We start from the raw sequence: 142,016 nt of genomic DNA, 5'->3' as shown, positions 1-142,016 counted from the left end.
AAGCTAAACCCAAACTACTCAGGTTCAAGATGGCTACACAAACAATGACAGGAAAATGTTACCAAACACAAAAAGACACTCCAAATAAGCACTCTAACTTCACTCACTCTCAGCTAACTTAAGAATCATGGATTTTGACGCCAGGCGGTGGTGGCACACGCCTTTAGTCCTGGCACTAGGGAGGCAGAGGCAGGTGGATCTCTGTGAGTTTGAGACCACCCTGGTCTACAAGAGCTAGTTCCAGGACAGCCTCCAAAGCCACAGAGAAACCCTGTCTCGGAAAACCAAAGGCGGAAAAAAACAAACAAACAAACATGGATTTTGGAGGTCCCAAAGCTAAGGTATATATATATTTTTCTAGGTGTTTCAGATAAAAGTGTGTGGGTTATGACTATTGCCCAGGTTGACTTGGAGACAGACACTGCTGGGTTCTGCACAAAGACATGTTGATCATTTGAGAAATGCTTGGCCAAAACTGTAATACAGGGCAAATTTGGCCTGCTGCTCAATGAAACAAATTTGTGAGGGTTGTGGAGATTGCTGGTTGTAAGGTCCCCCCCCCCCCCGTGTCTACTTGGCTTCTCAAATATCTACAGTTCTTCAGTCTTATCCTAAGACACAAACCAAACCATTAGGCCAGGATATGATGCTACCAGTAGGAGAGACTCCATAGTTTCTGACAAACTCTAAGAGTCCTTTAATAAAACAACCACAGGTAGGATCTAACAGTTCCTGGGTTGTCATGTCCATCAGCCCACCAAGATGTTTGCACGCAAGATCTTTTGAAACCAGAGCTATGACTTGTGTCAGATATCAAATTTCATTCCCCTCAGAAAATTGATAAAAGTCTGTGGTTTCCCTTGCTAAGCCAGCAACCTGGTCATTTCTGGTTAGGGCTAGTTGATTTGAAGGGACCAGCTACAGTTAAAGAATCCATATAAGAGACTGGCTGGCTAGGCATGTTGGCAATGTGCAACTTGGTCTTGTTTCTGTTGTTTATTTATTTGTTTATTCATTTATTTATTTTTGTTTTTTTTGGGGGGGCGGGGTTCGAGACAGGGTTTCTCTGTGGCTTTGGAGGCTGTCCTGGAACTAGCTCTTGTAGACCAGGCTGGTCTTGAACTCACAGAGATCCGCCTGCCTCTGCCTCCCGAGTGCTGGGATTAAAGGCGTGCGCCACCAACACCCGGCCTATTTTTGTTTTTTCAAGACAGGGTTTCTCTGTGTAGGCTTGGCTGTTCTCTGTAGAACAGGCTGGCCTCGAACTCACAGAGATCTGATTGCCTTCACCTCCTAAATGCTGAGATTAAAGGCTCTAGTCCCCAAAACCAACCCAAAGACTCTTGCTTTGGTGGAAAAGAGACAACTGTTTCAAGACTTCTTAGTTGGATTCAGTGAGCTACAGTTGTCCTGTCTGGATGAAGGACTGGGAATACAGATCTGCTGGAGAGAGAGAGACATTTGCAAACCCAAGAGCTGTCATCTGAGCCCCTGTGCTTCATTTAGTCACAAATATTGCTAGACATATAGGCATGTCACGTGCAGCTCTGGCGATGAGGGTATAACAGAGACCACCAAGCAGGAAGTCTTAGGAAGCCTACAGCAGAGACCACCAAGCAGGTCCTAACCTTAGGAAGCCTACAGGCATAAAGCTCAGAGCAAAACATTTACACGTGATATGAGCAGCTAGGAAAAAGCAAGGGCATTGCCCAGCTTAAGCCAATCCCAGAATTTAGAAGCAGATGAGAGAACCTGCCCTGACTCCCAAGATCTTCTTGCTTTTCTTTTCACCACTCATCCTCCTCCATCACTGGCTCTGGGCAGGTGGAGGCCTGTAAGAGAGGTGCTGCTACCCATGGCACACCTGAAAACACAGCGGCATTTCAGGATTTGCAGCTACCATCTCACATCAGCTGGCACTGATGGGAGTGGAAGCGAAGAAATAAAGAAAGGTTGGCTGCCACCCTTCCCAGTATGGCTGCCTGGGGTGCTGGGAACCAGGGGTGAGCTGTCTCCCCTTTCTGGCCATGGTGGTTCTACCTGCCTAGTGCTCCTGGTGTCCTGTGCTTCTGAGCAGGCTCGCACTTCCTGACACACAGGAAGACAGCGATCTGATAAAACGGGTGGCCCTCCAGGGAATACACGTAGAATAGAAGAGTTTTGCTTAACAGCAAAGGCGGAACCTGCTAATTAGAGAGGCAGAAAGATGGTGAACTTTTACTTGGGTGGATCACAAGGGACTGTCCCACACGGCAGCATTTCACCTTGTTTAGGAAGGTCTTGTCTATAATCTCAGCCTTGATTTTATTGTTGTTTTCGCTTTGAGGGATCCGTGGAGATTAAACACCTGCCCCTCGGCTTCCTCAAGCACTTGCATGGCCAGCCGCTCCCTGTACCTGCTAGAAGGACAGGCCCTGGCCCTGGATCCATAGAGAGGGAACATTGACAGGGTCATTCGTGCTTACGTGCTTAGGTAAACACTATGCTTATCAATTTCTAAAACTCACCTATTGTCAATAAGCTCTGGATGGGATAAAACATTATCAACTGTAGTAAATGTAGATATTGAGCAGACTGAAGTTAGCAGTAGAGGGATTTGGAGTGTGGCTCAGTTGGTAGAGGGTTTGCCTGACATACAGGAAACTCTGGGTTTGATCCTCAGAAATGCATAAACCGGGCTTGGGCTTGTTTGCGCATGCTTGTCATCCTGGCACTTGGTGGAGGGTAAGTAAGTGCTCTCATTCTACAAGTGAGGAGGCCATTAACAACGGATCCAACCAAGAGGTATCAGCACACTGTTTACAGTTACAATGGCAAACCCTCAAATGACTAAAAATTATAATCACTAAAAATAAAAGATTGGGGGCCGGAGAGACACCTCCAAGGGTAAAAGCACTGGCTGCTCTTCCAGAGGACCTGGATTTGGTGCCCAGCACCCACATGGTGGCTCACAAAGGTCCAGTTACAGGACATCTGACACCTTCTGGCATCTGCTAACTAGTCATGTAATGCACAGATACACTCGCAGGCAAAACACGCATACATGTAAAATTTTTTAATAAATACATTTTTGGGGGCAGACATGTGTCACACACCTTTAATCTCAGCAGTTGGGAGGCAGAGGCAGGTGGATCTCCATGAATTTGAGGCCAGCCTGGTCTACAGAGCGAGTTCCAGGACAGCCAGGGCTACACAGAGAAACCCAGTCTCAAAAAACCAAAAAAAAAAAAAAAAAAAAAGAAAAAAAAAGAAAGAAAGAAAAAAAAACCCTAGAACTCCCAGCCTTTAATCCCAGCACACTCAGGAGGAAGAGGCAGGCCGATCTTTGAGTTTGAGGCCAGCCTGGTCTACAAAGTGAGTTCCAGGACAGCCAGGGCTACACAGAAAAAAACAAACAAAAACAAAACAAAAAAACCTCAACTCTGAACTCCCTGAGGGCTAATTTCCCATCTCCACCTCCCACCAACTCTTCTTTCTGCTTCCCACTTTCTGCTTCTCTGAGTTTGACTGCTTTCCATGCCTCATACAGACAGAATCCTGCAATATTTGTCTTTTGTGACTAGCTTATTCCACTGAGTATGATGTCCCCAGTGTCCCTAAAGTTCACCCATGTTGAATCCACAGGGTTTTCTTCATTTCAACAGGAATGATATTCCATTGTATGCACAGCCAAGATTGTTTGGATCGTCTCCTCCTCCCGGCTGTGTGAATAACCCTGTCATGTATGTGGGTGTGCAAGCTCTGTGTGCTATTCTAAGACAACATTCAGAGCTGGGGATGTAGCTTAACTGGTAGTGCTTGCTCAGCATACAAGAAGCCCCAGCACTGTATAAACCTGGTGTAGAGGCACATACCTGTAATCTAGGCACTAGGGAGGTGAAGGCAAGAGGATTAGAAGTTCAAGGTCATCCTCAGCCACAAAAGGAGTTTGAGATCAGCCTTCCCTTCATGACACCCCCTTTAAAACAAACAAAAAGGGTGGGGTGGGAACTTATCTGGAGACTAACTCCATAGTTGAGTAGGTGCTGCGTATTCATGAAGCCAGAGACCAGATCCTGACTGCCCACCCCACAAACTGAACATTTTGAAAATGCCTGTAACATCAGCTCCAAGAGGAGCAAAGATGGGACTACTGGAGCTAGCCTCCTTCCAGCCAACCAAGAAAACACAAGCGTCAGGTCCAGGGAGAGACCCTGGCTCAAAAAAATAGGTGGAGAGGTAGAGGAGGACAGGGATAGGAGCCCTCTTCTGGCTTGTACCCATGTGCAAATACTTACACAGAGGTATACAAATAAATAATTCTTTAGAAAAAATACTCCAAGGCCCAGGGTGGTGGTGCACGCCTTTAACCCTGGCACTCCGGAGGCAGAGGCAGGTGGATCTCTGTGAGTTCGAGGCCAGCCTGGTCTACAGAGCAAGTTCCAGGACAGCCTCCAAAGCTACAGAGAAACCCTGTCTCGAAAAACCAAAACAAACAACAAACAAAAAACTAGAATGTGGTGGAACATGCATGTAACAGTAGCACTCAGAGGATAGATGTAAAAGGATCATGGGTTCAAAGCTAGTCTGGACCAAATAGTGTCATTCTGTACAAAAATAAAACAAACATCAAAAGCAACAGCATCAAAAGAGCCCAGAACTTGTGTGAAGTTCCTATGAGCTAAGACATGAACCCCTTTCCACCTTCACGTTCTTGATAGCCAGTTACTCAGTTACCTCTTGAGATGGTTGGCTCTGGAAGCTTGAAGAAGTTTGATATGGGAGTCATGGGGTAATACAGAAAGTGCATTGAAAAGACCAAGTTGGTGTAAGCCTGGCATACGGTCCTCTTTGTGATCCATGAGTCTCTGCCATGGTTTCTTTCAGCCCTGCCTGTTCCAACCTATGTCCTTGACTGGCTTCTGGGAGTATCGAGCTGGGAGCTTCATGGGCATAACCATTCTACTTCTTTTCCCCATGAGCTTATTTTTTTTAAATTAAAAAAAATTAAATTCAAATTAAAGCAATTTTTTGTGTTTGATATGGGGTCTCTCTTTCTCTTTGATTTTTTGAAACAGGTTACTCTGTGTGGCCCTGGCTATCTTGAAACTCACTCTGTAGACCAACCAGGCTGGCCTTGAATGCACAAAGATTCTTCTGCCTCTGCCTCCCAAGTGCTGAGATTAAAGGTGTGTGCCACCAACCCCTGGCTATACAGCCCTGACTATCCAGGAACTCTGTGTAGACCAGGCTGGCTTGGAACTCATAGAGATCTGTCTGCCTCTGCCTCTGCAGGGCTGGGATTAAAAGCATGCATTCCTGGTCCTCAAATTTAATTTTAATTAAAATTTAAACTTACGTAAATAAAAAATCATGAGGCTTTCCTTGGTGTTCATGTGCAGAGCTAGTTTGGGTCTCCTGAGTTATTGAAAGCCAGGTACTTCAGCGCTGGCTGTGGGAACATGGCAGGTCCCTTTCTAGACAGAAGGCTGTGAGTGGAGCCTCCAGCTATCTGGCTGGACGGCTTCCCACTGTGTGAGGTGACAGCTTGTTCTTGGACAGGAAATTATATAAGTTCCACTTTTTCTCCGATGACCTGGAAAGCATGCAATCAACACTTGTGGAACTGACATCCTGCAGGGACTTGACTTAATGGACTCATGACCTGAGGTCCTCTGACACCACAGAAGATACTTTCCACTGTGAGGGACAAGTTTGGGATATGGAGTCTCCATGCTCAGGATGGAGGGCGTTGTGTCCTCTCTGGGGCTTTTGGGAGGGGTGGGAGTTCCTTCCTTCCTCATTGGACAGTGGCTTTATGGCCACCTGGTAGCCTCAGATGACTTTTGGTGAAGTCCTTTTTGTAGGTAGTGACTCCCCAAGCTGGGTGACAGTTGCCAGGGCTCAGCAGCTTGTATCTGTGACTAGGAAGGAAGTTGACACTTGGGGTCTTCCTCGTTTCCCAGTCTACACCACCTGCCTTTCCTGTCATCAACCACCAATGAGGATGTTGTGTTCCAATTTATCCCACTTTTTTTCCTTTCAAGGCCTGGAGGTGAGTGGAGGAAGGATGTTGCCTGAGGTTTAGTGTCTGCTATGTGCTCATTAGCTGTACATGGTTTAGCAGACACGTGGTGTATGGCTATTTGTTTCAACTAAATATAAAGACAAATTCAGTTCCTTAGTTTCTGTGTGTATGCATGTGTGCATTTGTATGTTTCTCTCTCTCTCTCTCTCTCTCTCTCTCTCTCTCTCTCTCTCTCTCTCTTTGTTTTTGTTTTTTGAGACAGGGTTTCTCTGTGTAATAGTCCTGGCTATTGTAGACCAGGCTGGCCTCAGACTCACAGAGATCCACCTGCCTCTGCCTCCCAAGTGCTGGGATTAAAGTCTGAGCCACCACTGCCTGGCTGTGTGTTTCTGTTTGGGTTTTAGTTCTTGAGACAGCAGGGTCTTACGTAAGAAGCCCAGAAGCCCAGCATGGATTCAAACTAGTGTGCTGAGGCTGACCTTTAATTTATTAAAACATTATTATTTATTAAAATTCTTTTTCAAGACAGGGTTTCCCTGTGTAGCCTTGGCTATCCTGGAACTCTCTTTGTAGATCAGGCTGGCCTCAGACTCACAAAGATCCGCCTGCCTCTGCCTCCTGAGTAATGGGATTAAAGACATGCACCACCACCGCCTGGCTGAACCCACATTTTAACTGCCTGATAGTCACATGTGGTGGTGGCTACTGTAATGGACATTGCAGAAACAGAACATTCCCATTGCATGGAAAGATCCACAGCATGTCGTTGTCAGCAGGTACTCTGGGCTTTCCTCTGCAGTTCTATCTGAAGTGTTTGATAGTTGCCACCGTCATCCAGCCAGTTGCCCAGAGCTCACTGTCCACTGAGATTCAAAAGCAGAGGTGAACAGTTGGAAAACACCTCACCTCATCAGTCAGTATGAACCCCAGGCAACCTAGGTTCTGAAGGTTGCTCTTCCTGAGAGTGACACCTACAGTCCAGAAGCCTCCAGATCTTCTAAGTGAATTCTGCCTGATGGTGGGCATTCTGCTCTGCTCACTGACTGATCACCAAGCCTGCCTAGTGGATTTTTGCCAGAAGAGACAGTCTACCAGCCTTACCTGGTCTTCTCATCCTAACATCACATCTCCTTGGATGCTGATCCATAGGCTAATCCTTCTGCAGTGGCCTGGGACAAGTTCATATGTCCCCCTAGTAATCCAATGTTTCCCTCAAAGGAGAACTCCTGGCCACCAGGTTTTTGAGGATGCACAGACCAGGGTCTATCTACAGGATCTATGATAGGTGTTGAGTTCCAGAACAACTCAGCATGACTCACAGGACTGACAGAGAATCTATTTTGCCTGCTGTTTTAGGTGCGTTCTCGAGGCTGTGATGATATATATACCTGATCAAAGAGACTCATGAAGGATTTATTTGGGTTCACAGTTTGAGGTACAGTGGGAAAAAAAAATCGGTGTGGCAGGAACTTCAGGCAGTGGTCACACAACCTCTGCAGGCAGTGGTCACCTCTGCAGGCAGTGTCCACTTGCTATCTCAGTTTTCCTTAATCTAGGGCACCTGGCTTATGGGATGGTGACACTCACTCACAAGACAGATCTTTCCCCTAAACCCAGATAACTCAATCCAGAAACTCCCTTACAGATGTGTCCAGAAGTTGGTCTCCCAGAAGATTCAAATCCTGTCAAGTTGAAACTATTTTTTTCTTAAAAAATGTCTTTTTATTTATGTGTATGTATGCTTACGTGACTTTGTATGCAGTATGTGAGTCTTACAGGTGACCACGCAGGTTGGAGACTATTGGTTGGTTCCCTTGGAGGACTGTGCGGGTGCCCTCAGGTATTAGCTCCCCTTTAGCTGGAGTTGCAGGCATTTGTGAGCTGCCATTTGAGTGCTGGGAACTGCCCTCAGTTCTTTGGAAGATCAGTAAGCACCCTTAACCAACCCCAACAGTCTTGGGAACCAGGGGGAGACTTCCCTTCGTCTTGCTGGGTTACTAAGATCAGAGGAAGGCTTGACTTCCTTGCCTCTCAATCCAAGCTTGGGTTGAGCGAATTTCAGTAGAGTAGGAAAATGGAGACAGGAGAGCCTTGCCTTGTCTCATAGACCCCAGCACCCGTTGTTCCTAATTGCATGTGCCAGTGCCTCCACATTTGGACAAGTTCCTTCTCAGTTTAGTTTTAGTTGAGCCCCTGTCACTTGTAACCAAACAAACCTTCATACAGTCACTTGGGGGTGACAGAGGGGAAACCTTTGCTTAGAGACCAAGTTCAAGTCCTTATCAAAAGACCTGTGCCATAGTTACTGTTCTATTGCTGTGGAGAGATACCATGATACCATGATCAAGGCTACTTGCAAAAGAAAGAATTTAATAGGGAGCTTGCTTACAGTTTCCAGAGGGTGAGTCCATGACAATCACTGTGGAAAGCATGGTAGTCTACAGGCAGGCATGGTCCTGGAGCAGTACCTGAGACCTTACATCCTGAGTCACAAGCATGGCGGCAAGAGAGAGAGACAGAGACAGAGACAGAGGAGAGGGGCAGGTCACTGGGCTCACCCCAGTGACACACTTCCTTCAACAAGGCCACACCTCTTAATCCCTCCTAAGCAGTTCTCCCAACTGGGGACCAAGCACTCAAACATGAACCTATGGGGGCCATTCTCATTCAAACCACCACAACTTGTAAGGAATGGGCAGATGGAAATGTACGATCCAGAGACTAGTATTGACCATAGATTTTCCTTCCTAATGCTATCTTCTGCTCCTGATAATTCTTTTCCTCTTCAGCTTACTAAATTTCCATCATTGTGAAAGCCTAGTTATTAGCTGGAGAAGTGGCTCAAAAGTTAGAGTACTTGCTGCTCTCCCAGAGGGCCTGGGTTCCATTCCCAGTACCAACATGGTAGCTTATAACTTTTGGTAACACCAATCACAGGGTATTGAATACCCTTTTTTGACCTGTGAGAGCATCAGGTCAAAACACATAAAATAATTTTCTTGAGGCAAGGTTTCTCTTTGTAGTCCTGGCTGTCCTGGAACTCACTCTGTAGGCCAGGTTGATCACGAACACAGAGATCCACCTGCCTCTGCATCTCAAGTGCTGGGATTAAAGGTGTGCCCTCTGTTTAGAGCCCTTTGCCTCTAAAGGCTTTCCCAACCATGTATGCAGTGAGTTCCCTACCCTCTGCCCTCTAGTTCAATTATCAAAGATACCTGCTTCCCTTGCCTCCATTGAAACTTTAAAGATTTCACTGTTCCCAGTAAAAATCCCCAGGTCAAGGTCAGACATACAGCATATGCTTTTTTGTTTCTGTGTTGGGTAACAGTTTCCTCTGAGACTGCAACATTTCAATCTGCAGGGTAACTCCTCAAGTAGGAACAGCTTCAGGAAGTCCCTGAAACTAATCAGATTCACTAGTTCCTTCCTCCCAGAATAAACAAGCCGATCTGCAAAGACACAGAGAGGCTGAGTGTTGTGTGATATTTTGATTGTGTTCTGACAAATAAAGCTTTCTTGGAGTCAGAAGGCAGAGCTAGCCACTGGCTGACCAAAATTAACCATAGAAGTTTGGAGGACTGTAGACAGATAGGAGACAGGAAGTAAGTAGTAAGGCAGGACTGGGAGAGAATGTCTGCCTTTTTGGAGGAAGGAACAGAAGAGGTATGAAGTCACAGGTGCCTGTTCCCCTGCTTCTCTGATCTTTCAGGTTCTTCCTCCCATATCTGACTCCTGATTTTTTATTGATAAAGAATAATTAAGGCTCTGGGTGGTGGTGGCATATGCCTTTAATCCTAGCACTTGGGAGGTAGAGGCAGGCTGGTATCTGTGAGTTCGAGACCAGCCTGTTCTACAAGAGCTAGTTCCAGGACAGCCTCAAAAGCCACAAAGAAACCCTGTCTCGAACCCCCCCCTGCCCCCCCCCAAAAAGACTAGTTAAGGCTTCAGGTGAGCTTCCTAGAAGAAGCAGAAACCAGCCTGAGATGCCTGGAAAAGGTTTAGCCCAGAGTCACTTGGAAAGGTTCCCAGCGTCTGCAATCTGTCACTTGAGCTGGGTAGGCTTTGTTGATGCTGCTGTCTTTGAATCATTTCTGCTCTCCCCCCACCCCACACTTTTGGATTTTTTGAGACAGGGTTTCTCTGTGTATGGTTTTAGACCAGGCTGGCCTCGAACTCCCAGAGATCCACCCGCCTCTGCCTCCCCAGTGCTGGGATTAAAGACGTTCGCCACCTTAATCTACCATTTCTGCTCTTTTAAGTAACTCTTCACCCATATTCCTCTAAGTAACCCTGTCAAACTCAGTGAAGTTGAATTTTGGTGACACTTTGGTGAGTCATAGGCTCCCTACCTGGAGTGAGTAGACATGTGTGTTGCATCTCCCCAGGAAAAGTTTTGTCACACAACACCCTGACAGGAGGCCAGTGCAATGTCTGGCACATAACAGACCTGGATGAATGTTTGGGGGTCAGAAAAGGTATGGAATATTATCTTAAGGTAGAAAACAGTTGGGGGGCTGGAGAGATGGCTCAGAGGTTAAGAGCACTGACTGCTCTTCCAGAGGTCCTGAGTTCAATTCCCAGCAACCACATGGTGGCTCACAACCATCCGTTATGAGATCTGGTGCCCTCTTCTGGTGTGCAGATATACATGGAAGCAGAATGTTGTATACATAATAAATAAAATCTTTAAAAAAGAAAGAAAGAAAGAAAACAGCTGGGATGTCACAGTGTGGGAACAACTAGAGACAAGTTGCTTCCAGCTCTCCTTAGATGAAAGACAAGCATGGTATTCAAGTGCCTGATGACAATCAACTGCATTCCTGTGTTAAAGCTTGGTCCCATGCCAGGACTCATATCAGAGAATGAAGTTAAGGAAGGGAAGGAGCCAGAAGATAGGAAGGGCGGGTGCTGGAATCAGCTGTGTGGAGCTCAGAGCTGTCTTTCCCAACCGGGGAAGCTGCTGTCATAGCCCCTCTGTCACTTCTTACTTTGATTCATGTCAACCCTTCTTTAGATCAGGCTTCTTAATTTTTTCCCACTTGTGACTCCTTTTCACAAACTAAGGAATTTTTTATATGATTCTAGGTGTATGGATATATAAAACAGATAAATCATTTTCTGAAGATAAACCATAGAGAAATTAATTTTGAAATAATTCTTTGGTACACATATAATTTTGGCATTTATTAAAGATGATGTAAAATTCCATACTAATAAGAGGGTTGTGCTTACTTTTGTTGTTGCTGTTGTTTTTCAAGACATGGTTTCTCTGTGAAACAGTTATTATTGAGAATGCCACTTTGCATGACTAGGTGGTACAAAATGGCAGAAGTTTGTTTAGCGCTATTTCAGAAATTGTTAGGAATTTTGTTCTACTCCCAAGCCAAATTCATTTAATGACTTAAATTTTTTCCCTTAATTTTGATTTTTTTTTTCTTCCTGAGACAGGGTTTTTCTGTGTAGCCCCGGCAGTCCTAGAACTCATTCTGTAGATCAGGCTGGCCCCAAATTCAGAGATCCATCCACCTGCCTCTGTTTCAAAGTTTTATTTATTTTCAGCCAGCTGATGGTGGCACATACTTTTAATCCCAGCACACAAGAGGCAGAGGCAGAGGCAGAGGCCGAGGCAGGTGGATCTCTCTGAAGCCAGTCTGGTCTACTGAGCAAGTTCTAGGACAGCTGGGACTATACAGAGAAACCTTATCTTGAAACCTCTCCCCTCAAAGTTTTATTTTTTATTTTATGTGTATGAAGGTTTTGCCTGCATGTATGCATGTGAACTAAGTGTGTGCCTTCTGCCTTCAGAGGTCAGAGGAGGGAGCAGTCAGGTTCCCTGGAACTATAGTTATGGATGGTTATGAGCTGCCAAGTGGGTTCTGGGAACTGAGCCTGGGTCCTGGAAGAGGAGCCAGTGTTCTTGACTGCCTGAGCCGTCATCCAGCCCTCTCCATTTAATTTTTTTTTTTAAATGAAACTCATGTCAGTTACTCAAACAATAATTTTGTGATTGTTTCGTTTTGTGGTACTGGGAATTGAACCTATGACCTCACAAATGCTAGGGAAGTGATGTATCACCAAGCTACATCTCCAGTCTTCAAACAGTGATTTTTAGAATTAAACTTTGGAACACAATAAAACCTAAAGACATACTAAGTTGATACTCCATGCTGAAGGAGGAGGGTGGGAAAATAATAGAGACCTTTCTTTTCTATAGTTAAGCTCTCATGTTTCTATGGGAGCAAAAAACTCTGTAAGAGCCTTGCATTTCAAGCACGCAGCCTGTGAGTCTTGCAGGGTATATGGGCATGTGCGGTATGAAGAACTAGCATGCCTGCGTTCACAACCGAGGCTGCGCTGATGTCATGAGCTGCCAGGTGTTGAGTGTTGACAGAATCACACTCTTAAGAGTGGGATTCCTTAAGAGTCTCATTTAGAATTAATTTCCCTATGGGGCTTCTCCCACCAGAGCGAGACTGAGTGACAGTCAGCCATTTCCCAGACATTCTCCCCCAATCTAAAAACACCCAGGATTGACAACACTCAGCTATTTAAAAATAATTCAAAAGCCTCTTGAGTGCTGAGAAGAGCCTTGAGATAAACACAATCTTGTGCTTCGGAAAGCAAATGCATGCCTTCGGAGTCACTGTTAAACCTGGGGGGCGGGGCTGGAATAGCTTTCTTTCCTCCAGGTACAATAATAAACACTCACACAGAAAATACAGTTTGGAAAATCTTTTCTATTTGTTTTGGAACTTATTATTTGGTTTGGTTACTTGCTTACCCCCCTGGAGCAATATCATGCCTTAGACTAAGTGTACAAGTCCCGGTAATGAGGACAGCTGACAAATGGCTACGGGATGCATTGATGGATTGATGGATGTGTGGCTGGCTGGTTGGATGGCTAGGTAAGTACCTTCCTTCTTAGATACATAACTATGAACTGAAGTTCCCCAGGAGAGCCACACCTATTAACTGAGGAAGATGAGGGTATCTTCTGGCTAGTCAAATCTCTGCAATAAGGAAACTAGAATATTTCGGTTGGGCTTGGCAACCCAGCCCTTGTGATCTGAAATTTAAAAAGAAAACCAGCCAACCAGACAAACAGCAACAGCAAGCCATTATTAGCTAGGAACTGCTGCTAAACGCCCTACCAATGTTTTCACTTCCAGATTGAGGTATGGAGATTTTAAATGGATTGCTCAAGGAATAGAGCTAGCAGGGTGTGGGGGTGCATGCCTAGAACCCCACCTTCTCAAGAAGCTGAAGCAGGAGGAGCCCACTTTCAACGAGAAGAGGTGGAGGGTTTAGCTTGCCTGTATGAGGCCCTGGGTTTGAGTCTTACTGAATGAAAATGAGGAAATAACTTCCAGGTGCAGTTGCAGAGAAGGTTTACTGTAGATACGAGGGAGAGCAGGGCCAGAGGCATCTGGAAGGGTCCAGACTGAAGATGGCCAGCAGAATAGAACGGGCCATGACAGGAGAGAGAGAGGAAAGAGGGCAAGTGAACCAAGGAAAGAGCTGAGGACCAAGAAAAGAACCAAGAGAACACATGGTAAAAACAGCTAGATTACATAGGAAAAACAAGCTGGGGGAGGGGAAGGGAAGCTCAAGGGACTGGAGAGGTTGAGAGGAGGGAGTGGGGATGTGTATGAGAAATTTTGAGAGGAGCTAGGACTCCATAACAGGTCCCTGCCCTGCTGAGAGAGCGTGGCCTGGCTGTAAGCATTGATCAGCATTGACATGTTAATAGGCACCTTAGCCATTTACCTTATAGAGCAAAAACTAAACTGCAAAAAGAATCCTGTGGAAGTGCAGTGAGGGGGCGGTGGAGAGATGGCTCAGGGATTAAGAGCACTTGCCCTTCCAGAGTACCCAAGTTCAGTTCTGGGCACCCACACAATGGCTCCTATAAACACCTATAACTCCAAGCCCAGGAGATCTGATGTCCTCTCAGCGGTGCTTGGTACCCTCAGCATTGCTCCATCACATTCTCCAAGTCGCAGCAGTGGACTTTTGGGTGACAGCTGTTGCTGGCTTGGGAGCCTCATGTGTGTGTTCTGAGTCTTTTTGCTTTTTCTTCCCTTCTGAGCTTTATGACCCTGAATACACATTTCATTCTCCTTTTGTCATTCATTCTCTTACCAAGCCCCGGATGCGTTTGTTACTCACTATTGGGTGTAGACAGAGGTACGCAAACTCCATTAACTGGACACAGCAGAATAAGATGTATCTTTCTGGGGTTTAATTTGTTGAAGTTTGCTCCCACTACCCTTGCCTTAGCCTATTAGCTGGATGTCTAAGGCCAGGGGTAGGCAGTTTTGGTGGCTAAAAACACAGGATTAAGCTACAGAGAGGTCTGAGTTTATGTCTTTTGCCCTGCCATCAAGGATTATGTGACATGGGATACGTGACCTGACCTTCTAGATTCCATGTTTGGTCTCTGTCTCTCACATCTGCCCTCCCTCCCTCCCTCCATCCCTCCCTCCCTCCCTCCCTTTTTCTTTCTATGAGACAGAGTTTCATAAAGCCCAGGATGACCAAAAATTCAAGGGTGACTTTGGCCTTCTGATCCTCCTGTCTCCTACCTCCATCTCCTGGTACTGAAATTACAGCCTGGTTTCTGTGGTGCTGGGGATGGAACACAGAGCCTCTTGCATGATAAGGTAACTCTACTAACTGAGCTACATCGTTTTAATATGGCAGAATCCAAGGTTTTCAAGACTGAAAGAGACCCTGAAAATTCTATAATGATGAGAGGAAAGCAGCCTCATTACACACAGGAGAGTAACAAGGGATGACAAAGGCAAGGTGATTGGTCCCACATGAAGCAGCAGTCGGTTTCGGTAGAAGCACCTGGCAGCCAAGGATAGGACAGCCTGTGAGTCTTGTCACTGTGCAGGTGGAAATGCTCAGCTATGCCACCCACCCCTGTGTTTATTCCCCACTTTCCTAGACAAGCTGATGATGATCTTAGAGACTCTAGGGACTGGGCCACAGTACTTTAGTGGTTATAACCAACTCATGTTTCCTGTATGGTCTGGTGCAGAGACCAAGAGAAGGGTATGCAGAGTGAGCATTGTGGGTTTGCAGGCTTGACTGCTCAGCCATCTCTGTAAAGACAGGAGAGAGCCAGGCCTTTTTCACAGGCCAGTGAGGAAAACACAGCCCCAATTATAGTCAAGGAGAGCTGTCTTCCCTCTGCAAGCAACTGGGCAATTACCTGGTAATTAAGCTCTTGTTCACTGTTTTGGAAGGATACTGTAGAGTCCCTGGAAGACCTGCCCTGCCCTGCCCTGCTGCTCACTAAGGTGTTGAGGATTGAGAAGTGCATGTGAATCCAGTTGGAACTCCTTTGTCTGATTTAATGTAACAGCCAGACTCACTCCAAAGTCAGGAGGCCTCACTAGTAAGGCCCTTTTAGCTTTTGGGGGGTTAGGGGATTGTAAGCATGTGTGAACAGGCACATATGTGCGCCCCACCAAATAAATAAATAAATGTAATAAATTTTTATGGGGCTGGAGAGATGGTTCAGTAGTTGTTAGGAGCGTTACTGCATTACTGCTCTTACAGAGGGCAGAGTTTGGTTCCCAGTTCCCACATGGAGAAGCCCACAAACACCAGTAACTCCAGCTGCAAGGGACTCTAGCACTTCTGGCCTCTGCAGTTGCCTATACACACACATAATTAAAAAAAGAAAATCCTATTTGAGGAATGCACATACCGAGCCAGGCATGGTGGCACACACCTTAATCCCAGCATTCAGGAGGCAAAGACGGGTGGATCTCTGATTTTGAGGTCAGCCTGGTCTCCAGAGCGAGATGCAGGCCAGCCAGAGATACACAGGGACCCTGTCTCAAAACACCAAAGCAAACAAACAAATTAAAAACAAACAAAGAATATACATTCTAAAGCTGGGCGTCATGTGCATGCTAGTACTTTCAGCTCTCAGAAAGTCAGTGCAGGAGGCACAGGGGCTCAAGGCTCATGGTTACATGAGACCTATCAGACACCCACAAAACAACAAAAAGAATGCAGATCTGCATCGCTCTGAATTGAAGATTTTCCAGTGAAGGGAACAGGAGGAGTGGAAGGAGGGGAAACTTGGTATGTAAAATAAAAGAATGATGAAAAAATGGAAAGAGTAAAAAAAGAAAGAAATTTTCCAGTGATTCCTATGAACCCCATGCCTGAAAAGCTCAGGTACAGAAGGATCCAGAAGTCACTGCAAACAACTCAAAATACCATCTCACCCAGTAGGTCTACCCCAGATGCCCATTCACAAGGTACAGCTTGTCTATCTATACACAGTCACACAGACAGAATAGCAGCCCACAGGCCAGAAGTCAGGGAATGAACACCAGCAAGTTGTGTATATAGCAAGCCCAGCGCCTCGAAGGCTGATGTGTTGGGTGCCAACTCTCTGTCTCAGGTGTTGTGAGTGCTGACTAGGCCCTTTTATCTACTGATAAGGAAGTGAACATAAGTGGTCTCCAAAAGTGGTTCACACGGGCTCCCTGCTTCTTGAAAAACCGCAAGTGTTTGGCAAACGCCTCTGTTTCAGACACAAAGACAAACAGCGTATTTCCTTCAGACACCCATGAGGTGGCAGTGAGCTGTACGTGGGACTGTCCTCCTTTCCCTTCCCCAACAGCCTCTTCCCCTTTCTGATGTGACATTTTTCTGACACCAAGAACAGAGGAAGCTATCAATAAAGGAGGGACCATTTCCCTCCAAGAGGCCACAGCCCTCTCTAAGAGTTAATTATGAACCTTCCTTTTCAGTTGTTTTGGGGAAGCTGGGGGCCACAGGCTTTGAATTATTATTGTAAGGCACTGAATTCCACTCAGTCCATCCTGTAAGCCGTTCACAAAGGTACAGCTTTTTATTACAAAGGGGGATTTTTCTCTAACTAAAGGCAAATTTTTGACTGCTAAGATACTAAACAGACAGCTCTCAAATGCTCAGAGATCTAGAGAAAATGGCATTTAAATTTTTTTTTTTTTTTTTTTTTTTTTTTTGGTTTTTCGAGACAGGGTTTCTCTGTGGCTTTGGAGGCTGTGCTGGAACTAGCTCTTGTAGACCAGGCTGGGCTTGAACTCACAGAGATCCGCCTGTCTCTGCCTCCCGAGTGCTGGGATTAAAGGCACTCACCACCAATGCCCATCAGCATTTAAAATATTTTATAAAGAAGCTTTTTATAACAGAGAGATAGGCCAGCTGCTGGCTCCACCCCATTTCCTCCAAGAAGACTGATGGGCACTGAAGAAACTTCATCTCGAGTCAGTGACAAAGCTAGTCACTGAGCAACCCTGCCCTTCACCTCAACTGCTACAAAGCACTCCAGACTGTGGACAAGAGGACAGTGGAATCGACTTTCCCCTCATTGCTTGGGTCAACGGTAAGCGAGTCTTCCTATAGTTCCCAATCCACAAGTCCCATGCTATCAGCAAGAAGGCAGGTGTCCCGCAAGAAGACATATGCTGTGCAGCCCACAACCATGGATGGAGGACCTTGGGGTGACTGTCCATACAGCCTGCTGGCAAATCTCTGTTATTCTTTAATCATTAATTCAGGTAAAATCTTATCCTTCTCAAGAACTCTGATGTTTTTGACGACTGGTAGTCTTGCCAGCTTAAAGCAAAACAGATTTCAGGAACAGGTATTTTAGGGTCTATCTATGTGATGATAGGAAAATGTAAGTTATGAAGGTCTAAGAATGTAAGGTATAAAGGTCTGAGGATGGAAAGGTCTAAGATGGTAATGTAAGGTGTATGAATTAAAGTTATGAAGGTCTGAGGATAAAAAGGCTTAAGTGATGATAAAGTGAGTTGAGACATTAAAAAGAATGAAATATGTTCTGGATTTCTCTCTTTCTCATGCTACTGTTCATAGTAAAGTTCTATAATACCACTATACGATCATAACTACAAGGTCAAGATGAAGATGCTTTTCATTGTCAATTTTAAAATGTTAATGCTTTAGCCAAGTTGCTTCTAACATGAATATGCTGCTAATGTGTCTAATACTTATGTTTCTACAAACTCTAAGGATTCTTGTAAGTTCCAGGGAGCTGAATTGGATCCAAACAAACAGGTCAGATTCACTCCAAATAAATATTATTCAATCTTTCCCTGGTCCCAGGACTCCCTTCCCTCATGTTGGGACACCTCGGGAACCCCTCCCTCATCTTACAATCCTCCCCTCAAGTACCAGGACCTAAGAAAAGATTTTTTTTTCCTAAACTTAGCCTTGTCCTCTGCTCTGCCAACATCTTTCCAGGTCAAAGAGGTGCCAGAGTTCCATACAGACTGGACTTCAATGGAGCAACCAGATACCCCAGGACATGACAGCATCCCAGCCTTCTCAGGTCCCCCAAAGATGATCAATGCCCCCCACATCAGCAGGAAGCAGTCTTGAGAGTATTTGGCACCCTTATTCCTTAATCTGCCATGCCTAACACCCAACATTTTTAATAATAAGTACAGGTGGGATTGAAAGGTTCAGGCATTATGCTGGCCTGCCCCTGTTACCTGGCAGAATCCACTCAGGCAGTACCCTGGTCAGCCCAGGGTTCCATGGGAACTATGTCTGTATGCAGGTGTAGAGGACCCCTTTAAAAGACAGATCCCTGCCCACTTATGGTCTCTTCTCTCTCTTCTCTTCACTTCTCTCTCTGCCTCTTTTCCTCCTCTCTTCTATTTCTCTCTCACTAGCTCTCCATGATATAATAAACTGGTTAAGAGTCTCATGTCTCATCTTGTGCCCATTCTTTCTTTCTAATTTAAGCAAAAACCTAACATGAAGTAGCAACGAAAATAATTTTATAATTGGGGGTCACCACAACATGAGGAACTGTATTAAAGGGTCGTAGTGTTAGGAAGGTTGAGATCCATTACTCTAGAGAACCCTGGCTAATAGAGAGATGGACGTAACTACTTATAAAGGAGGCTGGAGGCAAGAGGTCCCTTAACTCCAGAAATCCCAGAACAGTGTGGAACTGGGACTGGTGGCATAAGCTAGCTACTCAGGAAGCCGAGGCAGGAGGATCACAGCCTTAAGTAAGCTCAAGCCAGGCCTGGGTACTTAGTAAGACTCTATCTCAACATAAAAGCCCAAAGACCAGGCATATAGCTAGGTGGAAGCATACTTTCCTAGTAAGTACAAGACTCTAGGTTCAACCCCCAGCACAAACAACAACAATAATGACACCCCCCCCAAAAAAAACCCACCCTGACCCATCTGGTTAAATTCTAATTTAAAATGTACGGTTCTGGCTACTGTGTAACTCATGTGAGAGAATCTATGTTTGGTGCATAGATATATGCATGGGTGCAATTCCCAACACAAAACTGCAACTCAACAGTTATAATAGTGTAATTGTCACAATATTTTAGAGTCCTGGACTGGTTAGCAGTTTTCCTCATTCCCTCCAACTTCCTATTCTGGACAGTTCTCATAAATGGAGCTATACAATATCTGGTCTCTTATGATTGGTTTCTCAGCAATATCCTTTCAGGTTCACCCAGGAACTGAAACTTCATTCTATTGTATTCTACATGACACTCTGTTACTATCAGTGGTTGAGGGCCCTTGGGGATTCTATTGTGGGTCTGATAGGAATAATGCTGCAATGATCATTTATGTCTACAGTTATGTGTGGACAGGTGTTCTCGTTTCTCTAGGTACATTCCTGGGACTGGAATTGTGGTCATAAAGCAAATCTATGTTTAACCTTTGAAGAATGGCCAGATTGTTCTGCAAAATGGATACACCAGCAGTGTGAGAGGGTTGCAGTTTCTTCCTGTCCTCAAGGACACTCACTGATTACAGGCATCCTCGTGGATGAAGCAGTGTTTCACTGTTTCTTATTTCCATATCTTTGGCTAAGCTGTTGGCATGTGTTTATTGACCATTTGTATAGCTTCTTTGGGGAGATGTTTATTCAGATCCTTTACACATTTTAAAAAATTAGTTGTCTCTTTATCTTTGAGCTGTCTTTCATCTCTCTCTCTCTCTCTCTCCCTCCCTCCTTCCCTCCATCCCTCCCTCCTTCGGGTTTCACTATGTAGTCCTGCCTGCCAGGACTATCATGTCCCAGTCACAGACCCTCCTATATGTTACCCAAGCAATCTGCTGTAACCCTAGACCTTCACTCTTTTAATACATAAGAGTTTGATGCTGTGAGGGTTTTTGTTTTTTGTTTTTCTTTCTTGTTTTCTGTGGTTCTGGGCTTGAAACCCAGAGCCTTGTCCATGCTAGGCTCTACCACACTTTGAGAAACATTACAAAAATTCAACTCTGAAGGCACTGCAATAATGTAATAGCGTCTCTTTCAAGAGGGATTTCTTCCATGTTTGGGGATGAATTCTCTGTCAGCAGCAGCAAGCCAAGGCTCTTCCTCAAAGCCAGGGAACATAGCCCCTGGGGACCTATCTCCTGTGTTTACACCCCTCCCTTTCCTGAGGTCCACAATAGAGCAGCTGAAATGACAGTTTGGAAATGTCCTTTATTGTGAAAACTCAATAGCCTTTGTCTCTGGGATTTGAAATTTTCATTCAGAAGGAGGTGAAGGGACGAGAAACCCTGCACTGGATCCTCGTGAGTCATCTTCACTCTAGGTTGTTTGGTTTTCTCACCCATAAACTAGGGAGAGCAACTCCATTCTCCCATCCTAGTGGGGGGGAGTGTGAAGATGAATTAATTTGTATTTGTTAGATACTTTGAGACCTTAGATTAAAAGCATTACTGAGACTCAAGGTGTTATTATAATAATAAATGATTTAATAGCAGGGTGAGGTGGCTGAATGGGTGGAAAGGCAGGCTCAGAGCTGCAAGGGGGCTGCTGTAGAGAGATCCTGGGCCAGACATGAACTCTTGGGTTCCGAGGCAGGAAACTCTGGTTTCTCATAAACCCTGGGTTGTTTCATCTGGCTTCACCGTAGCCTTATTGAATGCTTCCTACATAAGTGAGATTACAATCTTTTCAGGAAACAGGCATATAAATTAGAAACCACGTGGGGCGTTAGAATCAAGTGCTCGATAGAACAAGTGTCTAGAAGTAAGGGGAGAAGGAGCTGGTGAAATGCAGTTTTCCCTGCTAATGACCTCAGGTCTACCACCCACCAGCTGCATGGCCAAGCCTCAGTTTCTCCTTCTCAACCGCAATTGTTCTTGTAAAATTCTCAAAGTAAGGCTAACACAACAAACACTCCAGTGTCCACCCATCAGGCTCTTGTCAGACTACTCTTTAGCTGACAACGCGATCTTGGCCAGACTGCACCATCCTCAGAGCCTCAGTATTCTTCATGCAAAATGGGAGTAATGTGTATTCCTACCCTAGCACCTATAACGTACAGTACATTTGATAGACATTTTTCCTGGCTGAGGAGTGAGGTGTGCGTTCTAAAGTCGCGGGGTGGGGGTGGGGAGACGTCTTTGGAAGTTGGAGTTTAACATAGGTGCCAGGAGGGAAGGAGTAAGACATCTCACTTTTCCATCCCACCCTGTAGTTTTATCTCTACCGTCCCTTTCTGGCAATGTTGGCTCTCACCAGTGCTGCCTTCTAGTCTGCCGTTCCTCAGGCCTAACCTGCTGACTAAGTAATGTGGGCCTAATTTTCTGGGCCTGTCAGGAGGAGCGCCTCCCTCAGTCAGTAGTAAGGATACCTTACTCTCAGCAGGAATCTCGTTTCAAAGTCACCTAAAAGCCATTTCCTCTCGCTCTGCCCCGCCCCGCCTCTCCCCTCCCGTCCCGTAAATCACTAGGTGTTTGCTTTTCCCTGGAGCAGCATTTTTTTTTTTTTTTTAAGGGTAGTTAGTGAAAGGTTCAGGCATTATGCTGTGGTGGAGGGGATTCTATAAGCCATTTACGATTCTCACTTGTCTACACCTGGCCTTCTAAATGCTGGTGTAAAACGGTCAATTCCTGTTCCAAGGAGCTGGTGCTAACGTCTAACCCGGGAGTCCTACTTCTCCTGTGGTCTTACCCTGAGTTCCCATCTCCCAACCCTCCTCCTGGTGGGTGTGTTGGGACAGTCTCTAACCTCCCCTCCCCTAAGATCTTTACCGCTTAAAGATTTATGCTTAGTGAGACGTAGTAGCGCACACCTATAATTGCAGCACTTTGAAGGAGCGCCTACAGTTCGGAGCTAGCCTGGGCTACAAAGTGTGGCGCTGTCTCAAATCAAAAAGTAAAAACAATAATTAGGGCGTGGTAGTGCGCACCAGTTATCCTAGACCTCGGCAGGTAGAGGCAGGAGAACCATTACGTTCAAGATCACCCTCGGCCAGTCTCTGCTAATTGAGATCCTGCTTCAAAACAAACCAGTAAACATACGTGTTTCTTGCTCAAAACCTTACTCGTCCGTTTTCTAAGTCCTTGTGCTGCCTTAACCTCCCATCCTCTACTTTCCCAGGGCAGTAGCCGGAGCACATTCCAAACGGGGTCCTCTGTCACTCAGGTTCCTCAATCTGCTTTTCTCACTAACAGCCCCACCTGGGCGCCCCACCAAGCCCCAAGCTATGGGCTTCTTATCTCTTTCTCGTCAGAAGGCAAGATTTTTACAACTGTAAAGGTGCCACCGAGATCTAGTTTCGGTGAGGAATTCGAGACGTGCCTTTCTGACTCAGCGGCCGAGGTGACCTGCTCCAGTAGGACCAGGACGTCCTTTTTCTATCTAACCAGTTGCTTCACCTGGGAAAGCCCAGGGGGCTGAGCCCGGTGTCTTTCCCAGTCTGGAGGTTTGGGCGCCCTTTCGGCGTGAGATCAGGCTGGCGACACTAGGATAACCAACGCCACCACGTGCCTGTGTCTTGGGATCCTAGAGCTCCAGGTGGCGGGGATGGGGGGGTGGCCAGCGGGGCCCACACGGCCGGCCGCGCGCGTTAATCATTAGCCACGCGGACTGCTGCCTCCAGCCCGAGCCCCAGTTCGCTCGCCTGGCCAGGAAGGTTCCCGGGGCCCCCAGAGAGCCGCCAATTGCTGGAACGCAGCCGCCAGCTCAGTCTCCACCCACTGGAAACATTCCTAGTCCGCCCCTCCCTGGCTCCCTCCCTCTTTCCCTCCCTCAATCCCTCCCTCCCTCCCGCTGCAGCCTGGGCTCCGTTCTGCGGCCACTTCCTGCGGAGTGCTGGGGAGCCGTGCGCGTTTTGGGGACCCCCGAAGTCCGGTGCTCGCAGCGGGACGAGGCTGGGACCGCAGAGCGGCCAGTCGTGGGCGGGAGTGGCCGGCGGCTCCAGCCGCTTCCGAGAGCGACTTTCAAACTCGCGCCCGCTTCGCGGCGCCACCTGGGCAGCCCCGCGCGCTCTGTGTGTCGCGAGCCGGCGGGGCGGCCACCGCTCGGTGAGTGTCCCCGGGTTTGCCCCTCTCCCTTTGCCCATGCGTGATTGGCAGCACTCTTCGGGGACCCCAGGCTAGCCTTCTGTGGGATGAGGACCTGGTCCAGGGTTTCCTCGGACACACTCTGAGTAGGTTGGAGCGCGGGAAGGTCGTAAGGGGAGTCACTTTTTGTCCCCACCCCGGAAACCAGAGCAGCATAGGTGGCTTCCCAGAGTTTGAAATCCGGGCAGCCCTCGACGTTCTCGCCACCTCATTCTCCTTGTGTGCACTGGCGCCAGTGGATTAGTGCTTGCTCGGGACTGTGGGCCCTTCTAGAAGGGTACAGACTTAGGTACTCAGCCTGTTCCGGGTTGGTGCCACACCGTGCTTGCTCCTGGGAATCCAGCTGCCTATTTAGGCGGATTAGAGTGGTGCCAGAAACAGAGTGTCCAGGACCTGCAAGCCTAGAGCCCCTCGTTGGTTGTCCCTAACAGTCTAGCCCTCCGCCTCCTTCAACTGGTTTGGTTGTTTGCACCCTTCACTCAGACCTTCAGTTTGGGAATCTCTGGCAAGGCTTGCAAGCTTCAGTTGTTCAAGATGCTGCTTCAGTGGCAACATTTATTCTGGAGCTACTTTTGAAAACAAAGGAAAAAAACCACGGAACGAGCAATGTAATGATTGTAGGGTGGAGAAAAGTGGCTTTATGGGGTGGTGTTAAAGACTGGGTAAGAGTATCCATTTCAGAGTCAATCATCAAACTCTTGGTAGATGTGTGTGGGGGTATTAGACTTTTCTGCAGATCCCCCAGAACCTACCGGCACCGTAGCACCTTACAGAGTCTTGGGGTTCCCAGTCTTCCAAGCTGTGCCTCTTCACGCATTCCAGTCACATGGCCCTTGCTCAAGAAATAATTAGCGTGGAGTATAATGACAGCCTTGAGAGGGAGAAGAAGATGCTTCCTGCTGTGTCTGGCCTTCCGGAAGAGTTCCTTTCCAGTCCTTCCTTTGCTAGACTGGAATCTTGTGTCATGAAAGCTCAGCATAAAAACCTAGGGACTAAACACCAGGAAGTCTACTATTCTGTTATTATTATTCCTGTATGGTATTGGGCTCACTGGATGGCTCACAGACCCCCATCTCCCGTTTGTACACAAACTTTTCACAAGCCTGCTGCCTCTACTGGTCCTCCCTTTCCAGACTTAACCCACATGGTGCTGGGAATTGGGAATGAAGTGGGGATATTCTCACCCCTCCACTTAGTCTGGTCTGTCTGTTTTAGGTAGCACAGCCATGAGGGTGGGAGGGCCACTGACTGAGAGTCCAGTGGGTTTTTGCTGGAGGTTTAATGCTGGCCCTGTTGGCTTACATCAAGGCTTTCTGAATACATGACTGGCCTGTGGCCAGATTCCTCCCCCACTCCCCTCCCCAGTTCACTTATCTTTTCTGACTCAGTTTCCATACAGAGGACCTGTTTTTCTTTATAGGGGATGTGGTAATGATCAAAAGAAGGTGCCTGTGTGGGAAGTGCACCATAAATTCCTATAAAAAAAGGAACGCTGTGTAGTGGCTACAAGAGACCCTTAAGTGTTTGCTGGCTATGCCCCCGTGTGTAATGCAGGAGACGTTGGACAGCAGGAGCCAGCGGTGGCAGCTTACTCTCTGGCATGTAATATCTTAGTCTCAGGGTAAACATTGACCTTACCAAATCCACTGCTATCTCAGGGTCACTGTGTTTACACCAGAACAGGCCAAAGGCCATGGCCTGAGAGACGACCAGACCTGGACGGGGATGAAGTGTGGGTCCCAGATGTAAGGCCCACCTCACTACTCTCACACCACTCTCAGAACCCTGTGCCGCCTGCCTTTGGTCCCGAGACTGGGAGGTTGCTACCAGCTGTGACTGGCCCTGGAGGGTTAATTGTGAAGTTGTCCTCTGTTGTACTGGGGGTGTTGCTTTTGCAGCTGTGCTGAAGGCTGACTTCAGTCCCGCCATCCTGGGCTGTCTCTCTGGCCCAGGCCACTGCCCTGCCCCGCCTCTCTGACCAGCTGCATGTCCACAGGCCTTTGTTCAAGGACTGTAGCCCGCCTTACTCATTACCCTCCTCCCCCAGTTTCTAGGAGCTCCAGGTCAGGGGGTTTGGAAGCTAGTGGGAAAACTCAGGAGGAGTCCCCAGGGTCCAACAGACCTGACAGGCCCATCTTGGGACCTCCAACACTGTCTCTACATAGTCCTTCACTCTCCTCTCTCATCTTTCCCTCCTTATGCCTGTACATCTTATGTCTATTTTACTATTTACCCATTATTATTTAACATCGTCTACATGAGACTATTGGGCATCGGGGACACAGCAGGGAACAAAGTATGGTTTTTAGTAATTATTGACCCGGTGGAGCTGAATTCTACTGGGGGCAGTTGGCAGAAGAAAACAAGATGGGTCACTGGACAGGCCTTAGAGTTAACAGGAAAGTCTGACAGTTCCCTAAGGAAGGGATTTTGGAGTCCATCAGCCTGGGGAGATATTTTCTGTGCACTCTGGACATCTGTCTCTTGAGACCCAGGTCCGATCAGGGGTTTGGAGTTGGGACGACCTGGATTTAAATCTCAGCTTGACAACTTCCTAGCCTTGCAGCCGCCTGTTGACTAAACTCCTTTGAGTCTGTTTCTCACCTGTAAAGCGGAGTGAGTCATCGTGCCTACCACATGAGAGAATGAACAGTGAGATAACGCGTCTGCTGTGTTCAGTGAGCCCCGCAGAGCTAGCTGTGCAGTCAATTCTTTCTCTAACCGAATTCTGCAGAGGTAGCAGCGGATATTTCCTGTCAGTGCTAGGGACTCTGGATGAGAAATCTGCTCATTTGCATTTTAAGTACTGGGAAGGAGCAGGGAATTCAATCAAGTTTGCGTCAATCTAGTCGGGAGCCTTTCTCTGTTACCCTGGATTCAGTTGGTAGGGATGTGTGCTGGCCATTGTCCCTCAGATAGACAGGGTGACCCAGGGCAGCTATGGCCTGCCTCGCTCTGGAATCCCCCTGCGTCCAATCAGCTGGTGAATCACACCTTTGCCCCTAGCCTTTTCACTTGGCCTCACAGTCCTGAAGACTCTCCATCTTCCTTCTCGGCATAGACGTGATATGCTGGGGGTGGGGCTGTATCAAGAACAAGGGTAAGGGAGTGAAAGGAGAGGGTGTCCACTGTAGCAGGCTCTTCAAGGAGAATGTGCAAAGATGACAGGCAGTCTGATGGTGGTTCTGAGGCACACTGCAAAGACTTTTGCTAAGGGTTCTCCAGAGACCAGAGTAAGTTGCCAGTGGGAGTCCTCCTACCACGAGGGGCCTGTGGATCAAACTTAGTCCATCAGGCTTTGTGGAAAATGCCTTTATCCACTGAGCCATTTTGTTGGCCCAGAAAGTAGCAGAACCTTGTGACGTTATCTAGACCAGCTTCTCTTTCCTGGGCTCTGAAAATCTCAACTCTGAGGATTGCAAATCCAAACTGTCTCCGCCCAACCCATGTGACAAGTCTCTTCCCCTCTCTGCTAGAGCCACCAACCATCCTCCTCCAAAGGGGTTTAATCTAAAATGCTGTTGCCAAAGCTTGTGGCCAGCGGTTTCCTGGGGGCCCTGCTCCTGTGCAGGAAGTGAAAGATGTGCCGTGGAGAGGCCAGGCCTAGGGAAGTGGTTGTCAGCCAGACCACTCCTCCGAAGCCGCTGCAGGCAGGCACATGCATGCACAGGCCCGCCCTGTGATGAAGGAACTCTTGGAGACTGTCAGTTGGTATAGAGGAAGTTAGAAAGAGGGCCCTGTGTACCTCGAGCATGTTTGTGACTTTAGTACACAAAAGAAAGAAACTGGGTCCAGTGATCAGCAGGAGGCTACCCTGGAGATGCTAACCACTCTGATGTCTGGGGACCAGCATAACTTGCTAACTGATTTGTTGGGTTCTCTTCTCCCTTTGAAACAGGGTCTGGCTGACCCAAAAGTCCCCCCCCCCAGACCATTTTCATCTTAAACTTGGAGTGATCTACTTGCCTCTGCTTCCCAAGCACTGAGATTTGTGCCTCCATGCCTGGCCTTGTTGGCTTGTTTTGATTAAAAGCTCCCTGAGAGCAGGAACACAGGGGTTCACTCATCCTTGTTCTCATATAGAACCGGGAAGAGTACAAAGCCTGATCTATAGGGCACAGCGGGCTGGTGCTGGGGTTCCACCGGAGAGGAATCCTGGCATGGTGGTCTCATCTGCTTCAGTACCGTGGGAAGAGTGGAGGGGTGGAGTCCACACTGGGTGATCGGTTGCCATCTGAGAAAGCAAGTTAAAAGGAGACCAATACCTGGATAGCTGTTTTGGCTGGCATTTGGTGAGAATGCTTATATCTAATGTCAAGGTCTAGGAAGACTCCTTTTCCACACTGAACAGCCTCTAGAGCTGAACACAAACTGAACAGGGTTCTGGAAGGTGCTGGGTACTACAGCCTTTTTAGAAACATAGTGAGAATCCTAGGAATTTCTTTGATTGCTGGAGTCTGAGTTGAGATGGGAGAGAGGAATGTAAGAAAAAGACTTAAGGAAAAAATAGCATTTTCTTTTGTGTAGTGTGTGTGTGTGTGTGTGTGTGTGTGTGTGTGTGTGTGTGTGTGTGTTCAGGGGACAGCTTATGGGAGTTCTTTCCTTCTACCATGTAGGACCCAGGAATTGAACTCAAGTTTTCAGGTTTGCTAGCAGGTGCCTTTACCCACTGAGACATCAGTGTTTGTTTTCCTCTTGATCCTGTGCTATCTTTGTAGATGAATTCAGTAGGTACTAGGGCTGCTTGAAGATTGACATATTTTAAAATTGATGTTGTTCTTTTTATCCCAGGCTAACATGGGACCACCACATATGACTGAGGATAACCTTGAGCTTCAGGTGTGTCTCCACTTCCAGACTGCCTTGATTACAGGCACCTGACACCACGTCTGGCTCATATGCAATGCTAGGGATTGAACACTTTGCTTCATGAATGTCAGGCAAACACTCTAATGACTGACTTCAACTCTGGCTCTCCTATTCTTTTTAAAATTTTTGAGACAGTATGTTTCTATGTACTCAAGATGGCTTTTATCTATTTAGTTATTTTTGGTTTTTCGAGACAGGGTTTCTCTGTGTAGCCTTGGAGCCTGTCCTAGGACTTGCTCTGTCTCAGACAAGGCTGGCTCGAACTCAGAGATCCACCTGCCTCTGCCCCTGGAGTGCTGGGATTAAAGGGGTGTGCCAACACTGCCCTGCTGACTTTTATTTTATTTTTTTAAGGTTGGGGGCTGGAGAGATGGCTCTGTGGTTAGGAGCACTGACTGCTCTTCCAGAGGACCTGGGTTTGATTCCTACTTGGTAGCTAGCAATTGTATATAACTCCAGTTACAATCTGACACCCTCTTCTAATCTCCACAGGCACTGCACACATGTGTGCACAGATGTGCATGCAGGCAGAACACCTATACACATAATATAGAAGTAAATAAACTTTCTTTTAAAAGCTCATAGCTTTTACTTTCAAGGCTATGAAGACACCTCTCCCTTTCTCTCTCTGTCTCTTTCCATCTTTCTGTCTCTGTCTCTGTCTCTCTGTCTCTCTCTGTCTCTCTCTGTCTCTGTCTGTCTCTCTCTCTCTCTCTCTCTCTCTCTTCCTCTCTCTCTCTCTCTCTCTCTCGTGTGTGTGTGTGTGTGTGTGTGTGTGTGTGTGTGTGTGTGTGTGTGTAAACCAGAGACTTGAGCAACAGATGACAAATATTTGTGGTAGGGAAAGGGAAACTAGTGTTCTTGCAGCCTCTCTATGTAAGTCGTTGCTACATCTCCAGTGCCTGTATATTGTAGGATTACAATAAATACTTGTCAAATAAGCTTTATGCTACTCTGTGATAAACCTTAGGAATGGAGCTTTCATATTCACTTTTGTTTGTGTTTCTCTAATCTCCAGTCTGGCCTTGAATTTACAGTCTTCCTGCCTCATCCTCCAAGTGTTGGGATTACAGATATGAGCCACCATGCCTGGTTTACAAATGATCTGTTCTTGTCTTAAAGTAAGTGATCAGGACATAAGATTCCAATTTTAACCTTCCCTGGCAAGGCAGTGATGCAGGCAGCCGGGTATTCTTGCAGCTTGAAAAAGTGTAAGGGAACCAGAGTCACTGGGACCCATATTCCCAGGCCTGCTGCAGAGTTTACTACCATGCAAATTGGGCCAGAAGAGGACAGCAGGGTGTGCTTACAGCTTTGAATATATGTCCCATAATATCCCATGACACCACTCCCAGCTGTGTGGCAGCCTCCCTCCCAATCTGACTCAAGTGCACAGAGCCAAGAAGGGCATACAGCCAGAGGTTGAGATGCCTATGAAGTCCACGGCAGCCTCCTCAGGGCCTGTTTTATGTCTGTCCATAACCTGTGCCTTGTGTCTGAGCCCATTGCAGATAGGTAGCAGCAGCAAGTGAGAGGGCTGTGAGGAAGCCAGAACAGAAAGAAAAACAACCATGGAGCAGTGAGTTGGCAATGAGAGAAGGCTGAAACAGAAACACCAGGAAAAGCCCGTCCTAGCGGAAGGACCCAGGGTCATTTGTTTGCAGGCAATGGCTTGACACACCTTCCACCTGGGCATCATCAGTGAGGCGATGGACGCTTGGCTAGCAGCTGTGACCCTGACTCATGAAGAAAAGGGGAAGCTATACACCCTTAACTTCGTTTGGGGGAGGCAAGGAAGTGTAAAACATCTTTTTAAAGATTCCAGTCAGGTTGATGGGGATCTTAAGAGATGTTGAGAACTGGGCAGTGATCTCACAACTCCCAAGTCCTGTCAAGGTCTAATGAATTGCCCAGGATCTCTGCTGACACTTAGCAAAGATAAAATTTGAACTTTTCTTACCCTTTAATTTTTTTTTTTTTTTTTTGGTGGCATTGGAAATGAGCCCAGGGTCTTCTGCCTGCTGTGAAAGCTATCCATCTCAGCCACACCCCTAACTCAGGATTTGAACTTTCTCCCAGTGTTTTGAAACCACAGGTGTGGTGTTTTGGACTGTTCTCTGTCCTGTCTTTGTGGGGTCAGCCTGGGTTTGGACCACAGGTACCCCAGGGTGGTGCTTGCCTCTGCTTCCCAAGCATCTTCTGCACCTACTAGCCGTTTGTGAGGCTAGAAAATGACAGGGAGGAGCTGCCATCTCACCTATCTCACAGGATTTTCTCCCTTGGGTTCTGAGCTCTGCCGAGGGTGCTGAACTGAACTGTGTGGTCTTGGTGCCTAATGATCCTGAATATTAAGTTTTCATATTTTTATCATTTATTTATTTGGTTGTTTTTCTTTTTTTTTTCCCCCCCTCTGAGACAAGGTCTCTCTGTGTAACAGTCTTGGCTGTCCTGGAACTCACTCTGTAGCCCAGATTGGCCTCGAACTCACAGAAATTCGCCTGCCTCTGCCTTCCAAGTGCTGGGATTAAAGGTGTGCGCCACCACCACCTAGCTATTTCTCTCATTTCTTATAGGAATAAAAATGTTACAGATTTTACCCTCTATAGCCCCATTTTAAATGTACTTGGAATGTATTTCCTGATTTCAGCTCTGACAAGACAAGAAAGCTTTAGCATATGTTCTGATGTCTAAGCTTCACTCTGGGTCTCTCAGTCATGGTCACTGAGTGCTTCAAGAACCTTGTGTGTAACCATGTCAACCTTGTGAGACAGAAATGATTTTATTTTTTCTTACAAACACTAGACAATTTTCCCCTATTGCTTACTGGATTGTCTATACTTTACCCACTGGCTTGTCTTTAATGTTTTCTTTTCTTTATTATTTAGAGTTTCGTTGACAAATGTTTCATATATAATAAAACATCCATACACATTGTATATAGTTCATTATTTTTTAGCATAGACACAGAGTTGTACAACCATTGCTGTCTAATTTTATAACATTTTCCTTACTCCCAAGGAAAGACCTATTTCCATTAGCAGGCATTTCCTATTTTCACCAGCTCCCAGGTCTAGGCAGCTGCTGAAATACTTCCTGTTTCTTTAGAGTTGCTTATTCTGGACATGATGCATAAATGGAGTTACATATACTGTCTTTCTTTATGACAGGCTTCCTTTGCTGGACCTAAGGTTTTCACTTCATCAGTGTCTCCTAACATGTGCCATGTTATAGAAAGCAATTTTTTTTTTTTTTTTTTTTTGCTAAATAATTTGGCGGCCTGTCAGTGGTGGCGCCACCACTTGGGAGGCAGAGGCATGCAGATCTCTGTGAGTTCGAGACTAGCCTGGACTACTGAGACACTTCCAGGACAGTTTCCAAAGCTATACAGAGAAACCTTGTCTCTAAAAACAAACAAAAAAGAAGTAGAAAAAAATTGGCATTGTGTGAATATATTATATTTTGTTCATTTACTCACCATCTGATGGGCATTTCTCTCCCTCCCTCCCTCCCTCCTTCCCTTTTCCCCTCCCTCCCTTCCTTCCCTCCCTCCCTCCCTTCCTTCCTCCCTTTCTTCGAGATAGGGTTTCTCTGTGTAGCCCTGGCTCTCCTGAAACTCACTCTGGAGACCAGGCTGGCCTCAGACTCACAGAGATCTGCCTGCCTCTGCCTCCAGAGTGCTGGGATTAAAGTTGTGAACCACCACTGCCAGTATCATAATGGGGTAGGCGGGCTTTAGAAAACATTTATTTGTTAGGCTGTTTCAGTTCTTTAGCTGTTATGAGCAGTGCTGTTGCATGGGGCTGTAGCTCAGTAGTAATTGCCTAGCTGCACAAGGCCCCTGGGTTTGACCCCTAGCATTGCCAATAAGTAAATAAAGTTTAAAAGTGAGTAATGCTGCTGTGAACATTAGGTTATGTAATGTATAAACATTTTGGTGTGGGCATATGTTAATGATTTACCTAAGAGTAGGATTGTTGGGTCTTATGCTAACCCCATGTTTAATTTAAAAAAATATTTCTGTGTGAGTGTGCATACGTGTATGTATGCGTGCATGCTCATATGTGAGAGTGTGGAGGTCAGACAACAACCTTGGATGTGGTTCTCTCTCTTTGACCTTGCTTAAGGAAGGGTCCCTTCCTTGTTCACTGCTGTGCACACTGAGCTAGCTGTCCCATGAGTTCCTGGGGATTCACTTGCCTCTGCCTCTCTGTGACCTGCTTTCTCTAACACGACCCCACCAATTAAACTGAATTATCTTGTTAAAAACCCATTGACTGTAAATGAAGTTTTATTTCTGTCCTCTAGTCTGTTCTTTCCGATTATATGTTCTTATGTGAGGATAGTGCAGTGTTGATGACTGTGCTTTGGAGGGAGCAGGGATTGGGAGAGCTAAATCTGCAGCTCAGTTTGTCAGGAGTTGCCAGAAAAGAGAATTGCCATTTTTAACAGTGTTAAGTGCTCAATATGGATAGACCATCAATGACTATCTGTTCATTTGATGTTCTTTAATTTTTTTTTTTTTTTTTTTTTTGAGACAGGGTTTCTCTGTATAGCCCTGGCTGTGCTGGAACTCATGCTGTAGTTCAAGCTGGTCTTGAACTCAGAAAGATCCGCCTGCCTCTGCCTCCCATGTGCTAGAACTAACAGTGTGCGCCACCACCGCCTGGCTCTTTAATTTCTTTCAATAGTATTTTAGTTTCTATCAATGTATCAGTCTTATATTTTTTCTTTTATATGTTTATTATTTATTAATTTTTTATTTTTATTTTTTGAGGAAAGGTCTCTCCACATAGCTCTGGCTATCCTGGAACTCACTATATAGACCAGGATGGCCTTGAACTCACAGAGAGTCTCCTGCTTCTGGGATTAAAGGTGTGCATGCTTCCCCCAGCCCCCATTTAAAAGACATTTATTTATGGAGATATGGCTTAATGGTTAAGAGACCTCCTGACTGCTCTTCCAGATCTTCTGAGTTAAAATTCCAGCATCCGCATGGCAGCTCACAACCATCTCTAACTATATAGTCCATGGGATCCAACGCCCTCTTTTGTTGTGTATACATGTAGACCCCATGCCCATACACTTAAAATAATACACTGATAAGTCTAAAAATTATTTATTTATTGAACTGCTTGAGGTCAGAGGACAACCTGCAGTTCAGTCCTTTTACTATAGGGTCCAAGGGGACTGAACTATGATTAATCAGTTGTGTGTAGCAAGTGATTTACCTGCTGAGCCATCTCACTACCCTGGGTTGTCTTCTTAATTACATTTCCAGACATTTCAGTGTTGTATAGGAACACACCTCATTGTGTGTCATGTGTTGGATGTCTTTGGAGGCCAGACAAGGGTGTCAGAGCCCTTGGAGATGGCTGCCCATGGTGGATGCTGGGAACTAAACTCAGGCCCTCTGCAAGACCAGGAAGTGCTCTTAACCACTGAGCCTTTTCTCCGGCTCCTTTGTCCTTTTTAGAAACAAGGTTTTGCCAGGGCCGTTGGTGGCACACTTAATCTTAGCACTCAGGAGGCAGAGGCAGGTGGATTTCTGGGAGTTTGAGGCCAGCGTAGTCTGTAGAGCGAGTTCCAGGACAGTCTCAAAAACAATACAGAGAAACCCTTTCTCAAAAAATTAAAAAACAAACAAACAAAAACAAACAACCCAACAACAAAAGAAACAAGGTCTTGCTGTGTAGCCCAGGCTGGCCTGTAGCTTACTCTGTTGTACAGATTGGTTTCCAGTGTACTGTCCCATGCGCCCCCCCCACCTCATGTCTGCCTCATACGTGTTGGGTTATTAGAATTGATTTTTGTGTCCTCTTAATGTTGCTGAAATCTTTTATTAGGCTGTCTGTGTGTCTTGCCATCTAGAAAGAGATAATTTTACCTTTTACAATCGGGGTCTTATTTATGTGGGTCTTGATAGCAAAATTTGGGAAGTGTTGGTTCCTTTCCTTTTTTTTTTAATGTTTGTAAATAATTGGTATGGTTTAACGTTTGCCATAATTTACCATTGAAGTCCTCAAGAGTCCTGGGCTTTCATTTTAATTTTTAAATTTATAAATTGCTACCTGTCTGTCTTGTCAGATTTTGTTTCCTCCTGAATCATTCAGTAGTTTGTGTTATTCTAGAATTTGCATTGTTTATACTATTTATTCATTGGCATAGAAGAGTTGCCCATAGTTTCTTATGATCTTTTCTTTCTTTTTCTCTTTCTTTTTTTTGAGTCAGGGTTTCACTGTAGACCTGGCTGGCCTGGAATTCATTCTGTAAGCCAGGCTGATATTATATGTGTGTGTGTGTGTGTGTGTGTGTGTGTGTGTGTGTGTGTGTGTGTGTATGTTTGGGGGGGGTTATGCTCATGCTGTGGCCCTCATGTGTAATTCTGAAGATAACTTCTACGAGTTGATTCTTCTGGAACTATGTAGGTCCCAGAGATAAGTCAGGTCATCAGGCATAGCAAAAAAATGCCTTTACTCATGGAGCCATCTAGCCAGTTCCTTGCAATCATGGGATGCAGCGAGACAGGCACTTCAAAGCAAGATATTTGATTGTATTTACTGGTGATGATGAGGTCCGGGCTTGTCATGAATGGAAGTAGATGGTTGAGGTGGGGTAGGGGAAAAGAAATGAAGGCTTTGCCTGTCTGGCTGCTGTTTGCTGTGTGTGTCTCAACAGTCGTCTCAACAGTCATCTCAGAGACAACTCACCCCACCCCTCTACCTAACATCCCATCCACCAGTCACACTACTTTTCCTGTTTTCTTTTTTTCTTCCACTTGACACTTAGTGCTATTGTGAAATATGTCAACTGTTTACTGGTGTGGCCATCTACACCACTGTCACCTCAGGTCTTCAAGAAGAAGCATTGTGTTGCTCATGTTGCTATGTCCTCAGCTCCTAGCATATGATTTATACTGTGTTCAAACAGAGTGATCCTCTTCGTTTGCTGGGGGGACTGCATCCTGGGCTTCCCACATGCCAGGCAAGCATTCTACTGCTGGGAAATTACTTCAGTTCAGCCTCATTCTGTAGCGTCAGCTGGGTTGAGTATGGCCAGGCAGCTGGCAAGTGAGCTACACCCCCACCCTGGACTCCCAAGTCCGTATCTGTGTCTCTGCCAGGAGCACACCTCTTCCCTTTGACCACAGTCACCCGCAGAATACCATCCCTCTCCACATGGCCCTCACACTCGTCCACATCAGCCACCTTCTGGCGATTGCCAGCACAGTTGACAAGAGCTGGAGAACACTAAGGGCACACCCTGGAAGACCTGGACTTCCTATCTGTGGTTGTGAGTGGGGTATAGTGGCAGGACACTCACAGAGATCTAGAGATCTTGTCTCTCACTAAGTGCAGTGTGTTTGGCAGAAGAATGACACTGTTTGCAGCCACACCCCCGCCCCCCCCCCCCCCCCGTCTTTTGCTGGTCTCCCAAGTGATTTCTTTCTGGAAGCAGGTGAGTTAGGAATTACCAGGTGACTTCCGTTTGGGCCTCTTTCTGAGGTTGTCACACCGTGTGGGAACTTTCCCCCAACCAAATGTTAACTTTAAAAGGATCAATAAACAAACAAACAAATAAGGTATTCCATGAGGGGACCTGAGGGATGGCCCACCAGGATTCCTTTCTGGCTCCCACTCCTGGGTCCTGTGTGTGAGGAGGGGGAGGTGTGTGTCGCCTATGAATGAATTGCACAGAGATCTGGATTCCAACAAACCCTGGCTTCCTACTTCCTTGCTGCATGGCCTTGAGTGGGGTTGTGTTGGGAAACTGCCTAGCGAATGTGTCAGAGCAGTGCCTGGTACGCCCTCATAAAACGTTGCCTGAGATTTTAGTTTGGTATCTGGAAACAGTTTTTGCCTGACCCGTAAAGCAAGGATAATATTGGTGTCTAGTGTCCCACCCTCCAACTTGCTGTTGTGAGGATAGAAGGGTTAATAGCCTTGGGCTGTGAGGGCCTGAGTAGGGGGAGGTGCCCCATAAATGGAGCATTGTTGTGCTGGTGACTGATCTGGCTTTGTTTGATTCTTCAGTGTTTGACTTCCTGCATTTAGTATCCCATGTGCTTAGTCTCTGGAGATAGTTGTGGTCCTCAGCTTCATGGTGCTTACCCCCTGGGGCGGTGGCCTGGGTCCTCACCTATCAGGAACTTGCTGAGTTGCGGTGGGAAGCTGCAGTTCCATGGTGGGTCCCCCAGCAATCAGGAATGAGAGAAATGCAGCAAGTATTACCCACACGCGGAACTGGTTCTGAATAGGACATTTATTGACGAGGTTTCACAGGAAGCAGCGGGCACTTTAATTCCCGAGGCTGTTGGTGGCAGTTTGCTGCTTGCCCAGCCCGAGCCTGTTAACTACTGGGCTGCCGTACTTCGGATACAATGCAGCTCCCTAACCCCTGGCCACCTTCCCAGTATTCCTCTTTGTGTTGGGATGGGAGCCCTTTTGAGGAAAGCGGTAGGTACCCTCTGGGACCCAGGCCAAGGGGGTTCAAGTGGGGTGAAGGTGGGACTCTAAGCCTTGCCTGGTAACATCTGGGGAACGTGAACAGCCACAGGTTTGGGGCACAAGGCAGTCTCCCCTGGAGGTTCAGAAATGGAGGACCATACTTGGTTCAGGTGTAGATGAGTAGCCTCTACTTACCTTGCTCTGGCTGCTTCCAGTAGGTTTGGTCATGTGCCTGGGAAGCAGGCAGACAGTCCTGTGGCTTTTGGAGTGCTTTGCTTGGGGAGGCCTCTCCTGTAAACAGAGAAGATCTTGGGTGACCCCACTGCCCTCATACCCATACACATAATGTGCACACTGGGGAGAACGTAATCTCTTACGTCTTCCTGAAGCTTCCTTTTCCCAGAATCCATGGGAGGTGGTTTGTTTTGAACGAAATCAAGTGGCACCATTAGTAGAGGAGGTGAAAGGTGGGTCCTGGGTACCCTAATGGTTGTGCCAGGCTGGCTGGGGCCAGCACCTACCATTTGTGTAGCTCTGGGCAGCAGGTGCAGGGAGCCAGTGTAGAGATCTTTGTGAGGACTTCACTGTTTCTCCCTCTTCATGGAGTAGACTACACCTGGGGCTATGCCTCTCCTTGTCCTGTGTACTGTGTATCCTCTGGGTTTTGGCAACAGATGAGGGAACTGTCGAAATTCTGGTCTTTGTGTGTTCTTAGGAGGGAGAAGGCTCCTCTCTTCCTAGGAAACTGGTTAGATGAGTTTCCTTAGTCTTCTCCGGCTGAGGCCTCTTGGTCAGGTTGTGAGGGACTGGGGGATGGGAGCAGGTGCTTGGAGTGGAGGGGACAGTCTGGGGCTGCAGCACTTCACCGTAAGGAAGTGTGTGAGGTCCCAGATATGAAGACCTAGCCACCCATGAGGATTTGCACTTGTGTGTGAATCCCTAAGGTCTGCCTTGGAAAAGCCACTCCCCTAACCCTGGGCTAGGATCCTAAGGCCCAAGCAAAGGAAGGGGGATGTGTTGTGGAGAAGCCAGGGGAGAGAAAGCTGGTGGTTTTATTAAACCACATCGTCTGGGGAGGAGCTTCTCTTGCATGTTTGTTTCTGTACCTGCAAGGCTCATGCTTAGAATTTAAAAGGAGCCAAAACTGGGGTAGGTATCGTGCTAGCAACCTCACCCCCAGTTCTGACACGTGGGAAAGGAACGTGGGGGCACCCTCAGATGTTAAGATTCATATGGGCCCTCCCTCAGCCCAGGCGAGAGCTATGGGCCCCTACTGCCAGAGGGAGATTCCCTTCAGCTGAGACTTGAACTCTGAGTGGTTGGTCCCTGTTGGGTAACAGCCTCAGGTCACCAGGAATTGTATCAGGCTGGTTGGGTGATAGCTCCTACAGTTACTTTGTATCCCACCCCCTTTGAAACATAGTCTCATATAGCCCAGACTGGACTTAAATGCCTAGGTAGATAAGGATGGCTTTGAACTTCCAATCTTCCTGCTTCTACCTCTGTCTGGTTTTCTGTGGTACTATGTAACACAGCCAGGCTTTCCTAACAGGCAAGCACTTTAGCACTGAGCTGCGTCCCAGCCCTTCTCCCTTCTTTTTGGAAGCACCTAATTTATGCATTGCTTCATGTCACCTTGATCTTGATCACACACCATCCCTCTGCATGTGAGTTGCAGTAGGTCTTGTTCTTTTTTCGCCAGTGATCTCTGCGCCCTGCCCCATGTTCTGTCTCCCCTTCTAGAAATCCGTGCAAAGTCACTAGGTCCTGGGCCTCTGCATTCTTTGTGAGCACTTCTTGGTCCTGGGGACACCTATAGCTGCAGTCGGTGTCCCAAGTGGTGTTTTTTCAGGGCACATCTTCCCACTTCATCTCCTGGAGTTGTTTTCACCTGTCCCGGTATTTGATCTTCCAGACCTGCCCTTGTCATTTCCCACAAAGCAAGTCGTATGTCCCCAGGGCACACAGGATCCCAGGGCCTTTGGAGTCTGACTTTTCTGACCCCTTCAGATCTCTTCTTCACCTGGTTTACTCATCATTTGTTACTCAGCCAAAACCACACCTCCTCCTGCAAAGCTCGCAGGTCCCAGGTGTACTTCTGTTAGCATCTTTTGTTTATGCATTGTTCATTTCTGTGCTAGCACTCAAGGCATTGTTATGGAGATAATCTATATACATGCTTTTTTTTTTCCTTCTAGACTTCAGGTTCCACAAAGACAGGAGCAATGTGTCACTTATTTTAGTGTCTCCAGGACCTGGCATCATGCTTAGAAGTGTTAACTTCCTAAGCTGGCGGCCTTCTGGAGCTCTTGTGCATCTCGTAACTCCACTCTCTGGATGTTTGTTTTGCCTTCACGGCACAAAGCCTTGAACCCAAGACCTGGAGCATGGTAGCAAGCACTCCACCACTGAGCTGTCCCCTAGCCCCGTGCGGTCCCTTTATCCCCTTTTGGTATCGATGCACTTGTTTCTCCAAATAGAGCAAGCTCTTGTGAGTTGGGTCAGTGTGTGATTCATTGTTATGTCTCCCACATGGCTGCCACAGTATCTTTGTGCAGAGTAGGTGCTGAGTAAATGCTTGTTGAGTGAGTGAATTCTGAAGCTCACAGCTTAGGAGGGCAGCCCCTGTTATCTCTGAGTGACAGTCGCCATGGAGGTGCATCCAGTGTATTAGGTGCAGAGGTAGGGCCCCTCCAGAGGGATGCTGGTGTCTTAGTTACTGTTCTGTTGCTGTGAAGAGACAACCATACCCAAGGCAGCTTATGATAGAAGGTGTTTAATTGGGGGCTTGCTTACAGTTTCAGAGAGTGGGTCCATGACCGACCATATGGCGGAAAGCATGGCAGCAGGCAGGCAGGCAGGCAGGCAGGCAGGCAGGCAGGCAGGCAGGCAGGCAGGGCACTAGAGCAGTAGCTGAGAGCTTACATCTGATTTATAGGTTGGAGCAGGAGGTAGGTGGGAGACGAAAGCTGGGCCTGGTATGGGGTTTTGAGATCTCAAAGCTCACCCTCAGTGACACACCTCTTCCTACAAAGGCCACACCTCCTAATCCTTCCCAAACAACTCTACCAACTGTAAACCAAGCATTCAACTCTCTGAGCTTCGGAGGGCCATTCGCATCTAAGCCACCACAGCCGGCTACAGTCCTGGGCTCTTTTGTACTCCTCTGTTTCTTTCTGTTGATATTCCCTGTGATTTAGGAACACTGGTTCTCTTCCTTGCTGTGCTGACTTGTGTCCCCTGTCCCAGAGGTCCATCTGAAAGTGTACTTAACACCCAAGGACCAGTGTGAAGGATTTGTTGGTCACTTATTTGTGCTTTTGTTCCCGAGATACTTTGGCTGTCTTTCTGCTTGGGATGGTGTTTCCCCACAACTCTGCCATCTCACCTTATGGAGCACTGAGGAATGTGTCCTGCTGCAGTAGCACTGGTGTTGAGAATCAGCCGAACTGTTCCTGTGAGGTTGTGAGATCATGGTCTGAACTGTGTCGGGACCCTAGATGGATAAACTCTGACTTAGTGGGAAGGGATAGGACAAGCTGGTTTACTGGATTTGAACTTTTATTATTGTTATTTTACATTTATTTATTTTGTGCATGGGCACATGTGTGTTTGTGGGGTGTGTGTGTGTGTGTGTGTGTGTGTGTGTGTGTGTGTGTGGTGTGTAGTCATGTGGGCTACATCACATGGCAGTCAGAGGACAACTCGAGGAAGTTGGTTCTCTCTTTTACCGTGTGGGTTCCAGATATCAAATTCATTGTCATCTGACTTGATGGCAAAGCCTTTACCTGCTGAGTCATAATTTGAGATATGGGTGGGTAAAAAATAAGGTCTAAGTCAGGAAAATATTTCATCTTGGTGCTTTTGGAGCAAGCGTTCTCTCTCTGGTTCATGATTGTCTTCCTGTGTGCTGATGTGCAGGTTGCTTGTATCTGGTCTTGGTGAGGTTGATAGTATTATAACCACTTTTGCTGATGGACAACTTGAAGCTGAAGGCCACATATAGTTGTGGGAAAGTAGAGGACCTAGACTTCAAATCAGGTCTACCTGGTTCCAAGGCCTGTGGTATGAACCAGTGCATTTTAACTTGTTTCATGCACTCAGGTCTCTTTGCTGCTGAGAACTCTGCAGGCCCCAATAGACTCCCACTGTGCTTCTGTGCCTTTGAAGCTATTTCAATAACAAATACTATAGCTCTGAAGGTATGGTTCTTTTTCTTTTTCGGTTAGCTCTCTACCAGCCTCTTCTAGGCCTCAAAGCAAGTAGCTCCTCAAATGGGGGTGGGGGTGGGGTTGGGGAGATGCAATGACTAATGTGAAATTTTTCAGGACTGAGCCTTGGAGCCCCAACCTTGAAGTTTGCTAAAAGGTAGTAGTGGTTGTGCACGAATGGTGTGTGTGTGTGTGTGTGTGTGTGTGTGTGTGTGTGTGTGTGTGTGTGTGCGTGTGTGTGTGCTGGAGATTGAACCCAGTACTTAGTACATGTTAGACAAGTGCTCTACCATTTAGCTACACCGCTAGTCCTCCTAATCCCTTTAAACCTAGAAATGAGGGGCTGGAGAGAAAGCTCAGTCAGTGGTTAAGAGCACTGAGTTGGGTTCAGTTCCCAGCACCTACAGCTGGCTCACAGCCATAGTTCTAGGGGAAACGATGCCCTCTTCTGGACTCCATGGGCACCAGTTACACAAGTGGTGCCCAGACATACATGCAGTCAAAACACACATATACATATAACCAACTTACAAAATTAAAAAGAGCTTATTTTAAACCTAGAGATGAGAGAAGTGGTGGCTCCTAGGCACTTTAAGTAGGTTTGCAGTTGCCTCTAGCCTGGCCTTCTGGGACCCTGCAAGGCTGCGTCCTCTCCTGGTACTTGGTATCTCTTTCTACAAGATGACAAGATTTGCCAGAAGCTATACTGACTAACCCCAGCTGTGAGCAAAAGTAACTGCCCTCTTGGTATGTAAAATGTCTTGGTAGGCTGAATTATTTTTTGGGGGGGGCGATATTTATAGGGAGGCCTTATCACTGCTTTCCTGTGTCTAGACTTGACTGCTCTCGCCTTTCCTCCAGGCTTTTATAACTGATCACTGAGTCTGTGGCATGGCAGGGTGGCCTCTGCGGAGCCAAGTATGACGAGGTTGCTGGGGTGAATGATCAGTCACTAACACTGGATGTATCTTGGCTCATGGGACTCTTGCTGGCAGTGACTAATGTGAACACTTCCAGGAGGAACTAGCTCAGATCTTGATCTCAACTACTGTGTGGCTTTCTCTTGACTGTGGGAGTGGTGAGAGGTGTCCTAGGTATGGTCTTGGAGTTCTCCCAGGGGGCATTTATTGAGCACCTACTGGTATCTTGGCCTGTTACAGACCAAGAAGAAACACTTGCATGTGTCAACCTCATGGACCAGTGTGTCAAGTGACACCCAAGGTCATTAGAGTGGAAAGAAGCATAATAGTTTCTTACTTCTGCACACACACACACATATACACACACCAAGCATCAAACTTCTTTTCGATTTTTTTTTAAATGTGTGTATGAGTGTTTTGCCTGAATGTGTGTATGAGGTCACCACACAAGGTGTTGGGAACTGAACCTGGACCCTCTGTACAAGCAAGTGTTCTTAACCACAGAGGCATCTCTCCACTCCCCGACCCTCCAATCTTCAAATTAGGGAGGTCAGAATTTAGTCTGGGCCTGTGGGGCTGTGTTCCTTGCTCTTCATAGATAGCTGCTGTACCCTTTGACTTGTGGTCAGAGGCAGCCGTGTAGCATCTCTTGGGCTGAGTTTCTGACTTTCCCTTTCTCATCCTGTAGACTTCTGACTCAGGCTTCTGCTGGGTCCCATTTATGATTATGCTGGGCTCACTCGGCTAACCCGAGATAACCTCCCTTCCTCAAAATCCTTTATTTGAACATGTGAAGGACCTTTTGTGGGACAGGGTGCTTAGGTTCCAAGGATTGAGATGTAGATGCCGACGGTGGGGGCATCGATTGGCCAACAATGGAGGGATCAGAAACAGTTGAAACAGTGTAGATCCTGAAAGCTGTGATTGGGCTGGTGTAGAGGGGAGAGGGTCTTGGGATTTCCCAGTTTGAGGAAAAGCATGATAAACACAGGCTTAGGTTGTGGGGGCAGGGGCAGTAGGAAGTAGGAGATGTTCCTCCCTCTGAAGCAGGGTGCCAGGGGCTTTCCTTCCCTTCCAAGGCCAAGCTGAATTTTCTGGACTTCAGTTAGTAGGCCCAGACAGGCTTCCTCTGGAATTCAGGTGGGAGTACCCCACTGACATGGCAACCACAGTCCTGTCCTTCCTAGCAACCCTGGTCTTGCTGCCTCCCAGGCAGCCAGGGCTGCTGCTGCTCTTGGGTGGTGGGAAAATGGATTCTCCAGGGAAAATGAGTTTGAGCCAGCTGGGTTTGGGTGGCCCAGAAACTCCGGTCACATTGTTCACACAACCTCTCCAGAACACATTGCTCACACTGAACACAATCACTCCCCAGAGAGCGTCTGGGGACTCAGGGCCCTTGAAACTCTAGGAGGCGTGGAATGGGTGGAATGGGCCCATGAGCAACACACAGAGACTGACAAAAAGCCGCACCTCCTCAGAGCCCCTCCCTCCCCTGAGAACCTCAGAGGTGTGTGTGTAGCTTTAAGAACAGATTGGCAAAAAAACGGGACTTCTGTGAACACTTAGGAAGTAAGTATGGTATGGGGTGTGTGCCGAGCCGTGGGGAGAGCACAGCCCAGTGGTTTGTGGATCTTGCTTGAGACCTCTGAGGAAGTTCACACTGCTCCTCTCCCTGTTTGAGTGGAAAAGTTGTGCCTGTTCTCTGTTGCTTCTTCCTGGCACCCTCTCTAGGGAGATTCTGAAAGCAGAGTTGGGATTGCTCTGGGGAAGGTCAAAGGTTCTTTGGCTGTCTGGATCTTGAGAGTTTTGGATGTTAGGCCAAGAAGGCCAACAGATGGAGGCTGTACTGTCATCTCTGGGGAAGGACTGCCATCCATGTGCAAAGGGGCTGGATGAATTCTTCCCCCATGGGGGCCTACACATCAATTACCTTTGGAACACCCCCAACTCATTTTCTTTGTGCCGCTGGGTAGGTATGGTACTGTGGGGCTTCTGCTCTTCAGTGTAGGGTGAAGGGCAACAGGTGAAAGGGTGATATTAGCTCTTTGGCACCAGAATATTTTCAGTCTTCAGCCTCACCACATGCCAGACCTAGAGCTTGTCCCAAGTATGCTCTTTACCTCTCCTGCCTTCTTTGCTTGCCCACCAGTGTGGGACAGTTAAAAGGAGTGTGGCCAATTCTTGGAGGTCTCTCCAGGATCATGGGCAAGAGTTCCAGAAGGCCCCAGGGTGTTCTTCTTTGGGGGAATCTTTTGTGGAAGGAAAAGTGGGTTTTAATTGTCTCAGTGAGAAAAGGCCTGAGGACAACACAGAGACACTGGCTATGTCTGGGCACCTGGGGTATCCCCTTTTGGGTCAAACTGAGGGCACACTACTGAGGGCATTGTTGGAAGAGAGAGGTGTGGGACTTGGCTCCAGTCTCCTGCTGGGAATCCAAGGGGCCTGTTGCAGCCTGCCTGCCTCCCTGCCTGTGAAGACTGAGGGAAGGTCCTTGGGAGGGGCAGCATACACTTTACACCTATATGGGTGGAGGAAGGGAGTAGATACATTTCAATTTAGATATAGGAGGAGGGGAGGAAGTGGAGGGAAGAAAGGAAAGAAGAAAGGAAGGAAGGAAGGAAGGAAGGAAGGGAGGGAGGGAGGGAGGGAGGGAGGGAGGGAGGAAGGGTGGAAGGATGGCTTTCTCGACCTGTCACTGGGGATTCTTTGGGGGAACTTCTCAAAGAGGGCTTCATAGTGTAGGACTTGAGGTTCAGTTCTCTAGACGATTGGTTTGTGGATTGATAACTGACAGGGTTGACTCATACTGAAAGGTGGATGTGGTCTGTGGTAGGATAGGTGGGCATGGTCTCTGTAGGCAACACCTGGAGACATGGCTGTGGTAGGGTAAGTGGGCTTGACTCTTGGTTGCTGCTTCCTCTCTTTTCTCAGTAGACCTTGTCTTACAAGACAAGTTTGAGCCTGGCAGTTTAATCCCAACAGGGAGGCAGAGGCAAGCAGATCAGTGACTTTGAGGACAGCCTGGTCTACAGAACGAGTTCCAGGACTACACAGAGAAACAAAACAAAACAGACAAGATTGAAGAACCAAACTCTTGTCCTGGTTTAGGGTGAATCTTGCATGGTGGGTGCTGCTCATCAGGTAGGAAGGACAGGTAGCTCTGCCCAAGGTAGCATTTGGGTAGGATTTGGCTTAGGAGTCTGCATTATACATACGGCAGTGACACAGGGAGGCCTCTTGGAATAGGATGGGTCTTCTCTGTCACTACCCAGCCTAACTGTTCACTCTTGAACCCTGCTCTGCCTTACTGACCACCACTAGGGTTTTGCCCTTTTGTGGCCTTTTGCCTAGGAGAGAGGTCCTTATGATCATGGGTAGGACCCTAGATCACTGCAGGTCTTCTGTTGTCATCTGAGACATGGAAAGTCTGACCCTGGGAGTCCTATGCTCACTGCTTCCCTGTGGCCCATGACCCTTTGATCCAGAGTCTGTGTTGTCCCAGTGCTAGAGTAATTGTCACAGGCCAGCCACATGGTGCAGATCTAAGCCTCAGGCCTTCACAGTTTTCTGTGTCCTTGTAGCTTATCCTACATCAAAGCAGTGGCCATGGCAGGCTTAAGGTCCTTTTGAGAGGTAGCAGCTGTGAGAGTGTGGGCTCTGTATTCAGTGCATCTGTACAAGGGCACTCAGAATAGCACTCACTGCAGGTGTTGTTAGGGACAGGTAAGACTAATCGCTAAGTGCCCTGCAGCGATTAGACCATTGAGCAAGTGGCCGCCCTGTTTTGTTTCCGCTCCAGGGGGTTCAGGCAGCAGATACCCGGCTTTCCTGGGTTTGCAAACAGGAAGCTGTATTTAACTAGAGAAGTGGGGTCCCTACCAGTGACTCTCAGAAAGTACCTTTCAGACACTAACCCCCTGATAGTGTGTGATGGATAAGGTAGGGCTGTGGTGACTCTCTTGCTATGAGGCTTATGACCTGGCTGGCTGTGAAATCCTTTCGGGACTTGGGTCTTTTCCATTTAGCCTCCCCACAGGAGCTGACATGATCCCAGGGCTAATCTAGGAAAGATCTCAGGCCATAAGTCCTTGCCTGGTTGTTTTTCCAGCTGGGACTGATGGGGATGGAGGTCAAGGGCAGAGTAGAGTTTGGGCCCAGTCTCCATGAAAAAGAGTGCCCCTGGTTAACAAGAAGGCTCTCGGAGGGAGGAAGCAGCAGCAGTAGCACATGGCTCCTGAGTGCTCCCCCTAAGACATCTCCCTGGCTCCCGAGTGCTCCCCCTAAGCCAGCTCCCTGGCTCCTGAGTGTTCCCCCTAAGGCATCTCCCTGGCTCCTGAGTGCACTCCCTAAGACTTAGCTCCCTGGCTCCTAAGTGCTCCCCCTAAGACTTAGCAGAGGCAAACAGCAGCACCAATCCTAGAGCTGCTGCTGAGCCCTTCACCTGTCATGTAGTGTACCTTGGAGTGCTGCATAAAACCTCTTAGCTGGGACACAGTGAGAAGGGCCTTGCTGGGTTAGTGTTGGACTATGAGTGGCTCTGAACATGCCTTTAGCTTAATATAGCGACAGGCTGGGGATATGGTTCTGATAGCATGCTTGCCCAGCATTCACAAAGCCCTGGGGTTGAGCCCCAGTGCCTATAAATTAGGTGTGGTGGCTTGTGCCTGTAATCCCAGGAACCAGGAGAAGCAGGAAGGGGGGGGGGGGTCAGAAGTTCAGGGTCATCCTTGAAGGTTGGAGGCCAGCCTTGGGTATTAGAGAGCCTATAACACAAAGGTGGAAAAAATCTTGTCAAAAACATCAACTGGATTGCAATTGCTACTCACCAAACTGGTCCTAAGGATTCCTGCTTATGTAACTGGTAGCCCCGAGGGTCTCAAGCTAATCACACTCACACAGAGAGATAAGAGAAGACAAAACCTGAGGCAACCAGAGTGCTTAGCAGAGGCCTCCAGCTCTGCTGCTGCTTATGGGGAGGCTTCTGGAAAGAGAACTTCTAGCCTGAGACTGGAAGGTTGAGTATGACATGGAGTAGATATGGAGGAATAATGCCAAGCAGAGAGGGCACCGCCTACAAAAGGCAGAGCCCAGAAACCCTGGTTTCCAGGTGAGGGCAGTGACAACAGCACATTATAGATCCTGTTGGCCAGGGCTAGGTTAGAGTTAAGAACACTTGGGACGGTAGAGATGAGAGAGGTGGGGGGGGGTCTCTCCTCCTCCTATTCTTCTTCTTCCTCCTCCTCACCAAACTGGTCCTAATGATCATTCCCCGCTCCTCCTCTTCTCCCTGTTCCTCCCCTGAGGAAATAGCCAGTGTGGGAGCATCTGGCTTTGGGAGCTTTGGTCTCCTGGATAGGCATGAGGTGTTCTGTATCTCTGGAGTGGGCTGTGGGCAGTACCATCTGCTCAGGGAATAAAGTCCACCTGTGGCTGTGTTTGCCTCACCTGGGTGCAGCTTCCTGCCTTCTATGTGTTCTGCCCAGCTGTGCTGAGTGGAGACTCAGCTGTTGCTCAGCCCTGGGGAATTTCCTGGTATGGCTGAGTCAGGGGCCTGCCTACACCTGGTACCTGGGAGTGGGGCAAGGAGTCAAGTTGACTCAGTTTTTTCCCCATCCTTTCTCTTCCCTCTCAGTACGGAGAAAGCCTCAGTTACAGGTGGACCCACCGGTGCTCACGTTTTAGCATTTAGATTTAGGGGAGTATTATTACATGCTGGTTGTGACACTGTAAGAGCCTGGGCTGGTAGAATGGCTTCGTGGCTGAAAGTGCCAAGCCTGATGACTTGGATTTAATTGAAGACATAAAATTAATGGCAGAAGCAGAGAACCAACTTCCACACGTTGTCCTCTGACCCAGTGACCCCCAGCATGGACCCAGATAGGCAGGTACATGGGATTCGGCGTGTTGATAACTTCCATTATCATCCTGTTCTGATGGTTTGTGGAGCATTTACTCTGCCTTGCACCGTGTTCTGAGGGCAGCCAGCAGGTTGTATCACCTTGAGGACATAGCTCCAGGGTGCAGTTTATAGTATAGGTAAAGCTCCGAGAGGCTAACCGCTTTGCCCAAGTGGCAGTGCTAGTTTGTCTTGTTTTCTTTTCTTTCTTTTTTTAATAACAGGTTTTTAGATAGATTCTTATGAAGCCCAGGCTAACCTGGAACTCACTATATGACAGAGGGTGACCTTGAACCTCTGATCGAGTGCTGGGATTACAGGTGTGGACCACCATGCCTGTGGGTTGTTTGTGTGTTTGGTTTGTATTTTGTATAGCTCTGGCTGTCCTGGAACTTACTTTGTAGACCAGGCTGGCCTCGAACTCACCTGCCCCTGCCACCTTAGTTCTGGGATTAAAGGCAAGTGCTGCCTGGCCATGCCTGGTTTTATGTGATGCTAAGAATTGAACTTACAGCCTTGTGCATGCTAGGCAAGCACTTTACCATCTGAGCTGTATTCTCAGCCCCTAGAGCTGGGTTTGAGTTTTTCAGAAGGTACGAGAGACCATTGTGTTGGCTTAGGTGAGCTCTTTGCTCTTCTGGGGCTCACATTTCTGAGCATTTACTGTCTCCTGGTGTAGCCCACCTGTCTCCACCCTGGGAGAGTTAGAGGCTGAGCTGCCGGGATCCAGAAAGAACAGAGCTTGAGTATCCTTGCCAGTCAGTATTCCTATTCTGAGGGAATGGCCTTCCTTGGTGTTTAGGCTTTTTTTTTTTTGTACATTTTTTTAAATTACATTTATTTGTTTGGGAGGTGGCTACAGATACCATGACACACATTTGGAGGTCTAAGGACACCTTGCTGGAGTCGGTTCTCTTTTTTCACCATGTGGATCTCAGACACGGAACTCAGGTTAATTGGACGTGCTGTCGAGTGCCTCTACCTGCTGAGTCATCTCACTGACCTTATTTTGAAAAGTTGTGGTAGCATACACAAAAGTGAAAATTTACTACCTTAAGCCGTTTGTAAATGTAGTTCAGTGATGCTATGCACATTCATACCATCCCCACATCATTGCCCATTCAGGAGCTGCTTTCATCTTCTCAAAGTGAACTTTGCACCCACTATCAGTGACTTCCCATTCTGCACACTCCCTATCTCCGGCAACCTCCCTTCCTCTTTTTGATTCTGCAGGTACTTAGAGCCTGACCCTCCATCTGTCTGTTTTGTTCCAGAATCTCCCCGAGGTGACAATCCCAGGCAGCGATGCCAGGATGCCCGTCTCTACTACCCTCCACCAAGATGGCAGCCAGGAGCGGCCACCAAGCCTAATGTCTACCACTTCCTCATCTGGCTCCTCCCGTGACAGCCACAGTGCCATGGAGGAGCCCACAGGCTCTGAGGCTTCAGCCCAGAATGGGACAGGCTCCCCTTGGAGCCGGCATGTTCCCAACAGCAACAACTCCAGTGGCTGGCTGAACATGAAGGGACCCCTCTCCCCATTCAACGGTCGTGCAGGGACAGGTCCTGCCTATCATAAGCTCAACTACCTGGGCCGGGTGGTTCGAGAGATTGTGGAAACTGAGCGCATGTATGTACAGGACCTTCGGAGCATTGTGGAGGTGAGTGCCGAGGCTGGGTGGGGCTGGCCATCTTTTCAAGAGGCCTGGGATTCTGTCCTCCCATGGCCCAATTCTTTGGTACAACCTGACTCCACTCCAGAATCCAAGGTTCTCCTTGGCATACCTGTCCCTATATATCTGCCTCCCATGAAGCCATGAGAAAGCTTTGGGAACCTACCTGGTGGGGACTGTGGCCTTTCATGCTTCAAGCCACATTTCACCACACAAGTAGGGTAGCAGAGTTTCATGCTTGGGCAGTGGGCACTATGATAGCTAAGGGAGGGGCTTTAGCCTGACTAGGAGGCTGTAGGTGCTCTGCAGGGATTAAACCTGGGCGAGAACATCCAGGTTCCCTATTCTGCTGTTTCCTGGCCCTGGAGCCTTGGGCATGGGCTCAGTGTCTTTGCCTGCAAAATGAACAGGGCTGGCAGAGGCACAGAGTTTCATACTGTAAGGCACACAGGGAAAGGTGGCATGTACCTGCCATTGAGGGACCCTCTGCCTGGTAGGGAAGCAGAGGTGTGAGTCCATTAGGGCTACACAGCAAATTACCACAAACCTAATGGCTTATAGCACCAGAAATGAATTCTTTTTCTGATTGTTTGTGTTCATTAAGAAAAAAGCGTGGGCTAGAGAGATGGCTCAGTGGTTAAAAGCACTTACCTGGGGCTGCGCTTCCAGAGGTCCTGGGTTCAATTTCCAGCATGCACATGGTGGCTCACAACCATCTGTAATGGAATCTGATGCCTTCTTCTGACCTGCATGAAACAGAGGACTCATATACATAAAACACATGAATAAATAACTCAAAAGCTGGGTGTGGTGGCCACTGCCTTTAATTCCACCACTCAAGAGGCAGAGGAAGTGTGTGTGTGTGTGTGTGTGTGTGTGTGTGTGTGTGTGTGTGTGTGTGTATGTGTGTGTGTGTGTCTGTGTGTCTGTGTGTCTGTGTGTCTGTGTCTGTGTGTGTGTGGTGCACAGTGCCCATGTGGAGGTCAAAAGTTTCAGAGTCACTTCTCTCCTTCTGTTTTTACATGCTTCTAGGGATTGAACTCAGGTCACGAGGCAAGTGCCTTTGCCTGATGGGCCATCTCACCAGCCTCTTGGTTTTGTTTTGTTTTGTTTTGTTTTTTTGAGATGGAATTTTACCTAGGCTGGCCTTTAACTCAAACAGTCCTCCTGACTCTGCCTCCCAAGTACTGGGGTTGCAGGAAACCAGAGCTAATTTTCTCTGTTGTCCTTTGGCCTGTGGCTGCATTGTCCTAACCCCTTCCTATCTGCCTTGTGCCTGTGCCCTTTTCTCTTATAACGACATGAGCTGTTAAACCCAGAGTCTCCTTAAATACCAAATGATGTCATCTTGGGAAATTTAACTAATGACATCCACAAAGACCCTGTTTCCAAATAAGGTTACATTCCAAGTTGCCAAGTGGATGTGAATTTTTGAGTAAATACCCGCAGCTCAGTACAGTGGACACTGCCTGTTAAATCGTGTCATAGCTATAAAATGCAGAATGGATTAAGGTGTGATTAGGGATGTTAGGTGATCAAGCCAAGAGGTGTGGGGTCCTCATTCCTCTCTCCTTGTAGGACTACCTCTCGAAGATCATTGATACTCCCGGGCTCCTGAAGCCAGAGCAAGTCAGTGCCCTCTTTGGAAACATAGAGAGCATCTATGCACTGAACAGGTATGTGCTAGGCCTGTTCTGCCCTGGGGCACACCTGGGAGCCTAGAGAGGATCCTTGGATGTCTGGACGCATGGGCTATGACACATAGGCTTGACTGTAGAGATGGGGAATTGAAGTCTATCCTTGCTCAGGATCGTAGCCCTGTGCTGGAAGAGGGCAGCAGCTGACCTTTCCAGGGGTATATAATTTGAAGTCACATGTTTGCTGGTTCCAGCACCTTCCGGGTCTTGTGCACACTGCTAGGTCTTGCTCACTTGTGCTCTTCGTGTGGGGGCTCCTTCTATATCATCTCGCACATCTTATAGTTTATTTCTTCCTTCCCACTGTTCTCAAGGGAAGTAAAGACTCTCTGGAGGGCCTGCCTGTTATAGCAGTTCTCAACCTGTGGGTCATCACCCCTTCAGCAAGCCTCTTATCTCCAAATAATATTTACATCACTTCATAACAGCAGCAAAATAACAGTTATGAAGCAGCAACGAAAATAATTTTATGGTTGTAGGGGATCACCACAACATGAGGAACTATATTGGGGTCGCAGCATTGGGAAGGTTGAGAACCACTGTGTTAGTTCATCACACAGGCCAGGTCAAACAGGCTTGATGAGTTTGTGAAGGTTGAATCTGCTGCTGTGGGACCACAGAAACTCAGACAGCAGTGTCGATGGGACACGAGGACTCTTCCATTGCAGCTGGAGGAGTCTGGGCAGTGTGTAGGGAGGAGGGTGGGTAGGGTGCAGACAAGACTAAGGAAGGTGTGGGGAAGGCAGCTAGGGAGAAGGCAGAGGATGTTGTCTTTGGTATATTCTCCGGTGCTCCCCACCAAGATCAGAGTGCTCAGTCTCACCCTGTCTCTCTGCTCCCTGCACCCTCCCATCTGGTCTGGGAGAGTTCTTTGCTTCTTTCTTCTCCTTATCCTCCTTTAATCTCTGCTTTTGTGTGTTTGACTCCTGCCCACAGAGGAGCTGTGTCCCCTCCTGAGGTGGGTATCGGTGTCTCCTCTTCCGCTGCTGCTTGCTGAACACATGGGTCTTTCTGTTTTGGGGGCATGCTGGATACTCTCTGTGGTTGCCACCTGGGGCAGGGTGAAAGCTGAGACCTATAGCATGATACCAGGGCTGGTTGGGGTCTGTGTCTCAGGAGGTGGGCAGGGTGTGTGTAGCTTGGGTGGTTACAGATGTTGATGTTGGTCTAATGGCCTCTCTTCCGTCACCCAGCCAGCTTCTCAGAGATCTGGACAGCTGCAATAATGACCCTGTGGCTGTGGCCAGCTGCTTTGTGGAAAGGGTAAGAAGGACCCGGTCCTTACTCCTTGTTCTGGGGATTCCTGTCCAAGGCTATTGAATGGATGGGATGTCCTAGACAAACAGATGCAAAGATGGCTCTGCAGGTTGTCAGGGATGACACTGTGCTCCAGGGGTCAGGAACCTGTCCTTTGGTCCCACCATGTTTTCTAGTCAGATGAGAATCTCCCTGAAATCATTGGTTTTTGTTTGTTTGTTTTTGTTTTTCTGGTCTTTCTTTAGAGCCAAGAGTTTGACATCTACACTCAGTATTGCAACAACTACCCCAAGTGAGTGTCTTTGGGGAGAGAGAGTCATTTGATGAGTACGGGCCTCTTGCCTCCTCACCAGACCTTCCCCAGATGGTAACTCCCACTCTACCCTTTCCAGCTCAGTAGCAGCCCTGACTGAGTGCATGCAGGACAAGCAACAGGCCAAGTTCTTCCGAGACCGGCAGGAGCTGCTGCAACACTCTCTGCCTCTGGGCTCCTACCTGCTGAAGCCTGTCCAGCGCATCCTCAAATACCACCTGCTGCTCCAGGTGGCTCAGGGCTTCTCCCCAGGTTGTGTGCTGGAATGCCAGGCAGAGCCTTGGCATCAGCTTTGCTCAGACCACTTGTCTTTTGTCCAGGAAATTGCCAAACATTTTGATGAAGAAGAGGATGGCTTTGAGGTGGTAGTGGATGCCATTGACACAATGACATGTGTGGCCTGGTATATCAATGACATGAAGAGGAGACATGAGCACGCGGTTCGGCTACAGGTGCTCTGGGGCTGGGAGGTGACAGGGTTTGGGAGAAGGAATATTGTCACCTTGCTTAGCTAGGTTGTGGGGTGGTATCTGCGGAAGCCTTTAGGGTGAGGCCTCTGTGATCTTCCTGGGAATAGTGAGGCCTGACTCTCTGGGTGTCCGGGGTCTCTGCTGCAGGAGATCCAGTCACTGCTCATTAACTGGAAGGGACCAGACCTGACCACCTTTGGAGAACTGGTCCTGGAAGCCACCTTCCGTGTACACCGCGTGCGCAACGAGAGAACTTTCTTCCTCTTTGACAAGATACTTCTCATCACCAAGAAGCGGGGTGATCACTTCGTCTACAAGGGTCACATTCCGGTAACTGAGCTGTTGTCTTCGTTTGTGCTGCCTTCTCTTTCCTTGCCGACCCTGGCTCCTCAGCTTCCTTCTGGCTTCATCAGGCTCCAGGGCCATCTTCTGAGACTATCTCCTTCTCTCCTGCCTAATCACCTTGGTCTCTGTCCCCAGTGCTCATCGCTGATGCTGATCGAAAGTACCAAAGACTCCCTCTGCTTTACCCTCACACACTATAAGCACAGCAAGCAGCAATACAGCATCCAGGTGAGCGGCAGCCTGCACAAGGGGCCGGGGACCAGAAGTACACTTGTATGCGGCTCCCTGTTCCCTACTGCCCCCATACCCTAATGTCTCCATCTTTTGTAAAGTGAGATCATTATGGGCTATACACAGACCCCTAGCTTAGCCCTACACCCCCCCCACCCCCACCCCCCCCCCACCCCGCCGAAGTACTGGGTGTGCTTAGGCAGTCTTGACCTGAAATCATAAACCCTGTTCCTTCTCCTTGGGCTCTCCTAGGCCAAGACTGCAGAGGAGAAACGGAGCTGGACCCACCACATCAAAAGGCTCATCCTGGAGAACCACCACGCCACCATCCCCCAGAAGGTTGGCTCCTAGTGTTCTCTCAAATGGGCTTCAGGGAAAGCATGTCCCCTGGCCCAGCTCCCAAGAATATGCTGGAGCTTCTCTTCCTGACTTGGGTGGATAGCATGTGTTAGTACAGCAGCTATGTATGCCATGCATGACACCGTGTGAGTCCTCCTCTGGGCGAGGCACAATCAGGTGGTTACTGTGTGGGTCTCCTTCCCTTCTAGGCCAAGGAAGCCATCTTGGAAATGGACTCCTATTGTAAGTCACCCTTTTCTGCCTGTATTGTCCCTAATTGTGCACATTGTTAGGTCAGGCAATTTCTTGGGCAAACCTTGTTTGATATTTTTGTCTAGGAACAGGAAAGGAAGGATGGGGGACTCTTTCTGTCAAGGGCTGGGAATCAGTTGTGTAACTAGTGACATGTTCCTGCTACATGGCAGGACTCTCAGTGCCTGAAGCCCCCAGTTGCAAGAAGATGAAAGATGGGGGACCTTCTGAGGCATCCAGGACCATCTGGGGCTGGTGTGAGTGGAAGATGTGTGGTCTTGTGCAGGCAGCATCTAGGTACACCACGGGGGAACCAACAGCCTGATGTTTCTCTCCTGGCTACAGATCCCAGTAGGTATCGCTGTAGCCCAGAGCGGCTGAAGAAGGCGTGGTCCTCCCAGGATGAGGTGTCTACCCATGTACGCCAAGGACGCCGGCAGTCTGGTAAGAGGACTTTGTGGACAAGAACCTTCTTCATAGAATCCTGGCCTAGGCTGGGGGGTCATCTGAAGTAACATAGTGGTGTGTTACTCTCTTCAAAAAACTGGGAAAGATGGCAGGGTAGTTGGTGGACTGCCTCCCACCAGACACTTCCTGGCTCTCTGCTCACCGGGGCTGTCCACTTGTTCTGGGGATACTTATTCATTCAGGACTTGGCTTCTCTTCTTAGCCACCCAGATCTCCTTGCGTTGCAGCTTGGCCAGGAGTAGCACTTGGACATCATGGCTAGTTCTGGAGTGACAGCAGAAACTGGGTGGGAGGAAAATAGCTTAGACCAAGTGGCACCAAATCCAGACAGGAAATATTTATTTTGGGTCATTTCATTTTCCTCTCCTGGGTTTTCTTCCATGACAGGATTTGCTAATGTGCTCTTGGAGTTATTAGAATGAAGTGTCTGTTTAAAAAGAGAAAACCTTGCTTTTTTTATTCTTAGCTTTGCCGTGATGGTGTGGGGGTTGGGGATGTCTCTGTGGCTGATTTTCCTTTTTTTGCTATACTTTTCTCTGACTTACTATTAAGTCTGAGGCCCAGGGACAGACCTGGATTAATCAGTGGTAGAGTCTGGAAGTGAGCCCATGTGACAGTAACTTAGAGCAAATGACTTCAGATTGAGACTATTGGGTCTTGATTGACCACTGCCTGTGGGTTCCGAGAACACTTGTGATTGATACCTGAACTTTGACTTTCTAAAAGATGGAGACAGGTGGTCTCTGGAGAGTTTTCATGTTTGCAATGTTTGATATTATTCGAGGTGGCTCCTTTCTAGGCTATCCTAGTTTGGTTATATAAATTTTATGGTTAAAAGTCTCTAACTAGGGTGTTGCTTTATTGGTCTCTGGCCATCTGTATTTTTCCATAATTCTCTCCCTTTCTCTCTAACATCCCCTCTTAGCTTGCCATAGCTCAGCACTGGGAGAGCCTGGCACATGGAAGTATTCAGGCAGCAATAGTAGTTGTTCTAGTTTCTTTTCTGGTGCTGTGATAAAATACTCTGCCAAGAATAACCTTCGGAGAGGGAAAGATTCATTCAACTCTCAGCTCACACTTCTAGGTCATTGTCCATTATTGAGGGAAGTCAAGGCAGGAACTTAAGACAGATTTGCTTGCTATTCCACATATTACCTGTGACCAAGGAGCTCACTCTACAGCCAGAACTATGGAGGATGCTGCTTGCTAGGTGTCCCGCTCATGCTCAGGTAGCTTCTTCATACAGCCTAGGGAATGGCACCTTCCACAGTGGGCTAGGTCCTCCTACATCAATTAGCAATCAAGAAAATCCCTCACAGACATGCCCACAGACCACCTCAATAAAGGCAGTTACTCATTTGAGACTTTCAGGTGATTCTAGGCTGTGGCAAGTTGACAATTAATGCTAACAAGGACAGTCATGGTAGTATTTAATACTATGGTCTGTCATGACTTCAGCATCAGAATTTTAGCTCTAAGAGACAACAGCAGGGCATTTGGCTAGCATGCCGATGCCCAGGATTCAAGTCTTCCGTACCACAACAAAAAGTGCCTCCCAAACCAGAAAAGCACCCCTAAACACACACACACACACACACACACACACACACACACACACACACACACACACACACACACACACATACACACACACACAGAGCTCAGAGGTACAGCTGTGTGAATGTACTTAAAGTTGTTGAAGTGTATACACAGGTGTTGTGTCTGATGTGTGAATTACAGCTCAATAAAACTGTTGTCTCTCCAATCCAAGACTGTAGCCATCGGGTTGGTCAGGAAATGAACAAATGAACACAGCTGAAGTTTGCATGTGGCTGAGATTTCAGCCTGTGAATAAATACTGAGAGTTAATTTTCTTGAGACATGCCTCATCTTCCGGAACTTTCTAGAAGAGGGTGCTGACCACATTTGCACTTTTTTTGTTTCCTGGAGCTGATGCTTCAATGCCACTGATGGTGTGTGAGCTGCCAAATGTGGTGGTGGCGGCACTGTGCGTTGCCAAGGTGATGGCCTGCATTTGAGGTTGGTGTTTGTGACATTTCTTCCATAACACTGAGAAGTGTTCAGCCTCTTGCTCCTAGCATGCTCCCTATAGTGACTCTTCTTCCTCCTGTGTGGTAGAGATCAGTTGGTGGATTTACAGGAACTGTGTGAGAAAGACTCAGACCACATGCTACAGCCTAGTGCCCAGGCTGGGCCTTAGGGGCTTTGACTCAGCTGTATCAGGCAGACAAGTCCACTTTGGGATTAGTAAGATCTGTCATGGCTTTTAAACTCTTTAAGTATTCTTCTTATAAGCCTTCAACAGAAAGAATAGAATATTTCTAAATCTAGCTTTTTGTCACATTTTAAAATCTTTAATTTTAATTACAGGTATTTATCTGTGTGTGTCTGATGTGCATATTCAAGTGTGATGGTGTTTGTGGGGAGGTCAGAGGGCAACTTTTGGGAGTCAGTTCCTGGCTATCCTTGGCTACATATCAGATTTGAGGCCAGCTGCATGAGACCCCGTGCTTTAGAAAAACAATTAGACCCCAGACTGATAGCTGGGACCTAACCTGGGTTGCAAGGTCAGGACCTATCTAGACCCCATGAACGTGGGTGCAGTGAGGAGACCTCAGAAATCTATGGGGCCTCTTGTAGTAGATCGGTACTTATCCCTAGCATAGGAATAGACTTTGGGAGCCCATTCCACATAGAGGGATACTCCCTCAGCCTAGACACATGGGTATGGGCCTAGGCCCTATCCCAAAGGATATGACAGACTCTGAAGACTCCCTCCCTCATGGAAGGCCTCACCCTCCCTGGGGAGCAGAAAGGGTTTGGGATAGGTAGGGTTTTAGTTGGGAAGGGCAGGGGAGGAGGGGAGGGAGAGGGAACTGGGATTGACATGTTTCTAATTCAAATAAAAAAAAAAAATGGAGAAAGAAAAAAAAAAAGCAATTAGGATTTTACTTATGTGGCTGTAGATCAGGAATGTACCTATTGTATTTGTCTCAGTGGTTCCCCTGTGAGGGTCAGCTAAAAGACCTCTATAGATTCTGCCAGGACTCTTAAGTTGATAGAGAATCAGGCACAGTCCTAAACTGTCACATTTCTATCAGACAGGGTAGGGGTGGGCTGAGGACTCTGCAGAGAGGTCTCTTAAGACAGTCTTCTCATCCTTCCCCTCCTGTTTCAGGTCTGTCCCCAGAAAGGCTGGGACACAATGTGATGACACCATTAGCCTAATAGTTGTGTTTTGTGTCCCCAGAGCCTGGTTATACCCTGTTCAGCAGGGCAACACTTCCCAGCAGGCAGCAAGGATTGGAGATGCCAGGCCTTAAGGGCCGTAGAAAGTCGGGTGCGACCTCTGCTTCCCGGCTTGCACGCTGAGGGGCTTGGTGTGGGGCATAGCTATGCGCTGATGTGCTGTGTGTGAGAGATAGAGGGGCTTGAGATGGAAAAGTGGCTAGTGGCTAGTTCTGAAGTGGGTAGCATGGGGCCCATACCTTCCAGGTGACTCCATAACCAAGGCCTTGCCCGGCATACTAATACAGGGCCTGAGCAGTTCACTGGGTGCCGCAGAGGAGCAGAAGGGCTCTGGCCCCACTTGGGGCCTCTGTAACACTGTGGAGAAAGCTTCTCTGAGGCCTAGGGTGGCTGGGGGCCAGCTAGAGTGGACTTTGGGCTGGCGGTGATGGGCTGGTGGTGCCGTGAGCTTGCAACCCAGGTCAGGTGCTGTTGCTTCTTGGCCTGTGCTGACTGCCCGTTTGTGTTCTTCAGAGCCACCCAGACACTTGCTCAGGCAACTGAATGACAAAGGTGAGTTGTGAGAAGGGCAGCCAGGGATCCCTAGTTGGGGTGGGAGGGTGAAAGCAGGCGGTAACCTGGTTAGGGATTATGGAGCACAAGCTAGAGGGAATATGACTTCAGCTCTTCCCCCCTGGTGTCTGCAGAGAGCGAGCTAGCCTCGCCTCCCCTGCCCGTACACGGTGCCCTATCTTCCTTCTGCTGCAGTGGGAGCCCAGCAGCTTGCACAGACCTGCACTGCTGTGTGCTGAGCTCCTGAGCTGCAGCCATTCCTTTGAAAGCCAGGACTAGGTTCGGGGTTCGGGAGTGTAGGAGCCCCTGTGAGGCTTTCCCAGGGACTCTGGTCTCTCAAAGGAGGTTCTTTCTCCTACTTACTGGTGTTCTCCTCCGTGCTTGTTCCACCACATGCTTGGACCCTGTGTTGGTGTCAGCAGCCAGAGCAGCAGGAATGAAGGTGAGTGCAGGGGCTCAGGCCCAGGGAGAGGCCGGAAAGAGGGAGTGTGGGTGGCACAGCCCAGGACCCTCTCACATCATCTTCCTACAGCAGCACCCTGTGATGCTTGCTTGGCCTGTGTCCCCTATATTTTCCCCTCTTGGGATATATAGGTGTCTTTGGAACCTTTTTCCCAACTAGATCTCACCCCACATAAAATGCCCCCCTCTAGAGGAGGCCAGGATTGGGCGTCTAGGGATACTTTTTTTTGTTTTGTTTTGTTTTTTACTTTTCTTTTTGAGACAGGGTTTCCTCTGTGTAGCCTTAGCTGCCCTGGAACTTGCTCTGTAGACTGGGCTGGCCTCAAACTCACAGAGATCCGCTTGCCTCTGCTTCCCAAGTGCTGGGATTAAAGGCGCTCCATCACTGCCCAGCCAGAGTAGATTTTTCTATGAAGCCATTTCTGGCCACCTACAGGAGGGAGGTTGCCCACAAAGGCTGGTCACAGGGGGCTCTTTGTGCTCTGAACAGCATGCAGGCAGTGCTGGGGCCCTCCTGGACTTTGGGCAGCTGCCCCGTGCACGGGACCTTCAGCCAGAGGCTGAGGGGGCTGCCCGGGAGGAGCTTGAGGAAGAGGAGGCAATAGCAAAGGAGGAACAGCAGCAGCAGACCTTCCCAGTCTCCCTGGAAGACCTGGCAGGGCATGAAGGCAGTGAGAAGGAGCCTGGGCCAGAGCTCCCAGGCTCAGAGGAGGAAGAGGAGGAGGAGGAGGAGGAGAGTCTGGCAGTGGCGGAGCAGGTAGCAGACTTTGCCAGCTCCCTGCTGGCTGCCCTCCACTGCTGGCACTATCGAGCCAACGCTTTACTTTTCTCCCGGGGTGCTATGGTGAGGTGTCTCTTTGATCTCCCTTCTTCTTTGCATGTTGCCTGGCATGTGCATGTCCTGAGAGTCCCTTCCTGTACCCTCCCCACCCCATCCCATTCCTTTCCCTCCAGCTGTGAGTCTTCTTAACTCACTCACTGTCACGCCCTGGTGAGTCCCTGGCATGTACTGTTCTAGGACTGGGTACCCACTGAGCAGGACTAACAGGGGAGGGGGAGGGGAAAGCTTAGCATCCATTAAGTGAGAAGGTCACCTCACTACATCTGGAAGAAAAAGGTGGGCTGGGCTTTTCTAAAACTGCACACTTTGCAAGGATTTCTGTGGCCCCTGGCCTGGCAGTTCAGGTTGTTTGGAATTGCTTGGGCATAGGACTGGCTCTCAGGTACTTCCTGTACCTCTGCGGGGGTATGGGAGGCACTCTCCATGTTGGAGTGGAATGCAGAAGGGACCAGTTCTCAGTTGTCAACTGATTTCTGCTTGCTGCAGGGAAAGAGACACAGGGAATCTGAAGGCTCTAAAAGCTGCAGAAGGCCCAGCGACCGGTCTCCAACTAGTGCAGAGAAACGCATGAGCTTTGAGTCTGTTTCTTCCCTGCCAGAGGTGAGCATCCAGCAGATGAGAGGGAGATAGTTCAGGGAACCTGGAGTCCAGATATCCAGGCAGAGGTTTTTAGTAGAGGGACGCTCCACTTCCTGGCCCTTGCCCCTTCCAGAGGTCTGGCCAGTCTAGGGTGTGTGATTTGGCAAACAGTCAGCCTGTTCCTATGAATTAAACAAAGGTGACCTTCACTGGGCCCCTTCAGACAGGCTGCCTGTATGGGACATAAGGCATGCCTGTGTCCACCTGGGCAAAGGGGTAGACTGTATCTACCATTGGGTACCTCTTGCTCAGTGCCCCACAGCTGCTCCAGAAGGAAAAGAGGCTTGGAGAGGCTGCTGGACAGGCTGCACTCCAGGCAATGTCTGAGGGGGCAGTGGACCTAACTCCTTTGCTTTCTCAAAGTTAAAAGGAGACAAGGTCGTGAACTAGACCCCAGGTTGAACCTCAGCTAGGACAGAGCTGAGAACCTAGATAATCCTTGATAGAAAAAGAGTTGCCCACTTAAGCTGCTGTAACAACATATCATAGACCAAGTGCAGATAAACAACGGAAATGTGTCGCTCAGAGCAGTGAGGCTGCCAAGTCCAAGATCAAGGCACCGTCGGCCGGTTCACTGTCTGATGAGAGTTCCCTCTCTGCTTCAGCCACATCCTTGCTGTGTCCGCACAGCAAGGAAGCTTCCGTTAGCCTCTTTTATGAGGCCTGAGTATGGAGTCCTTGTGATGTAGTCTCTTCCTAAAGACTTTACTTGTTCATGCTCTCACAGTGGACAGCGAGTTCTTTCATGACTTTTCTGGACTACCACTAAAGACTCAGACCATGACGGTTTTACTGTCTAGGAATGCTAGAATGTTGTGGTGGGCCCTATGTGTAACTTAAGTTGTCTAGAATCTAGTTATTCGTGTTTCCATTATGCCACTAGCCCACTACATTTCCTAGTAACCATGTTAAGAAAGACAAAGAAGTTGGGCAGGATGGTATCTAATCTTAGTACTCTGGAAGCAGAGGCAATAGGATTTGACGTTTTAAGGCCAGCCTAAGATACATAGCCAGTATGAGGCTATAGTGGGCTCTATGAGAACCTGTCTCAAAAGAAAGGGGGGGGGGGAGTGAAATTAAATGTCTTAGAGCCGAAGTAAAATTACTGATACATTTTGTGTTTTATACAAAGCCTTCAAAATCTGGATGTATCTTACCCTCCCACCAGGTCTTAGTTTGGGGTGGCTTCATCTCAGTGGCTACTGTGGTGGGTAACACAGGTCTAGATCATGGGTGTGGCTCTGCAGATTATGGAGTTGGGTTGGGTGCTTCCAAATTTTGTGCCTGTACTGATTTTCTCCCAGAGGGCTGCTCTGGGAAGCTGCCTGTGCCAGCAGCAGTTCCAATGACCAGGTGGTCAGGAGGGACTTCTGTTTGCCTTCTCCTTGCCCATCTGTTGGGCATATGCAGCAAGGCTGGGCTCACAGGTGCTAAGGCAGGTTGGCTGGCAGAAGCCAAATTCCTTGTCCTCACCCTTAGTTTTAATTCGGAGAAGGGGGGGCGGGGGAGTGTGAGTGAGAGAGTGAGAGAGTTTTACAAGTATGAGTGCTGTAAGTGCCGGTGTGCCCATGTGGAGGTCAGTGAACACAACTTGCTAGTCAGGTCTCTCTTTCCACTGTGAGGTCTGGGGATTGAGCTCACCTCCGATAGTGATCTAGCACACAGTTGAACTGCCATCTGGCCCCTGACCCCAGGGAATCTATGGTTCCTTGGGGAAGTTGGGTTATCCATTTATAATTGGCTCAGGCCTGCCTGGGTTTGAATAGTAGAATCCCAAGCTGCCCTGACATCAGGCAGTGGAATCCCTAAGATACTTCTTGGCTATGTGTGGGGCCCCTGGGAAAATGGATTAGTGTCTGGCTATGTTGTCTATGTCTCCACACTGTACCTGTAGTTCCCATGTAGGCTGCCACTGAGAGATGCTACCACCCTTCTTTTCTAGTGTTTTCCTTGGGTGTGAGGACACAGGCCTATCATGTAGCTGCAGGGTAACTAAAGAAATAAATGGGTCTGTTGTTCTGCTTTTGAGCCCTGCTTGTTCTGATTGTCCTAAGCTGCAGAACCCCTACCTGGCCTGAGAACAGGCTGTGCCATCTTGTCCCCCAAGCGGCATGAAGGAGCGCCACCCCTGCCCCTAATCTGTTCTCTGTTGCATCCCAGGTTGAGACAGATCCTGAGCTTGGGGCCGATCAGGAGGCCTTTACTGCCTTGGAAGTTCCCAGCACTGAAGAGATGCCTTCAGACTCAGAATCTCCAGAAGTTCTGGAAACACAGCTTCATGCCCCCAAGGGGCTGCTGGGGGTGGACAGCCCAGTTGATGTAGTGGACTTTGTGGAACCTGTGGGCCCTGAGGACCTTAAGGCCCTGAGTAGTGAGGAGGAGGAGGAAGAGGAGGGAATGGGAACTACCCAGGAGTCCGACAGCCTTCTGCCACCCTCAGTGCTGGACCAGGCCAGTGTCATTGCTGAGCGGTTTGCCAGTAGCTTCTCTCGGCGGAGCAGCCTGGCAATGGAGGATGGCAAGTCCAGTGGCCTTGGGACACCACGACTTATCAGCCGGAGCAGCAGTGTGCTCAGCCTGGAGGGCAGTGAGAAGGGCCTAGCTCGATGGGGCAGCACTGGGGACTCTCTCAGCAACCCACCCACCCCAGAAGTGGTCATCAGTGCAGACATGGTCACAGACAATGGCCCTTCTGTCAATGGGACAGAATCTACAAATTCGGACTCAGGCTGCCTCGCGGAACCAGGATCTTCCTGCAAGAAAAAGGAATCAGCACTGTCCACCCGAGACCGGCAGTTGCTGGACAAAATCAAGAACTACTATGAAAATGCAGAGCACCACGATGCAGGCTTCAGCATCCGTCGGCGGGAGAGCCTCTCCTATATCCCTAAAGGATTAGTACGAAGCTCTGTGTCCAGGTTCAACAGCCTTCCCAAGCCAGATATGGAGCCAGCAGCTCCACTTGGGTACAAGAGGCCGGGAAGTTCTCGGCCAGCCTCGTGGGCCTTGTTTGACCTCCCAGGACCCAGCCAGTCAGGCACAGGGGACCCAGCTCCTGTCACAGATGCTGAGTTCCGCCCATCTTCAGAAATTGTGAAGATATGGGAGAGAATGGAGTCTTCTGAGAGAAGTCCTCAGACAGGGCCTGGCCAGAGCCAGGCCAATGGCTTTGAGCTACAAGAGCCACTGTTCATTTTGGAGGAACATGAGCTGGGGGCCATCACTGAGGAGTTTGCCGTGGCTTCTCCGGAAAGTTCCTCTCCCCCCGAGCAGCCCAACCCAGCCCACCTGGCCCAGGAGCTGAAAGAGCTGGTGAAAGAGCTGAGCAGCGGGGCCCAGGGGGAGCTGGTTACCCCACTGCATCCCCGTATTGTACAGCTCTCCCATGTGATGGACAGCCATATGAGCGAGCGTGTCAAGAACAAGGTCTACCAGCTGGCCCGCCAGTACAGCCTCCGAATTAAGAACATCAAGACAGCTAGGCCACCTCTGCAGTGGGATAAAGCAACTCCTGACCAGGATGAGCAGATCCCCACCATCTCCGGCCTGCCAGAAGAGGAAGCTGTAGAGCTGTTAGGGGGCAAAGGTATGATGGGGATAGGACGCTTAGGGGTAGAAAAACCAACTAGAATCCAGTGCTTGGGGGCTGGGATAGCCTCTAAAGAGGCCATGCCATGAGAGGGCTGGACCCAAGGCACCATGTGGTACACAGTTTTGCACTCTGAGGCCCATCCTGCACTCCTGATTGAAGCCTCAGCCTGCCCCCTCCCCTTCCCCAGCACTTCTAGTTGAGCAGAGAGAGCTTGGAGAAATGGCCAGGGGCTCATTCCATACCAAGGTGAGAGCAGGGGGTAAAATGGGATTTCTTCCTGTGCACTCTGGTCCCCACATGCATCTGAAGATGGTTCCCATCTCTCCCTTCCTAGTTCCATCTTCCTTCACAGTGGTTCACATGGTTCACTTGTTTTCTCTCTCTCCCCAGCCAGGAGAAAGCCTGTGCTGTCACTCCTCAGCTATGAGCAGCTGATGGCTCAAGATCAGGGCACCTCCAAATTTTCCTCTGCTGCGGAGACCTCCCCACGCCGTGTCTCCCTCAGCCCTTCCGCGCTCAGCCCAAGAACCACCTCCCCCGGGTCTCAGCCTTCTACTCGGAGCCCTCTCAGCCCCTTCGACACTGAGACCTTCAACTGGCCTGATGTCCGAGAGCTCTGCTCCAAATATACGTCCCATGACAAGGCTGCCCAAGCCGAGAGCAACTGGCCACGTGGCCTGCTGGTCAACCGGAGCCGCTCCTTGCCTGAGAACATAGTAGAGCCTCCTGTGTCTGGCAAGGTGGGCCTCTGCTGCAGCATGAACACTAAGAGGCCCCAGCAAGGTGGGGAGGCATCCCACCCTCCACCTTCTCACCCTCCTCCTCAAAGCAGCCTGAATGGAGGTGAATCTCTGTATATCACCGCAGACCTTACCCTGGAGAACAACCATCGAGTGATTGTCATGGAGAAGGGGCCCCATCCTATCTCCACTGTGGGGCTGGAGGAGGGCAGTGGGAAGGAACCAAGTTCCCCAGTGGTTTTGAAGGGACGGGGCCAAGGTTTTCAGGAGTGTGCAGAGTACCACCAGCCCAAGGAAGAAGGTCCCAGGGACCCAGCTGACACAAGCAAGCAGGGTAGAGTGAGAAACCTGAGGGAGAAATTCCAGGCCTTGAACTCTGTGGGTTGACTGACTCTTCAAGGAGAGAACAGCTAGGATGTGGACTGGCGTGGCTCACTAAGGCTGTTCCTCCATTCTTCTGGAAAAGTGGTTTGGGGTACCTGTGTGAACGTACCTGCTATCTGTGCTGGCACACCCTCACCTCCTCAGGGAGGTCCTGATAACTTTCCTTAGGCCCAGATGAGCCACTTACCTTGTAAATACTTCTCTGATAAGAAACCAAATATTTTATTTAAGCTTACTCTGCCCAGGGAGAGCAAGCACTGTCCTCGCTTCCCTTACTGGCTTGCCGTTGCCTGGCTGAGGACCCAAGGGCAGAGCTAGGAAGCAGCCCAGGCAGGCTTTGCTCTTCACCTGCCTTTTCTTAGGGCCTAGGCAGGAATGAGGCCAATAATTTATTGCTTTCAATCCTGTGGTGTGTGTGCGTGCGTGCGTGCGTGCGTGCGTGCGTGCGTGTGTGTGTGTGTGTGCATGTGCGCATGTGTGCAAGTCCTGTGAAGAATGTAACAGACTTTGTTCAGGTACTCTCGAAGGTTTTCTTGCTGGCCCTGTGGTTGTTGGTGATGTACACACATTTCATTATTTGTCAATGGCACAATAACCACTGCTGACCATCCAACCAACCTGTGTGTGGTCTCCTTACTGGGGACAACTGTGGGGAGGATTCATGGGTCAAGGGACATGGGACGGTTACCCATGTCTGGTGGGGTACAGAATGTGAGATGGGAACTTTGTTCTCTGCCATGTCTACTTGTGTAGACATGTCCTGCCTTGGATGGGAATGCCACATGTGAGCCTTTAGCTCTTCTCCCAAGGACAAAGTTATCCTATAAACACTGGAGCAGCCAGAGGCAAGCGGAACACCTCAGATAAACTGGCGTTTCTAGTGCCCAAAGCCTTTTCCTCATCTCTCACGCTCCAGCTCCCAGGAGCAGGGATCCTAAGGCTGAGACTTAGGCATGTCTTACAGTGGTTTGCAGTGTTGTCAGAATGCACATGCATTCTGTTAGGGTGCACACTGCTTCCTCAGCATCCACAGAAGTGTCTGGCTGCAGAGGGCCGGGAATGCCCCATTTCTGGCCCCAGACAGAACAAACCAGAGTGGGCTCTTTTCTCCATGGAAGTTTAGCCTTACTCTGGTTTGTTCTGTGTGGGGCCAGTGGAGACTATAGGGCCCTGGTGATTGATAGGTCAGTCTCTCGAGCGTGTCTGCAAGTCTGCAGAATTAAGACCTGAGGATCTTCCAACCTAGGAGGATGGATTGAATCTGAACATGGGTCCGTCAAGTCCCCCACTATCAGGTAAGTGGTAGTCCCCTAGGCATGAGCAGCAGAGTGGGATTGCATTAGCCCATGTCCTATCAGTTGCCCTGAGCCTTCGGTGGCCACTTTCACTGTCACTGAGAAGACAGCTCCTGGTTCTGAGCAGGCCAATCCCAGGATATGAATGACACCTGGTAGCAGCCATAAAAGTACTGGATAGGTGACTCAAAAGTCTTGTCCCAGCCTTGCTGTCAGCTAGCCCAGTCACCCAGCTCTGTACTTTCCTCATCTATGGATTGAAGGTCGGATGAGTCAGTTTCTCACGCTCAATGATGACATCCAGGCGTGGGGCCTGGGCAGTTGTAGTTAATGTACTTTGAATGATCCTCATACCGCCTATCCAGGTGTGCCTGGGAATGTTGGACAGGGACAATTGCTTTTACAGCACCTATTAGAATTACCTGAGGGGCCTCTGAAACCTGGCAGTCCTGTGCCCCACACAAGCCAAACAACCTTGAAAATGGATCCCAGGACAGATTAGGGATCAAGCTCCTGCACCCTGAAGTTAACGACTTTGATTGTATTCATGAATGAGCAAGCTTCCTCAGGTTCTCAGAATACGTCTAGGCCCTGGATACCAACAGGGTCACCCCATCATACTCTTCAGAAACAAACCAAAGTCTAGCTGTCCCTCTGTTTTCCATGGTACCTGCCCTCTGAAGTCCAGTTCAAAGCAGCATGAGACTAGTACAACCAAGACACAGAAACAAACACAGAGTATTATTGATTTATTAGAAAAACTAGTAAATGGGATTCCTCTGGTTGTGGAAGTACATTTGAGCGGGTGGAGGACAAGACCCAGCCAGCCCCAGGACCAGCCCCAGATGGCATGATCTGTGCCCAACAGGGTTGCATTCCTCTACAGTCACCTCCTCTTGTGTCCTCCCTGAGCTTGCTTGTCCAAGGGACCAAGCCATGTGACCTGCCGGCCTCTTTCTCTCTGAATCTGCCTCCTCTTGCTGAGGGAGGAAGGAGATCCAGGGCACCTGTTGCCCTCCAGTAGGCAGGAAGGAGAGGTTGGGGGTAGGGTGGTGTCTACACAGACTTATGTTAGTACCAGTGGAAGTGGGGTGGGAGGGTCCCAGGACCCTCTGTTCCTCCTCAGCCTGTCTGCCTAGGCTCAGGACAAAGGGACAGGGAAGGAGAGAACTGCCTGACCGTGCCCAGAGAGCCTCCTCCAACTGCCCTGGGGAGGAAGCCTGTTATGCTGGTGTGGACTGGAGCTATGTTAACCCAGTTTGGGAGTACTGTCAAGGAAGACCACAAAGTAGAAAACACCAGGAGAAAAATCAGCCGCATCAGGGCACCAGGAGAGCCAAACCCTAGAGTGCAGAGCTCCCCCAAAGTTGGCCACCTGCCTTGGGGCCTGGGTGACGTGGGTGAGCACTGTGGGGGGCTATTTGTGATGGTAGGTCACGTGCAGCTTACTAGCCCGTGTAATCCTTTGGGATGAAATGCTAGCTCTCCCATTGGAGCCTTCTCTTTCTTGGCTTTGTGGGATTACTGGAAACTTCTCACTTCAGGTACTACGTGGCTACATGTAGAGGGGAAATGTAGACCTCCGTCCCTTGGTCTCCCCCACTCCCCCTCTTGCCCCCAAAGACTAGACCAGGGAAACTGCCTGAGGGAACTGTTTGCCACTAATACTTCTGTAAGGAGCCTACTTCCTGTCCCAGACATAGACATGCCTTCCAGTGCACCATGGCTTTTTTTTTTTTTTTTTTTTTTTTTTTAATCAGGGGTGCAGATGCCTCCCTGTCTACTGCTTTGGTTTCTCCAGCTGTGAAAAGAGGCTGGTGCATGGTGCTGATTCTGCTCCCCATAGAAGGAGAGGGCTAGAGGGTCCTATACACCGAGGCCGTAAAGATGCTGTGGAGATGAGGAAGTCAGGCCCGGATGGCCAAGGTCTTCCCTTCGATGGTTGTCATCTACTGGAGTTGCACTCATACTCACATGTTAGGGGTCACAAGACACAACTGGTCTCTGGTCAACAATGAGGGATTCTGGGGAGACCTAGTAACTGGATGCCTACCATTGAGCCTTACCCATGGGGAAGGCAATAGAAACTGGCTGTGAGCCCTGGGGACACAGATGGTCTCCTAGGTGAAAAGGCCTGTTGCCTCAACTTCACCTATCTCCAGCTGCCACATTGCTTCCAGTTGCATGGCAGAGAAAGTCTTCAGGACCAGGGGTCCTGTTCTTAATAGGCATGGAAAGCACTCCCTAGGGATATGCCGCAGACCCCCTTTTTATGCTTGGAGAGGGGTAGTAGATGCTTGGTGATCTCTTTACCATGTGACTCCCAGAATCTAAGACTAGGCCTGCAAGTGCCAATCAAAAGGGGTCACACCTTTATGACTATGTCCCCAACATCCATCCCTGTGTTCCAGGGTTGTGTCACATGCCTGCATTTGTCACCCCTAGGTAATAAACAGCTCTATGTCCAGCCACTGGCCTGGTACCAGCTGCAGGGGCGGGGGTGGGTGGCACAATGGGCATTTAGCTTTGAGATACTTTACTGCAGGACCTGGATATTCAGCTGTATCTGGTACCAGCCCTGGCCACATACTGCTGGTTTGGTTGCAAGTGGGAGTGGGAAAAGCCACAGTACAGAGGCCAAGCTTTAAGCAGTGTTGGGACATGTCTGTCCCTCCTGTGGCAGAGGCCTGAGCCCTAATAGGCTCTAGCCAGGGTTTCCAAAGGAGTAGTGTAAGGGCTTCTGCTCCTAATACTCTCCTGATGCTAGGAGGGGCAGAAGGTGCCATGGGGAGGAAGGCGGCTCATTCACTCAGGACTCAACCAAAACTCTTGGGGGTGTGAGAAGGAAAAAAAGGGACATACTAGCCCTGAGGAGAGAGTCACATTTCTGAGGGAGCCCAGCTGGCAGTACTCAAAGTTTGACACCCCTTATTGTCCCCTTGGTACCCCACCAACCCCTTGCCCAGAGCTGAGCTCTGACGGCCCTTCCTCCTGCCCCTTAAGGGCCAGAGCAGCCATTGCAATATCCCTTTTCCTTTTCCTGGCTGATAGTGGTCGGTGACTCCTAGGGGCAGTTGCTGTGGTAGTGGGCAGTGCTGGAGGAACCCCACCAGGCTTCCCAGCTTGTTGGGGACAGGAAGAGGAGAGTATATGCCTTACAGAACCCAGAACCGTTTCTAGCCCCAAAGGAGCTGGATCTCCTGTCCCTGGAGCCCAGCCAGCCGCATGGGGTGGGGGAGTTGGAAGGCTGTTGGCAGGCATTGGGAAGGCCAGGGAGGCCAGGCAGGCAAGGCAGCTATTGCAGTGCAGTGTGGGCCCTGGGGCTGGCCCAGCAACTTGAGCAGGCAGGCTGCAGGCAGTGGGTGGCAGGCAGGAGGAGGACTGACCACTGCAGAGGTCAAGGCCATGGGCTCCTGGTCCTTGCGTGTCCCGGATGCACACTGCAGTGCTGCCTGACTGGCCCCACCCACAGGGGCCTCCAGCTGCTACTTCTTTTTGGGAAAGAAGCTAAACCTCTTCTCCTTATCCTTCTTGCCGAGGCTGGCATCAGGACCAGCAAGGGAAGGCAGAGGCAGGCTCTGTGCCTTGACACGGATGCTCTGAGACTCGTTGATGGCAGTGCTCATGCCCTGTAGCCACCACAGCATCTCCTCCTGTGGGGTGGAAATGTCAGGGAGTCTAGAGGTACACAGCCCTCCTAGGGCCAGGAAGGGATGGGTGTGTTTCTGATTGCTCTGTTTCCACCCACCCCATTGGAAGCCTCATCAGAGTTAGACCACCTGTACTTACCTCATCCTTGCCATGGAAGAGCCACTCACTGCCATTGCTTAACCTAGGAAGACAAAAGGTTTTGTGTCGTGGTACTATACCTGGAAGTCTTTGCCTGGGCATAGAGATGTCCGCCATCTTACAGCCTCTGTGTAAGGTGCCCATGCCCCTCTAGACCATGAATCTTTTAATTTAAAAAATATCCAAGGAATAGCACCAACTTGGAGCTGGGCTACAGTGGGTCTACTTGGCCATTAATGCCCAATCAAGCCATCAGCATAAAGATTCAAAAGGCATTCGGCTCAGGCACAGATGCTGGGCGGCAAAGCTCACCTCAGCTTAAATACATGCTTCCTCTTCTTATAGTTGGCAGCGATCTCACAGATAGCATGCCTCAGGGCCAGGGGCTCCTCTCCGTGATAGGGTACCCCCAGGGCCAGGTTTTTAGCATCCTTGTAGAAGGTCAGCTGGCTGTTCCTGAGCACACAGTACAGGTTGTTCCAGGACCTGCAACAATGTAGACAGGTATGTTACCTGTGGTCCTGATACAGTGGCTCACAACCAGCTCCTATAGTCTTGCAGCTTGTTTGTATTGCACCATGTTGGGGTAGGGGTGGGGGACTGGATAAATAGTAACATTCTGTTGTTTAAAAACTAGGGGAAATTAGAAACCATCTGCATGTAATTTCACTACCAGAAGGTAACTATTGTTCATATTGTGTGTCTACCTAGTCTTTGTTCTGTTCACATTTTTCAACTCCCAGAGATAACTAAAATTAGATTATATTGTATATTGTTCTCTCTCTGTCCCTCCCTCCCTCTCTCCCTCCCTTCCTCTCTCATCTCTCTCTCTCCTCCCCCACCCCTCTGGGAATTGAGCCCAGGCCCTGAACATCTATCACTGAGCTACATGCCCAGACTTCCATATTCAATTTTATATTAGGCTTTTAAGCATAACACTATGCCATGGGTATTTCTTTATAATCTCAATATTATTTTAAAATAATTTTGCATAGCTATATGGTATCCTATTATTGCTGGATCTTACAATAGTGGAAAGCTTATCTACAATTTAATAGTAATGTGATAAATATTTCCTTTTCTATTTTTAAGCCTAAGAAACTACATTTACTGAAAATGTTCCTTTATCACAATGGGCAATTGCTTTCCTTTTTGGTGGTATTAGGGGTTGAACCCAGGGCCACAGGCAAATGCTAGCAAGTGCTCTACCATTGAGCTTCAGCGCCATTCTCAGCTCTGAACATTCCTATGCACAAGTATTTTTTGCTAATAATTCTAGTTTGTTTGGTTTTTTTAAGATTTAAATTTTTTTCTTTCTTTTCTTTTTTTTTTTTTATTTTTCAAGACAGGGTTTCTCTGTAGGTTTTGGAGACTGTCCTGGAACTCTCTTTGAAGACCAGGTTGTCCTCAGATTTGCCTGCCTCTGCCTCCAGAGTGCTGGGACTAAAGGTATGTGCCACCACCACCCAGTTCTTTTTGTTTTTTTTGAGACAGGATCTTACTCTGCAGTCCTGGCTGGCCTAGAACTCACTATGTAGACCTGGCTTACCTTGAACCCAGAAAGACACACTGCCTTTGCCTTAAAGACAAAGTGCCACTTCTGTGTATGTTTGCATGACTGAGTGTGCTGTGTTCATGGGTGCAGGTGCCCTTGGAGGCCAGAAGAGGGCATCAGATTCCCTGGAGTGGAGTTACAGGTGGTTGTGAGCCACCTGATGCAGGTGCTAGGAAATAATCTTGAGTTCTTAACTGCTAGCCATCTCTCCAAGGTCCCCCCCCCTTTTTTTTTTTTTTTTTGATGTTGGAGTTAGAACTCAGGGCCCTGAACATGCTAGACAAATGCTTTACTTAAGAGTTACATCCTGGGCTGGAGACATGGCTCAGAGGTTAAGAGCACTGATTGCTGCTCTTTCAGAGGTTCTGAGTTCAATTCCCAGAAACCACATGGTGGCTCACAACCATCTGTAATGAGACCTGGTGCCCTCTTCTGGCATGCAGACAGAGCACTGTAGACATAATAAATAAATAAAATCTTTAAAAAAAAAAGTTACATCCCTAGCCGCTGTTTGTTTAGTTATTTAATTTTTACAGTGCTGGGACTAAACCCAGGGTTCTCCACATACTAGGTAAATGCTATGATTTTGATCATTTCTTTCTTTTCTTTTTCTTTCTTTTTTTTTTTTGTGGTTTTTCGAGACAGGGTTTCTCTGTGGCTTTGGAGGCTGTCCTGGAACTCACAGAGATCCTCTGCCTCTGCCTCCTGAGTGCTGGGATTAAAGACGTGTGCCACCACCGCCTGGCTGATTTTGATCATTTCTTGAAGCAGAATTTTAAACTATTCCTTTATTCTTTGCATATTTGATACATCAGTGAGCAGAAGTAAACAAGTCTTTTTGTTTTGACTATATATGATGTACTCAGTATAATGCCTTAGCCCTTTTCTGTTGTTTGTGGTTGTTTTTAGAGCCAGGATCTCAAGTATGTAGCCTAGACTGGTCTTGAATTTGGTAGTTAGAAGCACGTATGATTCTGTCCTATTATTTAAGAAAAAAAAGATACAAACAAAAAACCCTCAAACACCAGATTTCTGCAAGTCTAGGCTTGTCTCCATGTTTGTGTTTGGAGAACATGGAGCTCCAGAGATTCCCGAAGGCTTGGCCAAGCTCGTCTACTGAATGGAGTACGATGCTGCATTTTTATGGTATGGACCAGGGAGAAGCACTCAGCTTCTCCTGTGTCTGGTCCTCCTCCCCTTGTCTGTCTGTCTTCTGAAGGCAGGTGGGGAGCAAGGTGGGCAGAGAGGGAAGAAGTACCATCTGGCCAAAGAGAAAACTTGATTTGAATTAAGTGGTTGCAGAGCCCATTTTACAAAGCCCTGTTCTCTTACTGAGCTCAGGGACCTTCACCTACAGTAAGGCCATGGCTAAGAAGTGACAGTCCTGCCTTGAGCAGGTGACTTAAGCTCTCTGGGGTTAAGTCTATTTCCCCATCTGGAAAATGGAAACTGCAGATGTAAAGATCTGACCAGTCCTACTAGAATGTCAAGCATACAGGAGGCACCCAATAAACATTAGTTTCCCCTTTCCCATGGACTTCACAGTGAATCTCTTCAGGGTGGCTGAGTCCCCACATGGTTGTTCCTTTTTCAAATGTGAAATAGCTTTGTTGAGCCCCTTGGGGCTCTGGAGAAAACACTGGCTTCCATCTCCTGGTGCTGACCCGTTTCCTTGTCTTTGGTGCTCTCCACCTGCATCCACCATCTCTTCTGCCACAGGGGCTGGCTCAGACCCTGTAATGCTGCTAAAAAGGACCAGGCCCCCAGGCAGGGGCAGAACATGACTAGCTCTGTGGCTTGAAAAGATGCCATCTTTGCAATAGCACTGGAGGGACCCTTAGCAGGCATCTAGGTCATTAATGTCCCCTAATCATCTCCCATATTACAGCAAGGAAAGTGAAATCCAGATGGGTACAAGTGAGGCTTGGTCAAGACCATATTGTCAGCACCAAGACTTCCTGTTGTCCACCCCTGTGGGCAGTGCTCACCATAGGCATGCTCTGTGCCAGGCACAGCATGCATTCTGAAAAGGCCTGCTGTTGTCACCATCCATTCTCTTTCCATTTTACCTATGGGGAAGCTAACAGGGGATTTGGGTAATCTTTGATGAAGTCACAATATTTGCACTCAGAACCAAAATCAAGATAGCCGTTTTCTATCGTGCCAAGCAATACACAGAGACAGTCAAAGGTTCAGGGACGCTCCCCCAGCGTACACCTATGTCATCAAAGCTCTGCTGGTGGAGTGACCCCTGGAGTTGCTCAGCCTCCCCAGTGGCCTCCCCCAACACACCTGTTAGAGGCCTTCTTGTTGGGCCCCTCTAGGTCGTGCTTTCTGCCCAGGTAGCCCTCCATCTGCACAGTGTGCCCGAGGTCCCGCTGGGCTGGCAGCGTCGTGGGCTCATCACCCTCACTCAGGGGCGTGTCCAGGACCTTAAAGAGGGGCTCTGTGGCAGGCCTTTCATCCCCAACAGATTTCTCCTGCTCATCCTTGTGGTGTTCTGGCAGGGGTGGTGGCTGCAGGTCCTCAGGCCATGTCCCTCTTTCTTCCCCCTGCTCAGGGGCACAAGAGAGGAGCATGCCTTCATGAGGGTTCAGGCCAGGGGTGGCTTTTCTTTGGCATTTTCTACCTGAGCCTACTTCTCTTCTACCACAAGCTTCTGGGCCCACTCTGACTCTCCTACAACACTTGGCAATGGGTACCTACTCATTTCCCTGGTCTCTGGCTCCATTTCCCCCGACCTCACAATGGAGCAACCCCATCTCCATCTTAATTGGCAAAAAAGGGTTGTTAGAGGAGACAGAGGGGTCTGAGTGGGTTTCAGAGCTGTGGCCAAGCTCTCTAAGGCCTGCTCCAGGCCCCAACCCTGCTTCCTCCAGATATTTCCAACTTGAAGACACTGTAGGGCTGTGGAAATACTTGGTCTGTAGAAAGGGCTGCTGTGCAGACACACCTGGATGAGAGTGTTGAGTGGGTACTCTTCTGAAACCTTTACATTATAACCAAAGTCCCAAGTCTCCCTCATCTTGTACTACATTGGATCTTAACTCAACAGCTGAGAAGTGATCCCTTCACCTTATTATAAAACAGAGTCTCTCCTGTCTAGCAAGTCCTCTCCTGTCACCTAGTGGGAACTTGTTAGATAGGGCAAGAGTCCCTTGCCATCACTGGTTGCTTGTCTTGTGGAAATGCTGTGGTGTTTACCTCTGTGTGGGGTCCCTGCAGACCAAGTCAAGGGAAGGAAGCAACCTCCTGCTGTAGTTATCAGGTGCCAATGAAAAGAGAAGGGGCATCCTGTTTCCTAGCTGGGTATCTCATACAAGGCCTCCTTGGCCTGCCTTTGTCCTTGAGGCAGCAGAATGTGGGGGCAGCTAGCCTTCCATTGTCAAGTGAGGCAAGGCCAACAGAAGTGTCTTCTAAATGGGTCACTTGGGCCATGGGGCTAGTGCATTGTCCCATGGTATTGACTGCCACTAACCTCAGGATGAGGTGTCCCCAGCAGGCATATATGGGGAAGTCTGAGGAGCCAAGGCCATAGACATGCTGCCCTAGAGGACCTGAGTTACCTAAGCAGTAAAGGGACCTCTCTGGAATCTGCTGTCCTTCCTGCACCAGCAACTGACTGAAGGCTCAGAAGAACATTGGAGAGGACCAGGGAGGAGTTAGGAAAGAACAGGCCATGTGCTTTTCATTGGGAGCATAGCCTTTCCCTGTCCTGAAGCCGAAGGTGGAGAGCATGGGTACCACAGTGGACATAAGACTGAAGCTGTAAGCTAAAAACTGGGTATTTTCAACAGCTGCAATGTCTGGGCTTTGCCTGAGGTGGTGTTGTGGAATGCCAAGTTGGGGAAGTTCAAAGGCAGTGGTGAGAAGACAGGAGCAGTTCTCTCTCTCTCTCTCTCTCTCTCTCTCTCTCTCTCTCTCTCTCTGTGTGTGTGTGTGTGTGTGTGTGTGTGTGTGTGTGTGTGTGTGTCTGCCCATCGTATTAGTACTGCTCAATAAACAAGCTGTTAAGTAGGGGTCCCGTAAGATTTCATTCAAAGAAAGGGAAACCTGGCTGGAAGCATATGGCTAATGAGTATGTAAAGTAATTAGAAGCATATACTCCAGACTGAGCTGGCCTGCATTTTATTCTGCTTCCTTTCCTTTGTTAGAATCCCTTGAGGCTTGTGTCCAGGCCACTATTCTCTATGCATGCTGAAGAATTCGTATCTTAGAACATGTGCCATTAGCCTGCACTGGCCCTAAGGTTCCGAAGGCCCTGAAATGCCTGCCTTGTTACTTTCAAGTGAGGAGGAGAGCAGGAGTGGCAGGGATGGGACCTGAAGCTTTGGTTTGGAGTCCTATGGCCTCAGTGCAGCCTACCTTCTGCCTTGGATAGAAAGTTCTGGAAGCAATCATCAACACAGAAAGGGAAACCTCTTTTCATGGCCTACCTCTCAGCCCCAGACTCAAGTCTAGTGGGGCTTTCTTATCCTCCTGGATAGGGGGCTCGGTCCAGAGGATGAAAGTGTGAGCCCAATATCTCACATTTCCTTGTCTGTGTCTCTCCTGCAGATAACCCAGGAGGGGCCGATGTCTGGGAGAAGATGTCACACAGGTGCAGGGAGAAAAGTCACCAGCCTGTAACAAGCTACATTGGGCTGGCTCTCTCCCAGCCTCTGCCCTCTCTGCAGAAACTAGCCTTTGAAAACCTAGGTAGATTCAGCTAGGCCTGACTTCCTCCCGCTGCATCCTAGGCAGAGACTAGCCAACGCTGGAACAGGGTGTTCCCATACTTGGCTGGGTTACAAGTTAGCTTTGAAACACGGGGGTTTCCAGTATATGCAAAGATTTCTTCTCTGGTCTTGCTTTTGGCGTGGATTTTAGTGCATCCTTCCTCCAACCCCACACAAAAGTCAAGACCTGAGAAGGAGGAACCAAAAATGAGGGTGGAGTGGAGGGCTTTGGCTTTGGGAGTCCTCAGTTCCCTCCTGGACCCAGGAGACACACTGAGGAAGAAGACGGGCTAGAAAGAAGTTGGATCCAGGAGTGGGTGGAGAGGATGGAGAGGCTCTGGGGACTTTCCCTCTCTTCAGCTCCCAAGGAAGTTTGGCCAACTTCTGGAGGAGTAGGGGAGAGGATGGGGAGAAGGAAAAGAATATCCCTTCCATAGTAGCCTACCCTTTCCCCCATCAAACCACTCCCCCTGTATACCCGCACCCTTGCTAGTTCCCAGAGCCTACAGCTGGGCCAGATAGACTGGAGTCTGTCCCTGGGAATCCATCTAAGGAACAGGAGAGGAGCCAGCAAGTCACTAAGCCTTCCTGATACTGTCTGCTTGTAGGATGGTGCTTGGGTCCACTTTATGGGTGATGTGAAGACCTTCAGAGTAAGACAGTAACTGCAAATGTTGGCTGTTATGATCCTAACCCTTCCAGACCCATCTCTCGGCTCCGCTGAGCTGTTGTGGCCAGTGGCTGTGTAGTCAGTGAGAGACCATCTCAAATGCTCCTTTGCCTCAAGTATGGGAGTCTCAGGATGCCCCCAGCTGACTCCCCGATCTTAGCTGCATGCTGGCAGGCAAGGCTTTACCTGCTACTTCCTCTACTGTTTTCAGGTGGAATATGCCAAGACTCCAGACAGGAACAGGGAGGGGCACTGGTGAACAGGAAAAGCCCTTTAGGGCAGCTCAGATTCATCCAGAAGCTCATGGAGCTTGTAGATGAAGGTGAGGAGAAGGTGCCTCCTTCGAAGGCAAAGGGCAGAAGTCAGTAGACAGGGCTGAGGTCAACAATGTTCCTTGGTGGGAGGGCCTGGGAATTCACATTAGGAGTTTTACAAAGATCTCACAACTCTGAGGGACACCTTTACTTAGCCTTTTATCTCCATGGTCAGAAGCAAAGTGAGTGCTTAGAAATCTATTCCTGGGGTTCTGACCCACAGAGAAAGTTCACAAGATAGCAGAGAAAGTTCACAAGGCAGTTCAAAGGGGCTGCCTCCTAGCTTAATGTCAGTCCTGCATGTGGTATGCCTGAAGCATGAGCATGGCTATAGAAGTCTTTACTTCAGAAATCATAAGAGATTAGGAATTCCCCTGGGGCCTTTTACTTGCAACTGTGCCTCAGGAAGGAGGAGGGGAATGTAGGTAGAGTCCCCAATGAAGTCCTTATTAGGAAAGCAAGTCCCACTGGAGAAAGTTGGAGGTGGCAGGGGCAGATGGAGCCCCCAGGGGAGGCAAGAAGACATTCTTAAAACCTTTGGAGGCTGAGAAGAGATCTCGGGAAATGACTGAATCAGCCAGTCCTACCAGAGACCAGAAAACTGGGTTCCAGATAGTCCAGGGAGGATCTCAGGCCAAACAGCTTGTTAATGAAGTCAGGGCAATGGTTCACAATATTGCTTCTCTGCCTGAAAAAAGGCTTTGCAACGTGCACGCCTTTAATCCCAGCACTCGGGAGGCAGAGGCAGGTGGATCTCTGTGAGTTCGAAGCCAGCCTGGTCTCCAGCACGAGTGCCAGGATAGGCTCCAAAGCTACACAGAGAAACCCTGTCTCGAAAAAAAAAAAAAAAAAAAAAAAAAAAAAGGCTTTGCACATTTGAAACGTAGGCAGCACAGGACCCCAGGCTAGGCCTAGGCATGCAGGTGGCCAGGGAACCAAAGGAGCCAAGTGGCTGACCAGAGACCCACCCATTCCCTAGGCTGCCTGGGCCCAGCTCCAGACCTGCTATGAATGAATTGGAGGCCTTCAGTGTTGCTGAATGAGTTACTGCCTCTTTGTAGCCTGGAGGGATACATCAAGGATTTCCCAGCAAACAGCTGGACGATGACCCCATCCAATAGTGGGACCAGAGGTCAGGTTGGTAGATGGCTGGGACGGAAGGGCCAATCTTGCCCAGGTCCCAAGGTAAATAAACTAAGAAAGAGACAGGAAGAGGTGGCATTTCTCTTGTTCTCCCTGGATGCATGCAGTGGACTGGGGGAGAGCCACTGTGCCATCAGGCAGAGGATCCTGGTAGAAAGTGTCTGGAGAAGGAGACGCTGGGTGTGGCTCAGTTGCTTTGCACCCAGCAGAAGTGCACATGTTAAGGACAGGCAGATTCTGCATAGGCACAGATAGAGGAAGCCATCAGAGCCCCTGGCGACCTCTCAGCATAAGCCAGCAGGTCATGATTATCAGGAAAACTCAGTTTCTGCATCACTGAGGGGTGTCCATCAGAGGGCATCACCCAGAGGAGCTCGAGACAGCCTGGAGGAGAATGCTTGAGTTTTCTGGAAGAAATTCTGGGTGGCAGGCTGAGAGATGGTGAAAGTGTCTAGAACCCAAGTGGGGCTGGGCGTTGGTGGTGCACGCCTTTAATCCCAGCACTCGGGAGGCAGAGGCAGAGGCAAGCAGATCTCTGTGAGTTCGAGGCCAGCCTGGTCTCGAGAGCGAGTGCCAGGATAGGCTCCAAAGCTACACAGAGAAACCCTGTCTCGAAAAACCAATAAATAAATAAATAAATAAATAAATAAATAAATAAATAAATAAATAGAAAAGAACCCAAGTGGGGGTGAGTGGGTAGGGTGGGCCTACAATATAAGGAGGTACCATCTGCAGCGGAGCCTGGTTCGGTTCCCTGATGTGGAAGATCAGCGAATCACCTGCTGGGATCATGTCAGAGAAAGGCATGCTCTGCTGGTCAAGGGACATTATGGGAAGAAAAGACCTCATGGGATTGAAGCCAAACAAGGAGAGGCCCCAGGCTCCTGATGCCAGGGGAATAGTCACCTGAATCTTGGAATCTTGACAGAGCTTTGCAAAGTCAAGAAAGTCACATAAGTTTGGCTTTTAAGCACACTGCCTTGCCAGGAAGCTTGGCTGGGTCAGGAAGTAGACAGAGGAGTGGGGATCTTTCCCACAGATGTTGAGAAGTGGGAAAGAGAAGAATGGGTTAAATTTCTTCTGGGGAACTGACTTGAAGATGCATTTCCAGGGTCAGCCAGCAGGTGGTGTGAGGGAATGCACACAGACCATTAATTCCACAGGCCAAAATATCCTGGTTCAGGAACACAGAGTCTTCCCAAAGTTCTGTAGATGCTCAGTGAATTAAGATGTACCCATAAGCAAAGAAACCCCTTCTGACAGAGTTTTCTCTGTAAAGTTAATGTGAGTGAGAACCAGGGCGCAAGGATGAACCTCAGAACACATTGCTCAACATTAACAGTGTGGCATAAGCTCCATGACTGGAGACTGGAACATATGTAGATGGCATCTCAGGGATAGAGGCCTCCAGGCTGGTTGGTGTCTAAGGCCTTGGTAATGTTACAGTCCATATGAGGGACAGTTCTTTTAAAAGATGAAGGGCTGGGGTCAGGATGACAGAACCTAGTTGACCCTGTGCTAAGTGGTAGCTTCTCCACATACACTCTCTCTTGCCAGCCTTACAGCCTCTGCCTCACAGATGTGGAGAGCCAGGAGTTAAGGGGAAACCTCCCCACAGCTGCATATCTAACAATGGAAGGTGGAAGATACAGGTCTGCCTGGCTCCGAACACAATGCTCTCTCTACTCAGTCCAGGTGTGTTTACACATATACAATACTATGATCAGGAGTGCTTATGTGTGTGTACAATACTATGACCAGGTGTGTTTACATGTGTGTATAATACTGTGACTCCTGAAGAAAATGCCACCTGATGGGGTTCCTAGTCTACGTGAGATGTGCCCAGCTTTTATGTGGCCAATTTGTTAAGGTGGTGTGACCACATCCAGGCTACACTGGCAGGGGCTGGAAACAGGGTTTTTGCTAGACTCACCGCTAGATGCCTTAGGCAACCAAACAGTGCCAGGTGATGGCAGGGTGAGCGGAGGCGCCTGTTTAAGGATATTTACTCTCCCCAGTGTCTGATGTCTTGTCTCCTGGGCTCTGGGGGGAGAAGAGTTGTCTAGACAGTTGTAAAGGCTGTTTGAAGACAGCTGTTTGCAAGAGAAGACAGAGAATCGATTTGCTGAGTTGAAAGCAGCCAGATGGAAACTTGGGATAGACAGAGACAGCTACCCCACAGGAGAAAGTAGAGGCTGTGCTGAACAGGAAGTACAAGCGTGTGGAAGAAAAGGCAAGCTGGGGCAGTTAGCAAGCAGCCCCATGGAAGTGAGGCCAAGAGATGGAGTGGGGCTCCCAGAAGTGGGGTTTGGGAGCAGAGTGGCTGAATACTATACCCCTGGGGCCAGCTGTCTAGCTATTGGGGAGCTCCGGCAAGGTGGAGGGAATATGGTACAGAGCAAAAGGAAGTGGGAAGGCTGTTTGCAGGCTGCCATTGGACACAGAAGGAGACCTGGCTCACTGCCACCAGAGAAGTGGGAGGCTTCTTCAAGGGTGGTCTTCACCAGGCCTGTTACCTGTGTTAATATTAGAGACTGGTGGCTGCTAGATTTCTTAGTGATGTGAATCTCAGCACTAACAAAGGCACTAGTATTCAAGCAGCCAGTTTCTTACCTACTCCTGAGGCGTTACCAAATGTTAACCCAGTCTCATTCTGAGTCTTAGTGTCTGGGACACTGGGACACATATCTTGAACAAGGAATTTGGGGGAGATTTTGCAGCAGAGGGACCAGGCATTGGCATCTGGCATAGCAAAGAGAAATCTGGGAACACCCAGCTGTGGGTAAATGTCCAGGAGAGCAGGTTTCTCCAGGGAGCCAGAGCACAGTGCCAGACTGCAGGCAGACACGCCCTTGCCACGCTGACTCAGGCATCCTGGGGAGACAGAAACACACCCAAGTTTGGGGCAAAGCTGACGTTTGTTCTAGGCTGAGACTGCCCATTTGGAACAAACAGGATTTGCATTCGCTGCAAAATGTCTGAAAAAGCCGCTGTTTGGGGGTTGGGAGGGGCGAGCACTCGGAAGGCTGTTCAGGCAAGAAGAAACACAGCTGCTGTTCCACACCCGGAGCATCCACCAATGTCAGAGCCTCACTGGTGGCTGCTGATTAAAGCTCTGGGCTGATGGGGAGGTTGCTGCTGGGGGCAACAGTGGCTGGAGCTAGCAGCCTTTGCACAAAGGTGGTTGTGGACCCTGATCCCAGTCTCCAGCAAGTCCCTGGGGTACGGCCCCTCTCATTCACAAGTGCTGGCTATTTCCCAAAGCCTCTGAAACAACGGAAGGAAGAGACAAGGATCAGAGAGCTTCAGATCACCCCATCAGCTCTACTGTGATGCTCAGCCTTAGTCCCCAGGGAAGTCAGCTGTGTCCCCAATCTTGGGAGGTCACACTTAAAAGCAGTATCCGTGAACTGCCCTCCAGTAAGATTCTTCTCTGATAGCCTGCTGAAGCCTGACCATGAATAGCACCCATAATGCCACTCTCTGGAGTGGTCTTCATTTCCAGGCTCCCCCCTGCACTGCACACTGGGTCTAGCCTGGGGACCTGGAGGCAGGAAGGGGATGTTGGTTCCAAACAGAGGACACTGTTTCAGCCCCTGAGAACATCCATGTCTTTAAGGAGTGTCACTCATGTCATTACGGTAGCCCTGGAGGGGCAGTGCAGCAGCAGTGTGTAGAAAGAGCCTGGGGAAGCTTATACCCTCTTTAACACCACAACAGACCACCTTCCTCCCTCCTAGGAGAAAAATGTCCTTCCCACAAACACCACCACACTGGGAGTCTGAGGGAGCAATGCCTGGAACACTCAGGCCGGCCCCCGGGCCTTTCTGAGGAGAAGGGTGCCTGCCCCCTGCCAGAATTTTTTCATGCATTACACTCTGGGTAGACACACAAAGAAGCTACTAGGCCCCCTCAAACAGGGCCAAGGGCAAATGTCCTAGCCCGTGACCTCTTCTTCCCCCTCCTGGCCTCACAATATCTTGTGGGGTCTCAGGAGCAGATGGCAGGAAACAGGAGAGCCATCTCCTTCAACCCCTCTCTTGAAAGGCTACATCGCTGACACATGGGAATGTAGACACTCTGCAACCCTACAAAGGACCTTTATACGGCAAGAGGCTTGGAGGGGGAGGGCTCCAAACCCACACAGAATGTTCCAACAGAACCAAAGACCAGACCCCAGGCACTCTGACTTCAAGTCCTGCTCCTTCTGATACCTTGTCTTTGGTCTGGCTTCACACTTACCTGTGGGGAGGGACTGGTTTTTACCAGAATGTGCTCTAACATGCAGAGGTGAGGGACAGCAGTGGCATTGCGGTGATGGTTTGGCAGCTCAATCATTGCATGTACACACACAGGAAGGGAAAGACTAGATTGGGGCCCACAGGGTGCTGCCCTGTGGGATGCACTATTCAGACAGGGCAAGGGTGCTTAGTTCACTCCCGATCGTAACTCCAGCAGGAAGCGACATGCATTAGTAAGGGCTTTTACATGAAGCAATGTGGCATGTGTCTATACTACAGGACCCGACACCAGACCACACAGACAGGACCAGCAGGAGAGCCATGGCACCCTAGGCCTATTCATGAGAAGGCATAGCAGACAGCTGAACCTTCCTGTGATGGGCCAGAGGTTTGTTAAGGGCACTAAAAGGGGCTGCAGTGAGCAGGGGAGGAGCTCTCTGAAACTGGGTTGGGCTTTCTCTGCCTGTATGGGCTCCATCCTCTTTCTCAAATCAAAGGTGATTTGGAATTAGGTGCTCCCCATGTATCTTAAAGGCTTGGAAAGAAGCTGCAGCAGGAAGTCTGTCTCCAGGAGGCCCTGGGCCTGGTGTCCATTTGATTAGCCATCTGCTTGCTTTCTGATACGGACATGGGCTGCTTTCCCATCTGATGAGTGGCTGGTTCCTCAGCAAGGGTCTCCCATAAGGGCTCACTCCTCTCCCAGAGAAACACTCAGATTTAAGCAAATTTTATTCCTCCCAACCCAGTGATATTCAAGTGTTGGATGGAGGAGGCTCAGGTGCACATGTAGTTCCACTTGCACAAACGTACACGTACACGACAGACAATGGTGTCAAAATGCTCAGGTGGTCATGAAGCCCGCACACCGGGGACACCACGGCATGCAGACACAGGGATGCAGGGCAGAAGCGTAGGTGGAGGCAGGAGGCAGGGACAGTTCCAGTCCTTGTCCAAAGTCCATATCAGCCCCAGGAGTTCTCTCTCTCCCTCTGGTGGGAGTGGGGTGAGGGTGGGGATGGGGTCAGGGGAGTTGGTGCTGGGAAAAGGGAGCTGGAAGACAGTCTACCACAGAGAGGGGGGTGGGAACGGCAGCAGGATCTTCAGAGGTAAGTCTTCCAGCAGAGCCCAACATTGCCCTCTGCTGAGCATGATGGGCTAGTACAGCTTAGAAAAGGAGACCAAAGGAACTGAGGAGTGTGTGTGTGTGTGTGTGTGTGTGTGTGTGTGTGTGTGTGTGTGTGCGCGCGCGCGCGCGTGCGCGCGCGTGTGCTCAGGCATGCACACACTGGGAGGTATATGTGTGTGTGCGTGTGCACACAGGGAGGTATATTCATCTTTCTAGGGGCGGCTGGAGTAGCAGAAGTTCCCACCAAGGATGCTAATCTTTCTAAATTCCTCTCAGGTCACTCACACTCACCTGGGCACTGGGAGAGGGGGTACACAAAGTCTCTGCTGCTCCTGTGATCCCCAAAGCCACATGCCACAGGGATCCATGCACTGGTGCAAATCACATGTAGACTCTTGCTTTCTCCTCAGCCAGCTACTCCCCATTGCATTTCCCCAACCTGAATCAGAGCTGCCGAGGCTCCCTCTCAGGGGCCCAAAGAACCTGCTCTGGGTAACAGCCTAAGGGTGTATGTCCCGGGCCTTGAAAGTCATTTTTCTTTAAACCACTCAGATAAGGTTCTGGCTCACTGTTCTATAAATTGGGGCTTCCCTGTAGTGCTAAAAGCTCTGGGTGGGGTTCTCCTCTACACTTGCAGGACTCAAGTCTAACCTTGCCTTAGAACCATCTCCATAGCCAAACTCTCTGACCTGTAGTCATGGGGGGGAATGGACTCTGCTGAGAAAGAAGAAATCTTCTAGAAGGGTAGATATTCACACACACTTTGCTGCATGAAATGCCTGTGGGTGGCTCAAGCAGGATGAGGCAGTCTGTTGGTCCATGTGCCTGTGTACATGTATGTGCCAGCATATACCGAAAGGAATCACCTCTGCCTTAAGTGTTTCCCCTGTGCTGATGGTGATGTATTGATCCCATAAAATTTATTAGGCTAGATAAAGCCAAACTTGTAGACTCATGTTGGTGAGCTGGCTTCTGGGTTGGAAGGAGAGGACTCAGTTAAAAATTAAAATCTAAGTATAAAAGTAGACTGATCTAAAGGAGGATCCTAAAGAGGCAAGATGAGGGTGGGGACCAGGCAGCCCACCCTGTCCTCGCCTTCCTTCTGCCCTGGCTGAGTCTAGATGGGGTGACCAGGCTCTGGCAGCAGCGACTCCCAGGAACTAGACAGGCGGGACATGAAACTGACCGGGGATGTTCTCTCAGTGGCCGCACGGTGGACCTGGGGAGCCTCGCCAGCCGTCTCGCCTTCCTCCTCTTGAGGCCTGAGGAAGACACAACCCCTCTTTAGTGACAGGTACCTGCTTCCAAGGCTTAGTTTTCTCTGGCTCTCCACCCAGTGAGAGCTCAGAGCATGTACAGAGCATATTCCTTGGCTCTCCTTCCCAGAGGTGCCCAGGAAGGACATGCCCCAAGGCTTCATGGAAAAAGTAAAGATAAACAGTTCAGAAACGAATGAATTCCATTTGAGACAGCCTAAGGGCAGTGTCCAGGGCTTCCTAAGGGAGAGGTTGGCTTAGCAACAGCCACTGCTAACTACCCCTTCCTTTCTGTATGGGGCTTCAGGCTTCTGTGCCTGGCACAACACAACTCTCAAGCTCCATACATTCTGTGTTGTGTTGACAGGGCACCCAGGAGAGGTCACATGACAGCTGCTGATCAGTAGCTTCCTTTTCCTTCTCCCCAGTCACCCCCTTTATAGCATGCTTGGCTCCTTGTACACAGGCAGAGAATGCTGACACTCACCCAGGTTCCTCTACGGGTCTGTCTGGAGTCTGGCGTTCCTTAAGCTCAAGCTGGGGGAGGAAAAGGCAAGGCAGTCAGAGTGATCACACAGGGCAGCTAATTCTCAGATGATCTAAGTTTGGCCTTGAACCCCAACGTACTCCAACATTTGCAAGTCACATCCTTTGTCTTTGGTGTGTACCCATCAGTACTTTCTTGTACCTGTCCACCCTGTGACACCAGCCCAAGTACATGACAACTAGCTGAGAGTTAGTAACTTGTAACAGCCCATCCCAATAGCTGCAACCTCCCCCCCCACACACACCAGACGACCTCAACTCACCGTGGTGGGCTTCTCCAGGGCAGCAAAGCGCTCTGCCCAGCTCGCTGTGGATTTCTCAAAAGCTTCATGCCTCTTGATGAGCTTTTCCACGCTGTCCACTGTGTGTCCAAAGTCCCGGCTGGCCAGGTAGGGCTCCTGGGCAATCAGCCACGCCTCAGCCACAGAGGCATCTCTCGAGAACTGGCACACCTCCAGCACTGCCATGAGGACAAGACACAAACCCACCCACAAGGCCCAAGGGCCAATTAGCACTCAGGTATCCCTCAACTATATGGGTACTTTGCCCAGTGCTAAGTTTCTGCCTAAGCCATTGCATCCCCACACTAGAGACCCAACTCAGCTCTACCAATGGCTACACAGCTACATATTTTATATGTATGTCCCACCCCATCTCTACCAATGGCTATATAGATACATAATATTTTACATGTATGTAATTTTACTTACATAAATGTCACATTTTATGTATGTATATATTTTATTTTGTGTGGTGCTGGGGATCAAACTTAGCAGGCCTTTGTGAATGCTAAGTAAACACTCTATCACTGAACTTCATCCTTAGCCCTTAGCTTTTAAGACAGATCTCAGTGTTCAGCCTAGGCTAGTCTCAGACTCTCAATCCTCCTGTTCCATTCCCCATGTGCTAAGATTAATGGTGTGAACCACCACACACAGTCTCTGTCATATTTTTAAGGCAGCCATTGGGACCAGCTCCATTATGGCTTACATTGCCTTGCTTTAGGGAGCAATCCCCTGCCTCAAACTCTTGCTCTTGTCTACCTAACACAGTCACAGACAAGCAAGCATGGGGACCAGCTAGCCCTGGCTTTTTCCTTGCTCATAGCCTACCTGGGAGGTACGATTTTCTTCTCTCTCTCCAGCTGCTGGAGGACAGAGCCCCTCATCTCCATAGAACAAACAAGCAGAAGGCCAAATACCCAGGAGACTAGTGCTGCCTGACCCCTCCCAAGCCACAACTCAGCAGGAGAACCAACCTGGGCCTAGAGGAGGGTGGGCGGGATTAAGGGGGTGGAAATGTTTGCAAAGGCCTTCTACTTGCCTGTAAGGCTGATGGCGCAGAGCCTTGTCCCTGAGTGCTGCCATAGAGCTCCCTCCAGGCATGGTGTGGTACCCCCCTACCTCCAGTAGGGGTCTATTGGACCCTGCCGCCCTCAGGTTCCTAGCTGTGAGCTATATACTCACACATGTGGAGCCTGTCAGAGCGGGCCTCCCACTTGTCATTCATCTCCTGCCTCCTGGACATCACTTGCTGCAATTTCTCCCGGATCTGTGGAGAGGAGGAAAGGGTAAAAGTCCGGGTTTTGGCTATGCTCCCTACTGTCTGAGGCAGTCACAGATAGTTTCGAAGAGCAAGCTTGGTCTTCAAACACAGTCCTGGATTCATCCTTCCGAGGCACCTGTAGGTGTCTCACCTGTGAAGTAGGGTTAACAACTCCAACGTCCAGGCACATGTGGGTACCTCTTTTGGTGAGCACCCATCTCCTTAAGGCAGGGGATACGCTATATGGCTCTAATCTCTGGCCTGTAGGCACCTTAGTTCCTTGGAAGCATCCTCTCCTACCCACTCCCTGAAGCTTCCTGGACAGCAAGCATGGGGACAGGGACATGGAGGGACTCACCTCTTCTGAGGCCTGGTGCTGCCGCTGTAGCAGGGACTCCCCGAGTTCTAAGCAGGTGCTAAAGTTCTTGGCCCTGGTGTTGATCTCAGCCTTGATGCCCTGGTGATACTTCAAGAGCAATTCCACAGAGGAGACATCCCTGGGGACAGGAGGACCAGGGTAGAGATGCAGCTTGAGAGACAAAGTTGGGCCACTCAGCCCTGCCTCAAGGAATCTGTCCCTATTCTTTGTCCCTCTCTGGCTAGCCTGGAATCCCTCCTCTGTCCCAGCCCCAGCAGTGACACAAACATTTTAGTGTCTTAATTGGTCAGTGGGTCAGCAAGGGGAAGAGGGACCCCAGAGAAGCCTGGGAATATTATTAGAGGATAAAAAGGAATCTTGCTACGTGGATGAACCTACGAAACAGGCTAAGGGAAAAGAGCCAGGCTAAGGGAAAAGAGCCAGTCACAGGAGACAGTGTACTGTGTGACACCATTTATACACAATCCAGAGAGACAGAAAGCAGAAAAGCAGCTGCCCCAGGCACCAGTGGCAGGGAGCATAATGAGCGACTAGCATGGAGAGATTTTGTTTTGTTTGGTAGTGATGATGAAATATTCTCTAACTTAGATTGTGGGCAATGATTGCATAATTGGGAATATATGAACACCACAGGATGATATGCTTTAAATGGGTCAAGGATGGCATGCAAATGATATCTCTAGAAAATGTTAAAGTACCTGTGCGTGGGGAGGGGCAGAGGGACAGAGATAGGTCACCACCAATACTGGCTGAGGTAGAGGTCCAGCCCCACTGGATTTCAACTGCCCATGAGTCTGACCCTGCCTCTTAAGGACAGTCAACTTTATACTGAGTTTCAGGGGAGTGACCTTGACATCCCAGTGCTGAGGAAGAATGGTCTTGAGCCTGTCTACTCTGGATATACAAGTTGCATAATTTCACTAACAGTGGTCATGGTCCCCTTGGAGAATCTATGTGACTGACATCATTCTCCTTTTACTTTGAGAAAGTCAGTCCTCCCAGTAGAACATAAACCACTGTGCTTCTGCTGAACCCAGATCAGACCTGATCCGGTACCCTCAAGAGCTTCCATGCACTGGAACCATTCCTCGGGGGAGGAGCCTTGACTCTTAGGATGTACCAGAGCAGTGGTTCTCAACCTGTGGGTCACAACCCATTGGGGTGTCAAATGACCCCTTCTCAGGGGCGTCCTAAGACCATCGGAAAACACAGACACTTACATTATGATTTATAACGGTAGCAAAATTACAGTTATGAAGTAGCAACAAAAATAATTTTATGGTCAGAGTCACCACAACATGAGGAACCATATCAAAGGGTCCCAGCATTAGGAAGGTTCTAGAGCGTCCCTGAGGACACCCCTCACCTGGGTCTCTCCTGAGTCTCGATCTGCCGAATGATGCTCTCCATCCAGGAGAGGAGGTCACGGACCATGCTGAAGAAACGGAACTTGTCAGCCGTGTCCACCAGCTGAGCTCGGCGCCCAGCACATGCATCGAGCAGTGCCTGCCAGGCCGCGGACACCTCCTGCTCCTTGCTCTGGATGGCATCTGCCTTCTCCCCTGCATATGCTGTCTGCAGTCGGGTGGCCACATCTTGGAACTGCTGCACCTGTAGTCAGGCAAAAGTGTATCTCAGGTGTGTGATTGGAAGGACAACTGTCTCTGTCAGAGTCCTCTCCAGGGCGCTACTGGAAGGCATGATGCTACAGTATAGGATCCCCTGCTCTAGCACCTCTGCCTGCCCAGGGCATGTGCTGGGCTCTGGCCCAGGGTTTGAGAGTGGGAGGCTCTGTCTCAATTCCTTTGGCTTCCTAGGAGTGCAACAATGAGAATAAATACTGACCAAGCACAGTCCTAGAAATGGAATTAACTCTTTTTCTCCTTACAGCAATCCATCAAAGAGGCACCACTATATCCCTGCTTCTGTGATGAGGGAACCAAGCACAGAGATGCTAAGTGGGTGGCTCCAGGTTCCTCCCACTAACTAAGGGGACAGCTGGGATTGGAACTGTAACCCAGGTCCCTGGTTCTTATTCACCCTGCATGCCGCCTCTTCCAGGTTAGGCCTACCCCAAATCCTTTGACTGGGGCGCACTCAGGGACAATGAAGCCTCTCTCCTGAAACCTCAGTGGAGCTACACCCGTCTCAGTAGTTCTATCACTCCAGATGCAACAGTTACATACCAGGTCCCACCTTCAGCTAGAAGACAAAGCCCTAAGATGAACCAGGGGTCCAATTCACCTCCATGAACCCTGCAGAACCAGCCCAACTCTTCCTACTCCACTGGAAGCCTGGGGAGCTAGCAGCTGGAGTCCCTCACTTAATTCTATCCTATCAAGCTCAGAGGAACCTAGAGCATCTACAGAGGTCCCTCAGAGCATGCCCTGACAGTCAGAGAGGGGATTTAGCAGACCTTAGTGTCTCTAGAACACCACCAAAGGCAGACCTGTCTGTAGGGAGAAATCCTGGTTAGAGGTACTGTTGACAGCGCCTGCTTGGGCCTGGCCACAGGTACCGCTAACCACACCCTCTGGGGCATGGTCAGAGTGAAGTAACAAGGGTTTTAAGTAGTAGGGAGTCGTGCATGCGGGCCTTTTTTCTCTCCAGCCTGGCTGAGCAGACTAGGAGGCATCTGGTGGGTCACTCCTGCTCCGGTGCAAACCTGGTCACTGGCTCCCTTGCGTGAGTACTAACTATTCTTTAATAAACTACCTGTTATAAATCTAGTTCTAACTCCACTTTGTAAACCTCTTTACCTGTCTCACAGCTAACTGAGGGGTCTCGAGCCACAGCACTAGGGCTTGGGTTCTGGCTGTACTTTGATCTACTGTTTCCCCAGGCAACTGCGACCCTTTCTACCGCACTGTCCTCGTCTGCAAACAACGTTGAATGCCTGCTCAGAGACGGCTGTAAAGACCCAGCAACTACGCAAATCACTTAAACTAGTACCTAGCACTGAAAAAGCACTGTTGTGCTAGCTAGTAACTAGTACGAAAGCCAGAAGACAATAGCTTGAAGAACTACTCCTGAAGCTAACAAATTTCTGAGAGCTGCAGGGCTCTGTCCTGCGCTGCTGGTTGTCTAAGGAAAAGAAACTTGAGGCTCCTTCTAGAGGTTCCTCTCCCCCATGTGGGAGCCAAGTGGGGCCCTAAAACCAGGAGAAGGCGTTTGAGATGCCTGCAGGTAAGAAGTGGGTGGGGAGTACCTGCACCCCCAGGAGGTGGAGCTCCCGCTCGAAGGCAGTGTGGACCCGGTGGAAGGACTCAGCCGTGCTGGCGTCCAGCCCCACATCCTCTGGCAGCTCCCTGTGCTTCTCATCTATGAGGCCCAGGATCTCGGTGCCCGTGTAGAAGTAGCGGTGCAGGTCATAGGAGGCAGCCAACAGCTGCATGCGGGTGTCAATGAGCTCCAGCAGATCAGCCCACATGTCATTCAGCCCATCCTTCCACTCGGCAATGGTGGCTGCCTCGCTGTGCCCCGCATCGATGAGACGCTCAATGATAGTATTCACATTGTCCACCCGCTCCTGCCCTATTGCCCCGGTCTCCCGGGCAAAGTCTCGGAACTTGTCACGGAGCATCTGGACATGGGGTAGATAGAATATAGTTAGCTGGGTGCAGGGGGATTGTGGGAGTCCCTTTGCCAGGTTGTCACTTTGCCCCCCACCCCACCCCCAGAGCTGGCTGTCTTTCAGTTACTCTCCACTGGTGTGACTCCATCTCTCTGCAGTTTCTTCCAGCTGGCAGGGGAGTGAGTCGGGCGGGACTGGGGTGATGGTTGCTTGTATCTACTGAGTTAGAGGAAGGCAAAGAAAGTAGGAGCTGTGGGTTCTCACCGTCACATGGTCAAAGTCTTGCCCCATTTCTTGGGATGAGGCCACCATCTCTTTTTCTGTAATCCACTGCTCCAAGTCGTCAGCCTCTCTCTTCAGCTGGAACAGGTGGTACATGTTCTCTAGCTTGCGCCTGCGCTCTTCGGCCATGTCCTTCAGCCCCGCATACTGTTTGTCTACTTGTCCCTGAAGTCTGATGATCTGTTCCCTGGGATTCAAACCAAAAAATGCCTTAAGGAAGGTGACCTAGACCCAGAGTGTGGTCTGGGGTCAGCTCAGGGGTAGAACTCTTGCCTAGCAGGCTATGCAGTCACAGGCTCCGTCCTCAGTACAATGAAACAACAAAACAAACAAGAAACACAAAATAGAAGAACCCGGACTAGCTGGCTTAGAGGTAGCAACCTACTCCTCTCCAGAGTCCAGAAATTACAATGGCTTTTCCAGGATAAGAATTGGGGAGAAAAGGAATCTCCTCCACCTGCCCGCCTCCCCACCCCAAGGCCATAATGTCTCATGGGACAGCAGGATTGTGTTGGAAATCTGTCCCCAATGGCACCTCTCACAATGCCTCTCTTTTTCTGGGGAGATCACAGATTCAAGGACAAGGGGTGAACCTTCACTACCCTCCCCAAAAAGCTGGTGGGGCAGAGCTTGGGTAGAGCTTCAACAGGGGTGACCCCAATTAGGTCTTCAAAAAAAGGTCAGAACCAGAGACTCCATTCCTGGGACTCCCCTGGAGAATGTGGGGTGCTGCCAAGGAAACACAGTGTGTGTGTGTGGGTGTTCCCCTATGGTAGCTGAGGAGAGGGTCGTGGCTAAAGCAGCCTGTGAAGCCTAGCCAATAGCTACCTGACTCCTGCCTAAGGATTTGCTGCGAGGTCTTGAAGTAGTTTTTTGGAACCAATTAAAAAAACAAAAAAGAAGAAAAGAAAAGAAAAGAAAAGGCAGCAGCAGCAGGTTTGGTCTCCAGGGTCTCTTAATACAGGTCAACTCTTCAAAAGAGCAGAGCTCTCAGTTCACCAGGAGTACTCTGACTCTGACCTTTATATAAATGCAGTCCTGACCGCCGTCTACCTTGTATGACTTCTTCGCACAACCCAAGGAATAAAATGGAATAGGGACGACCAGTAATTCAGAGATCTCAAGTTCCGAGGAAAAGGGTCCCATTGCTTTCTCTTTGGACCTAAAGGGACCCTGGTCAGAATCCCACAACCAGCTGTAGCAGCCCAGGAGGCACACGTACCCCTCGGGGTGGCCTGCAGACAGCAGGTTCTGGGCGCGGCCGGCCAGCTGCTTGATATTCCTCCCGTACTCCTCCACAGTGCGCTGCTGCCGCAGGTGCCGTTTCAACATCACGATGGCACCCTCTTCATCCTGCGGGGCAGCAGGGGTCAGCACCAGAGTCCTCCTCCAACACACTCCTTCCTTTGGAAAGCTATGGCTGAGCTCTAGGGAGTCAGGCTGAGGCAGAAAGTCACACACCTCCCCTTCCTGTTCCTCTGACTCCTGTTCCCAGCTCCCCTCTCAACACCTTAGAGTCTTATTTTGTATCTGCCCTTCCTTTCAAGCCCAACTCCAACAGTGTCCCCATGAAAACATCCTAGGTGTTGGAAAGCTGGCTCAGAGGAGGTAACCTGCTCCGCTGAGTCCCCCAAAATGGCAGTGGCTTTTCTGGGGGGAAATAATTGGGTTATTACAGTCTTAAGAGACCCCCTTATATCCTCTGTCATCCCATCTCACAGCATGGCCACAATATAATTTGAAGAGCCCTTGGGCGGAACACCTACTGGTGGCAAGTAGGAAACCCGCAGGATGTTCTTAATAAGGTGGGATGCCCTAAGGAGGTATCGTAGGAGAGAATCCGGTGTGTAGGATTTGCAGGTTTCCTACACACCCATACCTTGTCTCTTCTTCTCTTACACCGGGACTTCCAGGCGCTCCAAGTGCTTGCCCACCCCAGCTCTGTCTATCTGCTCAGCACTCCGGCCGGCTGACTCTGCGCCAGCATACCTTAGGGGGCTCGTCAGAGAACACATAGAGCTCCTGCTCGCCGATCCAGGCTTCGGCCTCGCCTGCATCCAGGTAGTACTGCTGGGCCTCATGGGCATCGCGCAGCCGCTGCAGCCGGCCAGTTGCTGCCTCCCGCAGAGTGTCCCACGAGCCCTGCAGATGCCCCAGGTGCTCCTCGATGTCTTGGCAGTCGATCTCTGCCGCCTTCACCAGCTGCTGTCCTCGCTGCAGCACATCCTCCACCCGTGGTGCGTGGCCTAGGATCTCATTCTGCAGGGTCTGCGGCCAGAGGGAGGACTCAGAGGCAGAGCCTTCCCACCCGAAGAAGAGGCCAGGTCTACATACAGCAAGAGACCCCTCCCTACCCCTCCCACCAAAGCAGAGCAATGATATAGCCTTAATCACTACAGTGGCAGGATGCTAACCAAGCACCCCGTGTGTGCCCTCCCACACTCTCAGGTGGCCTTCTGAGACAAGCCCCTGGAAGCTGGCACAGGGCAGTGAAGGTAGGGTTGTGACTGAGACTTTGTGTTTTCTTTTAAAAAAAAATTAAAGATTTTTATTTATTAATTTAGTTTTTACTTATGTGTCTCAGTGTATGCCACCTGTGTGCAGGTACCCGTGGAGGCCACAAGAGGGCACAGGGCACTGGATTCCCTTGAATGGGAGATACAGATGGTTGTGAGCTGTCTGACGGAGGTGCTGGGATCTGAACTGGGTTCTTTAGGAGAGCAGTAAGTGCTCTTAACTGTTGAGCCATCTCTCCCTCTAGTCCACCCTCCCCCAACCCTAGTGCCATACTTTTTTTTTTTTTTTTTTTCCCGAGACAGGGTTTCTCTGTAGCTTTGGAGCCTGTCCTGGGACTAGATCTTGTAGACCAGGCTGGCCTAGAACTCACAGACATACACCTGCCTCTGCCTCTCAAGTGCTGGAATTAAAGGCACATACCACCACTGCCTGGCTTAGCCCCTTTTTGAGATAGGGTCTTATATAGTTCAGGGCTGGCCTTGAACTTGTGATCTTTCTGCCTCCACCATGCCCAGAAACTGGGGTCACGAGTGTTGACCACATGCCCAGTGTATATGGATCTGGCCCAGGGCTTTGCCCACACTAGTCAAGGTTCTACCATCTAAGTTACATCTCCAGGCTAAACCGTGCTCTTGACCACTCCCTATTTGCATCCTGGGAGCTTGATTTTAGGTGTCTGTGCTGGGGGAAAGGAAAACAACTTCAAAACGGCCAACTGCCATCTTCTGTTAGCAGTTTTTGTTCCAGGTAAAAGAACAAGATAATGGTTGCCCCTTGGAGAAAGCTGTAGCTTTTATTTCTCTCCATTTCTATGGTTCAGATCTGAACTGTGCACGGTTACTTCTTGTTTGAGCCCAAATGGCCCTTTCCTCCATCCTTGGTGACTGGGTTACCGTTTTCATCCGGAGGTCCTGATACTTGATCCCCTTTCCAGATCCTAGGGGGCTCAGGCTAGCTGTGGCTTATGCGTATACGCTCAGGTTCCTTATACCTGTTTCCTCCCACTCAATTGACAATTTCCTCAAGCCCTTTAAAATCATCTAAAGGCAGGAGCAAGGACAGATAAGGGCAGACCACCAACTTCCAGCACTTAAAACATACATGAATACACACGAGGATCTACCCTGCTGGAGTTGTAGCGTATTTTACACTAAGAATCTTGCTTTCTAGAGAAAGGCCTTCGGCCAACCTCAGGCCAGGCATGAAGCCACTGCAATCCCACACAGCTGGCTTCTTAGGATTTAGGCTCCCTCTGCAGCCCCAACAGGGGAAGTGTTTGGTGTCTGCCTATAATTCGGGATTTCAGCCTAATCTATTCTAAGATCAGTAGATGCTTGCCTCTGAGACTCAGAGTCCAAATTCAGTGGCTTTCTAAGGGGGTAGGGCCTCACACGGTTGGTCATGTGTCCAGAAGAACAGGGTCTATACACCCTGAGGACACTGCATATGCCAAGCTTAGCCCAAGAAGAGAAGTAGGTAGTACTTTGGTGCTGGTGGCATCCTCTTGGGAGTCTACCAAAAATAGGACTAGGACAGCACATTGGCCCCGCCCCTCCCCCCTCAAGTCAGACACTCATTTGAGCCTGGCAGAGTCTGGTGGTCCCAAATCCCCAAGTAACATGATGCTTCCATCCTTTGTGATCCTCCCGGAATCCACTCTACAGCCACTAAAGCCCTTTCTGTGTGGCAACTTCAGATGAAGCCAGGGGACTGAAAAGCTACCATCAGGAGCAATAATCTGCTGTCACCAGCCTTCAGCACATCAGAGCTAGGCCGGACCCCCTGGGGGCCAGGCTGGACCAAGCAGGAGCAGGCAGATGCACTGGTGAGGTGAGACTCACCTGGTTCTTCTTCATGAACAGCTGCACAGTTTGCAGATTAGTGCCATAGTCAGCGGACTGAGCCAGTGGCAGCCTCTCTTCCACCCAGAACTGCAGAGACCAGAAGGCAGGGAGACAGCTGATAATAATCACAGACAACCACCCCTTTCCTGAACGCCCACAAAAAGCCAGACGAGGCACTGCCTAGCTCTTCCCAACACCCCTATTTTACAGACAGATATTTCAAACTAAGTTTCCAAATAGCCTGTTCCCTTTCCCAAAGGGGGATCTTGATCCCAAAGTCTGGCTGACAGGTACACTAACAAGTGATTTGTAAGTTACCATTCAAAAAGTAATCTGCCCAGATTTTTCTATTTAGTGCAATCTCCAAAGCAACCCTGTGAGGTAAGGGGCAAGATGACCAGTTATCTGATGCCAAGATTGCTCTGGACAGCAGCCAGCTACCCCATGGCAGCTGGCACCTCAGTTCTAGGAGTAGAGAGGCTACAGCTCACTCACCGTCTCATCCTCTAAGTCCCGGCTGATCTGTAGCTTGGCTTTGGATAATTCCAGCTGCTTCTTCCTCCTCCCCAAAGGTTCTAGAAGGTCTAGGAAGCGCTTTTCGATGCTCATGTCTGTGTCTCCTGCCTCGGCTCCCAGCGAGGGGGCCTCGGCAAAAAGTTCCTCCAGTTCCTCCTTTCGCAAATTCACTTGGTCTTCCACTCGCTGGGACACAGGAAACAGTGTCAGTCCTGTCTGTGACACCTGGACAGGAGCCATCCCTCCACCCACCCACCCACCCATCCTTTAAGGCCCTTTTAAAATGCAGCCTCCTCCAAGAAGTTTCCCTGGTTGCCTCCGCTCAGTCTTTCCTCCTGTATTTCTCATGCATCTTTTTACTGGATTCCTGTCCTACTCACTGCAAAAGGGTAGGGGATGGCTTCTGAATCAGGAGGCACTTTATGCGTAATACCAACAAAAGGAGCGCTTACTTTAAAGCTTCAGGTTGGCTCCCTAAGATCCCTTCTACTTCAACACTCTGAGTCTACAACCTCTTCACATGCCTTCAACTTAGCCAACATCCGGTTGACGGTGGTCAGATCCTTGCCCAGGTCGTCTGATCGTAGCTGGTCCTCCATGGCGCCGATCCACTTGTTAAGGTCAGCATGGGTCTGCAATCGAAGGTCGGAGCTCCGGGCAGCTGAGAGTTGCTCAGTCTTCGCCTTTGTGGTCGTCTGTAGCTCATCCCAGAGCTTGTGCAGGGCATCCAGCCTTTCTGACACCACATCTTTGAACTGGGGCTTCTCTACCATCAGCTGCCTCCCTTCCTGTTGGGGAAGGAGGAGAGCTCACTTTGGGCTTCAATGACCTTTGAGGGGCCCCACTCCAGGTGATACAAGAGAAATCCTGCTGTCAGGAGGGCCAGGAATTGACACAGACCTTGGGTGAGGTGCCTCCCAAACATACTCTGAACCTCTAAAGTTATCTACAAGGGAGTGTGGGACAGAGACAGCCGTGTTTCGGCAAATGACTCAGAGAGATCCCAGTACAGGGGGCTGACAATAAAAGAAAAATTCAAGATTCACTCAGGAGTCAGGCCTGCTAACACAGCCCTACAACCCTAGCATTCAGAAGGCTGAGGCAGGAGGATAGTGAGTTGAAGGCCAGCCTGATGTACAAAATGAACTAAAGGCTAACTTTGGCAACTTAGTGAGACCCTACTTCAAAATTTAAAAACAAAAATCAAAAAGAGGGATAGGGTGGGGAATCTAGCTAAATGGTAATGGTTTAGCCCCTGGTTATCCTTCCCAGGAAAGAAATGAAAAAAAAAATCAAAATCCATCTAGGAGCCAGGTGTAGTGATATACAGCAATAACCTCTAAACTCAGGAGGCTGAAGCAGGGAAGATCATGAGTTCAAGGCCAGCCTAGGCTACAGAGCAAAACCCTGAATCATTAAAAAATAATGAATACACTAATAAATAAATCATATCCAGGTACTCATAGCATGGAACCCCTTACAAGGTCCAGAAGTAGTGGTTCTGCCTCAGGGATAGGCTGGTCACTGGGGCTGCCTGACCTTGTTTCCCTGTATAGATGTCTGTCTCTTGGTATGGGCAGAATAATAGAATTTGGCTCTAGACATATATTCTATTAGTAGTGGTCAATATTATCAATGGCTTCACAAGTGCCAAATACTACCCTAAGTGCTTTATCTGTCCGCAAGCACGCAATGCTCACATCTCAATGGTTAAGAGCGATTATCCTCATTTCAGAGAGGAAAAGCTGAGGGCAGAGAAGTCAGTCTGGTTCCAGAGGCTATGCCCTAACTTCTTGGCTTCATGCGGACACTGGACCTAATTCTTCCTAGACAGACACAGCAGGGAGAGCAAAGGGACATGATTTCCAGGTGTAACACCTGCCACACTTTGACCTGTGCCATTGGAGAGCCTAATACAGAGAGGCCCCATGGTTTCGTCCACAAGGGCAGAGAATGGCTGCTTCCTGGTAGTTTTGCCCATCCAAATAACAGGGAACACAGTACTGGAAAGCTAACAGATATGACTTCCCCCTGGCTACTGGATGCTGAACCCTAATTGTTCTCATTGGGTTTAACGAGTCTAGCTATAGCAGGAAGACTAAAACTTTCGTTACTGTTTAAGAGGAGGCTGTTTTATTTTCACTGCCAAATTCTATACAGTTAAGTAAGCTTCAGGACAGTGTCTGTGCCATGGATGAAGCCTCAGCCACAGGAGCCTATTTGAGCAGAGCGCCACCTATTACTCATTCTTCTACTTACTGCATCAATGTTCTCAAGCCACCCTTGATGTGAAGCCAGCTCTGCCATAAATGCCTGGTGCTTCATCCATTTGTTGTGAAGGTTGCGTGCTTCATCATAGGAGACATCTGGAGATGTCAGCAGCTTGTCATTGATCCAGAGAGTGAGCTGTGGGCAGAAACAGTCAGCCCTATGGTTTCTGAGTGTACCGCTTTGGCAAGGCAGGATCATGAGTCTCCCACCACTAGCTGCAGATGGAGGTGGTCAAGGGGATACTCCTGTCTTCCTCACTAGAGTATGTGTGGTTGTGAGATAGTTTGTTCTTTCCATAGTCCCAGGCCCTAGGACAAGGCCTAAGACACAACTTGGCACATTCTTAGTAGATAGGTGGGAAAAATCCATCCTGACAGGGGATGATAAATAATTAATAAACACCAAGATGTTACATGAGGAAGAGGTTAACAGCAACTACAATTAATAAGGGGAAGGGGAAGTCATGTGTTCAATATTTCCAAGATGTCCTGGCATCATGCCAAGTGTCCTGGCTTGTACCAAGTGCAAAGGTAGATGGAAACAAAGTTATGTGGGCTGAGAGGAAGTCCTAAGATAGAGCAAGCGGGGTACCAGAGAAAGCCCCACTGCATGTGGGAAGTTCCATCATCAGACTTCCTCCTTAAAGTTCTTATCCATCTGCCCTCACAGAGCCTAACAAGCTGTTTGCAGCAAAGGCAAGAATCATTCCATAATTCCAGCGTCCAGAACAAAATGAAGATGCTCAAAAGCATTGTGGATTTCAAGTCAGCCTCAGCAGGGCATTTTGTTAGGGCCCTGTGCGGGGTGCTGTGTGGATGAAAACACAAACCCCATATCCTTGCGTGTAGCTCTGCATAGGTCCTAGGTGGTTCTAACCCAGAACGTTCTCAGACCACTCTTGGAGAACCTTTTCCTAGACTGGGTGAGTGAAAGGATGACTTCAGACTTGGGTTGAGAAAAGAAAAGAACTGTGGAACGGAAGGCTTCAAGGAATATCGGGCTAAGAACCCCAAGTCCCCAGCTCATGAAACGCCACTGGGTTTTGAGTGAGGCAGGAATCCTATAGCCTCTCACTTCTGAGCCCTTCAGACTGAAGTCCAAGAAGCACCCCAACTATTGGCCTCACCTCCTTGCAGTTCTGGAGGAAGTTCTGTAGCTCCAGGTTGTCTTTTAGGAGAACTGTAGCCTCCTGGGCCTTCTCATTGTTCTTCTTGTGCCTGGGAAGTCAAGGGAAGTCACACTAGCACCAAGTCTGGGGTCCTGACACCCCAAGCCCAGTGTAGCACAGGGCCTCATGGCCCTAGGGGATGGGAGTACCTGTCTTCAATCAGCTGCACCTTCTCTTTGATCTTGTCTGAATACAGGTTGCCCTCATCCACCAGCTTGTTTCCAGAGTCCACAGGACTCAAGACCTTATAACGGTTGTTTTCCATAGACACTAAGAAATCTTCAAACTTTCTGATCCCAGCCTCCGCAGCTGCCAGGGAGTCTGGAGGCTCTAAGTGAGCCAGAGTGTATTCCTGTTAAAGCAAGGTTTCCACAGGAGGCCTGAGGATGTGCTAAGCAAGAGCGCCACGGGCAGCTTGTGCAGGCCACAGTGCTCCCCTAGAACAGTGCAAGGAGAACACTCTACTCCCCAGGCATGGCCTCCCATTCCCACCCAGGGCGGGGAGCATGGGCAGCGGTGAAAGCTACATGGAAGGGCAAGGTTCACTTCTCTAGCTTCAGAATGATCCCAAAACAAGACAGCTTGGGACATGGGACCAGAAAGTGACACAAAGAGGAAGGAGCAGAGAGGATTTCCTTTAATTGGCAACTATGAAGAGTTCACCACTAGTAAGTCTCCTGAGAGACCCCTGTGCCCCAGCGCTGCATGCTTCTCCCTACCTGGTTGCTGAGGATGGCTTCAGCCTGCTTGGCATCTTTCTGGAACTCCTGGAAGCCCAGGCACTGGGTGAGGGAGTGTCCTCGGCTCTCCCACATCCGGCGCAGAGCATCCCAGCCAGTATCTAGGCCCTTTAGCCGCTGGCCCAGAAACTGGTACTCGGGATCCTTCTGGCCTTTGATCACTTTCTCCCCAGAGGCTTTGACCTGGTGGTAATTGTCTTGGTGCGCATCAATCTCTTCCTTAATGGCTGCATGCTGCTGTAGGAGCTGCTCAGCCTCTGGGAGTGACTCAGGCATGTCCTCAGAGGCCACTGCCTTTTGGGCCATCGACAGCCAGGCCTGGAAATCATCCAGCTCCTGCAAGAAAGCCTGCAGCTTGCTGGCCTCACCTAAGGAGAGCTCCTGATCTTGCAAGGCATCTTGCAGGCCCTTCCACAGCTTCTCAACATCTGCCTGCCGCCGGCCAATGTCCTCTTTCTGCTCGGGGTGTGACTCCATCAAATACTGCGACTCACGCTGCAGGGCACTCACACGGTCCCGGATGGCCAATTTATCCCGTTCCAGCCCTGACAACTTCCTCTGGATGGCAATGACACCTGCCAGGTCCTGTCCCAGGTCCTTGGTAGACTTCACAACTTTCGTCTTGTCTATGATCCACTTGCTGGTCTCCTCACAGTCCACACAGTAATTGTTCACTCGAAGAGCCGAGTCCACAGCTTTTCTTTGCTCTGACACCACTGCCTGGAAGGCCTGCCATCTACCAGAGAAGAAACAGACCAAGGGGAAACAGATACCATGTTGTTCCTTAACTCTTCCCACAGGGACCCCTTTCCTGTATTTCCCATGAGCCTTCCCCACAGACCTCCTATGTTACAAAAAAAAAAAAAAAAAAAAAAAAAAAAAAAAAAAAAAAAGAAAGAAAGAAAGAGAGAGAGAAGAAAAAGGCAGTATCTACCAATGGGTAAACAAAATTAACTTGCCCAATATATCTTTACTCACGATATATCTAACAGAGAACCAGATTTTCTTGGTTCTCAAGAGTCAAACAATGATATGATCCTAGTCATATGTAATGTTCAACTGGACTTTAGGTAAACACGAATAGTCTTGGATCTACAACGGTTAGGCTTTTGGCTAGCATGAAGGTAATATGCATTTAGTAGGGCCTGTGCTTTGGCTGTTGTCCTTTGCCTGAGCTGGAAGTATCAGGTGTGATACTGTGGTGCTAGTGGGCAGTGGCAGCAGGCTGCAGCTCCCAGTCAGCCATGTGACCACAGGTCAAACAACCAACACTATGGAGAGTCAGGCTGCTAAGATAGGTGTGTGGCAGCTTTGAGTGAGAAGTGTCCTCCCTAAGCTCAGGTATTTGAACACTTGATCCCCAGTGGGTGGTACTGTCTGGGGGAACTGTGGAACCCTTGGGAGGTGGAGCCTAGTTTAAGGAAGTACGTCACTTTGGACAGAGTTTGGGTGCTTATAGGCTTGCCACGCTTCCTGTTCACTCTTTCTGCTTCGTGCTTAGGGTTCAGCATTTGAGCCCTCAGCTTCCTGCTTCTGCTGCCATGCCTTCCACTTGCTATTATGTCTTCCTGCCATATCCCTCTGGAACCAGAAGCCTAAAAAAATTCTTCCTTTACACATTGCCTCGGTCATGGTGTTTTATTACCACAATAGAAACGTAACTAATACAGAGGTTGGTAGCAGACATTGGCTGTTACTCTGAAGAACCTGACCATGCTGTTTTTTGGAGGAATGTGGAAGACTTTGGAATTCTGGACTAGGAAAGCAGTTGGATGTTGTAAGTAGAGTTAAAAAGCCACTCTAATGGGAGCCTGGAAGACAGCAGTGCTGAGAGCAGTGCAGACCTTGGAGGCCCAACTCAAGAGGTTTCAGAGGAAAGCAAGGCCATTAGCAAGCATCTGGCTTAGAGACCATTCCTGTAATATTTTGGCAAATGCCCATGTTGTGAGAACTTGCTTGAGGCTAAATTTAAAAGTAATGACCTAGTTTCTTCCGTGAAGGAAATTGCAAGACTGTACAATGTTTGTCCAGTCTGTGGCCTAGGTATTACTAATAGTGCTTGTGCAGGTTTACAACAACAGAAAGCAAGTGGGGCAGAAAGGAATCCAAAATGTATGGTTCAGGGTGAAAAAGAGCGCCATGAAGCTTAATGTTACAGCTAAGGCATGTGCTATTAAGATCGGGGCCATTAAGTAGATGTTTTTTCTGCACTGACATAAAGGGAAGTGCGATTTCAGGGCAAGACCCATCCAACTAAGTCCCCACTTGTGAAAGAGAGCATAAAGCGAGTTCCTGATTGCAATCCAAAGCTGCTGCTAATATACTTCAAGGGGGTCCAGGTCCATCCTAAGCTGCTAACCTAACTTGGCAGTGTCATCCACATGGTGCTGACTTTAGAGGTATGGATTCTTCCTCTGTTGTTCCAAAGAGTCACTGATGCCAGGCAGCAGGTGGCTGAGAGGGCAAGAGGTTTAAGAGATCATTGCATGAAGCTGTGAAAGTGAAGCCTGGCTTGCAGTGGAAACCCCAAGATGTTGGAGATGCCAAGAGCCACACACAGGGCGTGGAGCCAGCCCAAGAGAGAGAAGTATGCTGCAAGCCGTCTAAGTCTTTGCCTTGGGACCTGTGGCTAGAGGATTTGGAGTTTGCCCTGCTGGGTTTTGCTTTGGTCCAGTATGTCTTCACCGTGACCCCTCTCTTCCCTTTTGGAATGGGAATGCATATTATGTGCCATTAGATGTTGGAATTATAGAATTTGGTTTTTGCTTTTTCAGGGGCTTACTGTTAAGAGACTGCCTCGTCTCCGAAGAGACTTTGAACTTTAAAACAGTGTTGAGACTCAGAGGCCGTGAGGACTTTGGAAGAGGAACTAAATGCCTTTTGCATTATGATATGGCATGAGCCTCTGGGGTCAGGGAGTGGGGATGTGGTGTTTGAATGAGAAATGCCCTTCATAGACTTAGGCATTTGAACACCTGGTCCCCAGCAGGTGGCACTGTCTGGGGAGGCTGGAGCCTTTGGAGGTCTTGCTCTAGTTCCTGTTTGCTCTCCCTGTTTTGTGCTGAATGAGGATGCTACTGGTTTATGCATTTGCTACACTATGCGTCTTACTGGTATCTTGGAGTATAGTCCACTTAACACGTTTTTCTGTAAACAGCGTGCTACGTTTGCCAGACCCTCCTTCACATACTTCATGTTTATCATTTTATTTCACTGCATCACTTCCCTGATGTTCGACCTCATCTGGATCTAGTTTTTCAATGGTGGCACTGGAGATTGAACCCAGATTCTTGTGCACACTAAGTACACAGTAGTGTTAACCTGCATCCCCAGCTCCTTCATGCTATTTTGTTCACTATGATCCTGAAGCCACAGAATATACACCACATAGCCCAGGCATGTAGGAGGTTATGCCCCTGAGGTTATTTCAGCACATTCTGTGGTGTTCACACAGTGACAAACTGCCTAATGACACATTTCCAGTAAGGTATTTCTGGTGTTGAGCATTTCAGAACTGTTAATTATAAATGCAAAGTAAGAGAGCCTGGAGAGATGGCTCAGTGGTTAAGAGCACTGGCTGCTCTGGCAGAGGACCCGAGCTCAGTTTCCAGCACCTACATGGCAGCTCACAACCGTGTAGAACTCCAATTCCATGGAATAGTATTCCCTCTTCTGACCCCCGAGGGAACAGGTGTGAATATGGTACATATATATACATACACACAGGCTCATACACACAAAAATTAGTAAATCTTTGAAGACTAAACACAAGGTAGGATGCAAAGCTCAGAACTAGTAAAAAGGAAGGCAGGGGTATTTTTCAACTGAAAAATGAGCCTGGCCTGGGTTAAGCATGGCCAGGATTTGGAATACACAGTTGGAAGAATAATCACATTGACAGAGAGGAACAGAGGTGGGGAAGTGGCCCCATGGTGGGGGTGCAGAATGGATGTGAGATGAACCAGGGTGTCTCTGAGGGGCTGAGCCAGGATCAATGTGTCAAGATTCCAAGGAGACAGATTTCCACCATTCAACATCAGTCCAAACATTCTAACCGAAGGAACTGGTCCCAAGTGGGGGAAGCTAAGTGGTAAAAAAAGTGGCCTTCCGGTCTCTGCTGGACTGGATGGCTTTCAGGCCTCTCTACTCTTAGACTTAATGGAGACTGCCTCATCATTCTGCACCTCGGCTCTTCTCTAACCTAAGAACGGGAACCTCCTTGAAGTTTTCAGTTGAGGTGGGTGAGGTGTGGCTTAGCCTTTGCGTAAGTACTGTGCTAACTGCTAACCGATTGCACCACTGGAGCTCCGACTTAGTCTTTGTAAAGGGCAGCATGTGTGTCTACAATGCATTGCATAGTTAGCAAGTTTTTCCTGCCTGGAAGCTTCTCTGGCTTAAACTGATCTAATTGCTTCACTTAAAAAGCAGCTCCGACCAGCCTGGTCTACAAGAGCTAGTTCCAGGACAGCCTCCAAAGCCACAGAGATACCCTGTCTTGAAAAACAAAAAGACAAAACAAAAACAAAAACAACAAAAAAGCAGCTCCAAAACATTCTCTCTCTGTCTCTGTCTCTCTCTGTCTCTCTCTCTCTCCCCCTCTCCCACTCTCACACATAGACAGTACCTATAAGTCTAATAAAGAGGCATCCTTCTTTGACTTAATATCAGACTTGCAGGCCCCAGCCTTGAATGCTGAGATGGCCAGCCCCATTCCAGTGGCTCCACACCATCCCTTTCAGCTTGGGGTTTCCAACAGGCTCTCAAAAGTCCTCACAGTTTCTTTACAGCTGACTATTCCCTAAGTCTACCTTCTGAACAGCCTTAGGTGCAGACTAAAGCTCATGCACATGCCCATGGAAGGGGCCAGTCAGTGTTAGGAGGAGGGAGTGAGCATGTGGCATTGCACGTGCGGGGGTCCAGGTAAAAGCAAAGGATGCAAGCGTTTGCCGTGTCCTCAAAGATCCTCCAGGAACCAATGAGCAATTATGCCCTTCTCTGAAAGCAGCTCTCTCTAAAGGCTCCTCAGGGCCTGCTTTTTGTTCCAACCATGAAGCTTGCTCAAGGCTCTCTGCTAATTCCCTTCACTCAGGCCAGTCTTATTATCGGTGCTGCATTTTGGCACAGGCAGGGACATTCTTTTATGGACAGTACTTAAGAACTCCCAAAAGCAATTTCCCATGTCCAGGAATGTCTGGGGAAATATGGCAAAGTACCACGTGACCGACTAACTGTCTGCACACGTGGAATGTCCCTTTCATCACAGGTGCACGGACACCCGCCCTCCTCCTCAAGACACAGCACTCTTCTCCATGATGCTGACAGCAGCATAGATTTTCCCCCTTGCTACTGTAGCCTCAATACTAGCCAATACTAGATTGGCAGAGAAAGATAGGAACATTTAAAGCCTGGGCCATTTCCCTAGGTGCGTGGCAGGTGCACAGAGAACCCCACCGCCAGACCTAAGCCTTGCCCACTCCCCACCTCTTGTTCAGGCGATCCTGACACTGCTTCACTTCCCCGCTGCGTGGGTGGCCACTCTCCACCAGGTTGTTGGCAGCAAGGTTCACACCATCGATCTGAGCCATCAAAGTCTTCATCTCCTGGTCCAGGATGTCAAACCTGATATGGACGGAGAACATGAGGAGCAGTGAGTGGCACTGGAACCACCAGGCTCCAGTGGTTCCCAGTCTCCAGATGTGTAGCCATTACTTCCTCAGTCCACATCCTGAGTGTTTTGTTCAGGGGAGGCACACAGGCTGCTACACCCTAATTTTTGGTTCAGTGGGTTCAATCTTGTGTCTTGGTGTCTGTGGACCAAGTTAGGAGACAGCTCTTTACAGGTAAGAGCGCCACAGAAAAGCAAGAAGCAGAGCGGCTGTAAAGGGGTTATAGTGTTGGGGTTGGCAAAGAAGTCAGTCACCCCAAGGACTATCTGCCATACCTCCATTGTCTTGGTTGCTGTTCTACCCTACTTCTGCTACCCAGAAATGCTGGCTGAAGGCATTCCTCCTTAGTCTGATGCTTCATTCCCCGGATGGGTAAGGGAGGGCTGCTGAGGGAGGAAGGCCAACTTTTCCTGGCAGGAGTCAAGCATCCTCTAGCACAGTGGTTCTCAACCTGTAGGTTGAGACTCCTGGAGGCCGAGAAACCCTTTCACAATTCATTAACAATAGCAAAATTACAGTTATGAAGTAGCAACAAAAATCATTTTATGATCGGGGATCAGCACAATATGAAAAACTGTATTAGAGGGTGGCAGCATTAGGAAGGCTGAGAATCACTGCTCTGGCATCAGTGTAGGGCCACTTTGGCACCACTCCTGGGAGTAGCTCCTCCTGCTCCATGATGCTTGTATTACATGCTAGGCTGATGAGATGCTACAAAGCCTGAACAGTTGCCCCCATCCACAGCTGGAACACACCTCCTCTCCATCACCTGACCACTCCTCCACCCACAGACCCCTCCATAGCCTGAACACCCCATTCATCTACGGCCTGATCATGTCCCCTAGTCATAGCAGGAGGACCCCTCCATCTACGGCCTTAGAACCAACCACCCACCTCAGCCTGAGCATCCATACCCCATTGAGCAAGATCACACCCCCACCCCCACCCCCGCCAAGGATGAACTTGCCCCAGACCCCTATCCAGGGTGCTGATGGAATCAGAATACAGGAAATGAAAGTAGCCTCAGAAACCTGTGGTTTATAAATTGGTGTCTGTGGTCCCTTGGAGTTCTCTGGCTTAGGGACTAGCATTGAGAGTTAGAGATGACAGAGTCCCAGCCTCTCAGGCCCCATGTACACAGTGCCTCTATTTCCCATGTGATCCATGCTCAGAATTCATCTGAGCAGAGGCTGCTATGGCTGAGAAACAACTGAACCAAGAAAAATGTCCTTTGTCTCAGGATTATGAAGGCCCCAGTGGGTGAAGTATTGGGATCCCCCGACCCCGGTCAGAACAGAACTCAACTCCTGATGCCTGCACTTTAAGCACTGGTCTCTCAGAGACCCCTGATGGCTCTAGAGTTGGAAGGTGAGCAAAGGCTGAGCCTCTCTGACCTGTGCTGTACAACCTCCAGGTCCTCTAGTGTGTTCGGGATGTCCATCTGGTTCAGCCACTTCTCCTTCTCGCTCATCCAGAGCTCACAGGCATCTGACTCCCCAAACACCGTGTACAAGTCCAGGGCATCCTGCAGCCTCTGTCCACGTAATTCTGCCTGGGCCAACACCTGCTGGTAGAGCTTCCTGAGGGTCTGTAGACGATTCGTTACATCTGGGGAATCTCGGAACTCCTCGGGGAAGCCCTGGGCTTGGTGCTCCAAGTGCTCCATCAACCCGCGGCTCTCCTCCAGCTCCTCTAGAAACTCCTTGTGCTTCTTTCCCAGGGCTCGTGTGGCACCTTCATCTTGCCCTACGTCTTCCCCAGAGAGCAGCCGGTGAGCATCTTGCAGCCAGGCCTTCAGGTCGTCTGCATCACCCTGGAACTGGAAGAAGTTCTCCGCATTCTGCAGGTCCTTCTTTCGAAAGTCGGCCAGCTCCTTCAGGTGGTCCCATTGGGCCGACACCTCCTTGACACGGTTCTCGATCTGTGGATGTCCAAACTGCTTTTGGGCAACCATACCCTCAGCCTCCTGGAAGATCTGCTTCAGATGGGCATCCAGCCCACGGAGCTCGTCCTCAAAGGCCTTGTGCTTGCGCTGTAAGATGAGCACACTGGTCAGATCCTTGCCATAGTCCAGGGAGGAGTAGATCTGCTCCTTTTCCTTGATCCAGCTTTCGGCTTCATCCATCTCCCAGAAGAACTTCCAGAGTCGCTTGGATTGCTCCAGCTGCACCTTCCGTCCAGCTGCCATGTTGCTTAGTTCACTGAAGCACTGCTCCAGGTGACTGACACGGTCCTGGATGACCTGTGGGTCACAAGGCTGGTACCCTGGAGGAATAGGAGGAGGAAGATGAAGAAAGGGAAGGGATTGATTTATTGGCAAGTTTCAGGTCCAATTGCCACACAATCCTAAAGCTTCCATCTCTCAGGGTCTTGTAGTGACCTTGTGTGTGGTAGGCAAATGCTTTACCACTGAGCTATGTCTCCAGCCCTTCAAGGTCTTTTGGGATTGGATGCATGGATTCTCAGTTACTTGGAGGACAGGCCAGATTAGTTCCCACTAAATTTCAGGAATAAGGGAGATTAAAAGTTGAGTCGGTTCTTAGAAATGGACAACAGGACATGAGATCTAAAAAAACTCAGTTACAGATTTTCAGGAGGTAATGAATTCTCTTATTTAAGACTAGAAACTAGAAACACAGTCTCAGACACTAGCAAAAAGAACAGAGGGCAGATGCCATCTCATGGACATCTTTCTAATTATGGGCTTCCGAAACAGCTGGTCAGGAGACCGCTGCTACCCTTCAAGTTTTGTACAATATCACCTGAGGAAAGAGGCAGAACTCTAAAGGTGGTATACCCAAGGGGGAGGGCCCGCCCCAAGGGTGGGGTTTAGCATCAGAGGCCTCAACAGAGGGGCATTCTTGGCCTCACCTTTCCCCTCAGTGAACTGCAGGGTGGCTGCTGTGATAGCCTTCACTTTGTCCCCTTGGATGGCAATATCGGCCTCCATTAGCCGGTGCTTCTGAAGCAGGTCTTCAACCTCTAATAAGTGCTTCCCAAATTCAGCAGACAAGATGTGAGCCTGGCAACGGACAGCGACAAGTGAGGAGAAAGGACACCTCCAGAGAGTGTGTGTGCATCTTAGTCAGGGGAAGTGAAGACAACAGGGAGGCGCCTGCTGCAGAGGGTGCCTTCAGGGATCTTCCATGGAATGTCCTACAAAAGCTCAAGTTTCACACACATCCATATCATCCCTTTCAAGGTCTGGAGCCTGGGCATGTTTATTTTTAGAAAGCCCATGGTCAATTTCATGCTTACTTTCACCCGAGACCTCCAGGAGCAGAGGGAGGGAATTCAAACTTCTTTGGTTCCCCTGTGCAGAGGGGTCTGGATTCTAACCAGAGTCAAATCCCACTTGCTTGGAGCTGGAGTCTCTGGGCTTCCCATTAACACATATCTCTTCTAATTCCTGTGTTACTGGGATATTGTGAACATCTTTGTCTTTTCCCCATTGTGACTTAGAGATATGACCTGAGGGCAGGTATGTAAGATAGTGCATGCTGACTATAATGGGCTGCGGGGTGTGGGGTGTGGGGTGTGGCACGGGCAGCCTGAGGCCCACCTTCATTTCATCCGTCCAGTCGATACTGTGCAACATGTCCTGGAAGAGCTTCTGCAGCTCCAGGGTGGCCTCGAGCCTCTGGCGCCGGGACCGCAGCAGCTCCTGCAGGTAGCTCCACAGACGGAGGATGTTGTCCTTCCGGGCCATGATGCGCTTCTGGTCATGGTAATTCTCTTTCTCCAGCTCCTGGGCCAGATCCTCCAGGGCCTTCACCCGCTCCTCGTAGGCAGCTGTGTCAGTCTCAATGGCTTCGTGCTTCTTCTTGGCGGCCTCCACAGCTGCCAGGTCATACCCAAAGTTATCCTGCCCCCAAGGAGGAAAAACAACAACAAACAAAACAGCAGCTCAGCTAGATTCCTCTGGGCTCAGCACAGTGGGTCCCTGGAGCACAGCTGCTAGATGGGAACAGGACATTTCTGCAAAGGCATTATCGCTGCTGCCTGTCTTGTCAGAGCAGTTTCTAGATGTCTCCCAAGTGCCCCTAAATGCCCCCAATTTGACTCTCTGTGCCACACAAGCAGGTGAGGCTATGTGTTCATTACAGAATCCTCTGGTGACCTGCTGGTACTTCCACCCTGCCTTGAGAGGCTCTGTCCATTTCTAGGCAGGCGGGGTGCATGCCACATCGATGCAAACAGATGGTTTACCCACACACTATCTGGGGCGCACATACACTCTCCAATGCTCTTAGAACACTCACTATCCCCTTAACAGACAGAATTTAATTTGATTCTAAGCTCTAAGTGGGAGGGAACAGATGCTCTGATGGAGAATCAGCCCCAGGGTTCACTGTTAGCCAGTGAAATATGTCCCAGTCCTGGAGGCTAAGAAATCAAAGGCACACTCCCGGATTTAAGCATGTTTCCAGGGAAGAATCATTAATGTCAACTCTGACTTCTGGGTCTGTTGATGCTATAGCAAACACAAGACACATTGGCAGGGGAGCTGTTCTAGTATGTGAGGCTCTGGTCTAAAATGAGGACTTCATATGGGTTGGGAGCAGAACTCAGTGGTGGAATGCTTGCTTTTTGTGTTGCAAGGTCCAGGGTTGGACCCCTAATAAGAGCAAGAGGCAGACAGTGAGACATAGAGAGATTTAATATATCCTAGGGTTTCTCTTCAGATGTAAGTTTTTAGATCCAGCCAGACACCTGCAAGGCTGAGGAGGGGCTTATCTGGCTGCTGCTGAGACTGTTCCATTGAGATCAGCGGTCTAAAGCGCTTGCCCTCTCCTGTCACACACAGTGTGCCTCCTTACCTGGGTCACGAGGCGCTGGTTTTCATTAAGCCACGTCTCTCTCATGGCAGCCTTTCGGTCGAAGCGCCGCGCCAGCTGTTCCAGTTTCTCCTGTCGAATGAGCTCGCTCCTCAGGGCCAGCTCCCTCTGGTATTCTGCTTCCTCCAGGCTCTCCCAGGCCTGCATGGGGCAGAGGAGAATTCTTGGGGAACAGGGAGATTATGTGGGCTTGGAGTTGTTGCTTTCACCTGATACTTGATGACTGGATGTATCCAGGGAGATCCTGCCACTACAGAGTAAGGTGGTAGCAGATTAAAGTTTGGTAACATCCTTTGATTTTTGTCTGGGCCAGACCAGTCAGACTTCCCAGCTGCACCTTCCCTTAGCCTGCCTTAGACACTTGCTTGATAATATAACGGTTTCCACCTCCGTAGATGCAAGTCCATTCTAATAGAGCTTCCAGATGGTGCTAAGTCTCCAAACCTCTGAAATGTCACACGGCGCTTCCCCTCTGTCATAAGTAATTACCATTCTAGACTCCAAGATAAACTCAAGGTTAGGTAGAGGATGGGCTACCAAAAAATGGCCCCAAACAATGATTGTAGGTACCTAAAGAGACTGACATATGAGGAGCGGGGAGTAGAGTCTGAATGCTTACTGACACAGTCAAATGACTCTCCTAAATAGGCAGCATGTCATTAATGCCAAATAAAGTGGCCTGGTCTAGCCTCGTGACCACTCCCCATATCCTCCTCAGGAACTCAGAGGGGCAATTGACACTGCCACGGTACCCGGTTGATGTCAGACACTAGCTTCCCATCGTGGGGCGTGTACACTTTCTGATTGTTGGCTCTCATCCGGGATTGGATGGTGAACAGGAGGACTTCCAGATTCCCCTTCTCCTGAAACCTGTGGGGAAGAGAATTAGGGATACTGGTATTGAGGTCCCCACTGACAGTTTACTGCAATCAATATGGAAACTCTGACACCCTGGATCTTGGAAAGCAAAGCACACTTCCCCTAAAAACAAAGAAGGAAAGACACAAGGCAGGTCTGCTTGCTGCTAAGACAACTGTCATTCTCACTGGCAGAGATCAGATACGAATCTGCATCTTTACAGCTCAATTCAGAGAAAATGCTATGGCTATCAGAACATTCATTTGCTTCCATAGGGACTGGCTAACTGGAATATTCTGGTAATTCCAATAAACACCAAGTTTTACCAACCCACACAAAGAAACCCTTCTCTGTCCCACACAAACGAAGGTTTTTCAGACAAATTGTTTTAGTCAATAAAACCTCAGAAGCAGCTTACTCCCTCAAGAACATAGGCAGGGAAAGCAACTTTTACCCCAGTCTCAATTAGCCACTCTCCCAAGTCCTATCAGCCAGATGTGTTCAAGGGGCCAGGAAGGCCCCTTGTTCAAGGGCTTTGTGGGTGCAGAGGACAAGGCCCAAGGAATGGTGCACTTCCACATTTCTTCATGTAACACGAGACTACCCACTTCTACTCCTAAACACAGCGTTGAGGGAGGAATCATCTGTGTGCCTAGTGCACCTCAGTGCCCAGAGTGCTCAGGAGACCTTAGGCCCTGAAGCCCTGTGGTAAGCACAGGTAAGAAACAACACCCTTGTATACTGCACCTTAAGGTATCAGTATTGAACTTAGGACTTTAAAAGTGGGTTAGTGTCAGACCACGAACCAGATCCAGAGTTACAGAACATCCTGGGCTTAGTGTCTCATTTCCACTACTTGAGAGACTTGAATTGTGAGATGAGACTGGAGGAGGAAGAAAAAGAGGGCATCACTGACGACCTAGAAGCCTTTCTTCAGAGGCAGACAAACTACTAGCAGAGAGCCTGCAATTCCTGATCTGTACATGTGTGTGCGAATGTACATGTGTGCATATTTGGAGATCCGTGCATATGTGTGCTTGTACCTGTATACCTATGAGTACCCACACGTGTGTACATGTGTTCATGTACATGTGTTGCATGGTTGTGAATATGTGTATGTACATATGTACATGGCTGTATGTGTATGTGCCTGCATAACTGTGTGTGTGGTTATATATGTACATGTTTATGTTCATTATACATGCATGCACAAGTGTGTGCATGGTGACATGTTCGCATGTGTGCACATATGTGTGCACATATGTGGTGGGGTGGGGCAGAGCTCCTAAGAAGCAGGCTTAGAGCTTTGCTGATGAATAAAGGCATGGAGAAAGATGGATATACTTGATGATCGCAAGGACCAGCACAGGGCGCTTGGGCTGATGATACAGAGGTCATTACCTGAAAAGAAACCCAGAGCTCAGGCAACAGATGCACCAAGGGCCCTGGCTCTCCAAAGAAGCCTGAAACGGCTCCTCAGTTGGCCTTGGGAGTCTAGAAAAGCACTTTCTTTGTCTACAAGCAAAAGTTACTCATTGGTATCAGTAAGGTGGATGGCATTGACATGGGGTGGCCAAGTAAGACATGAAGCAGATGGCAGATGCCCAGCTATGGAACTCAAGGATGTACCTGGTAGATAGACAGACTTTATAGGGCCCAACCCCCAGCTCCTGACTTTTTCAGCTCCCGAGGACTGACCACCCTCCTGCGTGTCAGGGCCTTACTTTGGTGGCTTCTCCACGGTACGGTAGGTGCTGAAGGCCTGTAGCTGCTGTTGGACACCACTCAATGAGTTGGCAAACTTGCGGCTGTTCAGGACGTTAATGGTTTGCTCAATCCAGGTGAGCAGGTCTGAGGCTAGCCCACTGTACTTTTCAATCATCTTCTCGGTCTCGATAGCGTGGTCAATGACCTAGGGAGTCGCCTTGTTACTCATTCTCATTAGAAGGGAAATGCCACCAATGAGACCTATCATTGGTGTGAACTACATTGGGGCTCTTGTGTCGCTCAAGCTGTTAGTGTTCTGGGTTGGGTTTGTTCCCAGAGAGCCCACATTGCTAAAGGAATGGATGAGAAGTGGGTGAAGTCCTCTCCTGCACTGACTGTGCTGAGGTCCAGTGACAGCTTCCTCCTCTTTTAATCCAATAGAACAGTGGTTCTCAACCTGTGGTTCATGCCCCCCCCTTGGGGTCACATATCAAATATTTATATTATGATTCATAACAGTAGCAAAATTACAATTATGAAGTAGCAACAAAATAATTTTATGATCAGGGGTCACCACATCATGAGGAACTGTACTAAAGGGTTGCAGCATTAGGAAGGCTGCGAACCACTGTTATAGAAGGTCAGTAAGTTTGCTGAGCCAGGATACCAGCCCCTAGAGGTTGGAGTCCTCCTCAGTCACTGTCTGCTCTAGGTTTTGAGACAGAATCTTCACTGAACCTGAAGTTTGCTGTTTTGGCCACAACTGCCTGGGCAGGAACCCCTGTGCACTGTGTTTATTCCAAACTGCTTATTAGGAATCAAGGGCATCCAGGCAGCCTTTGTGAAACAGGAGGAACACAGAGACCTGTCTACTCCTGAGGAGCTGAGGAACCAGCAGGAGAAAGAACCATGCATGGCACTCTGCCCCGAGGAATGTGCTCCTGGTGTACTGTGGAAGCCTTCGAGGTCTGATGCCACAATCAACAGAACAAATTAAGAGCCTGTGGTGCCTCCTGGGGGATTGTCTGGGAGACATGGGCCTCCAGGAGACTACGGACTCTGACCTGGGCTGTTGCCGGTCAGGACAGACATGGATGTTCTTTGGAGTCAGCCTGAGGGATTCCCAGGGAACTTAGAGGGGGGGGTGGTGATCTACACACAAAAGTGCAGCTAGAGGCCCAAACACAAGACTTTTAGGATAGTCAGGGAACTCACACTCAAGGCCTGGGGCGGCAAACAAACAGCTTGATACCTTGCCAACTCGCTTGCCCTCCACTGCCAGCACCTTCATCTTGGAGAAGTAGTGATAAAACGCCACCACATAGGTGATGATGGATTTCTCATCTGGGTTTTCTGTGAAGACATCTGTAAGAGGGAGACAGTACATTCTCAATACCAAAACTGGAGCCCAGGAAAGCCATGCTTCTAGCATTTAGCCCATCTTTCTCCATCATGAAGTTCAATCATAGGCACCAAATGACAACCAACAGGGCACAAAATGGAGGAGTAGCTAGGTGCAGTGTCAGAGGCAGGAGTTCAAGGACAGCTTCAGTTACAAAGTGAGTCCTAGAAGAAGCAAAAAACTGAGCAGAGGCCTTTGACCTGAGACAGTGATTGATAGATCTACATTGGGACCATAAACTACAAAAGCAGAATGAAGGAGGATCCAAGGCCCCAAAGACCTTCCCCATAAGTCAGGTGTCTGCTAAAAACCTACTTGCCACTGAGAAGCACAGCAGGGCCTGACTTAGCCCCAACATCTCCATGCCCGTAGCTCACCAGACACCTGGACCAGCCCTGGGAGGGAGTAAAGCGGGCGTGGCTCACCTTCAGGGTCAAGGAGTGGGATGATGCCCAGCTGGCGTTCAGCCACATCAAATGCATGCTCCAAGTTATGCCGGGCATTGGAATCCTTCAGCTTGTCAAAGTCGATGAGGTCAGGCCTGGGGACAAGGGCTGAACTGTTAAGATGGAGTGGCCATGGTGGTCCCACATACAGACAGTTGCAGCATGAAGCAAGCATGCTAGACAGACGTGGGGAGTTGGAAAGACAGGCAAAAGGAATGAGACACGAGAGCAAGAGACAAGGCAGCTGTGAGCACCGGTTTGTAAGGAAACAGCAGTAGTATGAGTGAAGGAAGCAGGAGTGCTGGAAGGCCAAGGATAAGAGGAGAAGCAGCAGGCAACACCATCCCCCACCTTGGCCTCTGGCCTCTAGTTAAGGTATCAAACCCCCCCACACACACCAAGGCTCCCCTTACCGGTGTTTATGTATTAGGGCGTTGAAGGCCAGGCCATCCTTCCAGCTGGAGGTGAAGTTGGTGACGTTGACATGGGGGTAGCTGCATTCAGGGAAAACAATAAGACTAAGAAACAAATTCTCTTGAGATCCCAAACAAGCACCTGAGCTGAGGGTCCACATGCCAGGAGAGGGACAGACCTGTCCCATCTTAGCTGCTTCAACATAAGAACACACAGATAAGCCACACAAAGACCCCCGACCCCCTCCTTAACTGTGGCTCATAACTCAACAGGCTCTGCAGTCTGACCACAGTGACTTTGGAAAGGGATCTTGACGTCCAGGTCAGGGCAGACTTGAATCAATTGTACCAAAGCTGCTATAGTTCTGGGGACTGGTGTCTTGCGCCCCTTGGGGAATGGCAGCTCCTACGGCAGTGGTTTGTGGGGGCGGGGGGAGCTGGTTGAATGACCCTTTCACAGGGTCACATATCAGATATCCGGCACATCAAATATTTATATCATAACAGTAACAAAATTATAGTTACAAAGTAGCAACAAAAATTTTTCATGGTTGGGGGTCAAGGCAACATCAGAGAACTGCGCTAAAGAAAGGGTCACAGCATTAGGAAGGTTGCGAACCACAGTCCTGGGGGAAGTGCCCAATAGGGAACAAGTAATGGCAGGTTTCCAGAGCATACACACCCTGCTGTCTTCATCTGGCACCACAAGAGCAGAGCGTCCTTGGCTGAGCGTGTCTCACGACCTTCTTGAGTTTGGACAACAATGTCCTGAATCTGGGAGTGGCAGAAAAAGAAAGAGAAGAGTAACTGCCTTCCTGCTTTCCTGGGAAGACTCATTCCCTTTGCACTCTTCCCTACAGCACCCCACACCCTAAGGTCTTAGGTCCTAGTTACCTACTTCTTTGCCTCAGTCAACCAGAATGGCACCTCATATCAGTGGGGACAACATTAGTCAGACACCTCTAAAAGGAGTTTGAGAACTGACAAGATACCCTGACACCTTCCCATTGAAGGTACAATGCCTCACAGTGTGTAACAACATGAATGTTGGGTGATATTGTTAACATGGTTGCACTGAGCTAGCAGACCACTAAAGCACACTTCTGGGTATGGTGTGTCCAAATGTGGTTAACTAAGGGAAGAAGACACGCCTTGAATATGGACAGCATCACCTCCTAAGGCAGAGGCTGAGGACCAAGGAGAGAACCTTGAATTTTAGATGAAAAAAATGTTTCTAGTTTAAAAAGTAGAAACAGTAGCTGGAGAGATGGCTCAGAGGTTAAGAGCACTGACGGCCCTTCCGTAGGTCCTGAGTTCAATTCCCAGCAACCACATGGTGGCTCACAACCATCCGTTACGAGACCTGGTGCCCTCTTCTGGTGTGCAGATATACATGGAAGCAGAATGTTGTATACGTAATAAATAAATAAAATCTTTTTTTGTTTTTTTTTTTTTAAGTAGAAACAGAGGGTTTTTTCTGCACTATTTTTGCAATTTCTGAACCGTATTATTTCAAACACAAAGAAGTTACACATAAAGGGTGATGGGACAAAAAAACAGTCCTATAGCAGACTCCAATCTAGCTACAAGTCAACTTCTATTTCCCCCGCTCCAAAAGACTATAGCTGTCCTTAGCTTTAGTACTTTGGGATGGTACAGAATGTAGGTCCTCCATCCCATGATCACTGTTCCATAGGGTGGGCTTCTAGCCTCCCTAGATGCACATAATCACACTCTAGTCAGCATTTTGTAAGGTTCTTGTTCCTGCTGACCAGCTTTGCGAGATCCCCTCAGTTCTTCCACCCACAGGACCCACCTGGAACCGGAGGATGATGGTCCAGATGAGGCCGAGGACCAGGCGGTGGTTGCCATCCACGATGTCATGGGAGCCCATATTCTCCAGGTGCACGCGCTGCTCCTTGAGGAACTGCAGGGCTTTGTCCACGTTCTCCAGGCAGTGGATGCGCATCTTGCCCTTGGTGGGTCTTGGCTAAGGGACAGCAATGGCCTCATGGGCATGAAGGGTCTTCACAGTCACACCACAGGTGGCTGCAACCTGTATCAGCTGATGCCATTGGCTCTACCTTTCATCTTCCTGATCAAATTCCAGGTTCCACAGTCACTCCTGACACTTTTCTTTGTTTACATTTATCTGTTTTCAGTTTTATGTTTATGGGTGTTTTGCCTGCCTATATGTCAGCACACCACGTGCACGCAGTGGCCACGGAGTCCAGAAGAGGACATTAGATACCCTGGAACTGGAGCTATAGGCTGCCATATGGGTACTTGGAATTGAAACTATGTCCTCTATAAGAGTAGCCAGTGCTTAACTGGTGGGCAATCTCTCCATCACCTCTTTCCTTTTAGCAAAATTCACAAGGTTCCTGTCTCAAGCACTCACAGCTAGTCAATAATAAGAATGGTTTTTCAGACTGTTGGTTGACAATTTCCGCATCCCCACCAAATCTTCTTCCTCCCCTGCATACCCCAGACAGAACCCAAGGGGTGGGTAAATATGCATGCGTGAGCAGATATGTAGGCGTGTGTACATATGGAGGCCAGAGGACAGCCTTGGGTGTCATTCTTCAGTTACTGCTCACCATTTTTGTTTTGTTTGTTTGTTTTGAGACAGTCTCTTACTGATCTGGAACTTGCCAAGTAGGCTGTATTGGCTGTCAGGGAGTCCCAGGAATTGCCCAGTATCTACCTCCTGGGTGCTGGGATTACAAAAGCACGCATGCCACCATGCCCAGCTCTCCCATGTGCATCCTGAGGGTCAGACTCCCGTCCTCAAACACTTTACCAGCTTGGCCTGTAAACTGTCTTTTGAAGGGATCCTGGAGCAACTCTTTCAAGTGGAGTTTCAGTGTGGGCTAAAAAGGCAAGAGCTACAGTCTGGACTGCAAGATGGAAGAACACGGTGCTTTTTCACTCAGGCCCCGAGGGTCTCACAACACCTCATTCTATACATGGAGGAAGTAGAGGCAAAGCAGATCCTACCCGATATGCCCAACGTCACAAAAAAGTGACAGAGTAAAGCATACACCCTCACCCATCACAATGCTGGGCAGGGACAACCAAGAGGCCCCCTAACAGGCTTCCACTTGGACCTGTGACAAAGTACACAGCAAACTTTCTTCCATACTTTCCCCTTGGTTCCAAGAGGAACGCCAATTTCTCCAGCAGCTCATACATCTAGACCCATGCATTCCAGCTCCAGATTGCCCAGACCCCAGTGAGAATGGCAAAGCCCTGCATAGCTTCTGGAATGAACCTGAAGGTTAAAGAGGTGGGAGTGGTCAGAAGCGAGCAAGACAATCTGGGAAGAAGTCAGAGAAGCCAGTCAGCCACAGAGACCCTTGACATTGTTCTGGAACCTCGAAGAGGAACAGGGAGGAACCCTGGAGGGCTGAGGAAACCCTCTGCAAATGCCTTTCCTGAAGAGGGGTTGATGGCATCAGCACAGGCTGGGAGGGGCTTACCAGCATCTCTCCGGAAAGCACCTCCAGAAGCTTGATGAGCATGCGCCCATCCCGAAGGTCCTTGTAGAGGTCGCTGATACGGCAGGACACTCGAGCCAGGTGGGAGTTGACCCATTTCGTAAAGGTCTTCTTCTGAACAACTTCCCGCTCATCTGGGTGAGGAGAAGAGCCTTGGGTGAGTGGCCTGGGATTGGAAGGACTGGTGTACCATGGAGCTGAAGGGTTTTACTGTAGTTTTAGTGTTGTCCTTGCCTGGCAGAGGAGGCTGTTGCACTCATTCTACCTCGTTTCTGGGAGTATATGCCAACCTTGGCATCATGGGACCATCAGAACCAAGGTGGGGCAACCACCGCTACCACCACCACCACCACCATCACCACCATCCATGCACTGTAGCAAGATACCCTGATTCAGCCACCTGTTTCCTGATGTCAGACAGAATATTCTGCACTATTCTGCCATTGAATTCAGCTCTATCCACTCAATCCATCCACTGTCCTCCTTCCCTACTGCCATCCATCCATCCATCCATCCATCCATCCATCCATCCATCCATCCATTTCCTCTGCCTAGAATGCTCTTAAGCATTTTCCTACGTGCCCTTCACTTAATTCCTATTCATCCTTTAAAATCAGGGCTTTTCTAAACTCTCACTCTGAGCTCCTCATGTGTGCTGTGATTCCTGAGTTCTCATTGTAAAGGATTAGTTGAATATGTCTTTCCTACAAGACTGTGGGCTCCTGGGGCTCATAGTAGTCTGTATCATTTGCCTTTCGTTCCCAGGCCCGAAGCTTGATGGTGCCCAGTAGGCACTCTATAGCTGTATCATGGGGGTCTAGTGAAGCATTTACTCAGTTGTGCTGTGTGGCGGGCCTGTGCCAGGCCTAATGATACACGGTATGCTCTCAAGCAGTCAGTTCCTGCTATGTAGAAAATGACAAGAAGAGTTGAGACTTGCAGACCTCTGATCCACATGAGGTCAGAGGGAATGAAGGTTTGGGCTGGAAGCTGTCCATGCATATGTAGCCATCTCACTCCCAGAATGGCAGGCAAGGGATCTTGACTTTCGGCCCTGAGATGGTGACAGGGTACCTCCACACTGAATCAGCAAACCAAGCCCCCAGTCCATGTTAAACTAGTTTAGATGGGCACCGACTGGCACCTCTGGGCAAGTAAATACTGCTGAGGCATCCAGGCTGGGCTTGAGAGAAGAGAGGCTGGGCAGCACAGAGGGGAAAGAATGGCAGGGAAGAGTAGCAAGAGGAGGAAAAAATATGATAGAAACAGTAGGGGAGAAGACAGTGTGATTTTGTGATTTTGTGAACAGCACTTGTGGAGCTGACCTAGTAGTACGTCTGGGTCTGGGGGCCTGCAGGGCCCCTGGGCAGAGTGTTGTACGAGTGGGTCCCAGCCAGGGGGAAATGTCAACACTAGGAGAGGATGCTAGATGTGCACTCAACTGAGTCCAAACCGGGGAAAGGTTGGCTTTTTAAATTATTAAATATCAGGCTTGACATAACATGAAGAGGAGCTGAGCCGGTGCTGCCCCTGGGGTATGATGCTGCCAGCTCCGGAGACTCACGGCATCAGATTCCTGCCTACTTGGTGGCTATTTTAGTGTTAAGAACTCAGCCTCTTTATTTGTCTGTTCATTCATTCAGCAAATGCTTACTGTACAACCATAAGGTGTTCAGCACTGAGTGGAGGTCGTAGGGAATGCAAACACAAGCCAGAGGGTTCCTACACCGAGCAGACTTACTCTATGAGAAAAATGATGGGTGTATGAGCTACATATAAACACTTCTAAGGCGGCCACTTAAATAAGCTTTCCATGAAGTGGAGGAGAACTGTGTTGATTTTAAATAAACATAAAACTTAAGTGGCATTCACTCATTCTGGGACTCTGGGCCAAGGAAATCCCCAATGTACCCTTCCATCAACAGCAAATTAAAATGTTTTCTTGATTTCAAGGGCTGCTTTAGCGAAAAATGTAAGAAAAGTTTGGGTGATATGCTGGATAGAATGCAGCAGTATTTACTGTGGGTATGATGGGGTTTAGCAGAGCCAGCTACAGTCCCCACCTGACCCCAAGGCCTTCCCTAACCTGCTCCTTAAGTTAGAGGTGAAATCTCTGGTCACGGGACCAGAAGTGAGAGCACCCTAAATGCTAACACCCTCTTTTTGTTTCCTAATTTTCCTGTTCATAAAAATCCAAAGGTTTGCCTGGTAGTCTTTAATCCCAGCACTAAGGAGGCAGAGGCAAGTGGATCTCTGTGAGTTCAAGGTCAGCCTGATCTACAGAGCAAGTTCCAGGACAGCTAAGGCTACACAGAGAAACCCTGTCTCAAAAAAACAAATCAACAAAACAAATAAAAACAAACAATACAAAGATTTCACTACATGGTGCTAACCCCTGTTTTGTTTTGCCTGGCAAAGAATACATGCTTCTAGCTAGGGACACAGAATCTAACTCCAGGATGCTAGGCTGGCGTAAACACTGGTACAGAAGTCTGGTAAAACACCCTGAGCCCTCCTCAGTTTTCAACACACAGTGACGCTGGAGTTGCAGGCTTGGAGCACAGCAGATGGCCTCTTGACTGCCTTAATTTAAGGTGGGGAGATTACCCAGAATCCCGAGCACCGTGAAACACTCTGCAGTGATGAGACATGGGAAAGATTCCGAGAGGCTAATGATGACCAAAAGCAGAGTAAGGGCCCAGGGGTGAGGATTAATCTCCATTAGCTGCTCACTCGGCTGCTGCACACTGGCATGCTCAGCACATTCCTCCCTCAAGACCCAGACGCTCCTCCTCGGGAGCCATCTGAGTGCAGGAGAAGCCAGTGGCCCCGAGCCAGCTGCACTGGGAACCACGGTAGTATGAGCAAAAAGAGAGGGAACTGCGTGAGGTCTGCTGTTCACAAGAGAAAAGGAAAGCCTTAGCGAGGCCCTGCAGGAGCTAGGGCTTATTTCTAGGGCAGGAATGTGGCGGGGGCTTGGATGCTGTGGTGGTTTGAATGTAATTGGCCCCCATAAACTCATAGAGAGTGGCACTATTAGGAGGTGTGGCCTTGTTGGAGGAAGTGTGTCTCTGTGGGGGTGGGCTTTGAGGTTTCATATATGCTCAAGCCACGCCCAACATCTCAGTTCAGCTTACTGTCTGTGCATTTTCTCATGACTGTGATGCGAACCATGGTGAGCGACTTGGCTACATCTGGAATCAACTGAAACCTAAACAACTGGGTATGTCTTGATTGGCCCATCTGGGGCGAGGGGAGTTACTCTAAATCTGGGCCACACCTCTGGTGGCTGTCCACATAAAAGCACATGGAAGAAGGAACTTTTCGCCTTTTTCCTGCTTGCCCTCACTCTCCCTGGCAAAGTAATCATAATCTGTTCTGTTGGTGAGGCATTACTGTGTTGGTCTCAGGAACCACTTCAGGCTTCCCATGGAGACAGAAGCTCTCTAGGAATCCTCCAAGACTCCAGCACCAGATTGGGACTCCTGACCTTCAGCCCATGGACTGAACAGCTACTGAATTGGTGGCCTTCTGTTGGGAGTTAGCAATTGTTGGATTGCCCAGACAGACTTCAGCCTGTAAACCACTCTAATAAATGGCATTTGAGAGCAAGCATGCACACAGACACAGACAGACAGACAGACAGACGCGTGCTCACGTGCTCTCATGCACACACACACACACACACACACACACACACATTTTTATCAGGTCTGTTATTCCTTTAGAGCAGTGGTTCTCAACCTGTGGGTCGTGACCCCTGCAGAGGGTCAAACAGCTCTTTCACAGGGGTTACCCAAAACTATCTGCATATCAGATATTTATATTATGATTCACAACAGTAACAAAATTACCATTATGAGGTAGCCACAAAAATAACTTTATAGTGGTGGGCCACCATGACATGAGGAACTGTATACTAAAGGCTACTGCATTAGGAAGGTTGAGAATCACTGCTTTAGAGAATTAGACAACCCTGGCTAATACAAACATGCAGGCTACACAAAGTAATACTGCATTAGTTAGCAGATGAATAGCCTTTATAGCAGATGCTCATGGAGTCAATGTGGAGAGAGGTCATTCTGACAACTGGAGGTTGTCAAGAAGGTCTTCATTATGAAAAACACTTTGGAGGGCAAGAAGGAAATGAAATGAGCCCAAACAGACAGACTACCCAACAACTACAGGTTAGGGGCTATGTGTGGAAAATAGTCCACACTTTAAGATGGACATGGAAATCTCTGAAACGAGAGGCTTAGAAATATAGACTAAGGGCTGGAGAGATGGCTCAACAGTTAAAGAGCACTGGCTGCTCTTCCAGAGGACTTGGGTTCAATTCCCAGCACCCATATGGCAGCTCACAGCTGTCTGTAACTTCAATTCTAGTGAATCTGGCACCTTCACACTGGCATACATGCAGGCAGACTACCAATATACATAAAAACAAATAAAATCTTTAAAAAGAAAAACAGACAGACTGAAAGGTCCTGGGTTCAATTCCCAGCTATCAAGAAGGGAAGGATGAGGGCTAGGGCACAAGTGGGAATGGGAAGGAGTATTTTAACACCTAAATTTAATTCTAGAGACAAAAGGAACCAGGGAAGGTGTGGCAAGGTCACCCCAAAATATTAATCTGCAAGACCCCTAATGGTAATAAAGAGACAAAGTGGTTCATGTTACATCTTAAAATAAGTATTTAAAATCTACATAGGGACAACCTTAAAAGATCTCCGAGTCCTACAAAAGAAATTATGAGCAAATGGATCACACAAACTTCAAGTATAACCTTATGATAAAACTGTGTCATATTATCATATGAAAGGCAGACACAGCCAAGAAGAAGAAGACATGGCGCTGGCAACATATAGGTATTTGACATCTCATAAAAGTACATTTCAAATATGTAGGGAAAAGAGAGAAGGATTATTCAGCAAAGTTTTTTTTTTCTCAAAAGCAGAGGACCACTTAGGAAAAATTAAATCTGTACTTTTATTCCAGAAAGAATATTTTTGAATTTTTTAATTTAATTTTTGATCCAAATTTAGTTGAATAAAAACTGAAATGTACAAAATGAAACTATAAAAACACAATAATCGATGATGATAGGACAGTTGTTTAAAATAAGGCTAATGGAGGGTCAGTATAACACCAAATCTAAAAGCCAGAGATGAAAGATTGGAAGCTCAAGTTATGAAAAACTTTTGTGTGGGGGTTGGAGGGAGAAAACTATGAGCAAGGGCAAACTGTAAGAAATGCCATCGGGTGTTTCACAGAGGTTAATGTGCTTAACATGTGAAAAAAAAATACTCCTATAGTTTGACCTGGAATGGTCCTCCAATGTCCATGTGATAGAGGCTCAATCTGGTCTATAACTTCCTGCTCCTGGAAGGCAGTGGAAACTTTAGGATGTGGGGTCCAGCAGGAGGTGGTTGGGTGGCTGTGGCATGTGGTGGATTGAATGAAGATGACCCCCATATTTGAATTCTTGGTCCCCAGTTGGTGGCTATTTGGAAAGATTAAGGGGGTGGGCTTGTTGGAGGTGTATCACAGGGACCAGGCTTTCAGGTTTCAAAAGCACGGGGCCTTCCCATTAGCACTCTCTGCTTCCTACCTGAGGATGAGGAGGCAAGCACTCAGCCACTGCCCCAGCACCATGCCTCCCTGCCTACCTGCCACCACACTCCCTGCCGTGATGGTCATGGACTCCAGCCATTCCCAAAAATCTCTCTCTTCTGTAAGTTGCTTTGGTTTGGTGTCTTATCACAGCAATAGAAGCACAACAATCTCAAAAGAGGGTTACAGGACCCAATGCACCGTCCCCATCCTTGTTCTTCCCACCTTTTTAGTTTTTGTTTTTAAGAAAAGGTTTCTCTGTGTAACAGTGTCACACCAAATCCAGTAGATTCTGTGTGACAAGTTCCACAGGCTGAGGGGAAAACTTCAAAAGAAGGAGGTCTCCTGGAACTGGTTGTGAAACTCTTGGCCAGAAAAAAATATTGGGCTGCGATTCTCGTGGTAATTTCTGTTTGTTCTTCTATTCCTTCTTCATATTAATGAAATGTTCCTGACATTTCAAGTGAGAGGTAAAGATAAGAAACCATTCCCTGAGATGGGGGGGTCACTAGCCATGACCTCATCTCTGGAAACCAGTGCTTTCCAAATCATTCATGTCATTCACACAGGTACAACTAGCAAAAACTTTCCCAACAACAAAATTCCATATGGCTGTACATGTGTCATCGAGAGTGAGCTTTAGTGTCTGGTAAAGAAAGCTTTTAATAAGAAAGAGTTAAAATAGTTAAAATAGTTCAATATTTCAAAAACTCACAAGAAGTAGGTAAGAGATGTTAAACAATAACTGACCATAAAAATTTATTAATTTGATTTAAGAAATATGTGGTTAGCCTTGGATGATTCTCTGTTTTGATTAACCAAGGACAATTCTATGTTTTGGTTAACCCCGGACGACTTTACAGTTTGGATTTCTGCATTACTGTGCCAAGTAACAATAATATCATATGTTTGGGTTTGCTTAACAAAAACATCCCCTGAGAAAATACCTCTTTAAAACAGCCTTGCTTGAGAACTGCAAAATACACTCAGATTCAAACCACCTCTGTGTTTGTTTCTGTTTGTCACTGCCAAATCCTTACCCACCTAGTCTTCGAGAACCCTCATCCCATGGACCCCTATACCCGCTGGGGTAACCTGTGGCATAACAGTACTGGATGTCCTGGAACTCACTTTGTAGACCAGGCTGGTCTCAAACCCACAGAGATCCACCTGCCTCTGCCTCCTGAGTGCTAGGATTAAAGGCATGTGCCACCACCGCCAGCCTTTTCCCAATTTCTTGTGTGTGCAAGTGTATATCTCGGTTATGAGGTCAGCAGCTCTGACCTTCTCTGTGTTTCCACCATGGCACAACGCCTCACCAAAGTAATGCAATCTATACATTAAATAGACCTTTTCTCCTCATAAATTGACTAACTCGAGAGTTTACAGCAAGAGAGCCTGGCTAACACAACTGTCCATAAGTTGAAAGGAAATGATTAACAATGTGAACGAAGAATTAACAGGAAAAAATATATAAAAAATCTTTCAAATATATAAAAAGTTATCCATGATGCTCATAGAAGTACACATTAAAAGGACACACATGACGCTGAAGGGTTGACTTAGCAGTTAACAGCATGCCGGGCAGTGGTGGCTCACACCTTTAACCCCAGCACTCAGAAGGCAGAAGTAGACAGATCTTTGTGAGTTCAAGGCCAGCCTGGTCTATAAGAGTGACTTCCAGAACAGGCTCCAAAGCTACACAGAGAAACCCTGTCTCAAATAAACAAAAACAAGCAACAAATAAAGCTGTTAATAGCACTTGCTGCTTTTGCAGAAGGCCTAAATTGATTCCAAGCTCCTCCATGGTGGCCCACAACCCTCTTTAACTCTGGTTCCAGTGAATCCAATGCTTTCTTCAGACCTCCCTGGGCACCAGGCACACATGTGGTGCACAAACATACAGTCAGGCAAAACATTTATAAACATTAAATAAATGCAGAAATGAATTAAAACATACACATGTACACACAAATATAAAAATGAACTGTTCTTACTAGAAAAGGCAATCATGAGACAACTGGGAAAATACTTCTCTCAGATTTTGATTATCAGGGAATTGTTGCTAATGTGTCAGGCATAAGAGTGGTACAATGTTTTTTGTTTGTTTGTTTTTCTCTTTGAGACAGGGTTTCTTTGTATAACAACCTTCACTCTGTAGTCCAGGCTGGCCTCTAACTCACAGGGATCTGCCAGCCTCTGCCTTCTGAGTGCTGGGATTAAAGGCATGCACCACTACTGCCTGGCAAGAGTGGTAAAATATTTAAGTGGGAAATGTTCTTGTTTATCAGAGACACAGACAAAGGGAATTACAGGTAGCTGAAAGGAAACCCTCAAGACGTCTTTAGTTTACTTCAAAATAATTCAGCCCCCAAACACACAGACATATCAATAACACTAAATTTGGATGATGGTTTATTTTATCTTCACCCCCGGTATTTTCATGTTTGGAATTTCTCATGCTAACAGTACAGCTCGTGAAGACACGTATGCTTCACTCATCAGATGAAAAAAGATTGGAAACTGTGACAAAATGGAGTTCTGGCAAGAGTGTGGGGGACGCAGCATTCACATGCTGCTGGAAAGAGTTTAACTAGGCTGGCCTCTACGAAAGGCAACTTGGCAAGGATGGTCTCAAATGCACATACAAATGATTCCATTTCTAGGAATGTACCTCACAGGCACACTCAGACTTCCAACATCAAGTAGGTTCAGGGCTATTCACTCTAGTTTTGCAAATAGTTAAATAATAGAAATAACCTGAATATATACAATTGGATTATTTGTTACCTTAAAATTATATGTTCTCGCTGGGCACTGGTGGCTCACACCTTTAATCCCAGCACTCAAAAGGCAGAGGTAGGCGGATCTCTGTGAGTTCGATGCCAGCATGGTCTCCAGAGCAAGTGCCAGGATAGGCTCCAAAGCTACACAGAGAAACCCTGTGTTGAAAAACAAACAAACAAACAAACAAACAACAACAACAAATTATATTTTCTTACAGTGGAAAATCATTTAACTGAAACTAGAATGAAGAGACTTTCATGTATTAATATAATTTCAAGATACATTGGGTTAAAATGTGTAGAACTGTGCAAAAATTAAATAAAATATTCTGGGAAAGATACATAAAATGTGGTTAATTTAGCACGGCGTTGGTGGTGCACGCCTTTAATCCTAGCACGCAGGAGGCAGAGGCAGGTGGATCTCAGTCAGTTTGAGGTCAGCCTGCTTTACAGAGTGAGTTCCAGGGCAACCAAGGCTACACAGAAAAACCCTGTCTCAAAAAACCAAAACAAACAAAAAATGTGGTTAACTCTGTGACCCAACTATTTATTCCTCCTATGCCCATAAAACTCTAGTGCTTCACGACTTTCTCCATTTTCTCTGTTTGAAATGTCTCAAAACAAAGAATGGTGAGCTGGGGATGGAGCCCGGTGGTGGAGAGCCTGCCTAACATACAGGAGCACCAAGATTTAATCTCCAGTTCCAAAACAAATAGACAAAAAGTAGAGACTGACAACCCACAAAAGCAACAATGGTTACATTAACAAGTATATCAGGTATATTACATAAGAAGTTTCAATGACAACAAAGGGGAACATATATTTTAAGGGGGAATTCAGGCTCTCAAGCCATATGCATAATATGACTTTATAAATAAAAAAATTAGGGCTGGAGAGATGGCTCAGCAGTTAAGAGCACTGACTGTTCTTCCAGAGGTCCTGAGTTCAATTCCCAGCACCACATGGTGGCTCACAACCACCTTGAATGAGATCTAGTGCCCTCTGCTGGCATGCAGGCAGAAGACTGTATACGTAATAAATAAATAAAATCTTAAAAAAAAAATAAAGCTGGTGGAATTTGTTTTCTTCTTAATTGGTCATATAAATAGTTTCTACAATAATTAAAAAAAGAAAAGGAAAAGAAAATTTCTGCTATGAGTATATATTACTTTTTAATTTTTTAAAAATTTTATGTACATTGATTGGTGCTTTGCCTACATGTATGTCTGTGTGAGAGAGTCCCAACCCATTGGAACAAGGGTTTCAGACAGATGTGAGCTGCCATGCGGATACTGGGAATCAAGTCAAACCCGAGTCCTCTGGAAGAGCAGCCAGTGCTCTTAACCATTGAGTCATCTCTCCAGCCCCCGAGCATATATTACTTTTAATAACAAGAAACAACAGATGGCACAGAGACTAGGGTGAAAGTTCATAAACCTCAAGTAATAAACGATACAAGTTTTAAAAGGGCAGCCTCCTTGAAGGAGTCTGCACTTTAACCAGCTCTGAGTCTAACACTGTGGCCAAAATTAGCTAGAAAGACAAGTGGGATAAGAGGCCATGAGAGGCAGATGATAGTCTATGAGAGGCCCGTGATTGGCCTGTGAGAGACAAGAGAGGCCTGTGATTGGCTCATTGAGCATGACCTGAAAGAATGGTAAGCAGATTTCCAGCTCAGGCTTGCTCTCCAATTCATTCCCAGAAGCCAAGGCTGCGGCAACCACAGTGAATTAGGATTTTACTCCCGAGAACTTGAGACAAGCCTTAGTGACACAGAAGCCAATCCTTTACACAACCAAGATCAGAAGCAGACCCTCTCGGATACATCATAAGAGACGTCGGTGGCATGAATTCCATTCCTGTTTAACTCTTGGGGGAAATTTTCCTTTCAACCAACTCACTTCCAGTAGACTGGTACTGTGAACAGCTAAAGGTGGTTCCCCTGCCCTTAAGGATTGATGGTCTAGCTAGAGTTGATACTAAAGGAGCTTTAGGATGTGACTACAAACCTGAAAACACAAAATGTCACGATAAAGCACATAAAAATGATAAGAGTCGAACACAATAAAGTTGTCTAGCTAGCATGGAGTAAATTAATGTAAAGGAAGACTAGAAAGCCATTAAAGCAATGGGTCACAACCCCTTTGGTGGATCGAAGGATTCTTTTACAGGGGGTCGAATGTCAGATATCCTGCATATCAAATATTTACATTACAATACATAACCAGCAAAATTACAGTTATGAAGTAGCAATGAAGGAAAGTTTATGGTTGGGAGTCACCACACATAAAGAACTGTATTAAAGGGTTAAAGTGTTAGGAAAGTTGAGAACCACTGTATTAAAGTGATAAAAACTACATATTTGCTAATGAGAACTGATGAAGTGTATTTAGTGAAAAGATTTAGAATTGCTGGTAACATTCTAATACTTATATAATCATATATTTACAGACATGAAAATAGTTTTGAGACATTAACATTCAGTTCTTTATTTTTTATCTTTTCTGTGCTAAAGTATATTCTGGTTAATAAAGTGCATAAAAGATACAAAAGTAATTGTCCTGCAGTTTTCTGTCACAGCAAAAGAAACCAATTTATCATAAATCAGTTTAAATCAAAACATTCTTTGAAGGCTAGTTTGGATCTGACGTTTGGAGATGATAATGCCTTTAGATTGCAGGGAAGAAAAGGGGCTCCTGTTCAAAGCTCCTTGGGTGGGAAGGGTGTGTGTGCGTGTGTGCATGTGTGCATGCGTGAGAGTGTGTGTCTATGTGTACATACATGCATGTGTGTGTGCGTGCTTGATGGTGTGTGTGTGTGCTCACATGTGTGCACACTCCTGTGTGTGTGATGGCTAAACTTGGTTGCAACTTGACTATATCTGCAATTAACTGGAATGCAAATGGTGGGCACACCTGTGAAGGACTTTTCCTTAATTAAATCATTTGAAGTGGGAAGGTGCTCAAAGAACCACTTCTAATCAAAGAACCAGTTGAGGTGGAAGATCCACCTTTAATTTGGCCACACCTTCTGCTGGCAGCTGATAGAAAGAAGGAAGAAGAAAGTTTGCTCTGTGCCTGCTTGCCCTCATTCTCAACGGCATGTCCACTCCTTCACTGGCATTAGAGCCTACTTCTTCGAGATTCTGGTGTATACGGAAGACCAGCTGAGGCATCGAACCTCACAGACTGAACAACTACTGGATTCTTGAATCTTCCATTGGTAGATAGCCATTATTCGACTAGTTGGACCACAGCCTATAAGCCATTCTAATAAATCCCTTTTATATACAGAGATTCATAAATTCTGTTTCTCTAAAGATCCCTGACTCATCCAGGGGACAACTGACCCATCCAAAAGAAATCCAGGACGAATGGCTAATTGTGGTGCTTATTACCAAAGTGCATGCTGGCCTCCAGGCATTGCAAGTACCTGTTACAGAGTCCCCAGCTGCCATCCTGGCTCCTCTTAGCTCTTCTCACCCTGTCCCCATCCCTACTTCTCCAGCCCATTGGACTTCCCTTCCCCCAGTTTCTCATTCCTATACAACCCTGCCAAGTGCTCTCTTTGCTCTCTTGGCTCTCTCCTGGTTCTCCGCTCTTGTCTCTTGGTCCTCTTCTTTTGATCTTCTTTGCTCCCTCTCTCTTCTCCTCCTCTGTCACCACCGTCCCCCTCCCCATGGCCTGGTCCAGTCTGCTGGCCATGTTCAATTTACTACTTTCTCTCCCTGCTCTGGACTCTTCCAGAAGCCTCTGTTTGTTCCCTCCCTCACATCTACAATAAAAACCTCCTCAAGCGTGCCTTGGAGGGGTCACGTCCTCATTTCATTCACAACCAGCAAGTGTGTTTATGTGTGCATGTTTGGGGTTGGAATGTAAAGCAGGTAACTGGCCCAGAGCAAAGGCTAAAGAAGAATTTGAATTTAGTACTCCAATGAAGACCTTGGTGGCTTCCAGGTGAAGAAGGGCAACTCTACAAATGTGTTGGAGGACAATGATTCTATTGCCCTGAGTAAGTAGGATTGGACCCAGCGTGGCTTGGGCAAGGAAACCAATTCACAGTCAATGACAGATACCTCTACTTGGGGTGACATGAAAGGTCTGGATGTAAAGTAACACAATAAATAAAAGACCCAGGGACTGATATTGGGGTTCAACTTGAAGATCAGGGAAGCAAAACAGGCAAGCTACCAGAGAGCTCTTACCTCTAACAGGGCTGGGGCCTTCCTATTCTGAACATAGCTGGAGAATAAATGCCTCCTATTGAATACTGAAGACCCTGCTTCTGTCTTTTACACTACTCTAGTGCTGGAATTAAAGGCATGAGCTCTGTTACACTTTTAGACAGGTTCAATTTCATGTATCCCTGGGTGGCCTTGAACTCAGAGAGATCTGTCTACCTCTTAATCCTGAGTCCTAGGGTTAAAGGTGTGTACCACCACCTCCTAGCTTCTGGCTGCTGGGATTAAAGGTGTGTGCTTGGCTTCTATGGCTTGTGTCTGACTTTGCTTTCTGAATCTTCAGGCAAACTTTAATAAACCATAAATAATATATCACTACAAGCCTCCTCTGGAAAATTCTATGAATCAGAACTCATTGTCCCTGGTAGGTGACAGTATTCTGAAACTATAGGACATCAGTGAAATCAAGGTTTTGATCAGAGAGCTGCAAGAAGATGCAGAAAATCAATAGGCATCTGGAGTGGGTTAGGGTTAGAGATAGACTACCGAGGACCCAGGGATATGCAAGATGGTGGAGGAGGATACGCAACAGTGATGAGCAATATCACCCCAGTCCTGTCTGTAAAGGTGAGGGGAACAGCTCTATTTGGCCCCCTCACAGGGTACTCGAGGGGTTGTGGAGCCAACTTGAATAAACAAGTGGACACAGACTCACGGGTGCCATGTGCTATTAGCATGTGGCAAGCACCCAGTGGGATGTAAGACTACAGAAGTCAAGGTGGTCTAGGATACAGCCTCAATCAAGAGGGGAATTTCTGGAGGACCTAGCCATTGGTTTAAAAGGTTAAATTCACTTTCCCCAAGCCAGGACCCAAAGCTCCATCAACCAGGAAAAGTGGCACTCTGACCTTTGTCGATGATGCCCCATAAGTGGCTTCTCAGGTAGGCAGAACTGGAAGAGCCTGGAGTATCATCTAATTCAAGCTCCTAGTGATCAGGTGAGAAACCAGGGGTCGGGAGAGCAGAAAAGTGGCAGACCAAGCTCCCTCAACATCAGGACAAAAGAACGCTACTGCCAGCATGTGTCACTCAGTAGTCATCTGCCCTTCCTAGAATTCTGTATGGCTTCCCTATACCTGCTGTCCCCATGAAGTCAGAACAACCACCTCAAACCCACACCTAACCACACCACTTAGCTGCTAGAAGCAGTCCTGTTCTCCAGCCCTCTACTGGAGGCCACAGCTCCTATCCTGAGACAACGGAACTCTCTCGGCTAACAGCCTCTCCTTTGACCATTCCACTTGCCATTCTCACTGCAAACAGTCTCCTTTACCACCTTTTTCGAGGTTCTTGCTTCCTTCTGGGATTTCTCTAAGGCCTCTAAGGCCCTCTAGATGATTCCTCCACGTCCTTCCCTCCTTTGCCATTAACTTGTGCTTGGACTGAAGCAAGCTTGCTTAATGGGTGAGTTTGAAACTATGGGTGAGATGGGCAGTGGTGGCGCACGCCTTTAATCCCAGCACTCAGGAGGCAGAGACCGGTGTCTCTGTGAGTTCAAGGCCAGCCTGGTCTACTGAGCAAGGTCCAGGACAGCCTCCAAAGCTATAGAAAAACCCAGTCTCAGGGGAAAAAAAAAAGAAGAAGCTATGGGTTATGTTATAAACTTATACAGTTTCCAGGAAACATTTCCAATGTGGTGTGTGGGTAGGGGGGGATGTATATAATTATTTGATCCTCTCTCACTTGACTGTAAGGTGAGATTTCCTGGCAGATCCAGTTTCCAGCATCTGAAAGCCAGGGTTGGGATGCTAAGTGCTCCCAGACTTCTGCTGGAGCCTCCCTAGCATTCTCTCTTACCGACATGATTAAAAAAAAAAGAAAGAAAGAAAAATGAACAAAATGAACAGATGCTCTGGAAACAACACCCTCGGCACCTCTTCAGCCAGACAGCACACAAGGGAGCCCTCGGGGAACTGGGGGTGAGGATATGGCTGCTCCTAAGAGGCCTGGCGCTGGAGCCTGCCCTTGGGAATGAGGCTTGCAACCCACAGGAATGTCCCAAAGATGGAGGAGGCTATTAATGTGGCTCACTCAGACTGCATGGCACAGGGAGGGAGCAGAATCTTATTATTAACCTCAGAGCATTAATATTTGATAAAGCTTCTTCACAATGATAGATAGTAGTCACCCATGTGAGGGGAACAGCCTGGCTCTGTAAAGAGTCTCAGAAAGGATGAATAGCTTTCATCAGAGAGGAGAGGGTGCTGGAAGACAGCTCAGTCAGTGAAGTGCTTACTGTATTAATATGAAGACCTGAGTCAGATCTCTGGAATCTATGTAAAGGAGTCAGGTATGGTGGCAGGCACTTGTAATCGCAGTTCTGGGAAGGTGGAGAAAAGTGGATTCCTGGGGACTCACTGGCTGGTCGGCCTAGCTTAACTAGTGAGTACCAGACCAAGTGAGATACCCTGACCCAAAAAACAAGGTGGACAGCATCTAAAGAATGTCACTCAACACAGACCTCTGGCCTTTACACACCCCTGCAAGCACACAAGCATCTGTACACACAGGCAACACACACACACACACACACACACAACACACACACACACACACACACACACACACACACACACACACACACACACACATCCCACATGGGAGGAGACAGTGGGAGGAAGTGCTGTCCTGTGGACAGGGAGCTCTTTCTGGGACCACACAGTTCAGGCAGCATGTTGCCCTCTCTTGTGGGCTTCCTGCACAGGAAACCAGCTTCATGAATGCAGAGACCTGCCTGGGGTCGGGCTCAGTTTCACAACTGCCTACCTCCGAGAGGAAGCTGCTGATCCAATTACTTCTCTTCCTCTGACAGTACATTATTAAAATGACTGCTGAGGAGTAGATGTTTATCTGAATAATGTTTTCCCAATATATAATTTCTAGATGTTTTGAAATCAGAGAAGACAAAAACAAAACAAAACCCCAAAACCTTAAAAGCTGCCATTAGTGTCACAGCCTCTGGGCTCACAGGTAATTGGACAGACGCTGTGACCATGAAAAGTTGATGTCTTGGTGGCAGCTGCTTCTTCTGAATCCATCAACAGGCTGTCATGAAGCAGTGGTTGTCTACCCACTGAGGTAAAATCCTGCTCCCTGAGGGAAATCAGACACTCTCTGGACACAAAGCCCTTTCTGGGTCAGTAGGGACAACAGGATCCTAGCATCAGTGGGGAAAACAGCCTGAGGGAAAGGTCTTCAGGCATCTTTTTTTGTTTTGTTTTGCCAGACAGGGTTTCTCTTTGTATCTTTGGCTGTCCTGGAACTCATGCTGCAGACCAGGCTGGCCTCAAACTCACAGAGATCTGCCTGTGTCTGTCTCCCAAGTGCTGCGATTTAAAAAGTGCATCGCCATGGCTGGCCCTTCAGGCATCTCTTAAGGAGACTTTGAAAGCCATTGGCTACCAAGGTCAGGACAAATGCAGGCTACCCTCTTTGGGGAGTCCCAGGACATCCATCGGGGAGCCAGGAGCATTGGACCCTGAGGGCTGTCACCCTGAGATTTGGAATGGAATATCTGCTAGTTACAGAACGTAACCCAAGGGCCTGCAGTGCCCCACCACTACCCGCAGACCCTGTTATATTCTTTAAATTGTCATTCATTCTCACTGCTCAGTTTTCATCCCACTGTCAGGAAGAAGACTACAAAGGGAACACAGAAAGGAATCCGGTCTCCCTTCTGAAGCATCCTGGAGATCCAACTTAAAGGCATAGTGAAGCCAGCTGCATATTGCCATGCCCTTGTTTGAAAGGAGGGGCTCTGTCTAGTTTTCCCTTAGGAACTGTTCCACTGGGCAACACAGGAAGATGGAGACAGAACATGTCAGCCTCTTTTCCTCACAGGCCCCTCAGGAGACTCTGGACTGTTCTCTGTGCTGCAACCTTCAAGATGAGTCTGTGTGCACGACAGGGCTGTACATCACATAAATCACACAGTGAGTGGCATATGGGGAGCGGGATGCCAGGCTGTGTGCCTGTACTACAGGGGGTGTGAGAAGGAGAAAGGGTGTGGGAAGATGAGCAGGGAGGGAGGCACCGTACACTGTTCTCTGCTGGGGACTTCTTTGTGTTGCTGTCTTTCTGGCTGTCCTCTTCCACCTGGGTCCAGGTCACATTTGTCCCCAGGCATTCTCACTGGGGGTGGGGGGGGCGTGTATATAACCAAGTGCAGGGAAGGGTGTGTGAGCAGGCAGGGGTGATGAGGAAAGGGCAGGGGGATCAGCACTCTAGCTGTTGTAATTCTCTGCAGTCCTCAGCACTTTCCCTCCCATTCAGTCAACCGCACACTTTGTGAGTGTGTTCTAACCCAAACAGTGGGAGAGGAAACAGGAGACCCTGGAAGCCTGTCGTCTGGAACACAAAGGCTGGAGCCTTGGGAAGGATAGGGATTTGGGCTTTTCATCTGTTCCCTTCCTCTAGCCCTTAAAGTAGACACCAGAGACAGAAATATAGCTACACCAGAGACAGCCATCAAAGGCTGGTTAGGAAGAAGCCTCCAGGCTACCCACCACTTAGCCAGGCAAATGCGGCCAGCCAGAGTCTGACATTAAGAAGTCAAAGTATGCATATAGACCTAAGGAAATATTCCTTCCGGACCCCAGCAATGCACGCCCACCTCCCACTCCCCACCCCCTCCAAGGTCAAAAGCATCCCCCAATCTCCCCCTTCACTTCAGTCAGATATTTCAAATCAAAAGTCAAGACTTATTCTAGCTCAAGCTCAGGTGTTTATACACAAGGGCAGGGTAACCAGATGGCTTGTTTTGTTAGGCCTAGGTGGAAAAGGACCGAGCCATGCTGGGAAAGGGATCTGACTGAGCCTATAACAGTCTGGTGCTGGGCCCCTTAGGTCTGGAGGCAAAGCAAAGGTCTTGAACCAGATAGTCTCAAGGAGAGAGACAGCATCCACAACTAAGCTTGAGACTATGAGGATAATTTCTGCAGTCCCAGACCAAAAAGTGGGAGAGTACATGGGATTCTGAGTGACAGCGAGGGTGGCTCTAGGAGATCCTAGGAGCCTGTCAGCTTTTTCTTCCGACTTCAGCTTCCCTAGGTAAAGTAGGGATGGGAGGGGTAATCGAGGAAGAAATGGGTCCTGAGCCAGTCAAAGGCAACTGAGCCAATGATCTTGGGCATCTGAGGTTGAGAAAGGACAGAAAGTATTTATAGAGAGCTTTCTTGAGACCAATAAAGTCTACCATTCACTAGTTTTTTATGATTGATTTTTCATTTTTCATAAATTTTAGCTTATTTGATCTTCACAGCCTTGGGAAAGTACTGCCACCACTTTGTAGACTAAGGGTGGTGCTCTTCCATGGCAACAGCAACAGAGGGAGAGTCAGGATTTCAACCTGGATCTTTGTGATATTTTCCTACACTCTAGACCTTCAATAGCAGAAAGATAATGACAGCCCAATATACCCAACCTCACATGTGCACCTACAAAGCAGGCTGCCACCAGCATGAAGAAGCACAGGGCCGAAGCCTTCTGGCCTTAACATTCCTGCAGGTAGTGTGCAGTAGACCATGTGATATGATAGCATCAAGCGTAGCTTTGACTTCATGAGGCCCTACTAGAAAGAGTGACCCCCTGCCTGTCCTGCTAAGATGGCTGCAAAGAGTATGAAGATAAAAATTTAAAGAAGCTAAAACTGAAGCAACCTGACACGCTCCTCTCTCTCCTCTGTCCACCCAGCAGAATGGATCTTCCCAAAGCCCTACCTTGTAGCAGAGATCACTCCACATCACCTCTCAGGAGAAAGCCAGCAATATATTAGGTGATTTGCAGGGGCAATGCAAGGATCCCAGGTTGACATGCTTACTTGGTAACCAGGTTTCTGAGTCAAGGTCAGACCTGGGGTCCTCCACTCTATGCTTTGGAAGGTAAGATGCTCTTGGTGGTGAACAGATTTAAGCAGCCACAACCAACACTAGGGAAGGCTGTTCCCTAATCAATCAACTAGGACTGACCATAAGTTTCTCATATGATACCTTCTCCTCTTTGCCTCTAATCCATCTCTACCACTTTCCCACTGGCTTGCCAGACCTAACTGCTTGCCAGTACTCCCCCAGGCTAATTAGAGACACCTCAAACTCTTCTGATTTCCCAAATTACACACAGCCTTCAACTCCAGCTCCTGGATAAGGCCCCCACAAACTATTCTGATTCTCTATGTATCATCTCCTTTGCTCTCTCATTGCTATTTAATTTATGTGCCTTCCCCACAGTTCTTCTCCAGTTCCACTCATGCTAATTAATTGTGAGCACAGTTCATTTTCCCCTAATAGATTATAAAGTCCTTAGAGACAGATGCTATATTGAATTTGTCTCCACGGTTCCCCACTCTCCTTTTATGTCTAGATGGGGGATTAGATTTAAATTTTGTGGGCATACAACAAACAATTATTAAAATGAAATTTAGCTAGGTTTTGTGTGTGTGTGTGAGTGTGTGTGTGTGCGTGTGTGTGTATGTGTGTGTATAAAGAGGTACACACATTACTTGTGAAACAGATCAAAAAACCTGCACAGGTCAGTCCTACTTCTCATTCTGTCCTTCAGCAAGCATTACAGAACATGGTTACCCTTTCCCTAGACATCACTAGGACCACTGCAGCCAAATATAGCCGTTATGGACAGAGAGGTAAAGCCCCAGAAGGACAAGCCAAGTGTTTCAAGTTGGTTAGGATACTTGAAGAAGTTAAAATTGTTTAAGCAAAAGAAGAAAGGCACTGATATTCCAGAACCCCAAGGAAAACCAAAGGAGGACTCTGTGGCACTAGTGGGGGGGGTGAGAAAATGAGGGGAAAAGTGTTTCCTACAATACACAGGACACAAACAGAGATGGCCTAGTCCTATAATGACAAAGGGACTTGAGGCGCCACTGTCCCCTTTTGTAGTGAGAAACCATTCCACAGGGGCCTAAGTCCCTGCTCATGCCTCCAGGTTTCCCAGGAACCAAGGTATCTGGGACTAGAGTGGAGGAGGAAAGGAGGAAGACACCCCAAGCAGTACCAGAAGGCAGAATTACCCCCAGAATGTGCTATGGGAAGGGCTGAGACTTTCCTGCAAGTAAGATGGCAGCAATCATGGTGTGCTCAGGTCCAATCAGGTAAAAGCCAGCTCCACCCCCATACACACACACCACCACACAGCCCATATAGCCAAAGTTTCTTTATTAAACAAAGATTGAGGGTTGGAATATACTTTCTCTGATCAAGTTCCAGGGAGACAACAGACACAGTTGATTAAAAGGGGAGGGGGGGTGTTTCCTAAAGACTCAGATCTCAGCCAGGAGGGAGTCAAGACATTTCTACCAGAGATGTAAGATATTGCCCCCACACACACACACACACACACACACACACACACACACACACACACACACACACACACACACACGCATAAGGAAGGAAGGAAGGATGAGCCTCATGAGCCTGCTAAATACAAGTCTAATCCCAGTGTAAGGATGAGAGGCTCCGTGCAGCAAACTCCTTCCTAAGGCAGATTGGAAAGGATACTATCTGCTTTTAATTTCCTCTTTTCATTTGGACCACAGACAACGATGCTAATTCCTCTCTCCCTGCATAGTCAGGGCACTAAGTGCACAGGATATCTCCTGAACTTGTGCCTGTGTGGCCCCTCAGGTACTCCTTCACCCAGAGTTTCCTCACACTTCTGACTTTGGTGCCAGATCATTTGGGACAGAGACAGATGGCAGAACCCACCCACCACCAATGCCATCACTTCCCTGCCTCTCAGAGTGCTTAGGAGGAAGTGGGGGATTCTGGGATAAGCACTGAAGTCTGTACTCCTGGGGAAGGGGTGCTCTCTAAATTTTGGCAAAGGCGTTTCAGTTACTGCCATACCAGGACTCACAGAGGCTCCACCATAGCAAGAAGCGGCATGGACCTGATGAGGGTTGTGAATGCGACCTTCTGACCCCCATTGCCCCAAGCAGTACCTGCCAAGGCCTTGATCCGGGACCTCTCAAAGAGCCTGGCTGAGCTGTTGTCATTGTCTAGCTCATCATCCGGGACATCCCAGCGGGCATTGATCCGGCTGTATGGAGGCTGGTTGCCCACGTTTTCAAACTCTGTGGCCGATGTCATGTCAGCAGGCTCTTCTTAGCAGCTGTGCCTGTCTCAGTCTTCATGGAAGGGTCCCTAGGGGACAGCAACACAGTCAGAGGGTTAGTTTCCAAGCCCCTTGCTGGGTTTCTCAGTGGAAACTTATTAGGGGAATCCAACAGAGGTGGATCCTACAGGAGCCATGCACTGTGCTGCCTGTCAGAGCATATTTCTTCCCCCGGGGTCTCAGGGTCCTGTGTTACAGGATTTTGCCGCAGGAATAACGGCGGCGGCAGTGAGAGTGACTGAGAGCTGCATGCGGCAGGGTCAGGATGGCCAGCAGGTGGAGATGTAAGTCCCAGCCAGCCACTTTCCTTCAAACCTGCTGCCAGGGCTGTGGAGAGCAGCTTGAGAGACAGCTCTCCTGGGAGCCAGAGGCTGGGGGCTGTGAGGTGGCCAAATGAGGAAGAGAACCCCTACTCCTGGTGGTGGAGAGAAGGACAGGCAGAGAAGAGGAGAAGTTGAAAGACGACTGAGTATGGCTTACACGGAGGGGTGGGGGGAACGACAGGCATTGAGAATATCAAGCCGCCACTGAGACTCCAGCCCTAACAACTGGAAAGCCAAGCTCCCCATGAAAGTGTGAGCAGTTGCTAGAATAAGGTCTCCTGTTGAATCCCTAACCAGACCAAGCAGCCCAGAGGAACCTGTTGTCCCATCCAGGCTGGCAACACCAGGCGCTGTATGCAGTGGCAGAGGGAGAACTGGGTATGTTAGAGACTGAGTGCCGAGGAAAAGGAGAGATCAGTGTGATTGGTAAAGAGTTTCCAAGGAAGTTTGGAGGCACTCATGGAAGAACAGGTGGAAAGGGACAAGAGCCCAAGCAAAAGAGAAAAAGCACGGGGGCAGTATCAAAATTAAGAAGCAACCAGCAAGAATGGGGAAGCTGAGGAGTAACTGGAGGACAGAAGAGGTAGAGGAGAAAAGTAAGAGGCTGTAGAGGCCACCTTGGTTACCAACGTCCTTGGCCTTTGGAAAATGATTATCTTCCCTTGTCCACGACATCCAGGCATCTCCCTGGGAACTCAGGGAATTCCAAGTTCAGGTCTGTATTTCAGAATGGGGGCCCAGAGCCTTCAAATTCAAGAGAGTAACAGTGGGTAGAGTGGCTTTGGGGGCAAGGGAAGCAGTCAGATGACAGATGTCAATAGCTATTGGACTATCCATCCCATTCTCACACACCCCAGCACATGGGCTCACACCTGGATGCGCTCCCCAGGAGGCACACACAGGCAGGAAACAACGCTCGGCATGATTCAGTGCTTTGGGACTTACTTTTCAGACTCAGTCTCCCAGACTGGTAAATCAATCCCACCACATCCCTTTGAAGTAAGACAGGAGCCAGAATTAGCCACCCTAGCAGCACAAGGAGGAAAGACAGGATGAGGCCTCCCCAAGGTGGTTTAGGGAACTACTGTGGTGGTTTAGACCCAAGGCCAAACTGTAGCCCTGTTTGTCACCCTTTGACTGGACTGGTCTTAGGGATATGTATGGAGCAAGAACTCGGCCATGGATAGCAGCTAGGACAGCTGGAGCACACTGGCCACTCAGGGGAAAGAGAACATGCAGAGTGGGAAAGTCAGGCATTACCCCATCATGCCAGGCCTGCACTCAATACCACTTGTGTCTGACCCTCTGAACAGCCTGTTCTCCATAAGGAACCAGCTGATTCTGGGGCTGAGGC

At 48.6% G+C, this 142,016-nt stretch overlaps 2 protein-coding genes across 15 annotated transcripts; one reads left to right on the top strand and one right to left on the bottom strand.

Annotated features, from left to right (window-relative positions):
* Nucleotides 1-23,102: 23,102 nt before the first annotated feature.
* On the top strand, nucleotides 23,103-65,868 carry Plekhg3 (pleckstrin homology and RhoGEF domain containing G3). Of its 14 annotated transcripts, none has more exons than XM_027418310.2 (19): nucleotides 23,103-23,174; nucleotides 49,001-49,387; nucleotides 50,978-51,075; nucleotides 52,290-52,359; nucleotides 52,599-52,645; nucleotides 52,746-52,896; nucleotides 52,987-53,118; nucleotides 53,284-53,466; nucleotides 53,617-53,709; nucleotides 53,965-54,051; nucleotides 54,261-54,294; nucleotides 54,649-54,747; nucleotides 58,043-58,132; nucleotides 58,555-58,593; nucleotides 59,013-59,035; nucleotides 59,546-59,899; nucleotides 60,383-60,496; nucleotides 62,696-64,121; nucleotides 64,518-65,868. In XM_027418310.2, the coding sequence occupies exons 2-19, from the start codon at nucleotides 49,040-49,042 to the stop codon at nucleotides 65,252-65,254; spliced, it is 4,125 nt and encodes a 1,374-aa protein (XP_027274111.1). In that variant the 5' UTR covers nucleotides 23,103-23,174; nucleotides 49,001-49,039; the 3' UTR covers nucleotides 65,255-65,868. The 14 variants fall into 14 exon arrangements, with proteins under 14 accessions (XP_027274111.1, XP_035301105.1, XP_035301101.1 ...); XM_035445214.1 differs by lacking the exon at nucleotides 23,103-23,174 and adding an exon at nucleotides 23,223-23,347 and having other exon boundaries at nucleotides 59,016-59,035; nucleotides 59,546-59,812; XM_035445210.1 differs by lacking the exon at nucleotides 23,103-23,174 and adding an exon at nucleotides 23,223-23,347 and having other exon boundaries at nucleotides 59,016-59,035.
* A 4,163-nt stretch (nucleotides 65,869-70,031) lies between these two features.
* Sptb (spectrin beta, erythrocytic) lies at nucleotides 70,032-140,314 on the bottom strand. Its single transcript, XM_035445724.1, has 35 exons — nucleotides 140,167-140,314; nucleotides 119,553-119,704; nucleotides 117,887-118,060; nucleotides 116,753-116,844; nucleotides 116,071-116,151; nucleotides 115,637-115,752; nucleotides 115,062-115,174; nucleotides 113,827-114,014; nucleotides 111,997-112,114; nucleotides 111,227-111,385; nucleotides 109,969-110,271; nucleotides 109,278-109,428; nucleotides 107,801-108,671; nucleotides 106,222-106,359; nucleotides 100,720-101,476; nucleotides 100,150-100,352; nucleotides 99,959-100,049; nucleotides 98,821-98,967; nucleotides 97,086-97,349; nucleotides 96,541-96,747; nucleotides 96,043-96,132; nucleotides 93,674-93,952; nucleotides 92,907-93,037; nucleotides 91,667-91,871; nucleotides 91,037-91,411; nucleotides 89,195-89,439; nucleotides 87,808-87,946; nucleotides 87,371-87,455; nucleotides 86,168-86,364; nucleotides 85,846-85,895; nucleotides 85,289-85,364; nucleotides 74,183-74,442; nucleotides 70,648-70,821; nucleotides 70,336-70,378; nucleotides 70,032-70,199 (listed from the first exon to the last, which is right to left on the bottom strand). Exons 1-35 carry the CDS (start codon nucleotides 140,312-140,314, stop codon nucleotides 70,032-70,034), a joined length of 6,990 nt encoding a protein of 2,329 aa, XP_035301615.1.
* Between the last annotated feature and the right edge of the window lie 1,702 nt (nucleotides 140,315-142,016).

The sequence above is a fragment of the Cricetulus griseus genome, chromosome 5 (assembly GCF_003668045.3).
Source record: "Cricetulus griseus strain 17A/GY chromosome 5, alternate assembly CriGri-PICRH-1.0, whole genome shotgun sequence".
Classification (NCBI taxonomy): Eukaryota; Metazoa; Chordata; class Mammalia; order Rodentia; family Cricetidae; genus Cricetulus; species Cricetulus griseus.
This window is presented reverse-complemented; position numbering and strand designations above follow the sequence as displayed.

Bases quoted from the DNA above. Each gene is read 5' to 3' on its own strand.
- Plekhg3 (XM_027418310.2), top strand. From the start codon at position 49,040: ATGCCCGTCTCTACTACCCTCCACCAAGATGGCAGCCAGGAGCGGCCA. The intron at 54,748-58,042 runs GTAAGAGGACTT...TTGTGTCCCCAG, and splicing joins CCAAGGACGCCGGCAGTCTG to AGCCTGGTTATACCCTGTTC. The intron at 64,122-64,517 runs GTATGATGGGGA...CTCTCTCCCCAG, and splicing joins AGAGCTGTTAGGGGGCAAAG to CCAGGAGAAAGCCTGTGCTG.
- Sptb (XM_035445724.1), bottom strand. From the start codon at position 140,314: ATGACATCGGCCACAGAGTTTGAAAACGTGGGCAACCAGCCTCCATAC. The intron at 116,845-117,886 runs GTGGGTCCTGTG...TGCCACTCCCAG, and splicing joins CCATCATCCTCCGGTTCCAG to ATTCAGGACATTGTTGTCCA. The intron at 114,015-115,061 runs GTATCAAGCTGT...GCGACTCCCTAG, and splicing joins AGGGCAAGCGAGTTGGCAAG to GTCATTGACCACGCTATCGA.